The 144,179-nt window shown below is 36.1% G+C and overlaps 4 protein-coding genes across 7 annotated transcripts in view; 2 read left to right on the top strand and 2 right to left on the bottom strand.

Annotated features, from left to right (window-relative positions):
• Positions 1 to 38,048: 38,048 nt before the first annotated feature.
• LOC125656701 (uncharacterized) lies at positions 38,049 to 58,563 on the bottom strand. 2 transcript variants are annotated; one of them, XM_056141399.1, is made up of 7 exons: positions 58,162 to 58,563; positions 56,946 to 57,067; positions 46,975 to 47,504; positions 40,659 to 40,796; positions 39,322 to 39,456; positions 39,019 to 39,136; positions 38,049 to 38,557 (listed from the first exon to the last, which is right to left on the bottom strand). In XM_056141399.1, the coding sequence occupies exons 3-7, from the start codon at positions 47,267 to 47,269 to the stop codon at positions 38,323 to 38,325; spliced, it is 921 nt and encodes a 306-aa protein (XP_055997374.1). In that variant the 5' UTR covers positions 47,270 to 47,504; positions 56,946 to 57,067; positions 58,162 to 58,563; the 3' UTR covers positions 38,049 to 38,322. The 2 variants fall into 2 exon arrangements, with proteins under 2 accessions (XP_055997374.1, XP_055997375.1); XM_056141400.1 differs by lacking the exons at positions 56,946 to 57,067; positions 58,162 to 58,563 and adding an exon at positions 47,825 to 48,083.
• A 476-nt stretch (positions 58,564 to 59,039) lies between these two features.
• LOC125683428 (uncharacterized) lies at positions 59,040 to 67,222 on the top strand. Its single transcript, XM_048924565.2, has 12 exons — positions 59,040 to 59,574; positions 60,089 to 60,233; positions 60,661 to 60,693; positions 60,923 to 61,062; positions 62,327 to 62,441; positions 62,588 to 62,686; positions 62,787 to 62,880; positions 62,980 to 63,057; positions 63,134 to 63,222; positions 63,656 to 63,875; positions 65,510 to 65,649; positions 66,539 to 67,222. The coding sequence occupies exons 1-12, from the start codon at positions 59,364 to 59,366 to the stop codon at positions 66,879 to 66,881; spliced, it is 1,707 nt and encodes a 568-aa protein (XP_048780522.2). The 5' UTR covers positions 59,040 to 59,363; the 3' UTR covers positions 66,882 to 67,222.
• LOC125683425 (leucine-rich repeat and IQ domain-containing protein 1-like) lies at positions 67,174 to 105,321 on the bottom strand. Of its 2 annotated transcripts, none has more exons than XM_048924562.2 (32): positions 105,228 to 105,321; positions 101,932 to 102,184; positions 101,666 to 101,774; positions 100,930 to 101,021; positions 98,988 to 99,072; positions 98,521 to 98,639; positions 98,286 to 98,402; positions 97,547 to 97,621; positions 97,324 to 97,463; positions 92,941 to 93,060; positions 90,253 to 90,794; positions 89,988 to 90,123; positions 88,369 to 88,455; positions 86,063 to 86,198; positions 84,024 to 84,176; positions 83,706 to 83,856; positions 83,335 to 83,528; positions 81,414 to 81,541; positions 80,493 to 80,566; positions 80,307 to 80,400; positions 78,619 to 78,765; positions 77,876 to 78,292; positions 77,011 to 77,173; positions 75,262 to 75,384; positions 73,497 to 73,546; positions 73,046 to 73,291; positions 72,070 to 72,164; positions 71,860 to 71,970; positions 70,979 to 71,111; positions 70,063 to 70,138; positions 69,358 to 69,451; positions 67,174 to 68,749 (listed from the first exon to the last, which is right to left on the bottom strand). In XM_048924562.2, exons 2-32 carry the CDS (start codon positions 102,106 to 102,108, stop codon positions 68,607 to 68,609), a joined length of 4,527 nt encoding a protein of 1,508 aa, XP_048780519.2. In that variant the 5' UTR covers positions 102,109 to 102,184; positions 105,228 to 105,321; the 3' UTR covers positions 67,174 to 68,606. The 2 variants fall into 2 exon arrangements, with proteins under 2 accessions (XP_048780519.2, XP_048780518.2); XM_048924561.2 differs by having other exon boundaries at positions 105,157 to 105,283.
• A 24,937-nt stretch (positions 105,322 to 130,258) lies between these two features.
• LOC125683426 (uncharacterized) overlaps positions 130,259 to 144,179 on the top strand; it is a 19,238-nt gene continuing 5,317 nt past the window's right edge. The window contains exons 1-5 of one of the 2 annotated variants that reach the window (XM_048924563.2): positions 130,259 to 130,388; positions 137,478 to 137,645; positions 138,460 to 138,590; positions 140,487 to 140,616; positions 143,831 to 144,118. In XM_048924563.2, the coding sequence (XP_048780520.2) occupies positions 130,310 to 130,388; positions 137,478 to 137,645; positions 138,460 to 138,590; positions 140,487 to 140,616; positions 143,831 to 144,118 (796 nt within the window). In that variant the 5' untranslated portion in view covers positions 130,259 to 130,309. Of the gene's footprint in view, positions 130,389 to 132,826; positions 133,073 to 137,477; positions 137,646 to 138,459; positions 138,591 to 140,486; positions 140,617 to 143,830; positions 144,119 to 144,179 lie in introns of those variants that run through there. The other variant, XM_048924564.2, reaches the window with a different exon arrangement.

Raw genomic sequence — 144,179 nt, 5'->3', positions numbered from 1 at the left:
TTGATCAATGTACAAATGGGACTTCATGAAATTGCCTTTCGTTTAGACTTAAAGAATAAATATTCACATATCACATTTCATTTTTATTACATCAAGGGTAAAGTAACGGGTCATTCGTGTGTATTTATGTGTGTGAGTAACACCGAGCTTTTAGACACGCCAAAGACCACATTTTTTACTCGATTGATTGGATACGTCACAGACAGCTTTGTTATTAACCCTATTGGTGGGGGGTGGGGGTGGGGTGGGGTGGGGTGGGGGGTGGGGGTGGGGTGGGGAGCTAAAAAAAAAATCACGGACACTACAGGACTTTATAGAGACTGACTGCTTTATGTGGGGATGCTCCGCTTTGAGAACTCTGATTGGATTAGAAATTCTCAGCACATTGCTCTTCCTTCCAGCGCCCCGACAATGTGTTCTTTCGTACTTGTCAGATTTTTCTTAAAGTATTTCATTTTCTGATGCTCAATGCACACGTACGTTTAGTTCGTATCGCTTGTTTACATTTATGATTAAACATAAAGTCATAGAGTATTTTCAAATCAATTTTGTTGCGGTAAAACAAAAATATGGAGTGCTTGGTATAATCAAGATGAGCGAATTTCTTGGGCGGAGAACAGAGTTGAATCGTGGCATCTCTATTTAGTGTTGTGCTACAAATAACCTTGAATATATTGATTGACTGTTTTCCGCCACACTCAACAATTTTTCAGTTATCTGGTGGCGCCCAGTTTTTATTGGTGGAATAGAGAACCCAGATACAATGTACTGACCTTTCGAAAGTAAACTGGGAAACTTTCTCATTTACCGGCGCGAGCGGGATTCGAACCCGCGCCGACCAGAGGTGAGAGGCCGTGTGATTTTGAGCGCGATGCTCTAACCACTCGCTCTAACCCCCTTGAATATATCTTAATACATGTATTTAGTATCAGAGACTGAGTAAGATCCTGCATCACCCCTAGGACAGGTGTACAGGTTCTCAACTGATATCATACCGCAAACAACCCGTAAGGAATCCCGGGGTCTGTCAATACATTGGCTTGTGCTGAAACTGACACCTTTGTGTGAGGTGCCGTTTAGATATTTATTACCTTTAAGTGATACCATTTAATCATTTTGAGAATAGGATTTGCCCTTAATCGACTAAGTAGTGTCACTTAGACAAATAGTATCTGGCATAATAAATAATTCCTGAATGAAGGCCAAAAGTCGTATGTTGTCCATGGACAGAACTATCTTGGAGTTGAAATGTCCGGCAGCTGAATTGATGGGTCTGGGGAATCTGGGGAATCAAAACTCATTCTGCACCTGCGATTCATTGTAAGATAAGAGATCTGCACGAATTTCCTCAAATCGAATCAAAACTTACTTGCTTTTAATCCATTTTCAACATGCCCCTGTCCCGGGTTTAAATCACAACTCTGATTACGTCAACCTGCTTTTCTGTTAACTGGTCCCCTATTGTGACAGCTCCCATTACTAGTTCACGTAAACCCGGGACAGGGGACATAACCAAAATGGTGACTCTATTAATTAAAATTTTTGGTGATGGTCAACATGTCGGACTATCGGACCGTCGGAATACCGACCCGTCGGACTAACGGACCGTCGGAATACTGGCCCGTCGGACTATCGGACCGTCGGACTATCGGACCGTCGGAATACTGGGCTTGAACCACCGTCACCGACTCCGGCATTTACACGTTTTCCAGAATCAAAATATGAATGCTTGCGAAGAGAAATCGATGAAGGATATGCCTCTTAACTTCTCTAAAGAGAATAAGGACAGACGTAGACCGAAACAGACTCAAACTTCATTGATAGATTGGTTGGTTAGTTGTATATTGTTTAACGCCCCGCTCGAGAATTTTTCACTCATATGGAGACGTCACCATTGCCGGTGTAGGGCTGCAAAATCTAGGCATTTGCTCGGCACTTACAGCCTTTGAGCAAGGAGGGATCTTTATCGTGCCGAACCTGCTGTGAAACGGGGCCTCAATTTTTGCGGTTTCATTCAAAGGACCACCCCATTTAGTCGCATCAAACGACAAGCAAGGGGTACTGAAGACCTATCCTAACCTGGGACCCCACTGGATGGTATAAATTGTTTCCCCTTGGTGACTAAAAAGAAAATGTTTTGGTGGTACATGTGTTATGTCATATCTTGAACTAATACAGACAGAATAGATGAATGACAATTCGTCCGAAGATTGAATTTAGGAATCGCTTTCTCGCACACCACATCTCGGTCTACTTTTACCCTCCGCCAACCAGTTCAAGTAACATTTCGTGGCCGAGATTCTGGTGTACGAGAATGACCATTATGAATACTTTACAAATTTTAACTATGCCGTGTAAAACGTTGCAATATTATACACATTTTATGGTAAGCCATTTTATTATTTACATGTATTCGATATTTAAAAACATTAAAAACAGATATCTCTTTAACTTTAAGATATATCTTCTTAATTTAAAGAGATGTAGCTTGCTTTAAAGAGATATCTCTTAACTTGAAGAGATATCTCTTAATTCTAAGATATAACTCTCAACTTTAAGATATATCTCTTTAAAGTAAGAGATATCTATTTAAATTAAAGAGATATCTCTCTTAGTTTGAGAGATATCTCTTTCACTTTGAGATATATCTCTTTAAGATACAGAAACCGCCGCGGAATGCTGGGATTCGAATCCCGGCCGCGACAGACCTAAGTCGTTAAAACAGGTAGTGACAATTCCATCGCCAAATGCTCGGTATCTGGTGTGAATGTCACGAGTCCTCGGAGATGACCTTAAAAACCGGTAGGTGTGGCACGCTCACCGCTCAATGGCCGTAAAGCGCCGAGCAAAGCATGTCGTCCAGTGAGAGAAAGTGTAGTGGATAGAACCAGAATTTTGAAAGATTCTGTGAGAAAAGAGGTAAAAATAAAATGAGACAAAACTCATACGTGAAATAAAATTTACCTTGGGATCATTGTGACCGTTGGAAAACAAAGAGCTAGGAGAAACGATTGTAACTCAGTGGCGGATCTAGGATTTCTGAAGGGGTGTGTGAAAGTCAAATATTAGCCAAAGTATTATTACCGGCCATTCTGAGTGCAAAATTTGGAGTTTCACTCACAATTTGTGGTTAAAAAGGGGAGGGGGATCCTGGCCCCCCTAAATATGCTATTGGGACTAGCCGCGAAGAACTGCTTTAAAAGTGTTATTTTTATCTGAACACGACAAGTGTTAACCAGTTGTAAAAACATCGGTCAATAGGGAGATACATGTAGGTGGGCGTCTGTTGAAATAAATATATATTATTACTACAGTAACTTGATCCGAAGAGTCGGATCACGTCGAGTTGACAGGCGCGGATCATCAGATCACACGAGACGCGAAGCGTCGAGTTTGATCTGATGATCCGCGCCTGTCAACGAGACGTGATCCAACTCTTCGGATCAAGTTACTGTAGTAATGATAAATTTATTATATACCCCCTTGTGCATTTTAAATTCACATTTATAAGATAATAAATGTAATCCAAATGATCAAAAACACAGACATACCATGAAATTATGTTTTGTATACGCAGGTTCGTTTGTGACGCGGTCAACATTTTCCACAAATAACGTTGCGTTGATGCATTGTGACGTCATTGTGACGGCATCAGTTTCAGAGGATACTGATACGGAATCAGAAAACCACAGTGTGGTGATCCGGAAAACCGGATCACACGCTGTGAAATCCACAGTATCAAAGAACGATACATTGATGGGTATATAATAATGATTTATATAATTACTTATCATTATGAGCAGGAAATAATCTAGCTTATACTTGAAAGGTGAGTGTGGTTCCCTTGAAGGGGATTCCTACACAACACCTTTGCTCAAACTCCCCGTCGAGGCCTCATTACGTCACAGTGCCTACGAATAGACCTCTCCTATGTGACGCACCACAATATACAGATTTGTATATTGTGAGTCCGCGATTATCACGCAGACAAATTACACTAAAGAAGTAGTTCGCAGTTAAAAGTCTGAAGATATTAATACCGAGCGAAGCTCGGACGGGCCGAAGGCCCGTCCGCGAAGCAAGGCTCTAAAGGTATCACGTATGTAAAAGAAAAAAGTCAAAATCAGCAAAAGAAAAAGAGATAATCTCTATATACGTTCACTGAAATTTTCGTGATCCATATGGGCGCCGCCATTTATTTTTTCATCACCTGCTTCAACAGTTATTCGTGTTTTATTTTGAATGCCAATAACAGAGAACTCTAACGTGCAATTCGTAATTTAAACACTCAGTTTGTTCAAAGTGAATAGTATAATTATAATTGTAACAGGGTTTAGCAAATAAATACATATAAAATCGTAATACGACTAAATAGATGAACGAGTTTATGAGTTTCTTTGAATAAGAATATACGATAAAATTACGGTTACTTTTTTACCATTTTCAATTTATTGGTTAATTTTGTTTAGTTTTAACGGCCTTTTTCATTGCATACGGAATGTATTATTGTTGTTTATAATTGTTTGCTTTGAAAAAGAGAAAAAAGTCGAGGCTAAATGTGACGTCACAATGCACAGTTTACGTCGCCTTGCGTTTTATTTCCCGCGTTCACTGAATAGGCGGATCATGTAAAACTGTTGTCCCCATATAAACTCCTTTAATACCGAGCGAAGCTCGGACGGGCCGAAGGCCCGACCGCGAAGCAAGGCTCTAAAGGTAACACGTATGTAAAAGAAAAAAGTCAAAATCAGCAAAAGAAAAAGAGATAATCTCTATATACGTTCACTGAAATTTTCGTGATCCATATGGGCGCCGCCATTTATTTTTTCTTACCTGCTTCAACAGTTATTCGTGTTTTATTTTGAATGCCAATAATAGAAGACTCTAACGTGCAATTCGTAATTTAAACACTCAGTTTGTTCAAAGTGAATAGTATAATTATCATTGTAACAGGTTTTAGCAAATAAATACATATAAAACCGTAATACGACTAAATAGATGAACGAGTTCATGAGTTTCTTTGAATAAGAATATACGATAAAATTACGGTTACTTTTTTACCATTTTTAATTTATTGGTTAATTTTGTTTAGTTTTAACGGCCTTTTTCATTGCATACGGAATGTATTATTGTTGTTTATAATTGTTTGCTTTGAAAAAGAGAAAAAAACCGAGGCTAAATGTGACGTCACAGTTTACGTCGCCTTGCGTTTTAGTTCCCGCGTTCAATGAATAGGCGGATCATGTAAAACTGTTGTCCCCATATAAACCCCTTTAATATTGAGATGTTACTGGGTGTTTAGCGCAAGGAAATTTCATTCAAAATTTATATTTTTAAATGAATCATAATCTACCGTACTTAACGGAATTTATTATAATGACTACCACTCGGGACACGGAGTTACGTACATGCTTCGCTCGGTCCAACGGTCACACCGTATACATATTATTAAAAGCATTAATATAAAAGTATGGATTTTATTTTAAACATAAAATGATCAAAAGATCATTAAAAAGTAATGAATTTGATGTTTACGTTCTTGTTTTGAAAGTTGGTTACGTTTGACGTTATGTTTTTTCGTCATTCTACAGTGACGTCACAGTATACGAGGCCTAAGAAATCGCTATCCCATAATGCCTAAGTGGAAGAGTTTGGTTTGTGAGCAAACGAACTCAAACTCCTCGTCGAGGCCTCATTACGTCACAGTGCCTACGAATAATTGTGAGCAAACGAACTCTGGTGGAAGTTTGCAAACGAACTCTGGTGGAAGTTTGCACCTTTGCTGTCATTCAAAACCACGTGATGTAAATAAGCATTCAAAAGTCCGAGTCAGCATGAAGAAACCTTTGAATTCCGGACGATCTTCAAAGCGCATTTGAGAGTAAATTAATGCATCCAATTGTTCAAAATTGTCAGTATCGATATGATTTTTATCATTTTATCAATACGTGTTTTTAAAAACACTTTATTAAAATGTGGAAAATGAGCTGTAGTGTCTCTTTAAGCCCTTCACCGGTCTTGGTGACGTCTCCATATGAGTGAAAAATTCTCTCGAGAGACTTTAAACAAGATACAATCAATCAATTAAGATACAGAAATATCCCTTTAAGTTAAAGAGATATTTCTTTCACTTGAATAGATATCTTTATTATATTTTGAATGATAGATATCTCCTAAGACAGAAAAGATATCTCTTTCCGAGTTCAAGAGAGATTTCTCTCTATAAGTGAAAGAGATATCTCTCTTGATTTTTAAAAATCATTCTCAAATGCACACGGAGTGCTCCCCAAAGCGGAAGCGCGCCTAAATTGTGTTATATGGCAGAAGTTGGAAGTGACGAGATTCAGGCATTTTCGGCTTTCGATGTGCATACAAGTATGAATGAAAAATAAAAACATCTGATATACATATATACTACTTTTTATTTGCTTTGTGGGGATCCGGGTTAGAATAGGTCCTCAGTAAGTGACAGTAACCCTTGCTTGTCGTAAGAGGCGACTAAATGAGACGGTCCTTCGGATGAGACCGCAAAAACCGAAGTCCCGTGCCACAGCATGCAGGTGTGGCACGATAAAGATCTCTCCCTGCATAGGCCTAAATTTTGCAGCCCTTCACCGGCAATGGTGACGTCTCCATATGAGTGAAAAATTCTCGAGTGTGACGTTAAACAATATTCAATTAATCAATCGATTTACTTTGTCAAACAAATCTACTAGATCTGCTGTTCAACACGGTAGAGATAAACGTACATGTCCAGTCATTTTGATCATGTGCACTTATTACGTCATATAAAAGGCGAAGGTCATAGGCAGGGGTAGCCATTGTTCATTCAAAGTCAATTTATTAGGGTCATGTCTTTAACTTTTAAGAGATATCTCTAAATGTTAAAGAGATATCTCTGTTACATTTTCTTAAAGAGATATCTCTTTAAATAACTTCAGATAGTTATCTCTTTTGCATCGGTAAAGAAATATCTCTTTAACTTTAAGAGATATTTCACAAAGTTAAAGAGATATCGCTTTTTCAAATAAGTAGTAAAACGGCTTGCCATAACATTTTGATTTATATGCGAAAATCTTGATTTATATTCAATAATCTTGTTATTCATATGAAAAAATCTTGATTTGTATTTGATTATGCGAAAAGTTTGGTGTATATTCGATAATTTTGATATTCATATACGAACATTTTGATTTATATACGATAAATCTTGATTTATATTCGATAATCTTGTTATTCATATTCTATATTCGATAATCTTGTCCAATTTATCGAGTATAGATAATATTGAAAGGGGAAGGGGTGCGACAAAAGTTTTTTTTACATCCCCACTTTTGTGAAGACACCCCCAACACCCCGGCCCCTTTCCATATCCGTCAATGCATTTCACAGTAGGTTTTGGCGCGATAAAGAACTCTCAACTGCCACTGCTTGAAGTGTCATGCAGAAGTCAATAAAGAAGAAGAACCGGAATACCCAAATATGACCCTGTAATTTTGAGTAAAATAAAGTGTCTTCATTCCAAAATTTCATCATGGTATGGAATAGCTTAATTAAACGTTCTTCTTTACAAATCCAGTGTGGTTTTTTTCTTGGCGTCTGTTCCTGAAAATAATATCAAGTTCTGACTAAGGGCCATTTTTGGCTATTCGTGGCTCTGGTCCTTTGTGGTTTTTTGCAGCTGGTGACGTTCCGAGGGAAAAAGTGTGGAATGGGAGGCGAAGCATCAAGTAAAACCTTACAATTATCCTCAGTGTCAGTCAGTCGTTCACACCAAACGATGCCGCCCATGTTTGACTTTGACCTGAAAAAAAAAACACAACGAAATACAAGTACCTTGATGAATATGGAATTATCATTTTTAATAACAATGCATCTTGTTTAATTCTTATTTACAAAAAATACAAAATAATGTCCCATTTACAAATTAATGGATGTAGCGGTGTGTTTTGAAATGTCAACCAGTTGTTACATTAGGGTTCACCTGTCACGCTATCCCGCACTGCTTTCAATTATCACCCTGTCCTTTATAATGACTTGTTTGGTGGTTGCCTACATGCTTCTCGGGAAAACTTTCGTTACAACTTCATCTCTCTCTCTCTCTCTCTCTCTCTCTCTCTCTCTCTCTCTCATTTATCTATACGGTACGTAATTCATAACTAATAGACTTGCGTAAACATATAAGAAATATCTATACCATCTTGTCATCCATTCAAAATTGAAATACTAAAATAGAAATATGTCTAACTTACATAATATGCACAGAGGTTGGTTTAAATACTTGATCAATATAAACATTTTGAATCGAATATTAATTCAGGGATCGGGAAAACAGATCGTATCATAGATTTTTGTTAAAATTGTATATCAAGATACGTAATTATTGACGGACATTAAACGAAATGATCACACGATAAGGAAACAAATCATTTCATGTTATAATCTGGAGAATACAGTTACTTCCCTTATTGTGTATGAAGGTCTTTAAGATCTTTTGAAAACACGTAATCATTCTATTCATTGTCGTCGACTCCACCGACAGAAAATGGTAACAGCTTCCACGGCGTACCAGTTGGGGGAGAGGAGCTAGGTTACAATGAGAGAAAATGGTAACAGCTTCCACGGCGTGCCAGTTGGGGGAGAGGAGGTTACAATGAGAGAAAATGGTAACAGCTTCCACGGCGTGCCAGTTGGGGGAGAGGAGGTTACAATGAGAGAAAATGATAACAGCTTCCACGGCGTACCAGTTGGGGGAGAGGAGGTTACAATGAGAGAAAATGGTAACAGCTTCCACGGCGTACCAGTTGGGGGAGAGGAGGTTACAATGAGGACCCATGTCCCCAATTTTTTAAAAAATGTGGGCACAATTCATCAAAATTTGTCCTGTGTAAACTCTCTGTAAATGTCATTTGTGCATTATATTTCAGGAAAGTTGCTGGAATGCACGATCTTCGCCAATCTGTTAAGAGCCTATATGGGGCTCTAGGGGCGGTCCCCAGACCCCACGCGATATGTGTGATATTATAATTAAACAAAAAATGTCCGATTGGCTCTCTGTATGAGAGGAAAGTGTAGGAGTTTTCTGAAACACAATTCCCTGTACTCGTGTTAGTGCAGTGTTCACTCCTATACTCAAAGTAAAGTTAGTGTTGGTTGATTGTGTATTGTTTAACGCCCCTCTCGAGAATTTTTCACTCATATGGAGACCATAGCCGGTGAAGGGCTGCAAAATTTAGGCCTATGCTCGGCGATTAGGGCCTTTGAGCAGGGAGGAGTCTTTAGCGTGCCACACCTGCTGTGACACGGGACCTCGGTTTTTACGGTCTCATGCGAAGGACCGCCCCATTTAGTCGCCTCTTACGACAAGCAAGGATTGTATGTTTGTTTTTGTTTAAAACAAGTGATAAGTGAGTTTTCTTTCATACACTTCAAGATGTTGCATTATTCGTACTTATGACGGTTAAACACATTTTATATACATGTTTTCACGCGGGAGAGAGTTGGTCAAACAGAATAGTAGGTTATTTCCCGTAATATTTTATGAATTGCTAATTAGCTACATGAAATATTGCAAAGATGCATACGTTTACGATCGCTAGTTTGTTTTTTTAATCTGAAAAGAACATTCTTTCTTGAGTAACACAGGTCAAAATTGTGATTATTTCGATGATTAAGTCGAAGGAGGGGAGGCTACTATGACCATGGAGACATTTCCAGGACGGCCATCGTCTTACCAACTGTCAACATCATTGCATTAATGGCGAACTTCCTGTTATCTGAGCTAACTTATATCATCATTCCTGACACACTAACAGATTGGGACTTAGAGACGATCACCGAACGGCATATAAAAATTGACTACATGAATTTATGAATGTCTTAAAAAATCCTTTTGAAGTCGAAAATAGATATCATTTCATGTCCGTCAGGTTTGAAGATTTCGTGGGAGAGTGTTCAAATGTTTTATCAACTCTAAATCAAAAAGACACATTTTCTAAAATTAACGTTTGGAATAGAACATCAAGCCGCGCATGTTCTTTTGTGTTGCTCAACAATTAAAATTCGTCACACCATAAATAAGTTTTTGGGGTCTTTTTTCTGAATAGGAAATTTAGTTTACGTGAAACATCATCAATTGTAAAGCAAGTTGAATGAGGAAATGAATTTGTATGATAAAGCACATAGCGACGAGAAAAGAAGCTGGCGTGTTTTTTTGTTTGTTTTTTTTTCCATATGTTGCATGTTGTGAATATGAACTTTTGTAAATTCTGACTGTATAAGTTGTTGAGTCAAACTGAAATAATAATTTTTTTTTTTTTTTTTATTTTTTTTTTTACAAATTTTCACCATGATTTTAATCAAGAGTATATATATCATATCCTCACAACAGGATCACAAGCAAAATCTATGTCGAGCATGAACCCAGTCTATATCAATAATCTCATATATAAAGGATTCCAATAAAGGCAATGTTATTATTATACACCTTTTCCATCACCTCATCACACCAACCTAAATGACCTTGCATCATGAAAATTTTAAAATACGTTCTGGACACATCCGCCAGCCGACTGAATCAGAAACTCGTTGTTACCTTATTAAGAGCAGCGTATATATGATGAGGCCTAAATTGTGAAAATTCATTTGAAATCGTCAAGATTTGAAATGTAGATATTTCTAGTGATGCAATATATCAGAAAACTGTGTAAAAAATAATCTTTGTTGAAAAAAAAATCCAAAACCAATATGCCAGTATGTGACAGACAGTCACCAGGGCGGGTCCAGGAATTGCGGTTAGGGGGAGTGGGCAACTTTATGAGGCAGGGGATCTGGGGCCGCCTTGAGGCCCCCAATGGGTCAAGGGTGAAGCTCTGGTGCCCAGACCCCGAAAGCTCCTGAATTTTATAGAGCTTGAGATATGTCTCCTAAGTAGTCATTTTTATTATTTTCTGTCATTTTGAATAAGGTGAAAATAAAGTGACGCAATTCTAAGAGTTTTTGGAAAAAAAGTAAGTTCTCCCAATAAGAGTAATAAAAAAATCAAAAGATTTTGTCATTTATTTTGTTATTCATTTATTGGAAGAACTTATTGCTTCTTTTATCTTTTACATTTTTCTAAATAAGAGACCACAATTTACCTTATATTTGAACATATTATGGGGTGGGGGGTGGGGTGGGGGGGGTTGCCCCTTAAGTCCGCCACTGGCCACGGTACCTTAAACATACCGCATACATGTATCTTCTTGTGTTGGGTGTATAACATCAGCAGTAGGATTACCCCCCCCCCCCCTTCTCTTTTCCTTACCTTCGTCAGACGTGTAATGAGAAGGGGGTGGTTCTAAACTTCTAATCTGACTTATGTGTGTGTGTGTGAACTTTTACGTGTGTGCGTGCTTGTATGTGTGTGTGTGTGTGTGCTCACTTGTGTGTGTGTGTGCGCGCGCTTGTGTGTGTGTGTGTGTGTGTGTGTGTGTGTGCTTGTATGTGTGTGTGCTTGCATGTGTGTGCGCTTGTACATGTACTTGTGTGTAGCGTATTTCTGATAGCCAAGTTCAGCGTGATATTTAGTGATATATTTTCATGCATGCGCCAGAACCCCATTCCTTTGTGGCTTCGTCCTGTCTCGAGGAAAGCTGTTTTGAACAAACTTGACTCCTCATTATGTTGTTCCGCATGTTTCGGCTTTCCTGATATTGTATGTTGAGAATAGTCTTAAACACTCCACCCTGTTCCCCCCTAGTGCCGATTAGAAGGGAACACGACTCCTTTTTTGTCCTTTACACAAGGATACATTGTGCCAAGTTTGGTGGAATTTTGCCAAGTGGTTCTTGAGAGAAAGATAAAAAAAAGAAAAAGAAAAGAAATGTATACGCTAGAGAGCATATAGAAACACACATATAGAAACACACATAGAAACACACATATAGAAACACACACACATATAGAAACACACATATAGAAACACACACACATATAGAAACACACACACATATAGAAACACACATATAGAAACACACACATAGAAACACACATATAGAAACACACACATAGAAACACACATATAGAAACACACATATAAGGAACAAACGTGTTAGAAAGTATGCATCATACTTAAAAATAAGATGGTGTGTATTTCATAAATGTACAAAGGGGGTTTTAACCACACATTTTACCACACTATCAGTAATTCTCTGACGTAATTAGTCATTTTGCATATTCTGTCCTTATCACATACAAAAGAAGTGGATAATTATTCAATTTGCACGGTGTTCGGTATCCTTCTTCATCAGGCTTTTACATAAAAATCTACCTTGACATCTCAAGATTGCATCCCTTTAAAATTTCAACCTGTTTTTAGTTCATTTGGAAATTGGAGGCCGGCAAAAATCATCAAGACCAGACCACACATGAGTATGATTCACGATACTTCCGATTTGTGAATTCGGAGATTTTCGTCCGGTTTTTAGCTAAGTAGGCTATTGAAAGAGTTCTTAGTGTCAATTTAGAATTGTCACACCCACTCCCACGTGTTGTTTTTTTTTTTTAAACTTCACTGGGGTTTTTTTTTTAAAAACCTTTGAAGGCGTGAACACAAAGAGACAGAAATAGGAATGCTCTAAGAGAGATAACTGCATTTGACCTTCATGCCTTGTACGGTATGAAAGCAGCCTAATTTGTTTGAAAATCAAGTTAATGTAGGCTCAGAGAGTTTTCACTGCACCCCATGAAGCTATGATTTACGATTTTATCTTCCACAGTATTATTATTAATTTATAAATTGCAAAATTATATATAGTTTCTATGCGATGTACAATGTTTGTACTAATAATCAATGACGGTATACCAATAAAAGACCTGCAAAAGCTATCAAGTAAATGATATATAAAACATGGTAGTAAGATGACAAGGTGGTTAACTTTGACTGGACAAGATATAACTGGCACACAGCTTGCAAGAGATTGCACATGGAGTCCTTGATATTGCACTGAATTTTACATTCAAAGGGCATATTCACGCTTGAACAAGAGTGTTTTAGGTTCTTGCGGAATGCTCCATGTGCTTCAAACTCTCGAAGTTCCAATGACAGTTTATTCCAGAATTGTGCACCTAGTGTTTTTATGGCTCTTGCACCGTATTTGTTTGATGATTTCTTCACTACCAGTACATATTAATAGCTGTTAACAGTTTTAGCTCTCAGAAAAATTGCGACAGACCAGAGAGCTACTGGTTCAACCGTGTTAAGACTTCCACATGGTCAAAGTCCTACACTGCAGTAGGTTTGCATCACCGTCTAAAAACTTTGAAATGAAAAAATATTTCTATCGATTTCCCCACTCTAGTTGTGTCCAAGCATACCGTCAAACATCGTATCCTCATGTTTCTATCGTTAACTTTTAACATTTTCGTAAACTTAGCACAAAGTATTCTGGGGTAAGGGATCAAATCAAAATCCTTGCCCACAAAGAATTTCGTTGATTTAAATTATTGGTTTTAGTTTTTCAAAGTCATAGCAGATAAATGATATGTTTCTGTTATTTTGTAAATGTGCACTTTAAAATACTCATGAACTGCCACCAATCTGATTGATTTTAGTGAATATCTATTGATCAGTTTATTGAATAAATCATTTCCTTTCCCCTTCATATCTGTATGTACTAGTACACACCAAAACGTATACACAACTAATGAAACGATTGGCATGATATTGATTTTTTTTTTGCAGAATTATGATTGATTTCATTGATTTATTGGTTTTAGTTTTTCAAAGTTGTAGAATTAAAATGATATATGCACATTAGAATAGATATGAACAACATACTACCAATCTGATTGATTTTATTGATTAGTTTGTTGAAAATATAATATCCTTTTCCCTTTCTAACGTATGTACTAGTACACAAAAAGTATACTGATGAAATGATTGAGTTTTGAATTTTTGTTTATTTTTTTAATTTAATTTTTGTTTTTACTGATCCTGAGGTTCTCTTCGCATTTCCACGTGGCTGAGGTTTAATTCTGTGCTCCTCATTTTCGAAGTACATGAAATACGACTGGACTCAAAATGTCATCCTCTGTTTTACCTTTGGATTTAAATGCAAATAATATTATTACAATTCTGTGAAAATCTGGTGATGTTGAATGTCGGTAAGATCGCCTTGTGAATTTGTATGTTAAACCTTCGTCTCGAGACATTTGAAAGTTTGCATTTACGTCTTCAATTTCGCCATTGAACACTTTGAAGTAGTGAACTTTTGTTTTTGTCTGTTTCCAAACTCCACATCTATCAGATAGAATATATTTATGATGACCCAGTTTTTTAATGTCAATAAAAAACAAAGCATTCATATTGACATCTGAAGGCACACGAGTAGCTAATTCGCCCTGAAATGATAGCATTTCGTGCAGCGTTTCCTTCGTGGATACTCCCAGAGGCACGCCCTTCTCAAACATAGGGAATGTCCTATCTCCCATGAAGTAATCCCAGTCTTGTGCACGTGATTCCTCCAAATGAAAATCTTTGCTAAGGTTTCTTGTTTTGCGTCTTATTGGAGGAACAAAGTCCTCGATTTCTCTACTCGGGGACAGCGATTTAAGTGGTGACGATCTTACAGCTGAGGATCTTTGCCTGCGCGATGGGGAACCCTCGGCTGAACTGGGGATACTGTCAGGGGAATAGGGAATTTTGTTAAATCCACATCAGGCCCAAGCTCTCCTTCATTTGTTTTCTTCATGGTTTTGATTTTCATAAGAGTTGAGTTTAAGAAGTGAAGAGAAGTAACAGACTATATAATGATAAGAGACGGACAGACCTGATCGGGTCTTCTTTTCAGGTGTATCAATCCAATCATCAGAGTCTGAATCTTGTAAAGAAAAATTCACTATTGTTATGTGGCCATTCAAGCTTTTCTAAGAAAATGGTATGAACTAATATAATTTTTCAATATTCCATTCGATCCAATGAAAAGGTGAAGATAACGAACAGTGATCAATCTAATGGAATATGTTTCAATAAACTAATGATGGATATACATTTAAAAAGGAATGATATATCTCCCAGTCCGTAAGTCTGGAATTTAAGTGTTCCTCTATGGGCTACACAACTGCACGCCTAAAAATGTCAAATTTGGAAATGTATGTCCACATTTATTATACCGTAATGTATATCTTCAATTATCTTGAATAAAAATGTGTAATATACCTTTTCCCAGATTCAAGAGCCCTGTTCATAGTACCTTTCTTATCTTTCTCCGCTTCAGGTAATTTCAAGAACCAAAAGGAAGGCGATTAGTAGTGCATGAGGACACAGGGACCAAAAGGAAGGAGATTAGTAGTGAAGACAGAGGGACCAAAAGGAAGGATATTAGTAGTGAAGACACAGGGACCAAATGGAAAGAGATTAATAGTGAAGACACAGGGACCAAAAGGAAGGAGATTAATAGTGAAGACAAAGGGACCAAAAGGAAAGAGATTAATAGTGAAAACACAGGGATCAAAAGGAAGGAGAATGGTAGTGAAGACACATGAACCAAAAGGAAGAGATTAATAGTCAAGACACAGAGACCTAAAGGAAGAGATTAATAGTCAAGACACAGAGACCTAAAGGAAGAGATTAATAGTGAATACAGAGGGACCAAAAGGAAGGAGATTTATAGTGAAGGCACAGGGACCAAAAGGAAGAGATTAATAGTGAAGACACAGAGACCTAAAGGAAGATATTAATAGTGAATACAGAGGGACCAAAAGGAAGGAGATTTATAGTGAAGACACAGAGACCAAAAGGAAGGAGATTAATAGTGAAGACACAGGGACCAAATGGAAGGAGATTAATAGTGAAGACACAGGGATCAAAAGGAAGGAGATTAATAGTGAAGACACAGGGACCAAATAGAAGGTGATTAATAGCGAAGACACAGGGACCAAAAGGAAGGAGATTAGTAGTGAAGACACAGAGACCAAAAAGAAGAGATTAATAGTCAAGACACAGGGACCAAAAGGAAGATATTAATAGTCAAGACACAGGGACCAAAAGGAAGAGATTAATAGTGAAGACACAGAGACCTAAAGGAAGAGATTAATAGTGAATACAGAGGGACCAAAAGGAAGGAGATTAATAATGAAGACACAGGGACCAAAAGGAAGGAGATTAATAGTGAAGACACAGGGACCAAAAGGAAGGAGATTAGTAGTGAAGACACAGGGACCAAAAGGAAGAGATTAATAGTGAAGACAGAGGGACCAAAAGGAAGGAGATTAGTAGTGAAGACACAGGGACCAAAAGGAAGCGATTAATAGTGAAGACACAGAGACCTAATGGAAGGAGATTAGTGGTGAGGACGCAGGGACCGAAGGGAAGGAGATTAGTAGTGAAGACACAGAGACCAAAAGGAAGGAGATTAATATTCAAGACACAGGGACCAAAAGGAAGGCGATTGATAGTGAAGACACAGGGACCAAAAGGAAGGCGATTGATAGTGAAGACACAGGGACGAAAAGGAAGAGATTAATAGTGAAGACACAGGGACCTAAAGGAAGGTGATTAGTAGTGAAGACAGAGGGACCAAAAGGAAGGAAATTAATAGTGAAGACACAGGGACGAAAAGGAAGAGACTAATAGTGAAGACACAGGGACCTAAAGGAAGGTGATTAATAGTGAAGACACAGGGACCAAAAGGAAGGAAATTAATAGTGAAGACACAGGGACCTAGTGGAAGAGATTAATTATGAAGACACAGGGACCGAAGGGAAGGAGATTAGAAATAAAGACACAGGGACCAAAAGGAAGGAGATTAATTGTAAAGACACAGGGACAAAAAGGAAGGCAATTAATAGTGAAGACAGAGGGACCAAAAGGAAGGATATTAGTAGTGAAGACAGAGGGACCAAAAGGAAGGATATTAGTAGTGAAGACACAGGGACCAAATGGAAAGATATTAATAGTGAAGACACAGAGACCAAAAGGAAGGAGATTAATAGTGAAGACACAGGGACCAAAAGGAAGGAGATTAATAGTGAAGACACAGGGACCAAAAGAAAAAGATTAATAGTGAAGACACAGGGACCAAAAGGAAGAGATTAGTAGTGAAGACACAGAGACCAAAAGGAAGGCGATTAATAGTGAAGACACAGGGACCAAAAGGAAGAGATTAGTAGTGAAGACACAGGGACCAACAGAAGGGGATTAATAGTGAAGACACAGGGACCAAGAAAAGGAGATTAATAGTGAAGACAGAGGGACCAAAAGAAAGGCGAATGAAGTCCTTGTCTTCATGATCACACACTTATAATATGCTTGAACAAAATAGTTTGTGTTAAACTTTGATTACACCCCTCTCCATCCAAAACAATTACACTCTATATACACGCAAGGGGTGTTTTCTGAAGTGTCACTCCTGGCTTGGGACAGGGTCAAAGTAAAACGTTCTAAAAATCCACGCATATCTAGATTTATTCCTAAAACATTCAGCAAATTATGGTTATAATGTTGGAGCCAAAAACGTTCGGAAGAAAGCTTACTACAGGGGAAGTCTATTTACCCTTTGGGGTATATATTGCACTGGATGCATTATAATAAATACTACTAATGCATGACTTGATTTGAAATAAACTCATAAATTAAATTGATTTAAAAATTCAGCTGACCAGAAACCCACGACTGACATTGTTACCAATTACAAGTACTTCACCTATTTAGCAAGACGGTGAATGAGCACGAAATGGATGAACGAGTTTATAGGGTGTTTCTATAAACCTAATTTCAACACACTGTACCAAAATCGAAACTTTTACTTTAAAAGTACATGTCAAAAAATAGAAACTTGGACGTTTTCCAGATAGCACTTGGAATATTTTTATAACACAAACTAATGTGCAATATTGAACTTCCCAGTTTGCCCACAGCAGCTGTACAAATGCATCTTGTTTTTCATATGGATACTTTAATTTTTCGTCCAATAAAACATTTAAAAAAGGAAACATTCATGTTTTGTTATATAGTTTTTTTGTTGATGAAATTGACAGCAGCGTTAAATCCACAAAGAATAATTCATTGGACTTATATTGGCACTAATGAGTGCAAATTTATACCGATATAAAATTCTATGATAAAACGAAAAGTTATCTTAAAGGCGTAATTTATTCATATTCTAACACGCACGCATGCAAGCACGCACGCACAAAACAGCACTAAAATTCAGCAATACCCGACACCTTGAGGTATCAGATACAAGGTCATTGAAAAATTATAAAAAATCACCGATATGACCGACACAAATTCGATAAGTTGTCCCTTCCTCAGGGCAAACGAAACGGTTTTACTAATAAAAGCACACTTGATGTACAGTACATTTTAATCAGTATTGTTATGAGCCAATTCCAGATCAATGTCAATATAGAAATCCTTAACATGTGTGTATATTGTATTGTAACGGCACTCTATTGCCGTCAATCTAGTATGAGTTCGAAAAGAACTTCTTTGCTTAACTAACGTATAATTTCCCTCCATCGCTGATTGGATATATATTTATTTATTTGAATGTCCCTACCTTGGGTTGAAATCAAGAAGTAAATCAATAATAAATGGAAGACTTGAAGAAAGTAAATAGTATGTTTCCTTTACTAAATAGATTAGTACCAGAAACAAGTCGGCTCTATTCGGGCCACTATCCCCAGCATTAGCTATTTTCTCTGACTTACTGTCAGTGCTGTGGTCGGTCACAATGGACAACCACTCTGGAAAACAATAAGGCGAGCAAACAACCAAAACAGCTTCAGCTCTATTCGGGCCACTGAATTGATTGTCTCTTTACCTTTCCAAACGCTAAAACCTTTATTTATCCTTACTTCTATAAGCTCCCTCTCTGTTCGATCAGCTTGGAAGAATGATACAGAATCACAGCACCCCGTGTTTATATACACACAGGCTGTTCTAATTATAAGGGGTGTCAGGTCATTCCATGTTATCATGACAAATAGTCATTAAAATGCTTGATTAACTAGAACAAAACACTACATTACCCACGCCTCTGGGTACATTCGTTCCGAATGAAAACACATTTTTCTTGGTTTATTTTTATACGCCTGTCTTAAGACGGGATGTATTATGGTATGGCGTTCATGTCCGTCCGTCTGTCTGTCTGTCCGTCCGTCTGTTAGCTTTTTCGTGTCCGACCCGTAACTTAAATACTACAAGGCCTAGAATCATCAAACTTTGTCTGTAGATACATCTTGGGTAGAAGATGTGTCGCACATTAAAACCAGGTCACTGTGACTTTTCATTAAGAAGATATCCGTCTGTCCGTCCGTCTGTTAGCTTTTTCGTGTCCGACCCGTAACTTAAATACTACAAGGCCTAGAATCATCAAACTTTGTCTGTAGATACATCTTGGGTAGAAGGTGTGTCGCACATTAAAACCAGGTCACTGTGACTTTTCATTAAGAAGATATCCGTCTGTCCGTGCGTCTGTTAGCTTTTTCGTGTCCGACCCGTAACTTAAATACTACAAAGCCTAGAATCATCAAACTTTGTCTGTAGCTACATCTTGGGTAGAAGGTGTGTCGCACATTAAAACCAGGTCACTGTGACTTTTCATTAAGAAGATATCCGTCTGTCCGTGCGTCTGTTAGCTTTTTCGTGTCCGACCCGTAACTTAAATACTACAAGGCCTAGAATCATCAAACTTTGTCTGTAGATACATCTTGGGTAGAAGGTGTGTCGCACATTAAAACCAGGTCACTGTGACTTTTCATTAAGAAGATATGGCCATATATGGCAAAAACTTGTCCGGCTCATAACTTGAAAACTATTAGACCTAGAATCACCAAAATTGGTCAACTAATGCATCTTAGGTAGAAGGTGTGTCGCATCCTACTTTAAGGTCACTATGACATTTAATTAAGTTGATATAAAAAAAAATGTTTTAATGGGTACAATCTATACTGTTAACAATATGTGACGGGCGTATCATGTGCCGTGGCGGTGCACTTTTTTATTATTAATTTTCCATTAACAACAATAAACTATGAAACAAAATGATCACTACCTGTGTCAAGGCTTTCAAATGTTCCAAAACCTAAGAAAGATATTTACAAAATCATGAACTTTTTTGTCGTGACCTTTTTAATGTAAATTTCACCCTCTCGAAATTTCTTGATTGTTTTCTTTACAACCTCTGTTGCAAATTCTGTTTGCAAAAAAGCATTGCATTTCAAAGGTGAATTATCAATGTCATTTTCAGTTTGTGTAGTTGTCCAGGCACTAGAATTTACTGTATCAAGACTCAGGAAACGCTTTCCTGGTAGAATTGGAGACGTCTTCTCCCTGAAAACGCGTCCTTCCAAAAGATTAACGGTAGTGTCTCGCACAGCATCGTCATCTCCATCATCTTTCACGAAAGTCACAAGAATATTTCTGCATAGCACACTGTACTACATGGTTCGAGAACTCCACATCTCCGTGACATAACTCTGAACACATCTTCTTCCATTTTCTTGCGCCCGTTCTACTTGTCACCTTTGTCTTTACCATATTTGCAATCTGAAACAATAAAAAGATGTTAACACAAGCTAATAATTTGTTTCGTAATCGTTTAAGCAAACAGGGGGTTTCCTACTTCGAAATTGTCTCGTATGCAAATCTGCCTCTGTATTTGTCAATTGACACTCATCATTTACAGTGCAATAATCATTAGATTTTGGCACCACATTTGTTTCACTTGTAGGTATTTGACTTGCTACAACTTCATCATCGATTTCCTCAACATTATTTTCTGCATCAACCTCGCTCTTTTCCCCAACCAATCTTTGAGAGCGCTTTAGCCTTATCCTGCCAACGTGTATGACCTGATTTGATCCTCGGAAACTGCAATTAACCATATATGTAACATCAGAGAATTTCTTGATGACTTTGAACGGGCCACGCCAATAACTTGTAAATTTTGGCGACTGCCCGGACTTTGTTCTTGGAAAATACACATACACTTCATCATTGACACAAAACTGGCCCCAGTTTAACTTTTTATCGTGATAGTGTTTCTGGCAGACCATGGATTAATTTGTGTTTGCTCTTACAATCTTGTGTGCATTCTCAAGTCTCTCTTGCAGCTGCCAGACCCATTCATTCTGTGTCACAGGCTTAATGGGGGAGGCACTTCATACATAATATCTGAAGATGTGCATACCTCTCTTCCTAACATAAGAGAATTCGGCGAAAAACCAGTAGTTTCATGAGTTGTGGACCTGTATGCCATCATGACGTAAGGTAAGTACTTACTTACTTAATCCTCTTCGTGATAGGAAGCACAAAAGGCCTTCACTGAGGATCGCCATCTCTGTCTGTCTGCTGCCATGTTCTGAATCCGGCCCCAAGTCCATCCACACTCCTTCATCTCTTTCTCTACTGATCGCCGCCATGTTTCCTTTGGTCTCCCTCTATTTCTCTTTCCTGCTGGTGTCCATCTCATGGCGATCTTTGGGATTGATGTTGCTCCCATCCTGTGGACATGTCCGATCCATTTCCATCGTCTCATCTTGATCATCTCAGATATTGGTGATGTCGACGTTCCTGATATAGATCTTTGTTGCTGATGGTGTTGGGCCAGAAGACCTTCAGAATCCGTCGTAGGCATTTGGTCTGGAAGACATCCAGTCTGTGAACAATACCTTTGGTCACCTTCCACGACTCGGCACCATATAGGAGGACTCCAATGATGTTACTGTTGAATATCCTGATCTTGATGCTGATGGCTGCTGACTTCCAGATGTTCCTCAGGCTTGCGAAGGCTACTCTTGCTTTGGCTATTCTGCTCTCTACATCAGATGTTGAATCCCCATCGGCTGTGATCTTACTGCCGAGGTAAACAAACTCTGAGACTTCCTCTACTACGTTGTTCCCAATAGTCACTTCTCTTTCTGTTTTGTTGTTAACTTTCATGATCTTCGTCTTTCCGGCGTTGATATTGAGACTTATCTGGCTGCCGTAGTTTGCCAAGTCGGTTGTCTTCCCTTGGATGTGTTGGAAACGATGAGCCAGGAGTGCGATGTCATCTGCGAAGTCTAGATCTTCTAGAGACTTTTCAAATATCCAAAGCAATCCCCTGTTGGTAAGGTAAGTACTCGTCCCAATCTGAATGGTTGTCATTTACAAAATTGCTCAACATTGTGGCGAGTGTACATTAAATCGTTCCACCATACCATCAGATTGTGGATGGTATGGTGTCGTATGTGTCTTTTTAATGCCTAACAAAGAACACATTTCCGTAAACAGTTTACTCTTTCGACACACAAGATTATCTTTGATACAAAGTCTGTCAAACTGAGAGACTAGAGACTTAAGAAAGTGGTTTTCAGACGATATTGTTTTAGAGGGAGGGCAGGAGCCAGCCTCTATCCATGAACGTAGCTTTTGTAAGTCACCATCTGCTTGCTGTGCAGACAGCAATGATTCACCCTTAGAAATCTGACCACAGACAGGCAAGTATGTTTGTTTTTGCAAATTCAAATGATACCCACACTGTCTGCAAGGAAGTCTACTCAAATCACCTGCATTTGCATGCAATCGACCTGGTCGATGTTTGATCCTAAAATTGTATGTAGAGAGTACATCAATACATCGTGCAAACTGCCCTTCTGGATTTTTAAAACTCATGAGCCAACGAAGAGAACTATGGTCAGTACGTACAAGAAACGGTTCACCATACAAATAATGCTTGAAATACTTGACAAAATGTGTCACTGCCAATAGCTCCTTTCTTGTTACACAATATCGTCGTTCAGACTTTGATAAGCATCGGCTTGCATAAGCACACACTCTCTCTTTTCCATCAATCACTTGAGATAGGACTGCGCCTATTGCCTTATCACTTGCATCTGTATCGAGAATACATTCTTTGCTGAAATCAGGATGAGCAAGAATTGGTTCGGAAGTTAGAGCTTGTTTGAGCTTGTCAAAAGGAATTTGACATTATTCTGACCATTTGAATAATTTGTCCTTTGCTGTCAAATCGTGTAATGGTTTTGCTATGGATGCAAAATCTTTGACAAATTTTCTGTAATAACTACAGAGGCCAAGAAATGATCTTACTTCCGTTATGTTACTAGGTGCACCCCAACACTCTTCTGCCTTTGTCTTATCCGGGCTTGTTGAAATACCTTCGGGTGACACAATATTACCCAAAAATTCAACTTGTCGAGCAAAAAGGATACTTTTTTTTTAGATTTCAATTTCAATCCAGCTGTCTCAAGACGATCAAAAACTTTGGAAAGATTGTCAACCATTTCCTCAAAAGTTTTTCCAAAGCCTCTGAGTACCGTTTCCATTAAACGCCCAAAGGTAGCTGGAGCGTTGCAAAGCCCGAAAGGCACATCTGAGAATTCGTGTAGTCCACGCCTCGTCGTAAAAGCTGTTTTCTGTCTGTCTTTTGGATCGACGGCTACTTGCCAATATCCAGAACAGAAGTTCAATGTCGAAAAGTATTTGGCACCTCTTAACTGATCTAGGGTATAATCTATTCTCGGCAGAGGATAGGCATCATGAAGAGTAATGTTGTTCAGTTTTCGATAATCTATGCAAAATCTCGTCGAACCATCTTTCTTTTTGACTAATACAATATTTGATGCCCACGGGCTACACGAAGGTTCTATGACATTTCGCTTTAGCATGTCATCAATATGCGAGTCAACTTCTTTCTGCATGTACACAGAAATGCGTCTGGGTGTCTGCTTTATTGATCTACTGTTCCCCATCTCAATTTTGTGTTGTATAATATCTGTCCTTCCTAATCTCTTAAATTGTCTGGTTTTGAAAAGGATGATTGAAAACGCAGAAGTAGCTTCCCAACAACATCCTTTTGTTCAGGGGAAATATGTGCAATGCACCTCTCAAACAAATCTTGCAAATGGTCTGGCAATTCTGCAATGCCAACTCTCTGGTTACCATTATGTGTGTTATCTTCGTTGAAGTTGTAAACATCATCTATGGGGCTTATATTGACAATAAACGTACCTTTACCCAAACTTGTAGCCTTATTGTGCAAATTCATCAATCGTATAGGAACTTTGTTTTGGGGGTTTCTGGCAACAAGAGTACGTGCAACTAGTGCCCTATCAGAGTCCTGAAACTGCTCACATGACTCTATTATACCAGCCTTAGGAATATGTATATTTTCCTTGTCATTTATGACTTGAACATTGCCGTATGCTATTATTTCACTCATTGGTGGTATGGATACGTTCTCACACAGAGTGATTCTGAAGCAACCTATCTTTCCCTTGTAATTGCAAGTAATTGGTTTTCCCACTTTTGCCATTGTCAAAATGCCCTCTGACAAGTCTAGTCTACAAACGTTCGTCCTCAAGAAATCTAATCCAAAAATTCCCTCAACACTTAAATCAGCAATAAAAACTTTCTGTGTGAATCGTATTCCTTCTAGAGAAAATTCCAAAAGTTGTGTCCCATGTACCTTCAATGGTGTACCATCAGCAGTAAAAATTTCTTACCTTAACTGCTCCAAAGGCTTATAGGGCATTTTTCTATTGCAAATTTTGACACCAAGGTAACCGTTGCTCCCGTGTCAACCAAGAATTCTAATACCTTGCCTCCTACTGTTATTTCGACGAACATTCCTGACTCGCCTGTCTTGTGAAGAATTTCAGACGTCCCACAACTCAAATGTGCAACATTACCATCCTTCGAATTCTTAGATTTTTTGTCCTCTGTTGCTGCAGATTTTCTCCCAAACTGTGACTCTTTCGGATTATCTTTGGTTGCCAAAAAATGTCTGCACTTATTTTTAAAATGATCCAGCTTTCCACAAAAATAACATTTAGACCGTTTGCTATGAAACTGGCCCCCTTACTTAGAACTGCAGTTTGATGGCAAACTGTGGTTCTGGCTGTCCTTAATTGCTTTCACTTCTTTTTGAAACGATGCTAAAGTGTCTGTTATTTCCATCAAAACTTTGTCAGTTTTGAATCCTTTTACATTTACTGCATCATTTTCCATAGCTCTTACGAATCCTTGACTTTCCTGCATTTTCTTGTTAGCCTTCTGAAATGCCTGTAACTCAACGGCATGACGTCCAGCAGCATTCAAATCCGCCGGACGTGCCTGTTTAATTCCCAGTCTCATGTAGGAATCTCTGATCGCATCTATGAATTGTTACTTCGTCAGAATTTCCTTTAGATCAACAGTGGCTGTTGGATATGCCAAATTCGTGAGTCTTCTAATATCCTGGCCTAGATCAGACAGAGTCTCTACTGCTCTTTGCTTCTTTCCCCGGAGTTGAGCTCTGTTTAACTCAGTCTGGTTTGTCGGCGCAAAGCGCTGTTCCAGAGCAGTACACAGTACTTTATAGTCACGTTGGTCAGCTCCTAGCAGATTCCCCAACACACCTTGTACATTTCCTCTGAGCGCTACTGCCAAATACATGCCTTTTTCTTGAGGTGACCAACAATTAAGCTCTGCACAAACTTCAAAATGCGATTTAAAATCATTCCAAGACGTACTTCCATCAAATGTCGCAGGTTTAATGAAATGATGCTTTTGGTCCACCATGCGAGATTGCGAAGTTTGATGTACAGTACTGGCTTGTGATGAATACTTATTGTTGTCCGCAGAAACTTGATCTGTTGATTGTACCTGTATACCTATTTGCGGCTGAAACAGATTGCTAGTACCCTGATTGCTAGGTCTACCCTGGCATGCCATACTGTTTCTTGAATCAGAATGGTCCGTTGCATCACCCTGGCCTGCCAAATGATTTGACGAGCTTCTTTGGCGAACCAAGAAACTACACTGTGCACTTGGGCTTATCATTTGGTTGATCATTGTATTATGGCGGGGTGTATGTTGTGCCAAACCTGACTGACCTGCGTGTCGTACTATAATGGGAGTTGAGTGTCTTGCAGAATTTAATTCTAGTTCTAACCTTTGCATTTCTTCCTCAAGGAATGATATTTCACGCCTAATTATATCATCAACATTTGACCCCATGGTTAACAATTTGACAAACAAACAAAATTCAAACCAAAAAGCGTACACCGATGCCACCAAATAATGTAACGGCCCTCTATTGCCGTCAATCTAGTATGAGTTCGAAAAGAACTTCTTTGCTTAACTAAGTATAATTTTCCTTAATCACTGATTGGATATATATTTATTTGAATGTCCCTACCTTGGGTTGAAATCAAGAAGTAAATCAATAATAAATGGAAGACTTGAAGAAAGTAAATAGCATGTTTCCTTAACTAAACAGACTAATACAAGGAACAGGTCGGCTCTATTCGGGCCACTATCCCCAACACTAGCTATTTTCCCTGACTTACTGTCAGTGCTATGGTCGGTCACAATGGACAACCACTCCGGAAAACAATAAGGCGAGCAAACAACCAAAACAGCTTCAGCTCTATTCGGGCCACTGAATTGATTGTCTCTTTACCTTTCCTAAAGCTAAAACCGTTATTTATCCTTACTTCTTTAAGCTCCCTCTCTGTTCGATCAGCTTGGAAGAATGATACAAAATCACAGCACCCGGGTTTATATACACACGGGCTGTTCTAATTATAAGGGGTGTCAGGTCATTCCATGTTATCATGACAAATATAGTCATTAAAACGTTTGATTGACTAGAACAAAAACACTACAGTTTACATGTGTATATAGTTATAATGTTTAATTGTTTAAATTGTATATGCCCCCTGAGGGCCCTTGATTGGTGAATATATAAAAACATTAGACATTAAAAGTATAAATGAAAGGCTGGGTGAACATGGACCCCTGGACACACCAGAGTGTGCATTCCCTGCCGACCGTTCACATCTGCCGTGAACCTGATAACGTAAGCCGTACATTTAATTAAAGTTACCACTGAATTAGGTTAGACATTACCATTATTGAATTTTTACACCTATCTCTGTCTTTTAAAAACAGCATAACACAGTATGGTTAAGGTGTCCCGAGTAAAGTTAAAACAAAAATCATGTGCTTATTAAATAGAACATGACCGGTTGCAATAGCTCAGTGGTAGAGCGTTCGCTTCGTAACCGAGAGGTCATGGGTTCGATGACCGCGTCAAATCTAAGACGTTAACATAGGTAGTGATTGCCCCTTCGCCAAACGCATGACATATAGAAGTGATAATCACGGGTCTTTCCGATATCACCTTAAAAACGGAGGCCCCGTGTCGCAGCAGGCGTTGGCATGCTAAAGAACTCTCACTGTTACGGCCTCGAGCGCTAAGCATAGGTCTAAATTTGTAGTACGTCGCCTACAACTGGTGACGTCTCAATATTCCCCTTCCCCATCCTTGCTACAATTATGTATGTAACATTCTGTAATATATGAGGTTACATTTTTTATTACAATGTTTACCTGGTAATGTACCCAAATTTCTTTAACAGAGAAAGGTCAAGTGAAAGGCGAAGATAACAAAGATTGATCAATCTCACAACTCCCATAAGCAATACGAAATAGAAAGTTGGGCAAACACGGATCCATCAATACACCAGAGGTGGGATAAGGTGCCTAGGAGGAGTTAGCATCCCCTGTCGACCGGTCACACCTTCCGTGAGCCCTATATCTTGGTCAGGTAAACGGAGTTATCCGTCGTCAAAATCAGTGTGCCAAGAACGGCCTAACAATCGGGATGAAACACGTCATACAGTATTTGACCCAATGATAGGTTGTATTGGCAAACCAGATCGTTATAACGACCATAGAATTTGCGAAATGCTGAATTTAAACGAGACTGTTGGAACCCCTGCACCATCAACTTGTTTGTCAGTAGCCTGCTTCGATTTAAAAACTGACCATACGCAGAACATTCTCTTGCATATCGAATCAGTTGAGAGATGCAAACACCATATGCAGGCAACAATGGAATATTACTACATAAATATGGGAAGTTAACGATGGAGAAGCTGAAATCATCCCGTTTGTCATAAAGTTGAGTTTTTAGTTTGCCGTTAATATTTACTTTCAATAAAATATCTAAGTATGAAGCAGAAGTGGACGACTCTGTGGTGTCTTTTATATCGACTTCACTGGGATATATTGAATCGACATATGCATGAAAATCATTAGATAGATAATACATCGTCGATATATCTAAATGTCAAATTGAAGGCCACAGCAAGAAATTTTTTCTTATCACGTAGAACTTTTTGAATAAATTTTGCTTCATAGGAATATAAAAACAGGTTAGCTAACAAAGGAGCACAATTCGTGCCCATGGGGATTTAAACAGACTGTTGGAAGACCTGATCACCAAGGACCACGAAGATATTGTCAATGAGGAACTCCAGGATATTTTTTATTTCAACTTCAGAGTATTTGTGCGTGGAATCAGAGGGGTGTTTAACAAAGTAATTTTTTGTATGACTGATCACTAGATATGAATATTTGCGTTTTCCATTTTTGTTGAGGAAGCAACTGTCTTTGATGTCAAAAAGTATAGTCTTTAATGCAAGGTGAAGATAACGAACAGTGATCAATCTCATAACTCCTATAAGCAGTACAAAATAGATAGTTGGGCAAACACGGTCCCCTGGACACACCAGAGGTGGGATCAGGTGCCTTGGAGGAGTAAACATCCCCTGTTGACCGGTCACACCCGCCATGAGCCCCATATCCTGATCAGGTAAACGGAGTTATCCGCAGTCAAAATCAGTGTGCCAAGAACGGCTTAACAATCGGTATGAAACATGTCAGACAGCATTTGACCCAATGCGAGGTTGTATTGACGAACTAGATCGTTATAACGACCATAGAATTTGCGAAATGCTGACTTCAATCGAGACTGTTGAAATCCCTGTACTATCGTGAGAAATGGTCATGTAAAGAGTTAAAAAGTCATAGGTTTTGATGCTATTGATTTGAGAAAAGGTTTGTAATTTCAAGTTTACTAAAAGTTCTTTAGAATTTTTTAGAATCCACATTTGATTTACACCAATTCTGGCATATGTAGTCGCACAGTACGTTTGCAGTTTCTCCTTCACAGCTGTTAATATTTCCGTGAGGAGCAAAGATAGGGGCTTGGTAGAACATTTACTGGATCCAGCTATGTATCTTTCTTTGTAAGGGTTTTTATGAAGTTTAGGAATCCAGTATAGGTACGGTAACTCATATTCATCCGACCCATTGACTGGGATATTAAATGTGTCTAAAACTGAAGCATGGTTTTGAAGAATTTCGTCTTTGGAAAGGGTAGTTGGAGTATAGGTACGATTACCACAAGTGAAAGTAATGACTTTTATGGACTTTCCCACTGAATGTACAAAATGTATGATACAATGTTTGCAATATATTGTATAGGTAAAGCTTCGTCACTAGTTGAGTTTATTAACTTTGGGTGTTCATACATACTATTTCAAATTGTAAGAAGACAGGTTGTGTGGGCTCAGTGGTTACAGCGTTCACTTTGTAACAGGCAGGTTGTGAGTTCGAGACTCGCTTGTGTCTTGGCCACATCCCATCTAAGATGTAAAAATGGATAGTGACTAGTACTGCGCCTTTGTCAAATACTCGGATTTTAGAAGTGAGAATGGCAGATATTTTGTATGAGACCTTACAAACCCCAAATTTCTGTATTGCATCAAGTGTTACATGTAAACTTAGTATTAATGCCCTGAGCGCCACATCTAGGTTTACATGTGTAGTACATCACCTACAGCTGGTGTCGTCTCAATGTGCGACAGAAAAGCTATGTGAAACATTTCAACAAAATGGCTTTAAAATAAGTTGATAATTAGAGGCAGCAAAAACAAATCGCTCCTTTTTAACACGAGTTCAAACAAATGTTAGATTATTCGGTTTGCGTTTGGCACTTTATATGTGTAATGGAGCATACTTAATTCGCAATCATACTTTTTTCATATTTTAATCCGCTCATCGTTTGGAGCAATGTATTGTATCTTATGTTAATGTATTTGAAATTCATTCATAATTAAAAATGCATTAGTTGTCTTCTCTATGGCCAAAGCAATGTATTTGATAGTATCAATTTTATCTTTTTTAATCCTTTCACGATTATCAATCTTACTACTTTATGAAAATTTATTACTTTATGAAAATAATCATTATATTTCTGAAATAGTCATATGAGGCATTTTATCATAATATTTGTTTATTGAAATCCTTCATATATACATTAAAATATAAATTGTCAAAGTTATATAATATTCCATTTCAGTGACAGCAAAGCACACACAAATATCAATAGGTGAAGATAACAAACAGTAATCAATCTCATAACTCCTATAAAGAATAAAAATAATGAGTACGGCAAACATGGACCCCTGGACACATCAGAGGTGGGATCAGGTGCCTAGGAGGAGTAAGCATCCCCTGTTGACCGGTCACACCCACCCTGAGCCCTTTATCTTGATCAAGTATACGGGATAATCTGTAGTGAAAACCAGAGTGTAAAGAACGGACTACCAATTTTATTTCGTCAACGATGCCTCTCGGATAATTATGCAATAATACATTCCTCGCGTATATTGAGAAAATCTACTGAATTGCTTCGTAAATATAGGAAGTTGACGATGGAAAAGTTGAAGTCATCACGTTTGTCACAAATTTGAGTTGCTAGTTTGCCATTGACCTAGCAGATTTAAAAGAACAGTATAATTGCAATGAAACACGTCAGACAGCTTTCGACATAATGGTATGCCGTATTTGCAATTTAGATCATCATAACGACCATACAATTTGCGCTATATGTTCAATAAAATACGCAAGTGTGAAGCAGATGTGGAATACTGTTTTTGGTGGGGGTTTTTAAATTTCGAGTTCACTAAGACATATCTTATTGACACATGAAAATGAGTATTGTTAATTGATAAAACGTCGTCAATATACAGTATCAAAATATTGAGCTGAAAACCACTGCAATATCTATTTTTCTTCTCATATAGGTTATGAATATATATATATGTCCTGGAACAAACATAGGCAGTCTTTGGGCGATAATGTCATTTAATGCTTATGGTTCTTGAGAATTTATTGCCCTATTACCTGGAACGTCACAGCCCTAATTGAACATCACTAAATTACTTATTTACAAAAGCAATATGTATTATTATTACAAATCAATTTTCACGCGCAATCTCTGTTCTTTTTGCTCTTGCTGAGGAGGCGGTGCAGGAATTTGTTCCAGGAGCAGGTTCTTGTATTTTATTCAGCGATATACATTCTGTTCTTGTTCTGAGAGCACGGAAAACATACTTATCGACTTTTCCCAAACACAGTCTTCCATATTCTGCTGCTGATTCCTAGATTATAGAGTTTAATAGGTAATAACGGATTTTCCACCATGACTACTGTTCCACTAGGTGTAACCTAAAGAGGAGTAGGCGTGATTGCATCACCGTATGAAGTTTCTTGTGTTTGATAAAGTATCAGATCGGGTCATCTTAAGGTTCATATTTCATAATTAGCTTTTACACCATCAACGATCGCTTTACTGGGCTTGATCAGAAGCTATGATAGTGATTAATGAATCGGGCGAATTACAATTCCTGAGATCTGCGAGTTTTAAAAAGTCTTAACTAAGGTTCTTGAGGAGTGTACTTTCACGCCTACTGTTCGACATTTTCTGCACGTATTTTCAAAATACAGCCCAGTAGCTAAGTACTTCGTTACTAGCTTAAAAGAACTCATACAAACACTTCAACACTTAGTAAGTGATGCAAAATGTAGACTACATAAATTGCTATAAAATTAGTTAGAGGGCAGACATAGATGGCCTAAAACATGAAACTCGCCAAAAAAACTTCACTCATAATCTCTCAAATGATTTTTTTGGTGAGTAAATATTGTTTATCGGATTAGGATTTTTAGAAACCCCTACATTCCAACCTAACCAGTGGATATGGAGTAATTAATAGGTAGACAATATGTATACAACAAATACTCACAAATAAAGAAAGAAGAAAAGAGGTCAGAACAGTATGGAAAAAATGGTATAATACTCTGGTTACATATTCCTTATACAAAAAGTAGGCCAAGGTTCAAAGGTATAGAACAGTCGTCTAATGACAGTCTTTGCATGTAATTTACTAAATAGTGTACTTAACAATATCCATAAATATAGCAATATAAATTCATAAAATCTTATTATTGTATTCTAAGTTGCTCGAATAACTTCCATTTTTTCAAAAACATTTCAACATAGTTGTTTCTTATAGCTAATTTCAATTCTATATTGTATACATTTGACAAAGTCAGCTTAAAGCTATTTAACACAAATGTTTTGTTCCAATATCTACAACAATATATATAATATTTAAGGTGGTAATTAATAATGTTACTAATTTCATTCTCAGTTTATCCAAGATGATATTCTTTTTTACAAGTTGCAGTACAACATCAAAAGAAAACATGTCACTGATCCATTCATATGTGTCATTGCATATATTGTTATTATTTTCTTCCTGTGTGCATTTCTGACTGTTTTGCATTAGGGTACACGGTGGTACTTACATATATTACATCAAGTAATGTCTCATGTTATGTACATTGTCTAAGCTAGTATTACTGTATATTATGTGTGAACCATATGAAACCATATTTGCACATATGCACTCATTATAAACATGACATGTTGACCTAGTACCAATGCACCGTCCCGTGGTATCTTTTGCATTACAGTGGAGTATTAATCATATGTACTTATACTACCTTTACTAATATTACATGTAGTGTTGTTATGTATATGTATATATTTTTTTAATTTTATTTTTTCTGTGTGTATTTCTGACTGTTTTGCATTAAGATACACGGTGGTACTTACATGTGATACAAATAAGTATTATCATGTTCAAAATGTCTCATGTATGAACTTTGCTCATACTAATAGTGCATATTTTGCTCTTGTTTTGTTCTTTTCTTTTTATCATAATTTAAAAAAAAAAATAAACATTGCATATTGAAATGTGAACAATCATGTATGCTATTTGCCCGAGAGGGCCCTAATTTGGAAATAAATCATATTCTATACGTTTCTTATAAACATTTGAACTAGTTCACATTCATACAATAGATGTTCAATACTTTCTCTGTGTTGGCTACAGAATTTACATAAATCTGTATCCGACTTGTGAATAATTTTTAAGAATGTGTTAGTAGTCAATATCCTATGGTTAACACGATATTAAAACCATTGTATTTTTATTTCTTTAAGTAATATAAATACATTAGTATTAATGTTTTTCCATTCAACTTGTAAAATTTGAAACCTTTCATTCCATTTTAATTGGCCTGTAGGTTTTACTTCATTATCATTAAGATTATTATGTAAAAAAAAAAATTCCATTTTTGTCTAAAATCAAAGGAATTAAATGTGTTGGAATATTAATTTACTGAGTTGATCAATCTTATGATGTTTCATTATTTTCTTTACTACTTTGGTTACACTTAAATATTCTTTAAAAAATATACTGGTTTTATTTTACTTTGTTAGATATAAATGTAAATTTGTTGTATTCCATTATTTTTCCATCATTGTCTAATAATGAATTAAGAAAGTTGGTATTATTTTTACTCCATGCCTTCAAAAATATTACTTTATTACTTACCTTTAAGTTCTCATTATACCATAGAATACTAGAAGACAATTGTTCTTGAGTAATGTTATCATCATGCGCATAACAATTAACAAGTTTATTCCAGGACTGAAATACATCAAACCAAAACTGATTATTAGATTTCTTAACTTTCTGTAAACCATATCGTGGTCCTAAAGTAATAACTTGACTGATATCAATATGCAAGGTGAAGATAACGAACAGTGATCAATCTCATAACTCCTACAAGCAATACAAAATAGATAGTTGGGCAAACACGGACCCCTGGACACACCAGAGGTGGGATCAGGTGCCTAGGAGGAGTAAGCATCCCCTGTTGACCGGTCACACCCGCCGTGAGCCCCATATCCTGATCAGGTAAACGGAGTTATCCGCAGTCAAATCAGTGTGCCAAGAACGGCTTAACAATCGGTATGAAACACGTCAGACAGCATTTGACCCAATGCGAGGTTGTATTGACGAACTAGATCGTTATAACGACCATAGAATTTGCGAAATGCTGACTTCAATCGAGACTGTTGAAATCCCTGTACCATCAACGTGTTTGTCAGTAGCTTACCTCGATTTAAAAACTGACTATACCCAGAACAAGCTCTTGCATATCGAATCAGTTGAGATATATAAACACCATATGCAGGTGATAATGTAACATTGCTACATAAATGTGGGAAGTTGACGATGGAGAAGCTGAAATCATCCCGTTTGTCAATATCTGTACCTATAACTGACTGCCATTTGGCAGAACACTTGAGTATTTTTAACCCAGAATATTTTCATGGTGTCTATGAAATTCTAAATATCAATCATTTCAAGTTCCCCTTTTTCATAATTCTGAGTGACTACTTTTTTTCTTAGAAATAGGACTCTTCCATAGGAATTCAAACAGAATCTGATTTAGTTGTTGAATAATATCTTTCGATGGATTGGGTAAAGCAATAATAATATTTATTCTGCCCGATCTTCAACATGTTTTGCATTAACACGACAAGTTTGTCGCATTCACTGTACTTCGGTTACGTGTAAAAAGGTCTCAGTTACATACAGACAAATTTGAGTACTAATTAGTTATTTTCTTACTTCATTGTTCACTCAATTTCACTTGCTTATTTTTGCTAGGATATTTACCGGTTCAGGTCCTTGATGGGAAATTTTAATTGACAAGTCCGAAATCTTCCACACTAGTCTGAATTTCGCTGTTGTCATAGGCGAGAAAGCACTCCGTGACCTGGACCGGTAAATGTCCACAATGGTAATGGTACTCATACTCCAACCGCCCTTTCAAAAGATGAAATTCTTAAAAATCTTCATGCAGTTTAAAACATATTTAATATTCCAGTAAATGGGTCGGATGAATATGAGTTACCGTACCTATACTGGATTCCTAAATTTCACCAAAACACTTAAAAAGAAAGATACATAGCTGGATCCAGTAAATGTTCTACCAAGCCCCTATCTTTGTTCCTCACGAAAATATTAACAGCTGTGAGGGGAAACTTCAAACGTACTGTACCACTACATATGCCAGAAGTGGTGTAAATCAAATGTGGATTCTAAAAATTATAAATAATTTTTAGAAAATTTGAAATACGTTTCTCAAATCAACATCAAAACGTATGACTTTTCAATACTTTACACGATCATTCCTCACGATGAATTAAAGACTAGACTTTTTGACATCAAAGACAGTTGCTTCGTCAAGAAATATAGAAAAAGGAAATTCTTATATCTAGTGATTAGTCATCCAAAAGAATTACTTTGTTAAACACTACTCTGATTCCACGCACAAGTACTCTGAAATTAAAATAAAAAATATGCTGGATTTCCTCATTGACAATATCTTTGTAGTCTTTGGTGACCAACATTCTGTTGGAATTCCCATGGATGACCTATTTATATTTTTATGAAGCAGAGTTTATCTTTTGTTTGTTTATTGAAAATGGATATTAACGGCAAATTAACATTCCAACTTTTGACAAACAGGGTGATTTCAGCTTCTCCATCGTCAACTTCCCATATTTATGTTGCAATATTCTTTTACCACCGTCATATGGTGTTTATATCTCTCAACTGATTCGATACGCGAGCATGCTCTGCGTATTATCAGTTTTTAAAATGAAGGCAGGCTGCTGACAAACAAGTTGATATGCCATGAGTTTCAACAGTCTCGTTTAAAATCAGTATTTCACAAATTCTATGTGGTCTTTATAATGATATAGTTTACCCATACAACCTATCATTTGGTCAAATGCTGTCCGATGTGTTCCATACCGATTGTTACGCTATTCCTGGCACACTGATTTTGACTACGAATTGTTCCATTTACCTGATCAAGATATATGGCTCGCGGTTGGTGACTGGTCGGCAAAGGATGTTTTCTCCTCCTAGCCACCTGATCCCACCTCTGGTATATCAAGGGTTCTGTGTTTGCCCAACTTTCTCTATCTGTATTCCCTATAGGAGTTTTGAGATTGATTATTGTTCGTTTCCTTCCCTTTTCGTTGAAAAGGCTCTATTATTATAAAGTACCCAATGCTGAAGGATTTTTAAACAGACATATCCTGTTAAGCATAGAGAATCCTTCTTATCCCATGGGCACGAATTGTGTTCCTTTGTTAGCTGACCTGTTTTTATATTCTGATGAAACAAAGTATATTCAAAAGCGTCTACATGAGAAGGAAATATTCTTCCTTTGGGTCTAAACTCGGCATTTAGATATACCAACGGCGTTTTATCTATTGACAATAATCATTTTTATTCAAATGTTTATTCGATATGTCCCTGTGAACTGGAAATAAAAGACACAGAATAAAAGAATAGCTAAGTACTTCGTTACTGGCTTGAAAATACGGACGTATATTTAATTGCTGTGATGAAATTTAGAAATTCATTTCAAAATTAAGGATTATCTCCCTCATGCATAGCTCTTATCCTTCGATGAATTTGACTCCACTTTTTGGCACTCTAATTTCCCCTAAAATAGCTCTTACAAGTATATTGTTATTTCGGATTTCAAACGTTTCGGTTGAGCATCATTGAAGAGACATTATTTGTCGAAATGCACATCTGGTGCATCAAAATTGGTATCGTATAAGTTTTACACACTGGAGTCATCCACATTTGCTTCGTACTTGGATATTTTATTGAAAATGAATATCAGCGACAAACTAACAGTTCAGCGTTATTACAAACGGGATGATTTCAGCTACTCCATCGTCAACTTCCCATATTTATATAGCAATATTTCAATATCACCTTCATATGGTCTTCATCTTTCTCAACCGAATCGATAAACAAGAGCATCTTCTGTGTATGATCAGTTTTTAAATCGAGGCAGGCTACTGACAAACAAGTTGATGTTACAGGGGTTTAAATGATCTAGTTTGCCAATACAGGTGTTGTCTGGCCTGTTTTATATCTATTGCTAAGCCGTTCTTAGCACTCTGATTTTGACGGCGGATTGCTCCGTTCACCTGATCGATCAAAATATAGGGCTCACGGTTGGTGTGACCGGTCGACAGGGGATGCATACTCCTCCTAGGCACCTGATCCCACCTCTAGTATATCCAAGGGTTCTTGTTTGCCCAACCTTCTATTTTGTCTTCCATAAAAACCAGCTTAGCTAATAAAGGAACACTATTCGTGACCATGGGAACTCCAACATACTGTTGGAAGACCTGATCACCAAAGTTGTCAATTAAGAATATCAGCATCTTTTTGATATCAACTCCAGGGCGTTTGTGCGTAAAATCAGAGTTGTGTTTAAAATGTAAGTAATTTTTTGAGAGACTGATCACCAAATATGCATCTTTCCTATGCCCCTTGTTATTGAAGAAGCAAATTTCTATGATGTAAAAAGTGTCTTTAAGTTATCATGAGGAATGATCGTGTAAAGTATTGAAATGTCATACGTTTAAATGTTGATTTGAGAAAAACGTTTTGCGATTTCAAATTTACGAATTTTGTTGGGTTTTTTTTAGATGAAAAAAAAAATCTACATTCAATTTACCCTATTTCTGCCATATGTTGTTGCACAATACATTTGAAGTTTCTCCTTCTCAGCATTCAACATATCCGCGAGGAGCAAAGATAGGAGCTTGGTAGAACATTTGCTGGATCCAGCAGTGTATATTTGTAAGAGTTTCTGTGAAGTATAGAAATACAGTATAGGCACGGTATCCCATATCCATTCGCCCCATTGACCGAGATATCAAATATTTTTAAAACTGAAAAATAATTTTGAAGAATTTTATCTTTTGAAAGGGAAGTTGAGTAGAAGGAAGATTACAAACTGTGGAATTAATTATTAATTAGTCCGTTAAAAAAAAAACAAATGTACGATTGTAATAATGAGCATTACAAACAAAAGACAATGCTGTTACAAGCTTTGTCAGCTGGAACCAATACAATTTCCTCATGTATCCTATATATTTCTTTTATCACTTCTGGTTTACTAAACAAAGAAGAATAGATGGTAGGCAATTTTGTTTTAATATGTCTAATACGGGATTTTGATATTCCTCTTTTATCTAAAACAACAGGGTTTAACGGACAACTTTTAAATTATACTAAAACTGAAGATTCTTATTAGAGATACTGTCACTAAATATATATGTACTTGTCCTATGTAATGTACTTTTCAAATATTCTGAGAAACTGCATCATTACTGAGGGTATTTGGAGAGTACATGTGTATTTTCGGATCAATCTGCTATAGAACTATTACCGTCAGGAGATGGTACTATATTACATTGACCAATAATAACAATAAAAGAGCTTGTGGTTCGATTCTCCGTTCACCGGTCCGTATGGATGATTTCCAGACACACTATTGCTGTTGTCGTCGTCCTCATTATCTGTTTTCACGGTTTCTTCTCTGACGTACATTCCCTCAACCCGTTGGCAGTGATTGGTATATCTCAACAGATAAAACGGCTTCGTTTTTGGAAGTCGAATTTCCGTTAAGTAGGAACTGTCATTTCTGAAATTCAGCGAAAGTTGTTTTGATCAAAATGTCTACTAATTAGGCTTTGAACGTACTCCTCGACACCCGATACTAGCTCCAGTGTGTCCAGGGGTCTGCGCTTGTTCTTTCCGAATTCAGTATTCTTTATAGGATTATGGTCACTCTTCGTTATATTCAATTTTCATACCTTACAGGAAGGCACACAGCCATCGATGTTTTGGCGCGTGGTGCAGTAATAACTTTATGTGTGTTTCATGGGGGTTAAACATAGGGACTCGCAAAGAACATTCCGGAGATTATTAACTTTAGCAATTTATCAATAAACCTATGGATATGAGATAAATATTTTGGATAGTTTTGACAGTGAAAAAAATCAACATTTATTTCAACCCCTGTTGTATCCGTGTTTACAAGTTCAATTCATAAATAAAATCATGATTATGATAATATTCTATTTTCTTTTTCCATAGATTTACCTGCAACAGTAGTCAATTCTTGTATTCCAAGTAAAATTTCCACTTGGTAATTCTCCTCCTACTGTGTTTTTATTTCCAGAGTTTTCGTCATCCCAATGAACGCTTCCATTTTGGAAAGCTGGAATTACAAACCAGATATCGCGTAGATATGCAAAATAAATCCATATCATTAATACAGGATATATTTAGAGTTATTAGTCAAAAACAGTTCCTGGTACCCATAAGAGGGAGTAAGAATTTGCTATTGACCGCAGAAGTGCGATAAAAGATTTCACTAATAAGAAATAGACCATGTTTAATTACCTCCAGAAGGACATTCACTTCCATGCTTCAGAATACAGTAATTTCCACCGGGCCAATAACCCTCGTCATTAAAATCATCAAGATCCTTGGTGCAGTAAGAGAAATTCAGATTCCTTGGATTGGTCCCACTGATGCCTGAATAAGCATATTAATTTTCAAACGTAATGATTCTGCTTTATATCTATCTGAAATAATTTACAAACAAAATAACATCGTAAAGCTACTTCGGGAAATGGTTGACACTTGCATTGCACTGAGCTGTATAATTAGCTAGATGGAATAGAATGTCCCACAATTAGTACAGTTGTTGAACATAGATTGTGATATTTCATTTTTTTTCATGACTTATAGAATTCACATTCTTAAAGATTTACAAGACACAGTAAGTTTACAATATAAGTCAATGTCACATGATGAGTGCTTACAAAATGCTGCCTTAGACTATTTCCTCTCTTTGTTGTGTTCCTAGAGTATTACAGTGTAGTACTAAAGTGAATACATCTTTTTGTGTTCGCGTAAATCAAGGTGGGTCTATTCAAAAATTGATATTTTCTCTCTGACTCAGTTAATCAAATTCATACATTTGTAACATGTTCGAATTCCGTTCACTTTATTTGGAGTCCCTTCGAAAATTGCTCACTCATATTGAGATGTAATTAGCTGTAGGTGATGCACCAGAATTTAATCCTATGCAATCCGTACAGGAGTGTTGCAGTGATGGTTCTTTACTGTACCAACTTCAACAGGCACCTAAGGTGTAGGTCCACACTACTTTTTTTCTAAAAGTGTTATTTGTTTATTGTTTCTGTGTCTTCTTATGTATTTCTTATCATTTTAGAATCATAACGCTTTTTTGTTATAAAATATTTAAGAAAAAATCTTTGCATGCGCATTCACGAGTACATTGTATTTGTTTACTAAGGGGCGAGATCAAAACATCGATGTCGGATAAAAATCTGAATCCAAATTGTTAAGGGAGGGGTGGGGGTAAAAAACCCTTTAAGTTTCTGTACTCCGACATCGATTTCACTTTGGTGGGAAAAGAAAAAAGACAAGTGACTGTTAAAAACCACATAATAATTTGACATATTAATGAACATTTGATAGTTTTATTTGTGAATAAACAGTACAAAGGGTATACAGAGTGTTATTCATATTCGTATGGTTTTACTTCTTAATCAATTAGTTTCAACATTGATCTTTAGTTTAGTTTTAAGGGGTGGGGGATCTTGGTGAAAACTTTGAGAATTTAGTTTTTTGTCAGACATTGAATGTTTGATCTCGCCCCTAAGAAGCCTATATGGAGGTTATTGTTCAGAATTTCTATGACTGTCTACCAAAGAAATGATGTCCGTGTTCTACTTGGTTTTTATTATCGTAGTCTTCATTGTCCTGGTTTCTCCATCCTTCCATCCACCCTGATGGACATCCGGTCTGTGGCTTAACCAATGTATAGGTTCCCTTTGGCCATTTCACTGAAAAGAAATATATGATATGAGGTTTTCATTTAGATATTTTCCAATTACTAGTATATCAAAACAATTCTTATGATAAATTTCAATTTGTACATTGTTCATGAAGCCAAAATTTCAAGGTCTGTTATTGACAAAAACCAGAAAAATATTACACAGAAAATAAAAAACGAAAGAGATCTGGCCTGGATTTCTCGAAAAAAGATTAAGTCGAAACTTGGACTTAAGTATGGGGTTTTACTCAAATTTTTACTTTAGTTAGATTTTGTGTGTGGACATATTTGATCATCACAGTTGATTGTGCCGAGAGCATGTGCAGATGATGCTGTATTAATAATAAGAATTTTCATTCACATCTTCATACTTAGATATTTTATTGAAAGTAGATATTAGCGGCAAACTAACTCAACTTCAGGAAAAACGGGAGAGTTTTAGCTTCTCAATCGTCAACTTCCTATATTCATAACGAAGATGGCATTTTATTATTTTTAGATTTAAAAAAAGCCTTTGATACCGTAGAATAAAGTTTTATGATTGAAACCTTAAAAGCTTTAAATTTTGGAACAAATTTTATCAACTGGATTACAACCTTATACAATAAACCTTTATTTAGAGTAAAAAATAACGGTTACTTATCTAAAACTTGTAAAATGGTATTTGTCAAGGATGTCAAATATCAGCATTACTGTTCATCATCACAGCAGGGATGTTAGCTACAAGAATTAGATCTTCTGACATAATACATGGTTTTGAAATTGGAATTAACAAAGAGATAAAAATTATACAACATCCAGATGATTCCACAAGTCCCCTAAAGGACGTGCAATCAGTAAAACAAGTAATTAACACAGTAAAACCATCCTCTGGAGTCGCAGGTCCAAAGCTTAATCTAAAGAAATCGGAATGTATATTGCTAGGTTCTTTAAAAAATACATGTGAAAAGATTGTAGATGTAATGGCAACAAATAATCCAGTTAAAACACTTGGTATATTTATAGGACATAACAAAACATTGTGTCAAGAAAAAAATTGGATAGGAAAAATTAATCAAATTATTAGCATACTAGATCACTGGGGGAAAAGACATTTAACAATTTTTGGTAAAAAAGAAATAATCAATAATCCCATTATTTCTAAATGCGTCGATAATTCCCAATGAAATATTTAAGCAACTCAACAGAAAGATATTTAATTTCGTATGTAATAGCAGGGAAAGAATCAAAAGAAATACACTTGTTGGACAGGAATTGAAAGGTGGAATAAATATTATTGATGTTGAATCCAAGTTTTTCTCATTAAAAGCGTCTTGGATTGCACGTCTGCTAAGTACTAAATCCAGTCTCTTAACATTTCTTGAACATAAATTTCAAAAAGAAAATATATCCCTGAGATATATAATTAAAACAAACTTAAGAGATGTAAAAGAATATAAAGATATGACATTTCTGCCGTTGTTCTATAAAGAAGTAATTTGCGCTTTTAACAAAACCAAAATGATTAAAGATATCTCTATGACTACTTCGGACGAATTCTTATCTTTACCAATTTGGAAAAATAACCTATTTCAGTTAAAAAACCATCCAATTTATTTTCCCAATTGGGTCAAGTCAGAAGTTCTATACACCACAGACTTATATAATAACAATAGTGTATTTAGAGATTTAAAACAGTTTCAAGATTTAATCTCTCATAGAAAAAATATTATCTGTGAATACTATAATTTAAAAACAATGTTCAACCGCTTTACTTGTATATTTGACTGCAAAAAAGCTCCCTATATTAATATTAAAGACAACATGCATGTATTATTTAAAAGAAATAACTTTGTTAATATATTGAATATAAAATCATCTTTCTTCTATAACATATTAGTTGATAACAAGTTCATTAAGCCAATCAAAGAAAACTTTTGGACGGAAAAGTTTGGCTTTCCAAAATCTTTATGGAAGATAATTTAGCTCTTAAAAGTCGCAAACATTTCAGATAAACAAATATCAGAGTTTAACTATAAATTGTTACATTAACTTTTGTATAATAATCTGAATGTTAGCAAATGGAATCCAAATATACAAAAATATTGTGAAAACTGGTGAAATTGAAAACATAGAACACCTTATATATGCCTGCAGAAAGTCTAAAAGAATATGGAAAAGGATAAATAATGTACTAAATCTTGATATTTCTTGGAAACATGTCGTCATAGGCTTTTATAATGAAACAAATCTATCAGAGACTCTTAATGAAAAGTGAAGATAACGAACAGTGATCAATCTCATAACTCTTACAAGCAATACAAAATAGATAGTTGAGCAAACACGGACCCCTGAACACACCAGAGGTGGGATCAGGTGCCTAGGAGGAGTAAGCATCCCCTGTTGACCGGTCACACCCGCCATGAGCCCTATATCCTGATCAGGTAAACGGAGTTATCCGCACTCAAAATCAGTGTACCAAGAACGGCTTAACAATCGGTATGAAACACGTCATACAGCATTTGACGCAATGATAGGTTGTATTGACGATCTAGATCGTTATAACGACGATAGAATTTGCGAAATGCTGACTTCAATCGAGACTGTTGAAATTTTTAATTCTTTCATTGCACTGAAGATTTATAAATATAAAATGAAATATTTTTATTTCTTTCATTGCACTGAAGATTTATAAATATAAAATGAAATATTTTTATTTCTTTCATTGCACTGAAGATTTATAAATATAAAATGAAATATTTTTATTTCTTTCATTGCACTGAAGATTTATAAATATAAAATGAAATGTAGACTAACTGAAACCTCTTGTAACGGTGAAAATTTATATATCTAAGTGAAACGGGCTTTAAATACATATCAATTCATTGCAGAAAAATCGTATTCAAATATATGTACTAAAAATATATTTAAGAAAGTTTGTACAACTTTTCATACTTCTTGATTTAAATTTTGTATATGAGAGGCCCGGTGTGGAAGGAGACGACTCCTTCACAGTTTGTTTACCTGGAGGCAATTGGACTCTTGATGCATGTGGTAGTGTGCCTTACGGGTAAATGAAGGCAGCCTTTCATGTGGTAAACAATAGTTTTGTTTTTGTGTATTTATGAATAGGTATGACATGACAATTCAATCTAACAGTAAACTATTGTAAACTTTATTGCATAAAATTGTATTATATATTGAACTACAAATTCATTATTTGAATATGTAGAACATTGTTGCTGTAAGGAAATAATGTTGATAAATGATTTATATATTAAATTTTTAAAAATGAAGATGTGAAATGGCATTTTTTTTTAAACTTCCTATATTCATGTTGCAATATTCCAAACTCCGTTTACCTGATCGGGATATGGGATTCACGGCGGGTGTGACCGGTCGACAGGGGCTGCTTGCTCCTCCTAGGCACCTGATTCCACCCCTGGTGTGCCCAGGGGTCCGTGTTTGCCGAACTCTCTATTTTGTATAGCTTATAGGAGTTATGAGATTGATCACTGTTCGTTATCTTCGCCTTCCATTATAGGAGTTATGAGATTGATCACTGTTCGTTATCTTCGCCTTCCATTATAGGAGTTATGAGATTGATCACTGTTCGTTATCTTCGCCTTCCATTATCACCTGCATATTGTGTTTCACTGATGTGTGCGGCAGAGGACATTTCAAACTTTTCCATTTTATAAAGTTATAGAAGAAACTGAACAATTACGGAGGGAAAAAGAACAACATTTCATTCATTTTAACTCGAAACTCAATGGATAATTCACTATCAATATCACATGTATTATTGAATGCATGATGTTTTGAAAACTGAAATGGTTATAAGAATGTGGATGTGTGTTACACATTATCATATGTATAACTACTTTGATGAAGCAAACAAAAGTAAATTTTGAAAAACTCTCGAAGAAATCAAAGTAGTATGAAAGATGAAGATAACAAACAGTGATCAATCTCATAACTCATATAACCAATACAAAATAGATAGTTGGACAAACACGGACCCCTGGATATACCAGAGGTGGGATCGGGTGCCTAGAAGGAGTAAGCATCCTCTGTCGACCGGTCACACCTGTCATGAGTCCTTTGTCTTGATCAGGTAAACGGAGTAATCCATAGTCAAAATCAGTGTACCAACAATCGGTATGAAACACGTCAGACAGCATTTGACCCAATGAAAGGTTGTATTGGCAAACTAGATCGTTATACCGACCATAGAATTTGCGAAATACTGACTTTAAACGAGACTGTTGAAGCCCATGGCACATTAACTTGTTTGTCAGTACTCTGCCTCAATTCAAGAAATGACAATACAAAAAGAAGCTCTTGTGTATCGAATCAGTTGAGAGATATAAACACCATACACTGTATGCAGATGATAATGGAATATTACTAAATAAATATAGGAAATTGACGATGGAGAAGCTGCAATCATCACGTTTGTCATAAAATTGAGTTGTTAGTTTCTCGTTAATATCTACTTTCAATAAAATATCTAAGTATGAAGTAGACGTGCACGAATCTGTGGTGTCCTTTATTTCGAGTTCACAGGGATACATCAAATCGACATATCAATGAAAATTATTATTGTTAATAGATACATGTAAAACGTCATCAATATATCTTAATGTCGAATTGAAAGCCACAGCAAGGGATTCTTTCTTGTCACGTAGAAGTTTTTGAATAAATTCCGATTCACAGGAATAGAAAAACAGGTCAGTTTACAACGGATCATAATTCGTGTCCATGGAAATTCCAACAAACTGTTGGAAGACTTGATCACCAAAGACTACGAAGATATTGTCAATGAGGAACTCCAGTATATTTTTTTTATTTCAACTGATTGATGTTTTCCGCCACACTCAACAATTTTTCAGTTATCTGGTGGCGCCCAGTTTCTATTGGTGGAAGAGAGAACCCAGATACAATGTACCTGGGAAGAGACCACCGACCTTCCGAAAGTAAACTGGGAAACTTCTCACTTACCGGCGTGAGCGGGATTCAAACCCGCGCCGACAGAGGTGAGAGGCCGCGTGATTTTGAGCGCGATGCTCTAACCACTCGGCCACGGAGGCCCCTCTATATTTCAACTCCAGAGTACTTGTGTTTGGAATCAGAGTGGTATTTTGGATGACTGATTACTAGATATGAATATTTCTGTTTTCCATTTTTGTTACAGAAGCAACTGTCTATGATGTCAAAAAGTCTAGTCTTTAATTTATAGTGAGAAATGGACGTGTAATGTGTTGAAAAGTCATACGTTTTGATATTGTTGATTGAGAAACGTTTTCCGATTTCAAATTTACTAATTTATTTTAGAATGTTTTAGAATCATCATTTGATTTACACCACTTCGGGCATATGTAGTCGCACAGTACGTTTGAAGTTTCTCCTTCACAGTTTTTAATATTTTCGTGAGGAGCAAAGATAGGGGCATGGTACATGTAGAACACTTACTGGATCCAGCAATGTATCTTTGTTTGTAAGGGTTTTATGAAGTTTAGAAATCATATATATATGACCGGTCGACAAGAGATACTAACTCCTACTAGGTACTTGATCCCACCTGGTATATTCAGGGATCCGTATTTGCAAACTCTCTATTTTGTATTGCTGATAGGAGTTATGAGATTGATCACTGTTCGTTATCTTAACATTTTATATACTGCAGAGTACAACTTCTTTACAGAAAAAATACCCATCTATTTATATGTGTATAGACGCTTTTGAATAATCGGAGGTTTTTTATAAGGTAATCGCGGGTGACATGTTGTTATGAAATGTAAGAGCATTTTTTAATTTGTTTACATTTAACGAAAATGAAAATTGATGGGATCCAAACCCCAGGGCTGCCATTGAAAAAGAAAATGTAATTGATGTATCAAATTGATTACTTGTATACTTATTGTTCGAATTGTAAATTCTATATCTCTTCAGTCATACTGCACAGGAAGGAAATAGTCACATTTTAAACTTTACCTCATGCATATTTTCATTAAATTGTTACATTGATAAATTTGAAACGTTCATTTCAATACTGATGGCGAAAAACACGCATTCTCCCTTGCTCTGGTCACATAATAGAATTAGAATTATTCGTTTATCGCTACAAGATCTGTTTTATTTGAATCTAATTCGTGATACACGTACTATCAATATTCGTAGACTTTCAGAATGCCTGTTCACTTTACCTTCTACGCTGCGGTATTCCCATCCGCTTCCATTGTAGTCATCTGCTATTTCACTTTCGCCCAGAAATTTTCTAAGGAGTCTGCAATGCATTAGACTTGAACTATACAAGTATCCTACACAGATTGGGTCGTTTGTGGAGCATTCAATGGCACAGGCTAGGTGGGATAAGTTCTCGAAGAAATTAAAGTAAAACGAGATATTCTTAGGAAGAACCCCATCAAATAACGGCTCTTTTTGATAACGCACTTGTTTCAGACCTCTTGTGGGCCCGGTCTGTAAAAGAATAAACACCATGCTGTTATAAAGAATTTTCTTTCTGTAGCAGAATAAACACCATGCTGTTATAAAGAATTTTCTTTCTGTAGCAGAATAAACACCATGCTGTTATAAAGAATTTTCTTTCTGTAGCAGAATAAACACCATGCTGTTATAAAGAATTTTCTTTCTGTAGCCCATCATATCTATCTTTCCGAGAAAGGGCGCGAAATGTGGTGATGTTTCCTCTGTTTGTGCTTTAAATATCTTCTACCTAAAGAGAATAACACTATGCTATATTACTGTTATTTATATATTTCCCAAGAGATGGACGCTTGTATTATTGATGATATGAAAAAGATTTAATCAGAGTTAATTTACATGATAACCAAAGCATTCTTTTTAATTTAAATTCTGTAGTAGACGTAAACGTAGGATTTACGATTATTTTTACGCGTACGGAAGCTGCAATGCGTTTAAGAAAGGGAGTAAGTGCTCTCGTAAATGTAGTAGAAATCGTAGATTTTGACGCAGAATGTAATTCAAAAGCCCACAGATTACAAATTTTGCTTCAAAATTGTTAAGTAAACCTACTTTTTTGGCCTCTGCTTATTTAGATGAGGTAAGCTTTGACGTAAATGTAAGTCAGAAGGAGTCCAATTATTCCTTCATGCACTGGTATGGTTTTCTCCCTACTTCTTTTATCCATAGAACATTTTTCCAAATTTCATGCAAATGTCGCTATTTCTCCCAACGTGAAAGGACCAGGCCCTTGAAATCAAGACCTTAAAAACTGTGAAAGTGTAAATTGATACACACTACCATAACACATGTATTGATTTACATACAGATAGGTTTTTAGCTCTTCTGGGCCGAAGGCTCAAAGAGCTAATCATATGGCCATATGTCTGGCGTTCGGTGTGCGTCAACTTTTTAGAAAAAGGGCTATATCTCAAGAACCCCTTAGCCAATTTATGTCAAATTTGTCACAGGGTATCCTTGGCCCAAGGGCTTTCATTTGTACTAAAACTAGGGTTGTGACCCTTTAACAAGGGGAGATAATTAGGAAAATGCAAACAAAAGTAGTGGTTGCTAAAAAATCTTCTTCTCAAGAACCAATGGGCAAATTATCATCAAACTTATGCATAAGGATGAGGATAGGTTGTAGATGAAAAATTATTCAAGACATCATCCTGGGGCAAAGGGTGATGTCTCAAGGTCACTTCAAAGTTGACCTTAAATTTTGTTTTGTTAAAACTTTGATATTTTGCTTAGTATAAGGACTAGGATCATCAAATTTTGTCAGTTGATGCATCTTAGGACCTAATATCATATTGTCTCAAAAGTAGGTCATGGTGACCTACTTTTTGAATTTCGCAGGTAATTATTATTAAATGGATTTTGATGCATATCTTGGACACTTTTGAGTTTATGACCATCAAAAGTTGTCAGTTGATGGATCATGGGACCTTGAAGTGCGTCATGAGAAAAGTATGTCACCATGACCTACTTTTTGAATTTTATGGCTAATCATTTATGAATACATTTTAGGCTGTTATTTCAGATACCGAGAGGTTTAGAATAATCAAACCTTGTAAGTTGATGCGTATAGAGGCCTCGAAACATATTTATATAAAAAAAGTAGATCACAGTGACCTACTTTTTGAATTTTGCAGACATTCAAATTTCACATTTTCAATTTTAGATGCATATTTTGGACACTAAGAAAGCTAGGATCATCAAACTTTGTCGGTTGATGCATCTTGAGTCTTCATAGTTTGTTGACCAAAAAATAAGTCACCGTGACCTACTTTTGGAATTTGACGGCTATATTTTAATATTTCAGATACTATTTGACTTACAATTATCAAACTTTGTCAGTTGATGCATCTTGAGTCTTTGGAGTGTGTCGACCAAAATGTAGGTCACTGTGGCCTTCTTTTGGAATTTGACGGCTATATTTTAATACTATTTGACTTGTCAGTTGATGCATCTTGAGTCTTCAGTGTGTCGACCAAAAGTAGGTCACCGTGACCTACTTTTGGACAGTTACATTTGAATTTTCAGGTACTATTTGACTTAACATCATCAAATTTTGTTAATTGATGAATCTTGGTTAATGAGAATTTTTGCCCGTTCTACAATGTATCAGAAGAGCGATTCTAAGCCCATGGGCCTCTTGTTTGTTTTTGTATTTGTCATTTTATGTTATAATGTATACTTTATTTGTAGGAGTGAACATAAAAAGCAACAAAAGGTGGTTGCTGCTGCAGATGATGTCGAAACTCTCAACATTATTCAAACTGAACCAACGATGACATCTTTTTCCACGCAGACGAGCATAACAGAAATCATATCTGCAGGCACACAGTGGATAGATCCCACACTACATGAGCATGAATATGCTAGGCCGTGCATTCCAGGAGCCAGGGATACAGGAACACAGACGAGACCCAGTGAGACCGAGGACAAAGGAGTAAACTGTAGCACTCTGCATATACGCCTCACCACTGCTGACATATCATCTGACTCCTTAGCCTTGTTATACACAGGACTGCCTTTAAAGATTTTCAGAACAATTGTGAGTGTAATGCAAAATATGGACGACCCATTGAAGTCTACCATGCCTGTTTCAGAACAAGTTTTGTTGGTGCTAATGAAATTGAGGCTAAATCTACTGTTTGCAAATCTTACCAATAGATTTGGAATATCCGATGCACCATTTTCAATCAAAGACTCTCTTTTATGGCTTCAAAACTAAATTTTTTTTAATTGTTTGGCTTCCACGTGAAACAATTAGAGACACCATGCCAAACTCTTTTCGTGATAACAAAAACTACAGTCATAATTGATTTCGCTGAAACTTTCATTCAACGAGCAAAAAACTTGAAGACAAGGGGAGAAACATATAGCCACTACAAGTTAAACAACACAGGAAAGTATTTGGTTGGTATTGCACCACATGGACATATTATGTTTATATCGAAAAATGCTGGAGGAATATCTAGTGATAAAGCAATTGTGGAAGAATCTGGCATTTTAAACTACCTTCTTCCTGGGGATGAAATTATGGCGGATCGAGGTTTTACCATTGAAGACTTATACTCTTTCCCCTGAAAGTGAAACTTCATACTCCAGCTTTTACAAAATATAAAGACCAACTTTCAGAAGAGGAGACGAATTGCGACTGTATGGGCTATTAGACGTTTAACAGTGTCTTAGTCAGGTAGTTCCGTGACCTCTGTAAAGAAACTCAGTGACTACTTGTTGATTGTTTGTGCTGCATTGGTTAATCTGAGATCTGACCTTATTAAAGATGAAGATGACTAACTGACGGTTATAGTGAACTTTGAAACTCTAGTCAGCTTCACTAATGTTAATGATACATGCATTAACATATTGTAATATTATATTATATACAAGTTCATAATGTTATATTTTTTCACAGCCTTGAAATATCTTAAATGCCAAAGTACTTTGGACATATATTTGTTTAATCTTTGTAAATTACAACCATATTTGAAAATTCAATTTCATTGATATGATATATTGTATATTAAAGTAATACTAGCTCTTATTTTTGGTGTAGAATTGTTTTTACTATTTTAATGACAGAAATAATGTACGAACTATATGCGGAAATCTGGGAACTCACCCCCAAGACAAGTCGCTCCCGTGATCTGGGAACTCACCCCCAAGACAAGTCGCTCCCGTGATCTGGGAACTCACCCCCAAGACAAGTCGCTCCCGTGATCTGGGAACTCACCCCCAAGACAAGTCGCTCCCGTGATCTGGGAACTCACCCTCAAGACAAGTCGCTCCCGTGATCTGGGAACTCACCCCCAAGACAAGTCGCTCCCGTGATCTGGGAACTCACCCCCAAGACAAGTCGCTCCCGTGATCTGGGAACTCACCCCCAAGACAAGTCGCTCCCGTGATCTGGGAACTCACCCCCAAGACAAGTCGCTCCCGTGATCTGGGAACTCACCCCCAAGACAAGTCGCTCCCGTGATCTGGGAACTCACCCCCAAGACAAGTCGCTCCCGTGAGAAATAGTTCCCGTAAACATCAAAAATGTTTTAACACCTTTCAAAATAAATGAGTACGTGCTATCGGCTAAAGCAAATGACAGTTTGAATTCATCAACATCAAATTAATTAAGGTCTTCCGTAACAACGGAAGACCTTCTACTGATTGTGCTGGTTAAGATTATTCTTATTATTCTTTTCTTTTTTCTTTTTCCTAGACGCTAACTTTGAAGCTTCATATCTCGTTCATTTCTGCATGGAGTTTGCTCAAATTTTCAGGGTTTATAAACTTTACAGAACGATTTTAAAATCATGTACTACATTTCAGAAATTCCTTTCTGTTCACGAGTTATTCCCATTTTAATGAAATTTTAGGGGCTTTGGTTTCCAGACAAAGGCTCCGAGACTGTATAAGCTTGAGCAGAAAATGCATTGGAAATGAAATGTAGGAGCATTGTAGTTGTGCACATCGTTTTTTGTTTTTTGATTACAGCGTTCGAAATGGTGGTTGACAGGGTCAAAAAATTAGGACGCCAAAAGGAGTAAAAAATTATACATATTTTCCTTTATATCTTTTAAACTAAAAATATTTTGTTAAGACGTGTAAAACAAAAGTTGTGCAAAATGTTAAGAGCTTTCTTTTGATATCCCTTAAATTAGGGATCTGGGGATCTTCAAAGTTTTCGCTTTATAACTCAAAAACGGTAAATATTTCGATATGACTTTCGCGGGAAAAGTTGTTCTTTAACATCTTATTGATCTCATAAACATAATATTTTGCTCGAGTATTGTGTTATATATGAGTAAAAAGCTTGACCCGCAAAAAGGTAACCGTATCATTAGGTAGGTGAAGGGGGGGAAATATGCGTATAACTTAAATAAACTTGCTTTAATTGATAAATCTGACTTCATGAAATGCTAATATTCTTTTAAAATAAAGTTTTAACGTGATCTATGGTTCCTTTAAAAATCATCTATCGACAACTTTCTGTTTTTATTATTTAGTAGCTTTAATATAAGCAATCGTTCCAAAGAAAGAAAGAGGAAAAGGTTATCTCTTCTACGTTTGTTATTAAAACAACGATATATTTAATTGAAGAAACAAACCGTCAAGCATAGAATAACTCAGTCATTAACTACACGCATCTTACATACACCGCGGGGTTTGTTTTTGTTTACAATTACGTAACCGCCTCGAGGAACCATCGCGTGTGAACCAGGGCATGTACAGAGAGTAAACATTGTCGTCCTAAATATAACACAGAATGTTATGTTTTTGATCATATTGGATTTTTCGAATAATTCAGTCTTTCCGGGGATGTATATACTTGTTTATACGTCCCTGGTCTTACGTTTGATTTGTTTTAAATTCAAAACTCTAGAGCATTGAGTCAGGCATCAATTTTAAGATCTGCAATTTAATATACACTACAGTTCGTTTCTCAATCATGTCTAATTGAATGTGTGTTTAATATCGGAGATTCATCGCTGCTGGACTAGCAATCTGTGATTTCACGTTACTTTAACTGAACACACAAGCTTTACTCAAATTCTTCATTGTGAAAAAGAAAATGAATACATTTTACAAACATAACGAATTATTTCTGAACATGTTTTGAAATCAATAGTTTATAATCATGATTAAACCAAATCTAAACATGCGTATAGAATATTCAGAAACCCATGGCCGACCAGTCTCATTTCAAATGATTTGTTGTTTTATTGTATAAAAAGAATGACTTTGATTAAGCATTGATTCAGAACTCCTGGTCCAAATTATGTAACTTCGGCACGTGCCCCTGGCGTGAAATTCATACGCGACTTCTGTGCGCACTGTGTACATAATATACCTACATGTATTTACGCAGATAGATATTAAAGTTAAATAAAATATTCAAGATTTGAGAGCAATTTATTTGATTTGTATGTATAAATAATTCAAACTCGATGAATTATTCTCTTCAGTCTGAATATTATGCTATCATAATTTTGTTGTATGATAAAATATTGGTAACAGCTATAAACCTTTATTGTATGTCCTGAGCCATAAATTTCATAAATTTAAATAGTAAATTTTTCTTCATTATTGGGACTGAAAAGTTGCTGAAAGAATTTAATCCCACATACAAGCGCGCCTCAAAAGACTGATTCGTGGAATGAGATCATACACGCATGTACTCGAGTAGTATAAATTTATTAAACACCTAACGATAAAAATTTATAGTACACCTTTATAGCTTCATTTCAATGATATATATTAAATTCTCAAACTATTTCATAATTACATATGAGAAGTCAGAATCGCCAGCGTAGCCAAACTACTTATATCGTTACAGTACTTATCTTCCTGTCACAGTACAGTTGATTATTTTCTTTCTAAAAACTTAACTTGTATTCGTCTTTTGTAAAATCACTGGATAAGTATTTCAAATAATTTTTCCCGGGGTGATGTTACGTATAACATATCAAGAGGGAAAGAAGGCGAAAGTTAGATCCCACACACACATACTCATGTACGGTTCCTGTATCAAATGTCATTTAATTTTCTACGTTTTATTTACAATATCAATCACAATTTCTCTTGTCTTAATTATCACAAACTGTGAAACACGAAATCCATGCATGCATGGTGCTACATGCATATGAGCACCTGTCAATTAACAAGAATCATTTCCCACGTTATAGAAAAAATATATATTTAAACACTGTTGGGAGACTGGAGCTGCTGTGAATTTACCGCACCGATGTATCTGCAGACTGTATGATATATCAGGTAACAGAGTATGTCTGAAAATTCTGTATTTGAAATTATCATCCATTACAGAGAATAAAAAGAGTTTTGGTTATTGATCTTGACAAATGACAGATCATACCTTCCTAGTTACAGGAATCAAGTTCGAAGTTTTTATGTCACACAGCTCCGACGGAAGACCTCTCGTTGTTTTGCAACGAGCTTTGCTCTAGTTAGGTATTCTAATTGCAATGCTAAGCTTTCTATCAATGTTGATAATCTGACAATTAAACATGATTATATGGTAAAATCAATAAAACATGAGATCCTCAAGATCATTCACTAGATCGTAATGTTATTGCACTGAAACATTTATATGACAAGATTGAATTTGAATTATTAATTCTAAAAAATTTGTAGGGTGTATAGGAACAAATCTTCAAGAATTAAATTTAGACAAACGAGAGATATTTCACTGTGAAACATAATTAATTACTCGTTTTGTACCTCTTTGAATATGCCAATAAAATTTATGAAATATGGAATTAGCAGAATGTATTGCTGTGGCAAAAATGTGTACAATATCAGCGACAGTAGTCAGATATTGAATCGAACACTGTCTTTGATGGAGTTTTGGACAAAGGATGGATTATATTGATTTTCTAAAGTTATTGAAGGGTCAAGCTGCATGGTGCTTTTCTTAAGTTTTGTCACAATCACATCATGGGTATTCTATAATGTTGCAGGAAAATACGCTTATGCTTTCAACACAGTTATGTTGAAACCTTGTACATGTATGCAAAAATATATTTTCATTATACCTCCAAACGAAAAGCAAGGTTTTGATTTATTAATGCTAATAATTTACTTCAACTACATTTAATTTAAAAAAAAATCGGATTGCAACATTCTAACATAAAGTGGCACGTGAGTTGAGCATCGAGATGCTGAAGTTTTGTGGATTTTACATGTACAATAGTTTGATAAATTTGAGTGAAGATCAGGCAAAATATTTTTCCCGGTTCCCTGTTTCTACATGTGTATTGACCTTATTCATAGTTTTTGTCTTTTTCTTTGTACAATTAAAGATTACCTTCCTGCTTCAAAAGGAAGAGATCATTGTGATACTAATGCGTTTTAAAATAGCTCTAATTTTTCTTCAGTTTTTCTATTTTTAGAATCCTCTTCATCGCATCCTCCCCCATTGTCGGTTACCCACGGGTGCTTCTAATAGATTCTCTCCATATGAGGGAGCGTGAGTGGACTCAAAACCGTGGTTTGCGACGGTGATCCTCCAAGTACTTCAGAACAGAGGCACACTAGAAGACTGCAGTATTGATTGGAAATAATGAATTGTGATTCAAAAATGTCCACTTCTGTTGCATGAAAAGGAAAAACATCCAGGGAAACTACATCAACCAGGTCTTGATACCAGCAAAGCCAAGTACCTGAATGAAACGATCGCTGAGATTGAATATCATGTATTTATCCCAAAACGGCGTTTTCAATTTTTGATCCGGTTCTTGGTGTCTGACACTGTTCTTCATATCCGAATACCCAGAGTGGTATTTAAAACATTACCAGTGTATAAGCGTTTTCAATGATTTCATCATGTAAAACAAATAAAGATATTTTAGGCAACTTGTAACATGGTCTGGTTCCCGCCCCCCGCCACTCATTGACCACTCGTTTTGGGGACCACCAAAACGAGTGATCAATAAGTGACGGGGCCGACCTATATGTGACAATATCAATATGTGGAACCTGTGTACTATAATTAGCCGGCAAAATAAAATCAATTGTTACCTGTGAATTGTTTTAACAAATTTTTATTACCTGTGTAAAAAGTTTTCATCATCAGGGATTTAACTGTAAAATAAAATTCGAGACTACTGTTCTATATAACCCACAGAATACCACATTATGGCCCAATCGGAACTCCTCGAATGTCTCGCGCAATCTATGTCGAGTGCGCGAGACATTCGAGGAGTTCCGATTGCATTATGGCCCCCAAGCATGCGCATTAGCTGCTAGAACACTAACATAAATGCTATCGCCTGAGGGCGCTAGCAATAAATAGGGTATATTGATGTTTTCCAAAAATAAGGTTTAGATTACGTTCTTAAACGCCGTTCATATTCCACGAACGAGTACTCTAAAGTTGATTTTTTTTAAATGCTTGAGTTCCTAATTAGAATTATCTATGTAGTCTTTTGAGGTCAGTCTTCAAATAAATAGTCTGTTCGAATTTCCAATGGGAAGCAATCAAACTGTGTTCCTTTATTAGCTGAGTTGTCTTATATTTTTATGAAAAAGAATTTATCTAAAAGATATTACACCAACAGAAGATTATCTTGTTGTCGCTTTCAACTCGACATTTAGTTTAATCGACGGTGTTTTACATATACGAGTAAACATCTTCTTGGCACACTGATTTTGACTACGATAACTCCTTTTACGTGATCAAGATCTAGGGCTCATGGCGGGTGTGACCGATCGACAGGGGATGCTTACTCCTCCTAGACACCTGATCCCACCTCTGGTATATCCAGGGGTCCGTGTGTGCGCAACTTTCTATTTTCTATTGCTTATAGGAGTTATGAGATTGATCACTGTTCGTTATCTTCGCCTTTCATGAATGATATCCATTTTAATTCATATCGACTCGATGTACATGTATTCCACTGAATTCGGAATAAAAGTAATATTGAACATCTGCTTCATGCATGCGCGGATCTAAAGGGGGTCGGGGGTCGGGTCCGGACCCCCCCCCCCTTGGAATTTGCAAAGATAAAAAAAAATACAATATAACGATTTATAAGAAAAATGAGTTATATCACGGGTTCGATTTTGTGAAAAGGTTCGACCCCCCCCCCCTGGAAAAAATTTATGGATCCGCGCCTGGAGCCTTCACGTTATTCCGAACATATAAGTTACTGACAAACTTGCTACTCACTTTTATGACAAACGAATTGACTTCAGCTATTTTCAACTTCCCGTCTTTATGTAGCAATATTCCATTTTCACTTGCACCCAGTGTGTACGTCTCTCTTCTGATTCCGTAGGTGGAAGTATGTTCTGCGTATGATCAATTTTGAAACTTAGGCAGACTACTGACAAATACGATGATGTTATAGAGGTTTCAACAATTCGTTTTACAGGTTGAGAAATTATAATGCCCATTTAAGGGTATTATTGCTATTGTATAGAGCGGTATTTACTACGAACCACTCTTTAATCCGATCAATGAATACTAAAGTAGCAAAAGCAAAACATGCTGTTTACTATGTGTGTACATTTTACTACAAACACGTGCGAAAGGTCGATTTATAACGATTGATCACGTTGACTGCTGTAAATCCAATTGAAAGCAATTTCATATGGGGGGGGGGGGGGTGGTTATATACTAATAAATATATTCCACGGTCAAATTTATAAACAAAGAAGTTTTCCATTTAGAACAGCACTGTGACTTTTTCGGATAGCCTTAACTGAGCTGTGCGTTTTCTTCTACAGACTTAGCTTAATTTGATGATAGGGCATTAGTGGAGAATTTAGAGGGGTAAGGGGGTTGTACAGTTCTAACAAAAATGGGTTTTGTCATTTTGGGTTCTTCATCCCCTTTTTTGTTGGGGTTCGGGTCAGAAAAGATACAAATTTGGTCAAAACCCCACTCGGGTGACTCCCCTTTGAAAACTATTTGGATCCGTCCAGCTAACATTGACAGCGGACAAAATGTAATATCAAGATAAGTGGTGGGGAATATTTGCTTTCTTTAAATTGTTTCTTATTTTTTACAATCAATCTAAATATGCATGTTCATGTGAAATAAATTGTGGACGAATTTGAAAAAGTACATGTACCTAGACAAAATTAGTCATTGGTTTCAGTGTTTTACGTGATTTGGGATTCTTTTGAAGTTAGTGCTTATTCGTACCCTTTGCTATGATTTATTTATTCCAAATTAGGGCCCTCTTGGACATATAGCATCCATGATTGTTAATAATACATATGAAAAATTTCAATGTGCAATGTTTATGAAAATATGATAAAATAATGATAAAAAGAAGGGAGAAAAAAGCATAATATGCACTATTAGTATGAACTCAAATAATGTTCATTACATGAAACATTTTGAACATTACAATACTTAATGTATTATATGTAAGTACCACCGTGTATCCTCAGGGGCGGATCCAGGAATTGCAGTTACGGGGAGCGCCACTTTATGAGGCAGGGGGGCTGGGGCCGTCTTGAGGCGAAGTCCTGGTGTGGGTCCAGGGGACGAAGCCCCCGGAAGCTCCTAGAAATTACAGATTTTATAGGGCTTGGAATATGTTTCCTATTTAGTCATTTGTACTATTTTCTATCATTTTTTATAAGGTGAAATTAATAAAATGAAGCAAATTTTAAGGGTTTTTCGAAAAAATTATGTTCTCCCAATAAAGTAATTCAAGAAATCAAAAGATTTTGTCATTTATTTCTCCGGGAGTGGAAGAAATTATTGCTTCTTTTATCGTTTAGTACATTTTTCTAAACAAGATACCACGATTTACCTTAAATTTGAAAATTTTAGGGGGGGGGGGGGCGCCGCCCCCCTTAAATCCGCCACTGATCCTAATGCTAAAAAACAAAACATACAACAATATACAGTTAAGGAAAAGTTTGAATCAATGGTACTAACAATTTTCTCTAAAGGTGATTTTGATAGAACTTCAAGCCTTCGCCATTTGCTGACCGACATCATAACCTTAGTTTATGAGGATCAGTGATACGTATAGCGTAAACACATTTAATGTCCCTGTATTAACATATTACATTTTATTTCGTGCGCTAATTTCACAATAGTAAAAGGGGGAGGGGCAATTTTTCCGTAATTTTATTTAGAATTTGCAATTTAGAAGCGTTGAAAGGTCACCAACATTAATTTGGTTGTGTTGCGTATATGACTATGCAGAAATTTGTTTTGAACAATAAATAAAAGAGAAATTCTCATGATTTAGACCTATATTCCCGTCTAAATCAATAATTTCATAGCAAAGTGCACTAGCACTTGAATTTACAAGTAATTTTGATGATTTTTTTTCTAGGTGCGTTGGTACTTAAAAAACGTGCTTTTTCAATAATTAATGTACTATACAGTTCTGCATACACGGATGTCAGCTTTTAGAACGTAAGTTTGAAGAGATGTGCATGGATGCGTACAGATCGACCTGTTATAAATCGCGATCAATGTCTACCTACCTTTAATGTTTACACCGGCGGCTTGAGGGAAGGAACGTAAAGAAAGAACACAATACCAGTAAATTTAACTGACCTGTGTCTAAATTAAGACAACCCGCGATAACTTCCTCGTTCGGAGAGAGAGAGAGCAATGTTGTGGTCGGTTGTTGTCGTGGTTATTTGCGCTATTGCCCAGCCGGTGGAGCCGATGGAATGGTCCTCGGTGACCGCCGGGGCCACTACCCCGTCAGCGCGGAGGGACATGGCGTTAGGGTACTTCCAGACCCAGAATAAGCTGGTAGTTTTTGGAGGGAGAGGTGGACCCATTACAGACGATACCTGGGAATTCGATATCGGTACAGGTAAGCATCGATCACACCGCGACAATTCGATTTTGAGAATTATTATCAAACAAATCCAACCGATTATATGACGCACATTCTTTTAATAGATTTTTAAAATAACTTTCAGCAGAAATTTGTGTTATATGTATACGACACACGTGAAATGCATTGGGGTTTCTGGAAATGGGCATTATTGAAGACCCAGAACCATTATAATATGTTAATTTTGCGGAATGTTACGATGACGAGACTGATCGTGAGTTTCCGAGGATGACCACATACACTTGAATCAAAAACAATAAACTATTTCCATAATAAATCAACCATTCATTCAATACTTGTATAATAACCCGAGTTATGTTAAGGAAATAGTTTATTATTTTTTATTCAAGTGCCCATGATGATAAACAAGAAGAGATTATTGAGATGACCCGCTTCCTTTCTCTCTCGAAGAGGAGTTCAACTTCTATTTGGAGTGGATGGCCACCCTCCAGAGATGATTTATACTCTATTAGTTTGTTTTAATGTACAGGGACTTGGTCAGACGTCAGTGCGGCGACCAGGCCAGGTGCCCGCTTCAGTATGGTGTACGGGGTGGTGGGGAACTTCCTGTACATTACAACGGGTGAGGGACCAAACAAGGTCTTCTACAACGATGTGTGGAGATTCGACATCACGTAAGTACAGGACTCGTTATCCCGTGTAATGATATCACCACTTCCTCCGACAGATGAATGTATCCGGGAATGTGTAAGGGGAGGAAATGGTAGCTCCTTAAAACTCTGGAGTTCTTTAAGATTGTAAATTAATGACGAATCAATCCTTCAGTCATTAAGGGTGTTGTTATCACAGAAAGTAACTGTAGTAATATTCAAACAGACTAGTGTATTTTATTAGGAGGCAAAAAAGAAATCATCCCAAACCAATACACCTCTTGTATGTTTAACTGTTTTCTCCAAAGAAAGAATGAAAATATAAACCATATTCTTAGAGATATGTTTATTTTATGGTTGATGTCTGGATATTGTTTATATTAGATGCACATGTGATTGCGTATTTATGACATTCTAGATGGTTTTGGTATATTGAGTAAATATATTTCAGCTCATCAGCCTGGAGTCAAGTTTCAACAACAGGGTAAGGCAAAGATAATGATAATAATGTCCTTTATTTATATACAGGATAGCGCAATTAGTTTAAAAACTAGTTTACATTGTGGTCCTGAAAACAAAAATACAGACAGCAGTATTATACTGATACAATATGAATTAGACAGAAATTTCTACAACTATCGGTAGAATATAGATAACAAATATGAATCCTAAATTCGATGCCCACACAAGTCTGACTTTTTTGCTTCTTACAGAACCCCACCAAGCACTCGATACGGAGTGGCAGGGGGCGTGTTCTCAGGTTCAAATCTACTTTACGTCAGTTTGGGGTTTGCTGGAGAACGCTTCTTTGATACCTTCATATTGGATACTTCAACCAACACATGGTCCACGAGTGAGTTATTCATAGACACGGTTTCAGTATCTATAGGTCTGTGAGTGAGTATATAGAGATGATCTCAGTGTACAGGTCTGTGAGTGAGTATATTTATAGAGATGACCTCAGTATTTAGGTCTGTTAGTGAGTATATAGAGATGATCTCAGTATTTAGGTCTGTGAGTGAGTATATAGAGATGATCTCAGTATATAGGTCTGTGAGTGAGTATATAGAGATGATCTCAGTATATAGGTCTGTGAGTGAGTATATAGAGATGATCTCAGTGTACAGGTCTGTGAGTGAGTATACATGTATTTATAGAGATGATCTCAATATATAGGTCTGTGAGTGAGTATATAGAGATGATCTCAGTATATAGGCCTGTGAGTGAGTATATAAAGATGATCTCAGTGTACAGGTCTGTGAGTGAGTATACATGTATTTATAGAGATGATCTCAATATATAGGTCTGTGAGTGAATATATAGAGATGATCTCAGTATATAGGCCTGTGAGTGAGTATATAGAGATGATCTCAGTGTACAGGTATGTGAGTATATTTATAGAGATGATCTCAGTATATAGGTCTGTGAGTGAGTATATAGAGATGATCTCAGTATATAGGTCTGTTAGTGAGTATATAGAGATGATCTCAGTATATAGGTCTGTGAGTGAGTATATAGAGATGATCTCAGTATATAGGTCTGTGAGTGAGTATATAGAGATGATCTCAGTATATAGGTCTGTGAGTGAGTGTATAGAGATGATCTCAGTGTACAGGTCTGTGAGTGAGTATATTTATAGAGATGATCTCAGTATATAGGCCTGTGAGTGAGTATATAGAGATCATCTCAGTGTACAGGTCTGTGAGTGAGTATATAGAGATCATCTCAGTGTACAGGTCTGTGAGTGAGTATACATGTATTTATAGAGATGATCTCAATATATAGGTCTGTGAGTATATTTATAGAGATGATCTCAGTATATAGGTCTGTGAGTGAGTATATAGAGATGATCTCAGAATATACATGTTGGTCTGTGAGTGAGTATATTCATACAGTATATTTACAGTCAAACATAGTTATCTCGACTTCATGGGACCAAGAAAACTTTAAGATATCCGAGGATTTGAGATATCAAGGGTAAAATACTTGAAGAATTAAGTGGTTGGGACTTATAAATCACTTTGACATATCCAAGGTATTCGAGATATCGGTGTTCAAGATACTGAAGTTGAACTGTAGTTAGAGATATGTACAGGGACAATCATCTCCTCTTCTAGGGTTCTGTGATGGGTTTTGTCATTCCTACTCCCCAAACTATCCTCATGGACGATGCCTTCATAGCGGTGCAGTCATCGATTCCAACAGGCTGGTCATCTATGGTGGATGTTTAAGGTATGTACATATATATATACATGTATCAGTATATACATGTAGGTCTGTGAGTGTCTTATATAGTATATATAAGAGAACTACCATCAAGCGTACCCATGCTTTATATCAACACGAGTATGAGAGTCTTACTCAAAATGAATTTTCAGTGGTGGTCAAACTGGTGGAGCTTGTCCATCTGGAGATTCCTGGATATTCAAAAACTCTGACCAAGAGTGGACAGAACTGCCGAGCTGTGCAAGCCCAAGGTATGAATATTGAAAATACATTCATTTTGTTACAGCATCAGCAACAGTATTTTAATGAATTTCCATCACACAAATTGTTTCATTTATCGTTACGTTGAAGGACGTACAGCAGTATGGCCTTGCTACCAGAAGTGAACGGACAGAAGCGAGTTGTTTTGTATGGAGGGATTGAGAAAACCAGACAAGTTATTCAGGTACATAATGTTGATGAAATAATGTTGATGAAAATTACAAAACACACTAGTATGTTCCTTCAGTTGGAAGATATGTTGTCTTATAATTCTACCCTGCAGACAACAGAAGCCCCTGCAGACACGGTGGTGGTACTGGACCCCGATTCCATGACGTGGACCCCCAGGAAAACCTCAGCAGTAAGATTATTTTTGTGCATTGTCAATTCAAATCTTGAAACTGGAAAATATGTATCAAATATTTTTCCTCACACAGAGCAGTTCATTTCCTGCCAAGAGAGCATCAGCTGCCATGGCTTCCTCCACCACAGGGGTGTACTTATTTGGAGGACTAAACACCGAAACGTAATGGTTCATCTCACTTAGTTACAACAAGCTGTCTGATAATCATAGGAATTGTGATATTAAAAAAAAACTCTGTAGTAAGATAATGATTCAAATTAAATTCTTCAAACATAAACTTCTGAATATAATCCAAGATATATTTTCTATTCACAATTCTGAGAAATTTTTGTATGAATAATGAGGAGTTTGATTACATTTGTTTTTGTATGAATAATGAGGATTTTGACATTTGATCCATGTTTTGGTGAATCTACTCATTTTCCCGTTGACAGAAAGGACAAGTTTGAGTTCCATGTATGGGGGGGGGGGGGGGGGAGGGAGGAGAGAAGGGAGAGAGTGAAGGGAGAAATAAAAGGGGAGGAAGGAGAGAAAGAGAGAGAGAGAGGGGGCAGGAGAAGAGATTATATGTACATGTGCCATCTTTTTCTTAAAGGAGTGCTTTGCTGAATGACATTTGGTTTTTGGCGGGGAACTCCACATCAGCAGATCAAGCAGAGAAGAGTGAATGTGTGTCCATATTCACCAACTTCCTGATGGTGCACGGAATCCTGATGTTCCTGGGGTGGGGCGTATGTCTGGTGTGGGGGACATTCATCGCAAGATACTTCAGCTCCTCGGGAACCACATGGTTTCTACTTCACAGAATATTACAGGTCACATAAAGACCTTTTGTCAAATGTTTTTATACGCCCGTCTTAAGACGGGACGTATTATGGTATGGCGTTCATGTCCGTCCGTCTGTTAGCTTTTTCGTGTCCGACCCGTAACTTAAATACTACAAGGCCTAGAATCATCAAACTTTGTCTGTAGATACATCTTGGGTAGAAGGTGTGTCGCACATTAAAACCAGGTCACTGTGACTTTTCATTAAGAAGATATGGCCATATATGGCAAAAATTTGTCCGGCTCATAACTTGAAAACTATTAGACCTAGAATCACCAAAATTGGTCAACTAATGCATCTTAGGTAGAAGGTGTGTCGCATCCTACTTTAAGGTCACTGTGACATTTAATTAAGGTGATATAAAAAAAAATGTTTTAATGGGTACAATCTATACTGTTAACAATATGTGACGGGCGTATCATGTGCCGTGGCGGTGCACTTTATTTTAAAAAAATTTACTTTTGAATATGCTATTCTGTAATTCTGTTTCAATAGTGAAAGTTTTTACATTTTATCTGCCACTATTTCTAATTTAATTATATAAATACAGTAAAATATATCTATCTCGAAGTCCGAGGGACCTCGAAAAAACTTCGAGATATCCGGGGGTTCGAGATATCCAAAATCGATCTGGGATATTTTTTTTGAAGGAGGATATTTGATGCATAGTATGGGATTTGCATTATAAACAAAAACCCCATTGCCGTTTCTTATAGTTTAATACAGTTGATAAATTAATATTGTGGAATTTCAAAGACAAACATTTTGGGTTTTTTTAATATATATAAACATCCAATTGAATTCACAATGTGTTTCAAAATTAAGATGATCGTGCCTGTATGCTTACTTTAAGTTTACTGATGTCCAGGCTCGACTGGGATGTATAGTTATTGCACTGTAATGAAAGAACCTATCACGTAAGAAACAAAAAATACGGATTTTTAAAAAAATCAAACTTTTAAATGTTTATTAAATAAATTTTCGTGTTTTCTCTGTACTAGTTTTAATGATGAAGCGTATACTATTAAATGCATTATCTATATTAAGAGCATTACCTTCAAGCGTACTTCGACGATTTCGTGCGTTTATCTAACCCACATGTTAATGATAGAGCGTGTGTCATTCAAAACACCATCCCTGGAATCGGGTGTGTTAGTTCATAATTGGCAGTGAACTTTAACTGTAATGTTGGAAGGCTTCACTAATCACCCAAGCTGTTGAACCATTTATTGCGACCTGGGTTTACTCGGAAAAGGCGAGCGTGGATTAGCGGTCATTAATTATAATTGATGTAGCCGCGGGTGTGAATGTGTGACTTAACGACGCCAGGTATGGTAAGCAGATCATAAAATTGACTGCACTTCGAGATAAACCAGGTGAATTTAGGGTATGGGACCTTGAAAATACTTCCGACATAAGCGGAGTATTTGAGATTACCGTTTTCGAAATATCAGAAGTTTTTTTTAATCATTTATATAGGGAAAACGGCCGGGACCGGCGGTCGACTTCGACTCAAGCGGGGTATTCGAGATAAACCATATTCGAGATACAGATATTTTACTGTATAAGAAAGATGATCAACAGATGTTAGCCTAAATGAAGGTTTTTAAAATTCCACTGTAGGTCTCTGGTTTGGTTCTCAGTATCATTGGTCTCGTCATGGGGATAGTTTCTGTCCAGTTTGACCACTTCAAATTTGCGCATGGTGCTATTGGAATCGTTGTCATGTTGCTAGGCATCAGCCAGCCTTTCAATGCTCTAATGTAAGTATACAATACAGTCAAACCTTGTTATCTCAGTGCAGCTGTGAAGAGATAAAAGACATTAAGAAAATGTAGTTGGGACTTCTACTTGTAACTCGCTTCGACATAGCCAAGGTATTTGACACATTAATGTTTGAAATACCAAAGTTCAACTATACCAACTTACCAAGTATATAATACAAAGTCAAGAACTGGAGACCAACACCTTGAGGTTTAAATTACGTAAGATTCTCATTAGTGGATGAGCAGGTTCTGTGTTGAAAAGTACATGTATTAACTTGAAGAAAGAATGATGAGTGGTGATCTGATTTATTTCTTCAAGTTCATGATTATATGAAAGGTGAAGATAACGAACAGTGATCAATCTTGGAACTCCTATAAGCAATATGAAATAGATAGTTGGGCAAATATGGACCCCTGGACACACCAGAGGTAGGATCAGGTGCCTATAGGAGGAGTAAGCATCCCCTGTCGACCGGTCACACCTGCTGTGAGGCCCATATATTGATCAGGCAAACAGAGTTATCGGTATAGTCAAAATCAGTGTGCCAAGAACGGTCTAACAATCGGTATGAAACACGTCAGACAGCATTTGACCCAATGACAGGCTGTATTGGCAAACTGGATTGCCATAACGACCATAGAATTTGCGAAATGCTGAATTTAAACGAGACTGTTGAAACCCCTGCACCATCAACTTGTTCGTCAGTAATGATATATAAGTATAATCTAAATTGAGAGAGGGGCCGCATAGGCTAAGCTTGTTGCCTAATCCTTTTGAGTTTCTCAATAACATATATCTGAATTAAAATGCAGTACAAGGACATTATAGATTTCATTCAGCCAAAAGGTTTTTTTTAATGTCAAAAATTTCTAATTTCATCTACAGTCGTCCACACAGACCAGCGGAAGGGGAGAAAACTCAGCTAAAGCGGCGGATCTGGGAGTTGTTCCACCACAACATTGGGCGTATAGCTGTGGTCTTGGGATTAATCAACATTTCCCTGGGAGTCTTTCTCGCCCTCTCCCACACGGCAATCTGGATACTGTGGTTCATCTATTTCATCGTTATCATTCTTGTTTTTGCGTTTTTTGAAATTCTTAAAATTAAAGTTGTTCGTGAAAAACTTTCATCTATCTTACCGCTGGAGAAACAGGCCGAGCCGGCATCAAATGAGCAGAAGATGGAGAAGCTTGACAATACAGATGACGGAAAGAATGGCGGAATTTAATTGTATGTGGTAGTGTAAAATATTTACTCAACTGTTTTTGTATATAAAAGTTGTATGTACCCACTGTAGACAACATGATGCAGGCATCATTTTTTGTATATGAAAATTTCAATGTACATTTATTTATTATTTTATATACTGTATATGATACGGTACATAGCTTTGTATGTTGACCGATGCTGGACATCAGTGAAAGCCAACCGTCCATTTCCTGCTGTAACTTAGTGCTGAATGAGGTGGACATTGACCTTGTAAAATGCACTTGAGATTTCATTTCAAAACAACAACTGTACACAATGTGGCATTTTATTTCAAACAATAAATATTGATAACAAGCTTAATCTGTCTCTTAATTGGAATGTTGATCACAAAAAACAAGCATTGAAATAAATTACTATCCACCGCTAGGGAAATTGACACATGCAAAAAATTGTACTGTTAAAGTACATATTGTGTGGATGGATGCATATTACAAATAAACAAAAGTATGTGAAACAGTACATACACATGTAATGCAGCCATTGCAAGCTTATGTAGGGTGTTTTATTTAAAACATGACATACTTTCTTTTGCACGATATGAATAAAATGTCCTGGCTTAAAACTTCAAACTGTGACAAGAGGTGTGTGAAAAAAAAATGCCCCCCCCCCCCCCCCCCCCCCCCGAATGAGTTCAACAGTGATTTTTTTTCAGATATCAAACAGAATTAGAAAATTGTTGGGAATCAAATTCCTTGCAATATGTACATGATGAATTGTGTAAGTTGTTTTACAAAGGCCATAGCTTGAAAACTTGGAGGAGCTGAAAGGACAAACCATTTTGTAATATTTTCCTGAAACTGACTATTAAGTTCAACAACCTTAATTTTCTCAAATATTTAAAAAATCAATTAAAGAATCCTTGCCACATGCACATCTTCAATACTCATTCAAATGTAAAAGAAGAAGGTCCTCACATGAAAACTGTGGGAGGAGTTAGACAAATCATGTACCCTCCATAAACATTAAATTTTTCAAATAAAGGGACAAAACTCCTGCAAGAGGGAGAAATGGATCAAAACTGCAACATGATCTAGAGTGACCCACAAAGAAGCTACAAAGCAAGTTTCAGCTTGATATGTGACAGAGAAATGAAATTAGAAACTTATAACCTCCACCAGAGGCATGAACTTCCAGCTATCACTGTACCGTAATACTTTTGTGTAAAGATGGGTGATAATAATTACAAAATATTGAACATTTTGTTCATAGCATAAAAGGATCCTTGTGAACATTAAATCTCATTTTAATGAATACAAGAACGATAAAAAGAACAATTTAGCTCTATTAATTTAAAATGACTCCAAGATTTTAACGTGAATTCATTCAATCGGTTCTGATGAGTAACACCTATTGAGTGTTACATTTTATTTTTTGTCTTAAAGAGGGCTGAAAGCTTAACATTTCCTGTACATGCATGCATTATTCAATATACTTGTGAGCATTCAAATTTACATCTACAAAAATACTGACACATAATCTTTTATACAGACTGATTGTAAATTTTAAAGTAAAATGAAGTACATGTATATTTCACATTCAAAGCAATTCAATGGTACCAAAATTTCCATAAAAATACACAGTACAAAAGTTAAACATCTAGCCTTAATATTCTTGCTCTGCAGATATTAAAACTGACATCAAACACTGAATTTCTTCGTACAGAATCCACACTAATTACCATGAGTTAAACCAGTTTGCCCCTTTTCTTGCCCCCTCCCCATCCAATACCCAGTTTGACCTCATTGTCTCTGAACGAAATTCTTTCTCTCTTCTTTCCTGACCCTGCAGAGTTGGATTTAATGGGAGGGAACCGGGCTCCACCGGAGGCTGTAATAGAGAATGTCACAAACTTAACATGTAGTTACTGAAATTAATCTATTATGAAATTAAGCGAAATGTGAAACCCAAATGTCTGTTTTCAGTGTACATGTACATATACATAATACCATATAGCGGGTTTTTTCTGGGGGGAGGGGCAACTTCATTGCTTGCAAGAGAGATAACTCTTCCTTGTCTGCCAGGATTTATTCTGGTAAAATTATTAGCATACCTTTGAGCCAGGAAGTGGCAAAATTTAAGACCCGTAGAAAACCCCCGCTAAACGGTATATACTGTATACCGCCTAGAATTCTTGTCAGAATTCATTTTCACAGGTTTTCTGTCCATTCTATGTAAACATTATGGCTAAGTTATACACTGTATTTACTTATCATAACATGCATATCTTATCATGAAAAAAAGAAAGGAGAATAAACTGAAGGAGACACTATCATTAGATTCAATTGACTGAATACTATTGAATGTTGGTTTTTTTTACCTTCTAAAAAACAAAAATTCAATTCAAGAGTCTTGTAGTTCTAAATAAAATGCACAATTCCTTGTTATCAGAAATGTATCTGTATTACTATGTATATAAATGTAGCAGCTGCGAATACCTTCTGATCCGACAGAGAATCGGCGTGGGGGTTGTACCATTTCTCCCTGGATACTGACACTGTCCACAGACTGCAAGTCTAAGGCAGGACTTCCCTGTTAACAGACATCAAACAATTTTCTTGTGTGAGTCTTTAGACTTGCATAAATTCAATGAGGTAAAGAGTGAGATCATGCTCATCTAAGGGTGAGATTTGGGGGTCTTGGAATGAGATTTTTATTGGCGTTGCGACTGGTTGATGTCTGTCAAGGAAATGGTTCTCAAGATATTGAATGGACAGTATCTTTCTATGTCAAAAGCGAACTGACCTGGAAATCAGTAGGGGTCCTCTTCTACTCATAACAAACCCATATATGAAATGTGAATGGTTCTAAAGATATTGAGCAGACAACGTGGTTTACTGACCAACATACTGAGAGGCGCAAAGCATTGCCCCTCTTCTTTGAAGGGGAAGGGAGGGGGGGGGGGCATAAAAAGATTTTATGGGAACACCTGTACAATAATATGTATATGAAAAATATGTGCACAATTGACTTGTCAACAAATACTAATGACCAGTTCTTGTCGTTTCATCACACAACAAAAAGTGCTGATAAATTCACGACAGCTAGCATTACCAGTTGTACTATACATGTATGTATTTTGAAAATAGACCTAGAAAAAGACTGAACCCATAAAATAACTCTATCACAACAAGTCAACTTACCACGAGTCGGACAGGCATCTGGGGGCCTATCCTGGGTAGGTTATTGTCCGTGGCATACATCTGTCTGGCAGGTATCCTGTAGGGTACATATTAATGACTCTATCAATTCTCTCATGTTTTGAAGAAATATTGTGGCCACATGGCTTTTGTTACTAAATTTAGGATCATTATTAGTTATTGCATATAGTGTATATCTAACATATAAAATATTGCTTTCCTCTATTTCTTAGTTATATGACATTGTAGAGCTGTTCAAACATAGCACTTTTTTCCCAATATTTCGTGACCTTTTTGCACCGAAAATTATCTCAAAGTTGTTTTTCCATGTCCAACCCAAACTAAACATGATAGAAACTTTTTATTTGACAAATTTCATATTGGGGTCAGTAGGAACCTGTGCACAAAGTTTCATGAAAATCTGAGAGATATAGCATGTGCCGACCTCTGCCTGATATCATAATGGACACCCTCTTAATCATTATATACAGGCTTGTTTTCTTGTGTTCAATTTCCAATATTTACATTACCATTGTTTTTGCCTTTGACATTTTTTACAAATTGTAATGATAGCCATTTCCTCATGAATGCGATGCAGTTGTAAACATTGCATGTATGAAATTTTGATAAATGTAGTAGGCGTATTTTAAGGGATGGGAATTCAAACAGAAAAGAAAGTACAATGTAAGTATAAGAAATATTTTTTTGATAATATGACATGGCTGCCAACATGATTCATTACATATCTTTTCAAAAATGAAAATTCATTTCTTAATTAAAGGAAACTTACACTATATAGAACATCTATGTCTATATTACACAACATATCCAATAACAATTTGTGCTCTTTCTGACCTCAGACTTGGAAATGAAGGAAAATTTAAAAAAAATCTACCAAAAGCAGTTAACAATAACTTACACAGGATTTGAAGTTTGCTCGGATTCCTCGAAGCTGCCCACATGGTTGTGAAGCCATTCAAATGTCCGACTGTTCCGGAGATTGGCCATCACCCTTTTCTCCAATTCCTGCTTATTGATTTCCTCCTGTCGAGCTGCAAAAACACATCATTGGTAATTTGCAAGTTATATGTGAGATTTTATTTTTGGGTTCTTGATCACTTGATAATTTGCTTGTTAGTGTAATAGCACTGTAAATACAAAGATAGTATCTAAATTGGGTCATTGAGATGATTTAAATAAAATCGATATATATATATGTATGAAATTTTGATATACATATATATATTCACATTTTCAACTGTTTTCTCCTATATAACACTATTACGAGCAATACGTATTTATCACTGTATAAATCCTCTGCGGGGTCAACAGAGGTCAAAGCTGTGCATATGAACATTTGTTAAAAGTAGGTAACACATCTACTTTTACTAAGGCAATAGACATCTAGCAATCGCTCTCGCTTACTACAGAAGTCTATCAATAGATGAAATCAACATCACAAAATGTACATGTATTTATGATTCTATTTGTATTCCAAGCAGTGGATTTTCATCAATAATTGATAAAAGCATTAATGTCTTACTAATGTATGTCTAAAATTTCGTCTGCTACAACTACACCCTGGCTGGTCATTGGTGATGCGGAACTGTACCTGCTGCTAGACGATGACATTAGGCTTTATGGAGTTTGATCACGTGACCAACCCGTATTTAAATTCCGATAAACATTTTAAAATGATACCCTATTTCTTAAATACATATTATATATATAATTTCTGATGTATGGAACACTCGATTTGATGAATTTACTTTCTAAATAATTGATGGAATAATTGATGACCTTGAAAGTACTCTTTTCGTGGAAGCGTCTGTCTTGAAGGCTGAGCTAGCGGTTTTCTAGACACGTTGGTTTCTTCCAGTCGCCTGAACAAGGCCAGCCTCTGTTTGGGATCTGTTTATAGGTCAGAAATTAATACACTCATAAACACTGGAATAAACAATCTGAAACACAAGAGAGGTGATGAAAACCAGCGTCTTGTGCAGTACTTACCTAGTTTGCCTAATTTCTTTCTGCGCTCCGCATTGTATTTTAATTTCTTAGCTCTTTGCATCATCAGGTGTGCAGTGTTAGAATCTTTGAAACCCCTACAACGAGAATTGCTAAAATCATTCAAATATAAAATGTACAGCATAAATCAAGAGTATTAACAAGATCACAAATCCTTCAACTCTAATGAGTGCTTTCACTAAATTTGGAAAATCTAACCAATGTGTTGTCAATCACAAGACTAGTCTAAGTTTTGCTAAATGCCCAATTTGGGGCATTTTTTTTAACTTGACAATTACGATTTTTTCTGTTATGTATTGTCAAAGCATGTTTGTCATATTTATTGTATCAGTGTTTTATATTTCAGATTTTTTAACATAACTCTTGAAATTTGTATATATGTGATCTTTGGCATAAGACTTAGTGCAATCTTGTTGTAAAATGATTTGCTTTATTTTTGATATGCTTGTCATTTATTTCCTTAATAAATGACCATTCTAATTTCTGACAAAGGTGTTGCGTTTCATTTTTATAATGGAGCTATATTTGTGCTAAACAGTGCACATCACCCCATCAGCTACATGTATATGAAATATTGTTGAAGTGAAAAATACATCTAAGATTAATTCAAAACAAAATCCTTCTAATAGACAACAAAATAAAATACAGGGGTATACATTTCAATCATTCAGTTCATCAAATCAGTAGAAAAAGTACTTCGCTTAATTCAAGAAAATAAGATTGAGTAATTCTACATGATATCAAATCATGACACATTAAATTTTAAGACTTGTCATTTTATTGTGTGTGAGAAATATTCATGAGATTTAGAGACACCATAAATTTGCAAATATTTGTTGTCATGAGCCAATCATTTGGCTTTCTAGTAAATGTTATTTCTCGTGAACATGTTTCTGATCAATGATTTGACAACAGAAGAAGTTAGAAATAAAAGACAGCTTATAAAAATATCACTCACCACTCCTCGGAGAGCTGTTCCTCTTTCTTGGACATGGCCGTTCGGTGTGTATCTGTCTCGCTGACGATAGAGGGAGGGTGGGGAACATGACCGTTCTGTTGAATATCGGACAGGGGCGAGTCCAGACCCCTCCAGGCACGGCGGGGGTTCGATAATGGCTGGGGCTTGTCTGCGAGGTTCAGAATTGAAATCTTCCCAGGGGGGCTGGGCTGTTTACCACTGGGGGGTTTACCAAGAACAGGGTGGCTACAGATTGAAAACAAACAATAAATTACAAAAGTTTAATTCAATTTTACAAATTATAAAAATAAATTCTTACTGTGGGCATCAAGTACAAAAAATATCAGCCATTCAAAGATCCAATTTTACATCACTAAATATGCATTATTTTATCCATCTCTTGTCACGAAGGAGATGTAATACACCCTAGTGGTAGCACAGAGGTACTTACTTTGCGGGAAGCTGTGGCGTTGGTGGGGGTTTCCAATCATCTATCATCTCCTAAAACAATTTGGTCAAATAAACAAGATGCTCATGCATGGGTCAATGAAATATCACGCAATGAAAATTACGAGTGTTGCATGTTGATAGTGCAGTGAGAGAAACTTTCATTCATACTCCAAAATTGAAAGTGAAATTCAGACTTAAATTTTTTTTCATAACAAAATTATGCCAAGGAAATTAACTTTCTTATTATCAATAACCTTGATCTGTGTCAAATAACTGTGGGCCAAGGTCACAAGTGTCTGGTCATGAGCAACCATTATACCAAATATGAGGTTCTACTATCAATTGCAAATTAATCATGTACAACAGATTGTATATAAAACAAATCTACCTTTGATCTTAAACTTAAAGATTTCACCTATTGATCACTATTGACACATTGTGCTATCTATGAGCTCCAGTACAAAGTTACAGCTCAGAGAATTGTTTTTAAAAATTACTTATTTTTACCAGTGACTTTAACCTTCTCCCAATAAACCATGACCAAATGACATCGACTTATAATATTTCATAATAAACAACATTTGGGTTAAATTGACTTTCTAATGACTTTTCTAAGATCTTTAAGATTTAACACATTTTAACTCTATGATTGATATATAGCCACACACTAGCTTTAATAGGGCCTGAAACCCTGATCCAGGGGCCATAAACTTGAGAATGTCATTAGAGACCTCCATGCTTCTATTACTATGCATCCATTTTATGTATCAGATGTTCAGTAGTAAAGAAGAAATACCACAGATTTTTAAGGTGGAATAAAACAGATTCTTAAGGTGGAATAACACAGATTTTAAGGGGAATAACACATTATCGTATGAATATAGATAATGACAAAATAATGTACTTAAATTTAATTGCTTAGCAAGGTAGCTCAGTAGATTAACATGCCCACTGCTAATCTGTAGATTGTGGATTCAAATCTAGCAGGTGTTTTGATTTTTTTTTTCCAGATTACTTTCTACTCAAACTGTATTTTTTTTTTAAATCAGTAAATTTTAAAAAAGCCTAAATTTTAAAATATTATTGTACACATCCTTTACTTTATATCCATTTCAGATTTCTCTGGTGTGTTATATCCCTCCTTAAAGATCTATTAATTTTCGCACATGATCCATATATTCAACTGTGGGGCCTGAACATGGTTATTGAGGCAGACATGCTCAATATAATCATACACCCAATTTATGTACTAAATGCACAGAAGACTTACAAATGTTTCATACACTTTTACTATGTAAGCCATAGAGCTGCTCCCTAGCACCCCAGACCCAGCAGCCATGCATTTCAAATCATTATCACTGTACACAATTAGTTTGGTTATTTATGGTGACCTTGAAAACTACACAGTGATGGATAAAACAGAATGCGATACTGTAAACCAACTTTTATTCAAGAAAATTTTATTTCGCGATTTACCAGTCGTGGTTTGTGGCAACTAATTTTCACGACCAAGATGACCTTAATCAAATGCAAGAGAAATTAAGGACAGATTCATGAAAAGAGATATTTAAGATGGTGAGATTTTCACAAACTTTGTGAAAATTTCTCACACGCAAATAAAAGTTGGTTTACAGCTTGTCATCTAAGAGATGCTCTGAACACTCTGAAAATTCAACCCCCTACCATTAAAAAAAAATCAGATGAAATAGAAAATAGTGCTAGTCGTTCTCTAAATGCAACTTCTTTATAAAACAAACAGGGAGCACCTCATCAAAGTTGAAGTCCTTAAGATCCACCTCTTGGAAATCAAATTCATCCTCATCTTCAAACTTGGCAAATTCCAGAGCCTGTTCCAGTCGTACTCTCAGGATGTAGCCTCGCCATACAGCCTGCATAGGACAATTACAATATCATACAGCCTGCATAGGACAATTACAATATCATACAGCCTGCATAGGACAATTAATACAATATCATACAGCTTGTATAGAACAATTACAATATCATACAGCCTGCAGAGAACAATTACAATATCATACAGCCTGTATAGGACAATTACAATATCATACAGCCTGTATAGGACAATTACAATATCATACAGCCTGTATAGGACAATTACAATATCATACAGCCTGCATAGGACAATTACAATATCATACAGCCTGCATAGGACAATTACAATATCATACAGCCTGCATAGGACAATTACAATATCATACAGCCTGCATAGGACAATTACAATATCATACAGCCTGCATAGGACATTTACAATATCATACAGCCTGCATAGGACAATTACAATATCATCCAGCCTGCATAGGACAATTACAATATCATACAGCCTGTATAGAACAATTACAATATCATATAGCCTGTATAGGACAATTACAATATCATACAGCCTGCATAGGACAATTACAATATCATACAGCCTGTATAGGACAATTACAATATCATACAGCCTGTATAGGACAAAATAGTAGTGTTAACTAAAGCTTGTTTTCATTATTATTACAAAATTTAGATAGATGCTTTATGCAGAGAAAACAAATTCATGGACTTTAAAGGGGCTGATTCACGATTTCCCCCAAAAATTTTGTTTTTCACTTTTTATGATCAAAATCTACTGTCTAATGTGTTTAAAAGATTTTACATAAAAATTAGGTTATATATTATCACAGATGCTCATTTTAGAGAGTTCATTATTTGTTTTGTAAACAAAGATTGCGGTATGTTATTGTTTACGAAATTTTCAAAAGAAATGGATATCGATTAAAATTTATTATATCTTTCACATTTCAAGCATTCTTCGGGTAAAATGAGTCATCTAAATCTTAAAATTTGTGACTATGCAAAATCAAGATGCTTTATATTACAAAATCAATATTTCACTTGTTTGTTTGTATTCCTAAAAAGACTTGAGTCTTTGTTTACATAACACAGATTTAAGGCTAAATTATTGCTTTTATTTTTGCATTCAGAAGGTCAAAATTTTGGCTGTCAACATTAAATAAGTTATATTTTTAATACTTAACATCAAAAATGAAAAATATTTTGTTCAAAAATCGTGAACCAGTCCCTTTAAAGAACCGTGTGAATATGTCATATATATGCTATAGTCATTATGCCATGATTATTTTTTTTCTTTTCTTTTTGTTATGTCATTTGTTTTGTTATTTTGACTGTATGCCAACATGGTGATGTCAATCAATAAATTGAAAATGAATTGAATTTACCTAATACTGCAGTATTTTGAGGTTTTGTTATGTTCACTAATTTTGGGGTAGTAAAATACATTTAGTGTCTGTGACATTACATAATGCTTAAATGATGTCTACAATTAAATTGATTACAAAAATTAAGTTAGCATGAAATATAAAGATTTCACAGCTCTTTGTAATTGATCTAAATTTGACAAATTTTTTCCTCCTCTGAAGTAATAGCAGCTCAACAAGACCACCTACATTGCTGCATAAGTTAGCTGTTAAATTAAATAGAAAAATCAAGGTCATTACCTGTATTTTAGTAGCTGCTCGGTGAAGCTCCAGTAGGATTTCATGGTCTGCCTCATTCAGTCCATGGCCCCTGCCCTGACCCCCCATGCCCCAGATCTGTCTCCTGACTCGGTGACCCCTCCACAAGGCCTGGATCTTGGTGGCTGCCACTTTCTGTAGAGAACTGTGAGCCAAACATACAAAGTCAGAAAAAATGATAAAGAATGGAAAATGTAAACTTCAACATTATGTGTTTTATAGTGTGAGGAAATTAATAAAGAGTGGAGAATGTAAACTTCAACATTATTTGTTTTATAGTGTGAGGAAAATGTAAACTTCAACATTATTTGTTTTATAGTGTGAGGAAAATATAAACTTCAACATTATTTGTTTTATAGTGTGAGGAAAATGTAAACTTCAACATTATTTGTTTTATAGTGTGAGGAAAATGTAAACTTCAACATTATTTGTGTAGTGTGAGGAAAATGTAAACTTCAACATTATTTGTTTAGTGTGAGGAAAATGTAAACTTCAACATTATTTGTTTAGTGTGAGGAAAATGTAAACTTCAACATTATTTGTTTAGTGTGAGGAAATTTATAAAGAATGGAAAATGTAAACTTCAACATCATTTGTTTAGTGTGAGGAAATTGATAAAGAACGGAAAATATAAACCTCAACATTATTTGTTTAGTGCGATGAAATTTGTACTTTCATTTGAAGTAAGTCATTAATAGATATTTATAGTACAAAATATAAAATATGAAATATATATAAATTAGTCATATTGTAGGGGAAAAAATTAAATTTCAGAATCTATAAATCATGAATATTTCAAGTTTTTCATTTGTAAAAGTAGATATTTATTTGATTTGTACATGTATACCTAAGTTTGCTGTTTTGGTCAATATCAAAGCCCATGTTAATATCTTCATCCACTAGAGCTTTGATTGTCTTCACAGAAATACCAGATGACTTCTTCTCATCATGAACTGTATGTATCCTTCCATCCACTGCTCGTTTCCCGTCCTTCTCTCTCTCCTCCGAGGACTTAATGGCACGCTCAAACATTTCCTTTGGGTTCAGGAGCTGACTTTCCCTCTGCGCTTGGCGCACAGACTTTGATGATGCAGGACGTTGACTAGATTTAGGCGTAGATGGCGCTGTTGGAATGGGAATTGTGACTTCTCCATATTCATGTGTGTACCTGTGTTCTTCTGCTAGCTTCTGCGTTGTATCACAATATTTGAAATACAAATCACTCAAGCTTCCTAAATCCCATGGGGTCTTATTCTTTTGTATACTGAAAAAAGTTTTACATCCATGATGCATATTGTATATATGTAATTCCGGTTTTAAATCTTATCAGTAATATTTTAATATTTTTAGCAATCTTGCAAGATTAAATGCATGAAAATTCAGGTTTTTTAAAAAGTTTTCTGTTGCTTTATGTCTTTGTTTTTCTCATTCAAAACCAATCACTCCTAAAAAGTTCCTCTTGTGCATAGATCGACAATGCCAATGTCATGAAAATAGATTCTCGTGAAAATTTCTGAATTCACTCTAATATGAACTTGATAGATGATCACAAAGACTAAATTTCACAAATTCAGGGAGTGCTGCAGATACCTGACATCCTGAAGTAAATTATTGGCCAGTTCTGTGTACAATCGACCTTGACTTAAACACATGGCCTCAAAACTGGTCCTAGATTTGACCTCTGACCCAGCGTCTAGCACTTTGTCATCTATTTTCTTCAAACTTGGCAAAACCAAACTGAAATCAAATGAGAGGGTAACTGAAAATATGGCAACTTAAGAAATACTCTAGTATACAATTCTTAACAATATGATGTTCAATATAAAGCTGGAATGAAATATACTACCTGAATTGCTTAATTGTCTTTTGGGGGACTTTGAAGTCGTAGATGTATATGAGTACATGTATTTGGGAATCAGAAAAATGATAATGTTCATAGTGTGGGGCAGAGCTCCAGATAAGATGCGTATCAGCGTAAATACTCATTAAATTTTACCAAATATGCATTAAAGTTTAAAATCAGGCGTACAATTACGCATTCGTGAATGTAAATACGCTTTACACTTCTAAAGTCACGCGTAGAGGTAACTCAAAACAACTGTATAAGACTAATTCTTATACGTCTTTCTTAAATAAACAGGTAGGGTGCGATCGAAAGCACATAAAAACTTATATTATTAATCGTAAACGATTGATTAATGGCACAGAAAATGGTACCGGACAAATGATATATATTTTTTCTGTTAAACTTACTAAGTTTTTACTGAAATGTCGCTTCTGCAGCATTGTCTTGCTAACTATTTGAAAGTATTTGCAAGAATGGGAGTCACACATGCATTCGTTTTACACAGATGGAATAAAACCAATTCTTGGTTAACGGTACAAGGTGAGGGGAATCCGACAGTAATTTGCAGTGAAAACAAAGTGCTAAAATATATATGAGCAGTATTAGGTTCGTCTAAATTTTAAAAAATGCTATAGAAAGTCACAAAAAAAGTCACAAAAACTTTAGACTTTGAAACTGATATTGTTTGGTTTAAAATGCTTTTAGTTTGTTGGTTATAACACTTTAGTTTACAATATGACAAATAGTTTTGTTGTTTGTTTGTTTGGTGTTTATGAAATTGTTTCAATACTGTACAATCACAGGGGATTCTTATCCATTTTGTTCTCAATCTATATGTTATATATAAATTATATATAGATTGAGAACAAAATGGATAAGAAGACCCTGTGGTACAATAAATGATTGTATATTTATGGGTGAAAATCCTTTGTAGTTCTTTTTATTATAAACTCTTCATTGTCATTGGGATTTTGAAATTTATTGTTGAGGTATTAAATTTTAATATGCCAGACACTCAGTCATATAATATCTGATTATATTTAGACTAAGTGATCAAATTCTGTATTGGTGGCAAACAGCAAAGATAATCAGTAAATTAACAAAATACTCTTTTGACTTTTTCTGAAAGGCAAAATACTCATTGATTTGAAAATCAGGGGGTAAATACTCTTTGTGGTAAAACATTATCTGGAGCTCTGGTGTGGGGACTGGTTTTTGAAAACATACTCAATATTATTCAGTTCTTTGACTAGATTCAAACATACCGATATTCAATATTATTAAATTCTGTGGCTGGATTCAAAACATACTCAATTTTATCAAATTCTGTGGCCAGATTCAAAACAAACTCACTATCATTCAAGTCTGTAACTAGATTCAAACTTAACGGTACTCAATATCATAAAATTCTGTGGCTGGATTCAACACATACTCAATATTATTCAATTCGGTGGCCGGATTCCCTGCTACACACAGACTCGCTAGATGAACACATTTTTCAACACTAGATGACAAGGAGTCAATTTCTGAAAAAAGAATAATCCAAAAAAATTCAATTATCGTTTAATTTTTATTTATCCATTAAATCTAAAATGTTGAATACAAACATTCAACTTACCTAGAACTTGGTTGTGACTTATGTCAAAATGTCTGAGAATCAGCAGATTATTTAATGGCACCAACTCTTCAATACTGAAAGAAAGAGAAAAATAATAAGTCTCCAAAATGAGGGGTCAAATCACATGCATAATACATGTCATCTATCTGATGATAGAAAAACCACTATGAACTTCCTCCTCCTAGTATGAACTGATTGATTGATTTTATATTGTTTCACATCCCTCCTGAGAATCTTTCACTCATTGCCAGTGAAGGGCTACAAAATTTAGGCCTATGCTCGGTGCTTATGGCCTTTGAGTAAGGAGGGATCTTTATCGTGACACACCAACTGAGACCCAGGTCCTCATCTGAAGGACCACCCCATTTAGTTGCCTCTTTCGACAAGCAAAGGGTACTGAGGACCTATTCTAACCGGATCCCTAGGGGACTATTTACAGGGGATAGCATGAACTGTGCTGTGTTATCTGTTTTATGATGCATGAAATCAGACAATCATTGTAGTTATTGTTACAGCAGAAGTACATATCGAGTGAGGACTCAGGAGAAGAACCTCCAAGAGAGGTACACAATCACACTGTATGGTATGCTGCATGTGATATTTCCTGTAAAAGCTTTGTATTATACTGGTACAGTTGAACTTCAGTATCTGGAACACTGATATCTCGAATACCCTGGATATGTCAAAAAGATTCTGAAGCCCCAACCAAATATTTTTAAAGTATTTTACCCTCGATATCTCGAATCCTCGGATATATTGAAGTTTTTTCCTGTCCCATTGAGTTCAAGATAACGAGGTTTGATTGTAATTATTTTTGGCTACAATCGACGACTTTGAGTGGACAATCACACTGTGCCTCCTTGACTTGCTAAAGTGATAGAAGAGGACCTCTACCAATGGTGGGTAGTCTATATAACATACCTATTTTGTGACAGATTGAGAACCTCTAACAGAGGTAGCCAATCACATTCTAGCTCCTCGAGGTCTGTAATACTGTTATCTTCCAAACACAGCACTCTCATCAACACATGGTTTCTCAGACATGGGAACTGGAAAACAAACACTGGGAGATATAGCTTGGTGTAATTTCCTATTTAGAATTAATACAGCATACTTTGTCTAAACAGGGTACAGTAAAACACAGTTACAGAGAACTGGCTTATAATGAATTCCCACCTACAGTAAAACACAGTTATAGTGAATAGGCTTATAATGAATTCTCACCTATAGTAAAACACAGTTATAATGAATAGGCATATAATGAATTCCCACCTACAGTAAAACACAGTTATAATGATCATGCTTATAATGAATTCCCACCTACAGTAAAACACAGTTATAATGAATAGGCTTATAATGAATTCCCACCTATAGTAAAACAGTTATAATGAATAGGCTTAGAATGAATTCCCACCTACAGTAAAACACAGTTATAATGAATAGGCTTATAATGAATTCACTTTTACAGTAAAACACAGTTACAGAGAATTGGATTATAATGAATTCTCACTTATAGTAAAACACAGTTATAATGAATAGGTTTATAATGAATTCCCACCTACAGTAAAACACAGTTACAGAGAACATGCTTATAATGAATTCCCACCTACTGTGAAAAACACAGTAATAATGAACAGGCTTATAATGAAGTCGTTACAATGAACAGGCTTACAATGAATTTGAGCTTACAGTAAAATACAGCTTGATTCATTATATCTGTGTTTTACTGTAGGTGAGAATTAATTATAAGCCTGTTCTCTGTAACTGTGTTTTACTCTACTCTGTAGTTTTAAAACATATTATAAAATAATTAGATATAACAAATTACATTTATAACGAATCAAATTTATTTGTCCCTTTGCACTTTGCTATAAGTGCATTCGACTGTAATCATTTGTTCCCAGCACTTTGCTATAAGCATGTTTTACAGTAATTGTTCGTCCCCAGAACTTCACTATAAGTGTGTTTCACAGTAATTGTTTGTCCCCAGCACTTCACTATAAGTGTGTTTCACAGTAATTGTTTGTCCCCAGCACTTCACTATAAGTGTGTTTCACAGTAATTGTTTGTCCCCAGCACTTCACTATAAGTGTGTTTCACAGTAATTGTTTGTCCCCAGCACTTCACTATAAGTGTGTTTTACAGTAATTGTTCGTCCCCAGCACTTCATTATTAGCATGTTTTACAGTAATTGTTTGTCCCCAGCACTTCACTATAATTGTGTTTTACAGTAATTGTTCGTCCCCAGAACTTCACTATAAGTGTGTTTTACAGTAATTTGTCGTCCCCAGCACTTCATTATTAGCATGTTTTACTGTAATTGTTTGTCCCCAGAACTTCACTATAAGTGTGTTTCACAGTAATTGTTTATCCCCAGCACTTCACTATAAGTGTGTTTTACAGTAATTGTTTGTCCCCAGCACTTCACTATAAGCAGGTTTTACTGTAATTGTTCATCATCAGCACTTCACTATAAGTGTGTTTTACAGTAATTGTTCGTCCCCAGCACTTCATTATTAGCATGTTTTACTGTAATTGTTTGTCCCCAGCACTTCACTATAAGCGTGTTTTACTGTAAATGTTTGTCCCCAGCACTTCACTATAAGTGTGTTTTACTGTAATTGTTTGTCCCCAGCACTACTCTATAATTGTGTTTTACTGTACTGTGAATTTTAAATCTCACTAGTATGAAATCAGAGTGCTACACTGGAAATTTTATAATTCATGCATTGTTATCTCATTTTAACTGGCCAATAATGGACCACTCCAATGAAGGCAAGGCAGAATGTAGACTACACACAGAATAATAATAAAAACAACAAAGAAAAACCAAAACACTGACTTGTTGTAGGTTGTTGGAGGAAGCCATCAGAGTCTGCAGTAGACACAACTTGCTGATGTCCTCGACAGTCTGGAGGTGGTTGTTGGAAATGTCAATCATCTGTAAAGTGGGTGTGTCATTCAATGCAGCTGTACTGATCAGCTGATTATGGGAAATCCTCAAAGTGTGTAGTCTTCTTAATGATTCCATACCACCTGAAGACAGAAAAGTTGCCTAAACAAGATTTTCTCATTACATAATGAAAAATATATACACTGTATATATAAAATGGATGAATTTTCAAAAAAGTTATGATTTCTCATTACATAATTAAAATTATATACACTGTATGTACATATCTAATAGATGAAGTTGAAAAATCTTTAACATACCTATTCTAGTGATCTTATTGTTACACAGATCTAGCCATCGTAAATTGGAACATCCTGATAATCCATGAATGGAACTCAAGGAATTGTGGGATAGGTCAAGAAAGGTCAAGTTACTCAGATCCTTAAGGTCAACATACTGAATGAAGTTTTCCTGTAATAATTAGAAAAAAGTACACAAATTTTCTCATTTACATGAACATATAGCAATCAATGTCTAGCAAAATTGCTGAGTTTTCCCCTGTTTGTGTATATGTGGAGACTTCTCATTAAATGAAATGTAATTACAACACCTGAGAAGTAAATTAATTTGTGAGTTACCTGTAAGTCTAAAAACTGTAGCTGCTTGCATTGTTGTAAGCCCTCTACCACAGTCAAATTACAGTTGGACATCTTAAGTGATTTCAATCCCCAACACTGTCCTAGTGTAGATATGTTACAGCCAGGCAAGTCCTGTAGCTCAACTGTACTCACCTACGAAAACAGGTCACTATACAAGTCATTTACTCTCAGAGAATTGTATAATGGTTCTATTAAAGTATGAATATTTTAATTAGCTTGATATTGTAAATAACTCAAAATTTGTATAAATACACATGTAAATACATTTTTCTTAAGTTAATTATAAACATTAGTCTTCTGTTTCATCTTGTTATCTAACACCTACATAACAGCTGGTTTAGTGTTAATTACAATGGCTGAACACCTATTGTTTAGTGTTAATTACAATGCTTGAACATCTATTGTTTAGTGTTAATTACAATGGCTGAACACCTATTGTTTAGTATTAACTACAATGGCTTATTGTTTAGTATTAACTACAATGGTTGAACATCTATTGTTTAGTGTTAATTACAATGGCTGAACATCTATTGTTTAGTGTTAATTACAATGGCTGAACATCTCTTGTTTAGTGTTAACTACAATGGCTGAACATCTATTGTTTAGTGTTAACTACAATGGCTGAACATCTATTGTTTAGTGTTAACTACAATGGCTGAACATCTAGTGTTTAGTGTTAACTACAATAGCTGAACATCCATTGTTTAGTGTTAACTACAATAGCTGAACATCTATTGTTTAGTGTTAACTACAATGGCTGAACATCTATTGTTTAGTGTTAACTACAATGGCTGAACATCTATTGTTTAGTGTTAACTACAATGGCTGAACACCTATTGTTTAGTGTTAACTACAATGGCTGAACATCTATTGTTTAGTGTTAACTACAATGGCTGAACATCTATTGTTTAGTGTTAACTACAATGGCTGAACATCTATTGTTTAGTGTTAACTACAATGGCTGAACATCTATTGTTTAGTATTAACTACAATGGCTGAACACCGATTGTTTAGTATTAACTACAATGGCTTATTGTTTAGTGTTAACTACAATGGCTGAACATCTATTGTTTAATGTTAACTACAATGGCTGAACACCTATTGTTTAGTGTTAACTACAATGGTTGAACATCTATTGTTTAGTGTTAACTACAATGGTTGAACATCTATTGTTTAGTGTCAACTACAATGGCTGAACATCTCTTGTCTAGTGTTAACTACAATGGCTGAACACCTATTGTTTAGTGTTATCTACAATGGCTGAACATCTATTGTTTACTGTTAACTACAATGGCTGAACATCTCTTGTTTAGTGTGAACTACAATGGCTGAACATCTATTGTTTAGTGTTAACTACAATGGCTGAACATCTATTGTTTAGTGTTAACTACAATGGCTGAACATCTATTGTTTAGTGTTAACTACAATGGCTGAACACCTATTGTTTAGTGTTAACTACAATGGTTGAACATCTATTGTTTAGTGTTAACTACAATGGTTGAACATCTATTGTTTAGTGTTAACTACAATGGCTGAACATCTATTGTCTAGTGTTAACTACAATGGCTGAACACCTATTGTTTAGTGTTAACTACAATGGCTGAACATCTATTGTTTAGTGTTAACTACAATGGCTGAACATCTCTTGTTTAGTGTTAACTACAATGGCTGAACATCTATTGTTTAGTGTTAACTACAATGGCTGAACATCTATTGTTTAGTGTTAACTACAATGGCTGAACATCTATTGTTTAGTGTTAACTACAATAGCTGAACATCCATTGTTTAGTGTTAACTACAATGGCTGAACATCTATTGTTTAGTGTTAACTACAATGGCTGAACACCTATTGTTAAGAACTAGAAAAAATAAACAGGTCATCAACACTTTCTGAGAATATATCAACCTAGTGTTAAGTTCGAATATGAAGGTTGCATTCATTGAAAATAATCACAAGAAACGCTTACAAGGACTGGCACTTATTATAACAGATACGGTGAATGAACATAAAATAATACTTGTCTGAGAGTGGACACCCTGGCAGCCATGACAATCGTGTCCTCACTCAGGAGTTGTAACTTTTTGGCTGATGTTGGTCGACGGATGCTCTTGGACGTCACAGACTTCAATTTCCAGGGTTCATTACTCACTTTACTGAAAAGAAGATTAAACTTGAAGTTTTGGATGTCATGATAGGGGATATGATGGTTGCCAGCGCTTAAGGGAAATTAACTAAATGATGCAAATAAGTGTGTCATGTAAACACCTAATATGACAACAAACGCACACTCCATTTATATTCACATGAGACCTAACAGAATTTGAACCATAAAACACATTTTTAGTTCTATCATAAATTAATCTACAACAAGAGGTACTGTGAGCATGCAATGCTCACTAAGAATACCCCCCGCTTACCCCAATCTCGCAAAGGGTGTTGGTAATAGGTAAAACTTCAGTATTATGATCCAAAAGGTATCTAGGAACACAGCATCTCCATGCGATGAAAAAAGCCATTAAAGAATTTAAATGGAAACCATATTGCTACTTCGATGTCCAGTGCACGTGACCTTTGACCTTTTGACCCCAAAATCGATAGGGAACATCTTCATCCCATGGGTAGTCCATATGTATGATATGGTGACTGTAGGTGGAAAGGATAACGCTTTAAAGCCCGGAAACCATATTGCTACTTCAATGTCCAGTGCGCTTGACCTTTGACCTTTTGACCCCAAAATCAATAGGGTACATCTTCATCCCATGGGTAGTCCATATGTATGATATGGTGACTGTAGGTGGAAAGGATAACGCTTTAGAGCCCGGAAACCATATTGCTACTTCGATGTCCAGTGCGCTTGACCTTTGACCTTTTGACCCAAAAATCAATAGGGTACATCTTCATCCCATGGGTAGTCCATATATATGATATGGTAACGGTAGGTGGAAAGGATAATGCTTTAGAGCCCGGAAACCATTGCGTCTACAGACGGACGGACGGACGGACAGACGGACGGACAGACGGACAACCCGATTCCAGTATACCCCCCCCGCAACTTGTTGCGGGGGGTATAATAATTATATTACGTAAAGTAAGAAAACTAAAACACATTTTAGTTCTATCATAAATTAATCTACAATTATATTACACAAAGTAAGAAAACTAAATTAAGCAGTGACACTAACAATCACATGACAGTCACATGACTTTGTGAGTTGACAGAAAAGTCTGACTTCAGTTTTGCTTCAGCTTGCCTTAAGATGAACTAAAAACATTAACTAAGGATCACAGTTAAAGTGTAGTTTTCAATTATCTAATACACTGTAGTAACAATACATAGAAAATCCGACAATGGTTGGATTATATTGTGTCACTATGTGGCCGCTGCAGAAATTTCAGTCACGTCAACTGTGCACAAATACGTAGTGAGCAAATAAATGCAGTGTATTTTTTTAATATGATTTACAGAAAAAATGTAAATATATGGAAAATGGTTCAAGGTGCTATAAACCAACTGAACGTCTTACAACAGGAATACCTTCCTAAATCTTTATGACTGTTTAAAAACAAAGACATGCGTCTCTCCTCGACACTCAGTCCTAACGATTTCATCGTTTCAATGCAGCATGGTTTAAAGAAGGAAACCTCCAAGTTTGAATTAATTCTAAGCAAGGGTTATACACTAAATGCATAGTACAACCCAATACTTAATGAACTCATCTGTATCTGATGTATAAAACACTGATTGATGTAAGTACCGCTGACTTTAACTTAGTTACTGTATACTGTAAAACTGGTTATTTACGCCGGGGGTTAAGCACATGATTTTCCACGTCCAACATTATGCATGGGGGAAAATACACGGTAACTGAATATGTTATATATTATGTCAAATATTTATATCTATACACAGGGGGGAATTTACACACCTATTACATGACCGCGTAATTAGTATAAATTCCCCCCTCGCGTAAATAACCACTTTTACAGCATCACTTTTTATTTATAAGACCTTGAAGTTCATTTTCACATAAGTTTATGAGGTAGGTCTATACACTTGATGCATTGATAAGGCTCTTGTGAAATAAATTTGAGTAAGTATGAAGTGCTGAACAAATTGAATATTTGTAAAAAAAAATTCGCCTCACTGATAAATCCATCAATGCAGAAATAGCATTATGAAATATTATAATTCACAATCATTTAAAAGAACAAAAATAGAAGAGCTATAAAGCTGACATGAGTCTAAATAGAAGAGCTACAAAGCTGACATGAGTCTAAATAGAAGAGCTACAAAGCTGATATAAGTCTGCATGTTTTTCGAACCTCCACGGAATGCACTCCTTAATCCACCGCAATCTTAGTTTTTCTGAACTTTCTGGCAGGCCTTGAAGCAAAAGTGATGACGTTTGTCTACAGAAAACAAATGAAATCAATCATTTAATGTGTGTAAATTTATCCTTTACATTTGTTGATGTCAAGTCTACAATTAAATCTGCATAAATGTAGTGTGATGTTGCAATAAAGAGTGTTTACATGTAACATTTCTGAAATTAGAATTAGATTGTATATTGTTTATTGTCCCTCTCAAGAATCTTTCACTCATATAGAGATGTCACCATTGCCAGTGAAGGGCTGCAATACTTAGGCCTATGCTCGGCGCTTATGGCCTTTATTTAAGCAGGGAGGGATCTTTATCATGCCACACCTGCTGTGACACAAGGCCTTGGTTTTTGCGGTCTTATCCAAAGAACTAGATTAATCATGCATATGTAATGGTTAAAACGTAAATATAAGTAAGAAAACTGTTTAATTTTGAGGATGATATATACTTTGGACTACAATTTGATAATTCTTGCATAATAATTATTAAAAGGTTTTATGCTTCTATATCTATATCTATATCCAAAAGACTAGTCAGTTCTTTTCTTTTTTTTAAATCATCTTCTTAAAAGATACCACATGTTGGGCAAATATGGCACACTTTATATCTAAGGGTTTTTTTACAAAGGAAGAAAAGTTGGCAAAAATGAAAGGAAAATGATTATCACTGATATGAACCCTTCAGGAAAAAAATCTGCAAAATATTTCTGACACTAATATTACCTGATATTTGATAAGGGCTGTTACAGAAATGATCAAATGGGGGGGTCGGGCGGCAAACAATATTTTTTTGTGTGGGTGGTCGTATTTTTTCATATTTTAATTGGTCCGTGGTTGGACTGTTAAAAAAATATTTATTATGGGTAGTGGGTAGTATCTATTGTTTTATTTTGTGCCACGTGGGTGTTGAGTTTTCAGAATATTTTTATTGTCGCTCTTGTCGTGATGGTTACAAAACGTCGGAGGGAAAATTGAAAATGTGCTTTCGAAATGCTGCTTTCGAAATCGGAAATCGGAAGTAACATAGAACTATTCGAGTTGTCGCTCTTTGCAGCGCATAACTTTCCATTACAGCACTCTTCAAATTAGAGGCGCGTTTAGTAGGGTCCCTTTGGACGTGATGGCGGCGAACTCTGTTCTGTAGATTATTACAGTTTACAGTGCATCGATTTTGAACTCCCAATCTTTCCAACATTCCCGCCATAGATGCCTTTGATTGTTGATGTGACATCGTTTCTTCAGAACTACTGTGATACAATGTCGCACAGGCATTACCGCGTCATTGACTAGAATGTTTGTCCCGAAAACCTCGCGAGATTTGTACCGTTTTCATTTTTAAAAATATTTTTGTGGTGGGTCTGGTTAGTTTTTTTTTTTTATTAGATGGGTCATTGTAAAATGAGTTTATTAATTTGATGGGTCATGGGGTAATTCTTTATTTTTTTTTATGGGTGCTTGGTATATACAAAAGGTGCCTCCCCCCCCCCCCCCCCCCCCCCCCCCCCATGCATCAGAAAGTATCAAGATACCGCACACATACAACTAAAAGAAAATGAACTCACAGCTTCTTGGAGTCATCCATTTCAAATATATCTAAATCCTCAATGTGTTCCCCTGCTGATTTGGGTTTTGATCTAGCAGATCTCGGAGTCCCTGTTGGGATTTCTTTAGAAGTGTTTACTCTTGCTTTCTCAAATTCTATGGAGAAAAAGAATATAATTAAAGCTAAGGTTAGACTGTTCAAATGTTAGAATCATACACACATGTACATACATACACACATACATACATACAATTACATGTAATACCTGAGGTGTTCAGCCTCACCTTGTTTTTTCTTGACTTCTTTAGTGACAAGCTCTTTAGCTTCCTCCTCTCTTTTTCTAGCTTCCTCCTCTCTCTTTCTAACTTCCTCTTCTGCTGCTCTTTTTCTAGCTTCCTCCTCCTCTCTCTTTCTAGCTTCCTCCTCTGCTCTTTTTCTCGCAGCCTCTTCTTCTTTTCTCTGTAACTCCTCTTCAGCTTTCCTCCTTGCTTCTTCCTCTGCTTTATGTTTAGCCTCCTCCTCCTCCCTCTTCCTTGCTTCCTCTTCAGCTTTCCTCCTCATTACCTCTTCAGCTTTCCTCCTTGCTTCCTCTTCAGCTTTCTTCCTTGCTTCCTCTTCAGCTTTCATCTTCACTTCCTCTTCAGCCTTTTTCCTTGCTTCCTCTTCAACCTTCCTCTTAGCCTCTTCCTCAGCTCTTCTTTTTGCCTCTTCCTCAGTTTTTTTCGTAGCCTCTTCTTCAGCCCTTTTCCTCTCTTCCTCTTCCACCTTCTTCCTTTTTTCCTCTTCTTCTGCCTTCCTTTCTGCTTCTACTTTTTCCCTTTTCAGTCTATTTTGAAAATGAAGACAAAATATATCATATAGAACCTTATTATTCTTTTTAAATTGCTTTTTCATTTCTTACAGAAATCATTGTCTACTGAAGAAAAAAACACAGCTGTGTAATGAGCAAGGTATGATTGACCTATATTTGGCCTCAAGAAAGGGGTTTAATTCAAATGAGCTCGATAAAGTATTTGATCATAATGTGAAAGTACTGTATATGTACTGCAAAGTGTATGATCAATTAATATCCCAATTCTGTAACATATTTTGTGCATGACATCACATTTCCCTCATCTTTTAAAGATGGCAAGAAAATGAGCACTTTTAACACAAGCTTTGCTTTAGAAAAAGGTGACTGGAATTATTTAACATGAAATTGGTAAACTGTACATATATGTGCATATAAGGTGGATCACAGATACATGTAGGTCAGTTGTATTAGGGTATTTCTATAAGAGGATTCTGCCAGTGACTCTCATATAAATCAAATGTTCACTATAATAATTCACTGTCAATTTTAGATCAAGATTCTATCATATTAATACAGTAAGTTTAAATCTGTCCCTGTAAGTCTCATTTAACAACAATACAAAGATATCAACTACATATTTTATCATGATAAACTGTGTTACCTTGTATTTAGTCCTCTCATATAATGAATAATTTAAAAGTTGCATTTTCTTGTAAATTTTTTAAACAATTGATCTTGATCCTATTAACTTAACTACATTTGTTGAGAAAAATTCAGTTGGTACAGTGGCAGTGCAGTATACCTGTTTTTATATTTTGTCCATAGTTCAATTCCCAGAAATCTTATAAGTGTAATATACATGTACATGTATTACATTAACATGCTAAAATTCTGTAAATATCATTTTGTCTGGTGCCTGCATTCTGTATTTTCAATGGAAAAACTACCATGCACAGACTCGTTTTTCATCATTTTTGATCAAATAGTAATAAATAATGTATTAGTGTTGTCATACTCAAATAGTATATGGATATTGTTTTGTGTCTTTATCTTTCAATGACGTGTACCACTAGGGTACACAATCCACCCGTCTGAAACTGTACACGATGCATATCTATGTTTGCATACTCGATGTCACCAGCTGTGACACTGTCATTTGCAACTACATTGGAATAAAATTACTGTCACATGCCTAAATCATTCTCAATCAGCTGATCAGATTTCACAGTCTTCAGATACGATCCGGACACGAATTGAGTATATATAGCCAAATAAATCCAAAATGATGTCACATTGACCTACTTTTAGGTCAGAATACACCTACTTAACTAAAAGTTTGATATCCTAGGCTTCGTAGCGCTCAAGATGTAGACACAATTTGAATACATTTAACCATAAAATTTAAAAATGAGGATAGAGTGACCTACTTTGGGTGCTGACACACCTTACCCCCCCCCCCCCCCCCCCCCCCCCCCCTATGCATCAACTGACCTAGTTTGATAGTCCTTGGCCTCACAGTGTGCACAATACGATCCAGACACAAAGCAGTGCTGTTACATTTAAAACAAAATATGCAAAAACTTGTACCCAATTCTTAAGAACTTTTCATCAATTTTTATCAAACTTGTAAACAGGAATTATGTTTATTCTTCCACGACTGAAAAAAAATATGCTGGAAAACTTTTTTGTTGTGAACTTATTTGTAATGTCAGTATCATTTTGATTCCACCATGATTTATCAATATGACACTAAACTTCAATATAATATAATTTGTATAGGAGTGCAATTTACTGCAATAACCATAATTGATAAAAGTTATTGTAGTAATGATATATATTATATACCTCCTTTTGTATTTTTGAATACATGTTTAAGATAGTGAATGTATAATTCCTAATTATCAAAAAGACAAACGTGCAGTGAAATTATTCTTTTTGTACACAATTTTGTCTCTAACACGGTTGATCATTTCCCGCAAAAACATGCCCTAAAGTATTGTGACATCATCAGTTTCAGTGGGAAATGTTCTTGATCCAGATCCCCACAGTGTGGTGATCCAGAAAGTCGGATTACACTCTGTGAACTTTACAGTATCAAAGCATGGACGGTTGAAGGGTAGAAAATAAAAATCAATAGATACTGAAATAGCTGAACATATTAGTGAGACCCGCCCCCTACCTATCTTCCTCCTTCTGCCTCTGTAGTTCATCCTCCATCTGTCTGACCCTGTCCTCCTCCCATCTCTTCATCCTCTCCTCCTTCAGTCTGTGTAACATCTCTTTATACTGCTTTCTTACACTGTGAAAAATAAACAGAATATGTTATACAACTCAAAATCTTACTGAGAGTGGATCATTTGTCAAGCAGACTGCTTCTTCACAACTCAAAATGACACAAAGACAAATGTTACAGGACAACACCCCCCAACCCACCCCCACCCCATCAAGATAATTTACCCCTTGGTCAGGACATCTTACCCCCCTTCTCAGAACATTGCCCCCTATTCAGGACATTTTGCCCCCTAATCAGGGTCTCACTCCCTGTTCAGGACAACTCATCCCTGCTCAGAACAAATTGTCCATCGATCAGAACAACTTGCCCTGTTAATGTAGATATTTCATTACTATTATTCTTTCTATGCATAATTCTATTTTTAAATTTTGTTTATGCAAAAAAAATATATCAATAATAAAGTTTCTCGGGCCAAAAATATCTAATTTTGATAAGACAGGCAAGTATCTTTTTTTACTTTTTTTTTTACTTGGCTGTAGCATGAGTTACCTTTCATTTTTATGTTAACTGTAGAATGAGTTACCTTTTCTTTCTCAAATATAGAATAGAAAATGGAATTTTTATTTCTATAAAAAATAGCTTCATATTACTTACTATTAGATGCAGTATACATGTACACATAATGAATATGTATTTAATAATTATTCTGATCAAAAAGATACATGGACTTCCAATTTTATTACAATAATTTGAAAGTTTTACATAAATATCTATAAGATAAGAGTCTACCTCATTTACCTCATTTAGATAAATAAACAAATATAAACTTGAGAAAAAAAATTCCATGCAGTACCTTTTCAACGGATGAAATGGGGCCTGAGAAACTAATGATTAATTTTTTTGACCTTACAAGCATGTATTCTATTATCTATATTAAGCATGGTCGTAAATTATGAAAGCAATCATGCTCCCCTCCACTTAAGATAATTTGTTCTTGTTAGGTCAATGTGTTTAGATTATTATTCTCATTTCTTTTGGATTCAGCAAAAAATGTACAAGTATGGCTGATTCCATATTCTATGCATTTAAAGGGAAACATTCATCACGAGATCAAAGGAGGATATAATTAAACCTCATAAATAACAAACTCTCCCTTATCTTTGATTCTCTACAAAGAATTAAATTCTTTCTAAAATAATGGGCTCCATGGGAGAGAGAACCCTGACATACTAACAGTAACTTGTATTAAAATCAATTACTGAAAAAGCATACTAATAGTTCACACAGAACATTTCTTTTGAAATTGACAATTCTTTTGAAATTGACATTGCTTTCATCCTCCACAATGAATACATGTTTGTTGCAAACTAATTTGATCCAGTTTTATAGTACCACCTGTCTGTGTAATCATTACCAAATATGAAGCGTCGTCAAGGTCAAAGGGTGCTTTGACTGTTTAAAGTAACGAATGGGTCAACCATATGATATTTTAGCACTTAAATCTAGTTTATATTTTTTTAAAATACATAAAAATATAAATATAAACAATAAAACGATTTTTTTCTATAATGCTTCTTACCTTCATTACCTGATAAAACAAAGAAAGTATTCAAATATTTACATATCACTGTTTCTCTCTAAACGAGGCAGTTGCATGCAGAGGGCTATAATCACAACTGTTCTAACTACCAGCAATTGTTAATCATTACCCTACATCATGAAAAGGTAAAGACAAACAGTGAACAATATCATAATTTCCTACAAAGAACAGAAAATTAAGATAGCACAAACATGGACCCATGGACATGCCAGAGGTGGGATCTGGTGCTTAGGAGGAGTAAGCATCCCCTGTCGACCGGTCACAACCACTATGAGCCCTATATATAGATCACATACATGCAGTAATCTGTAGTCAAAATCAGTGTGAAAAGAACAGCCTAAAAATTGGTATGAAACACATCAGACAGCATTTATCCTAAATAACCAACACAGTCCCTATGAACACTATAGCTAGTCTGGACTAACACAGTACCTATATTCTGTAACTAGCCTGGACTAACACAGTACCTATATCCCCTATAGCTAGCCTGGACTAACACAGTACCTATATCCCCTATAGCTAGCCTGGACTAACACAGTACCTATATCCTGTAACTAGCCTGGACTAACACAGTACCTATATCCCCTGTAACTAGCCTGGACTAACACAGTACCTATACACTCTGTAGCTAGCCTGGACTAACACAGTACCTATATCCCGTAACTAGCCTGGACTAACACAGTACCTATATCCTCTGTAGCTAGCCTGGACTAACACAGTACCTATATCCCCTGAAACTAGCCTGGACTAACACAGTACCTATATCCTCTGTAGCTAGCCTGGACTAACACAGTACCTATATCCCCTGTAACTAGCCTGGACTAACACAGTACCTATATCCTGTAACTAGCCTGGACTAACACAGTACCTATACACTCTGTAACTAGCCTGGACTAACACAGTACCTATATCCTGTAACTAGCCTGGACTAACACAGTACCTATATCCCCTGTAACTAGCCTGGACTAACACAGTACCTATATCCTGTAACTAGCCTGGACTAACACAATACCTATATCCTCTGTAACTATCCTGGACTAACACAGTACCTATATCCTCTGTAACTAGCCTGGACTAACACAGTACCTATATCCTGTAACTAGTCTGGACTAACACAGTACCTATACCCCCTGTAACTAGCCTGGACTAACACAGTACCTATATCCTCTGTAACTAGCCTGGACTAACACAGTACCTATATCCTCTGTAACTAGCCTGGACTAACACAGTACCTATACACTCTGTAACTAGCCTGGACTAACACAGTACCTATATCCTGTAACTAGCCTGGACTAACACAGTACCTATATCCCCTGTAACTAGCTTGGACTAACACAGTACCTATACACTCTGTAACTATCCTGGACTAACACAGTACCTATATCCCCTGTAACTAGCCTGGACTAACACAGTACCTATATCCTCTGTAACTAGCCTGGACTAACACAGTACCTATATCCCCTGTAACTAGCCTGGACTAACACAGTACCTATATCCCCTGTAACTAGCATGGACTAACACAGTACCTATATCCTGTAACTAGTCTGGACTAACACAGTACCTATATCCTCTGTAACTAGCCTGGACTAACACAGTACCTATATCCTGTAACTAGCCTGGACTAACACAGTACCTATACACTCTGTAACTATCCTGGACTAACACAGTACCTATATCCTGTAACTAGCCTGGACTAACACAGTACCTATATCCTCTGTAACTAGCCTGGACTAACACAGTACCTATATCCTGTAATTAGCCTGGACTAACACAGTACCTATATCCCCATTAACTAGCCTGGACTAACACAGTACCTATATCCTCTGTAGCTAGCCTGGACTAACACAGTACCTATACCCCCTGTAACTAGCCTGGACTAACACAGTACCTATACACTCTGTAACTAGCCTGGACTAACACAGTACCTATATCCCCTGTAACTAGCCTGGACTAACACAGTACCTATATCCTCTGTAAATAGCCTGGACTAACACAGTACCTATATCCTCTGTAACTAGCCTGGACTAACACAGTACCTATATCCTGTAACTAGCCTGGACTAACACAGTACCTATATCCTGTAACTAGCCTGGACTAACACAGTACCTATATCCTCTGTAACTAGCCTGGACTAACACAGTACCTATACACTCTGTAACTAGCCTGGACTAACACAGTACCTATATCCTGTAACTAGCCTGGACTAACACAGTACCTATACACTCTGTAGTTAGCCTGGACTAACACAGTACCTATACACTCTGTAACTATCCTGGACTAACACAGTACCTATATCCTGTAACTAGCCTGGACTAACACAGTACCTATATCCCCTGTAACTAGCCTGGACTAACACAGTACCTATAGCCTCTGTAGCTAGCCTGGACTAACACAGTACCTATACCCCCTGTAACTAGCCTGGACTAACACAGTACCTATACACTCTGTAACTAGCCTGGACTAACACAGTACCTATATCCCCTGTAACTAGCCTGGACTAACACAGTACCTATATCCTCTGTAACTAGCCTGGACTAACACAGTACCTATATCCTCTGTAACTAGCCTGGACTAACACAGTACCTATACACTCTGTAGCTAGCCTTGACTAACACAGTACCTATATCCCCTGTAACTAGCCTGGACTAACATAGTACCTATATCCTGTAACTAGTCTGGACTAACACAGTACCTATACCCCCTGTAACTAGCCTGGACTAACACAGTACCTATATCCTCTGTAGCTAGCCTGGATTTTTAAGGCGGATTCCTGTCTTTTAGTCTCCTGTCGTGTTATTTCCTGACTTTTATTCTGCTCTAGCTGTTCTTGTTCCAGCTTTGTCTCTGTTTCCAGTTTCTTTATTTCCTCCTACAATATCAAGTGAAATATGATGAGTAAAGGCTTCCATATTCTGCTACAGCAAACACCCTAAACAAATGTAAGTTACCTACCTCAAAACATTTCAACTCTTTCTCAATCTCAATGTCTTTGTCCTTCAGTTCCACTTCAAGCTTTTCTTGTTGAATCTGTTTGAAAGTGATAGAATGGTTTATTCATAGACAGATAAATGTAATAGGTAAAATTCTGCCTACCGTATATACTCGCCTATAAGTCGGATTTTTGGGAGTAAATTTTTGGTCCAAAACTCTATGTCCGACTTATAGGCGCGTCCTAAGAAGATTGGTATTTTTCAGGATGGTGTAATGTATAGCCTAGTATTTTTTAAACAACAAAAACATGGATGAAATAAACAAAATAGTAACTGTTTGATTTGTTGAGAATAAAAAGTGAAATATCGATAACATATCCCAAAACATTATTGGAACATGGATAAATGCATAAGAGTATTGGTATGAAATTCATTTGTTGGGAAAAAATATCAAATATCGGCGCATTTCTCAAAATGTTATTTGAAGCACAGGTAAAAACATTAGAGCATTGATTTGAAATTGTTAACCGATTCTTGAAAGAAGTTAGACCGACTTATAAATGGGTCAATGGCAATTCCCTCCAAAATAACCTAAAAACTAAACAACCGACTTATAGGCAAATTGACTTCTAGGTAAGTATATACGGTAATCAGGATGAAGAAAATCTCCATAGTTAAAGTTCAGCAGCAAATTCCCTATGAGGATTCCCTAATCCTGTGCAATATCACTTGACCAATCAAATAAACAATGAACATGTCACCTTCCTCTCTGCTACTAGCTGAGTTTCCTCCCTTTGAAGAGCAGCAAATTTTTCCATCCACTTTTTCTCCTTTTCTTCCAGGTCCTCCTTTTCTCGCTTCCTGTCCTCCAGAATTTCCTATAGACAAACAATGTAGGTGGCATTTGACCTTCAATATGCACAGGTATGTCACTGTATAGAACATTCTCTGATGAAACAAGATGCCCATGGGCAACACTGCTCAAACAAACATTACCTGTTTGAGTTTTTCCTTTGAATTTTTCTGAGACTCCTCCATTTCTTTCATTGTCTCCTGAAACATTCTCTGGAATTCCAACTGTTTTTCATCCAAGTGGACAAGTGCCTTCCTGTTGTCTGGAATACAGTCGGACAATTCAAAGAAAAGTGTTTTTCTGTAGGCTAATTTTGGTATCACACAGTGAAATCATTTGAATTCAAAAGGGAAAGGTTTTGTGGAGTGGTAATTTTCAAAATTTATATTGGGATGCGGGACAGTTCATGTACAGGAAATAACAAATGTCACACATTGATTCAGATGTGATATCAACTAGAGAATATGAAATATCCTGGATTCAATGACATTGAAGCCATAACAAATGTGATGATTTCAGATTAGACTACCCAATATAACTGTAGTTCTATTAACAAACTGAAACTCAATCATCCTAAATAATACATCGATCTTTTCTACAAGATAATTACCATTGTTTTCTGTTTGTTCATGCTCATCATCCACTAGTAGAGATGAGAAGTCGGACACCTCAAAATCTTCCTCCACCTCTAATACCTATAGCATTCAAATAAAATACAACCACTGTCTACTTAATTCTTATTTTCATACTTTCATAGATCATAAAAAAATCTTACATGTTCTTTTGAAAATTGAAGCTATCAGTTTCTATCAAGAAGAAAATTCTTGTACGGTTATCATAGTTCACACATGTATTGATGGTCATTTATATTAGTGTTAGTTACACTATTTCTGTATGTTCAGTGTTACACTTTTTCTGTGTGTTCAGTGTTACACTTTTTCTGCATGTTCAATGTTAAACTTTTTCTGTATATTCAATGTTACACGTTTTCTGTATGTTCAATGTTACACGTTTTCTGTATGTTCAATGTTACACTTTTTCTGTATGTTCAGTGTTACACTTTTTCTGTATATTCACTGTTACACTTTAACTGTATGTTCAATGTTACACTTTTTCTGTATGTTCAATGTTACACTTTTTCTGAATGTTTAATGTTATACTTTTTCTGTGTGTTCAATGTTACACGTTTTCTGTGTGTTCAGTGTTACACTTTTTCTGTATATTCACTGTTTGTTACATTTTTTCTTTATGTTCAATGTTACACTTTTTCTGTGTGTTCAGTGTTACACTTTTTCTGTATGTTCAGTGTTACACTTTTTCTGTATATTCACTGTTTGTTACACTTTTTCTGTATGTTCAATGTTACGCTTTTTCTGTATGTTCAATGTTACACTTTTTCTGAATGTTTAATGTTACATTTTTTCTGTATGTTCAATGTTACACATTTTCTGTGTGTTCAGTGTTACACTTTTTCTGTATATTCACTGTTTGTTACACTTTTACTGTATGTTCAATGTTACACTTTTTCTGTATGTTCAGTGTTCCACTTTTTCTGTATGTTCAGTGTTACACTTTTTCTGTATGTTCAGTGTTCCACTTTTACTGTATGTTCAATGTTACACGTTTTCTGTATGTTCAATGTTACACTTTTTCTGTATGTCCAATGTTACACGTTTTCTGTATGTCCAATGTTACACGTTTTCTGTATGTTCAATGTTACACTTTTTCTGTATGTTGAGTGTTCCACTTTTTCTGTATGTTCAATGTTACACTTTTTCTGTATGTTCAATGTTACACTTTTTCTGTATGTTCAATGTTACACTTTTTCTGTATGTTCAATGTTACACTTTTTCTGTATGTTCAATGTTACACTTTTTCTGTATGTTCAGTGTTACACTTTTTCTGTATGTTCAATGTTACACTTTTTCTGTATGTTCAGTGTTACACGTTTTCTGTATGTTCAATGTTACACGTTTTCTGTATGTTCAATGTTACACGTTTTCTGTATGTTCAATGTTACACTTTTTCTGTGTGTTCAGTGTTACACTTTTACTGTATGTTCAGTGTTACACTTTTTCTGTATATTCACTGTTTGTTACATTTTTTCTGTATGTTCAATGTTACACTTTTTCTGTATGTTCAGTGTTACACTTTTTCTGTGTGTTCAGTGTTACACTTTATCTGTATATTCACTGTTTGTTACATTTTTTCTGTATGTTCAATGTTACACTTTTTCTGTGTGTTCAGTGTTACACTTTTACTGTATGTTCAGTGTTACACTTTTTCTGTATATTCACTGTTTGTTACACTTTTTCTGTATGTTCAATGTTACACTATATCTGTATGTTCAATGTTACACTTTTTCTGTATGTTCAATGTTACACTTTTACTGTATGTTCACTGTTTGTTACACTTTTTCTGTATGCTCAATGTTACACTTTTTCTGTATGTTCAATATTACACTTTTTCTGTATGTTCAATGTTACACTTTTTCTGTATGTTCAGTGTTACACTTTTTCTCTATGTTCAGTGTTTGTTATATTTAGTCTTACCCTTTTTCTGTATGCTTCTGGGCTCTCTCCACTTTCTTTGGCCAGCTGCTCTAAAATACCAACATCTTCCTCATTCAGAAAAGTTTTTGGTCCTGGAATGAAATATGAGAAGATTGATAGATATAAACATACTACATGTACTTTCTAAATTTATCTTTCAACCAAAACCTGCACTGATAAATATAAGTGACTCAAAAACTAAACTTAGCATGCCTCTCCCAATATCATATTTTCAACTCTCACCTAAAAATTGCTAGATTTCTAGAGGTCAATCTGGTCCGACATACTAAGGGACAAATGGCAATTTCAAGGGACAAAAGAAACCAATGTTGTTTAAGCAAATGATGCTATGCTATAGATTGATGTATTTGTTACACAATTTTTTAACACTGTTAAAAAGTCAAATTCTTAGATGCACATTAGTCCAAAATATCATAAGAAATCTTTGAAATTGCACATGTTGTAACTTAATTCTCCATGAATGATAATTGACATTGGATAAATTATCCTCAAGTCAGTCTGAATTTGCCTCAGAATCCCTATGCTTCTCCTGCATCAGCCTTTATAGAATGTGTAATGTATAATGAGAAGATGACAAAGGCAGCAAAATTGTTAATAAATCTGTTCTTAAAATACTATATCCACAAAACTGGCCTCAAAATCTACAGTTAGTATGTACACATTAAGTACTTACTACAAATTACTTATGCTTCGTTCAACATTAAATATAACATACCTGATGCATCATGCTTTAACAATTCATCACATTCTGCCAGTTCCTTTTCAAAGTTTGAAGCTTGCCTCTGAATCTGATTAATGTAGTCTGACATACCATCAGGTATGGCCTAAATAGATACGTATGAATATTATAACGAAGATAAAAAAAGTAGAAGTGGTTTCTTAATTTCATGAATAAACCTCAATACATAATATACAAATGGGGGAAGAAACAATGAAATTAATTTTAAAATGTTTTCTTTTGAATTAACACTGATCTCGTACCACTTCCTCCAGGGGCATGTCCAGATCAATCTCTATAAATTCTTCGTCATTTTCTTCGTACTGGAAATCATCCACATCTAGATTGATCTGATCCAGCTGCTGGGCAATTTCTGCCTCGATCAAAGCTTCATCGTCCATCGTGACTCCAAACACTCCCGAGGGGGGCATGCTCTTCATCAGTCAGTATACGTTTAATTTTGCTGACATCAGTTAGGTGCTAATTATGATAATCCATCTTGTTGCATTAACCTTTCTTCAAAATGTAAAATAAATATCATTTTGAATATTCATAATTATGAAGAAATTATAGGAATGAATTCCACCATATTTGAATTTTTAAAAATGTGAATCTGATAAGCTACACTGAAATATTTGTTCCTATTTAATTTTTGCCCCTTATGTCCTTGTTGTCAGTGGATGATTCAGAATTTAAGACTGGGCAAAAGCCATTTTCTCTCATTCTTTCTTATAACAAACATGCGTCAGAGTGAATTCAAAATGGGGTGAAATTGTTTTCAAGGGTAAAGGGATAAAAAAAAAAAAACCAACAACAGGTGAAAATAGCCCTGTATACCATATCTATATAATAGCACTGGGGAAATTCTGTGATTCATAATGGGGTTTTCTAACATATTATGTGACAAGCCTTGTTCATGATACTGTATTGTCAACTATGGTATTTGAAAACATACTCAACAAAAAAGTTGCTGGTTTTTAATACATACTTTTTCTAAAAACCAATTTCTGATGAAAAAAGTAAAAAACATCCTCTACAGAGATTAATTATCCCAAACTTAGAATTTGCTTAAATTTTTTTAACCCTTAAACATCTATGATAACTCCAAGATTCAATCATTTTAATTAAGAAATAAATTTAAGTTTTGATTAGTACATGGGGTTATGAAGTGCAACACTTCACAACCGCATACTTCATGAAGCACGTTATCACTTCATGAAAAGTATGCCAGCGTGAAACATTGTAGTCCATACCAACAGGTGCTTGGGTCTTTATACAATAACATAAATACACAAATAGCCGTTACATATATAAAATAGTTTGTTTACATATGTATAGGCTATATGTGTATTTATATATTAAGACCCAAGTACATATGTGTTCATACGGTGTCAGGTCGATCCGTCCCACGGTCGGTCCATCCCAAGTCGGTCCGTCCCTAGATGGTCCGTCCCCTGGTCAATTCGGCCCATTTTGCTTAGTTTTTTTTAGACTTTGCTATGGCCCCTCCAATTTTTTTTTTTATCAAAGATATAATAAATGATTAATTACTTTAATAAGGAAAAAAGGAAGTTTTTACATATACATTGCAGTTAGTTATCAAAATTAATAACTGTTGGAGTTAGCTATTTAAACACAATTGTTTGTACAACCCTTAGGCTTTATAATTTTGTTTGAAGTGCAATGATCAGTATAATTGGTTATGAAAATATGTGCTCATTAATTATTGTAAAAACATCGTTATTTAACTTTGTACAGCAATCAATGTAAAAGTGTGTCCATTAATCATTGTGAAAACACCTTAGTGAAAACACTACTTAGAGTTTTTATAACTGCATTGTTGTGCAATCTTTGATCATTATTTGGGAGCTTACAGTAACCTAACTATTAGAAGTTTTTTTAACTCCAGAAGTTCAAAGAATTGCTCAGACCTTAGGAATATTTTTCGATCTTTCAAAACCAAGGATATATAAGCCAATCTTCAAAATGGTCGGTCATTCTGACAATGGAGTTTCCATGCCAGTACTGTCACTGGGAGGTCCGACCTCAGCAGCAAACATTAGAGTGTGAAAGGTGCAAAAAATGGCAGCATCATAAATGCGACAAAGGTTTACCATTTTATTCATATTTCGGTGCTTAATGGTTGTTTCATCACGAAGTATGTTATGTTAGTCTGCAATCAAGCCATAAATACCAGAGAGCATAATAAAGGATTACTACCCGATGTCAGAGACACACAATGAAGAGGAAATACGCAGATGAATTAAACCAATTCAGTACTGTAAATAACACTTGGAAAAATAGTTCAAAAACATAATTATTTTTTCTGGGCCGGATCGACTATGGGATGTATTAACTAAGGGACAGATAGTCTAGGGACGAATCGGTAATGGGACGAATTGACTAGACTAAGGGACAGATTGATAATCAATCTCTACTCAGAGTTGTCGTTCCTTGCTCTCACTTACACCTCTGTCAACGTCTCAAGGGTTTTACAAGATTTTTGTAAAATGGCACGTATGCTCAAATAAAGTATGGTTTTGACTTCAGTTACAAAAATATACGTAAATGAATAAATATTGAGCAGATGTCAAGTCTTTCTGTGATACAAGAAGCATTGATTTGGGTTGAAACGTAGATATTGGGTAGTTCTATTGCACCTGGCCTATACATAGGTACATGAAGAATATATAGTAATGGAAAAAAATCTACAAATAGTTGCTTGTCCTACATTTTCCCGATATTTCATAAAATAGTTCTTAGTTTTATTAGCCGTAAAAAACATGGATTTATATGTGGAATAACATTGCTTATTTTGAGACGTTAACAGAGGTGTAAGTGAGAGCAAGGAACGACAACTCTGGGTAGAGATTGATTGATAATGGGACAGAACGTCTAGAAATCGTTCATACCCTCACCTATTTCAAAACTGAAAGTTATTTCTAATATTTACATTCTATGTCTCATTCTGTTGGAATTCGGAATTTCTCAGCCCTTAAAATAAATGAATAAAATTCATCAAGAGCTCTAAAAATGTAAATATTGCAAATTGAGATTTCATTTAATTTACTGAGCACTGTACCCAGCAGAATTTGATGGTTCTTAACTTATCCAGGTGAATATATTTCCTGATTCTTTATCCTTTTCTTGCATTATCTGATTGTATTATACATATCTGATAGTAAACCTTGGTTTCTTTTCTTTTTTCTTTAAATCTGAACTATGTGATATTCAGTTGTTTTAATAAGAAGGGATTTCTTCTTATTTCCCATTAGATCCAGTTTTACTTGCATATTACGAGATCAAAGACATATAAAAACCATTTTAATGAGTAATTTTGTATATGAATACACGTTACTACGAACAATTAATTCAATTAACATCAGTAACTTCGACAATTGGTGTACAGTTCGAATTTTCTCTAGACAAAGCGTCTCGGGGCAACGAAATAATATTGATAAACTTCGCTTCTGCTAATGTTGATAAACCTTATTAACTAGGACACTAATTGAGACTTGCTGTTCCTTCCTGTTATGTCACTGGAAATTCCACCACATACCTGGAATGATGAGTTTCATTCGACATTAATTTTATTCTTCTCCAGGCCAGAATTCGTTGGTATGCCAAATCTTCGTCAATAAAGAGTTTTTTTTTAAAACATTGCGAAGAAAACCTTCAGTGGGAATTTTTTAAACCCGGATTGAGTAAGCCCAGTCGTATACATATATATCAGTACTGGATGTATAAAAATCTTGACTGGGTGAAAAAGCCCAAGTAAATGCTCTCTCTCTCTCTCTCTCTCTCTCTCTCTCTCTCTCTCTCTCTCTCTCTCTCTCTCTCTCAGTAGAGCTAGTAAATAAATTTAAAAACAAAAACAAATTCCATATATTATCTTTTGTTTTCAGAATTTTATTTTAATATTTTTGTATTTGTTTATAATATTTATTCTAGTAGATTTTTGTTTTTAACAATTTGGTTTCTGTTTTCATTTTATAATTTGTTTTAACAATCTGATTTTACGCTTTTATTTCTGGTTATGATTTTAATTCTATATGATTTTGTTTTCGCAATTTCATTTTAACATTTCTGCTTTTAAATATTTATATTGTCAGATTAACAATTTCATTATGTATTTTCAATACAGGTCTTTTAGCATTATTTTCTGTATATTTCAATGTATTATTCATGACTGGTTGCATTTTATTTATTGTTTTACACATTTGAATAAAACTACATAATGCTCACATGAGGAAAATAAAGTATAAATGAATGAATGACTGAAAAAATGTTTATATTGTCAGATTAACAATTCTATTCCATTATGTATTTCTAATAGGTGTAACATCTGATCACAGAGGCTTCTTATCCATTTTGTTCTCAATCTATATATAAATATCTAATCTATTTCTAACTACATGTAAAAAAAAAAAAAAAAAAAAAAAAAATCCAGCGTACAGGACGAGTCAGTTCAGATCCGTCTTGACGCTCGATGGGAACAATCTTTTCTATTGCCACATATTACACTCAATAATTTTAATATGTAGACGTTTTGTTTGTTATCAGCTTTTGTAGTTTAGTTGTAGTTTTAGTTTCCTTTTCTATTTAGTTTTCTTTTCTATGTAAATATTCTATCAACCTGAGGAAGGGAGAGGTTGTCCTGAAAATTTTACAATTCATTGTTGTTCGTGTCGTTGGTCATTTTCAGTGCTTTTTATATCCTTTTTCATTTGACCTCGTATCTACTACATTGTATTAGATCCGACACTTTGGATGTTGAGTGTTGTTGGATTATAGTGCTCTATAAATATCTAATTTATATGTAGATTGAGAACAAAATGGATAAGAAGCCCCTGTGGTCTAACCATTTTGTTTTTGCATTCATAATTTGATATTTTGTAATTTTAGTTTTAAATGAATCAAATTTTTAAAAAAAATTCTGAATGTAAAAGTAATTTATTTCTAAAATGTTACCTGCAAAAAAGTTATATTGTAGGAAACCCGGATGAAAAATAATAGTGTGATCGTTCACGGTCCCTCTCTCCGTGTCTACTGCCTTTAGATGACACGGGACAGGTTTTTTGTGTCTGTTTTTTTTTTTAACATGTTGGTAGGGCTAGTATTTATGCTTACACCTACATGTTGCATATCATTTTTTCTTCCCATTAAGTACTCAGCTACACTAGACATGTATCGTAAAATGACCTTTATGAGAATAACGATTTTTAAAAAATCTTGAAAATACTAGAAGTGAACAACAGCATGGGAAAGGCGACTCAGTTGAACGATGCGGTTCACGAGCCTCTTGTTGGGGGGGGGGGGGGGGGGCTGAACTTCATTGCATGGAAAATTCTATTATAAATGTACCTATTGAATTCCACCATCTTACTTACTTACTTAGGCCTGTCGTTCCGTGAGGAACATAGGCCATCTACGACAGTCCTCCAACGAACACGATTCTGGGCTGCTTTTGTGGCGTCATGCCAGGTCATGTCCTGCGCTTTTAGTTCTACTTCTGAGTCACGCCTCCAGGTGTTTCTTGGACGTCCCCTCTTTCTCTTACCCTGTGGGTTCCAGGTCAGGGCCTGGCGTGTGGTGCTGGAAGGTGGCTTCCTTAGGGTGTGTCCAATCCAGCCCCACTTCCTACGTCTGATTTGTATATCTATGGGTTCCTGCCCTGCTCTCTTCCATAGTTCTTCATTTGTGATCTTTTCAGGCCATCGGATGTTGAAGATGCGCCTGAGACAGGTGTTGTAAAATGTCTGGATCTTCTGCAGGGTTGTTTGGTCGTTCTCCATGTCTCTGCTCCATACAGCAAGACGGACTTAACATTGGAGTTGAGGATCCGCAGTTTGGTAGTAATGCGTATGTTCTTTGAGGCCCATATGTTCTTTAGCATGGTAAACGCTGCTCGTGCCTTGCCGATTCTTGACTTGATGTCACGGTCTGTGCCACCCTGTCTGTCCATCACACTCCCCAGGTAGATGAAAGACTCAACTTCTTTGATGGGCTCACCACCAACTGTGACTGGTAATTGGACAGTGGTGTTGATCTTCATCAATTCTGTTTTCTTCAAATTGATCTTGAGTCCCGTTCCTGCTGATGTTGTTACAAGGTGAGTTGTTTTGTCCTGCATCTGACTGTGTTTGTGTGAAAGGAGAGCCAGGTCATCGGCAAAGTCGAGATCGTCGAGTTGCGTCAGGAGTGTCCACTGTATACCATTATTCCTGCCTGATGTGGTAGTCCTCATGATCCAGTCAATAACCAAGAGGAAGAGGAATGGTGACAGCAAACATCCTTGTCGAACTCCTGTCTTGACCTCAAAACTCTCTGACATCTGGCCAGCATGGGTAACCCTGCATGTCATGCCTTGGTAGGTGTTACGGATCAGGGAGACGAGCTTCTCGGGTACTCCATAGTGTCTCAGTATCTTCCACAGTGTCTCACGGTCCACGCTGTCGAACGCTTTCTCGTAGTCGATGAAGTTGATATAGAGGGGTGACTTCCACTCCAGTGATTGTTCGATGATGATGCGCAGACTGGCTATCTGGTCAGCACATGATCTGTTGCGTCTAAAACCAGCCTGCTGGTCACGGAGCTTTGGGTCCACTGCCTCTTTCATCCTCTCGAGAAGGATCCTGTTGAGGACCTTGCCAGGCACTGACAGGAGCATAATTCCCCGGTAGTTATTGCAGTCCCTCAAATCACCCTTCTTTGGTAGCTTAATGAGGATGCCTTCTTTCCATTCCTCTGGGACGTTCTCTTCCTCCCAGATCTTCTTGAAGAGGTTGTGCAAGATGTTAACAGCTGTCTCTGTATCAGCTTTGATGGCTTCCGCTGGTATCTCGTCAGGCCCTGCTGCTTTTCCATTCTTAAGTGTGGTAATTGCTCTCCTGATCTCTGTCTTTGTTGGCTTGTCGCAGTCGATAGGGAGGTCTGCATTGGCTGGTTCTATGTCTGGAGGCATATCTGGTGTTGGTCTATTTAATAGCTCTCCAAAGTGTTCTACCCATCTCTTCAATTGTTCTTCTGTTGTTGTGAGAGGGTTCCCGTTCTTGTCCTTCACTGGCTTGTCTGTCTGCTGGAACTTGTTGGAGAGCTTCTTTGTGACCATATACAGTTCTCTCAAGTTTCCCTGTCCCGCTGCTTCTTCAGCTTGTTTGGCCAGATTGTCTATATGATCCCGTTTATCTTTCCTGATGCTTTTCTTGACTTCTTTATCTGTGGCTGTGTAGTCCTCTTGAGCTTTTGCCTTTGCTGCTCTTGTCCGGCTTGTGTTCAGTGCCGCTTTCTTTTCCTTCCTCGCCTCCAGTTTTCTCTTGGTATCAACAGATATCCACTCTTTGTGTTGTGCCTTTCTTCTGCCGAGAACTTCTTCACATGTGTCTCGCCACACTTTCTTGATGTGCTGCCACTGGGTCTCGATGTTGGTATCATTGTTTTCTAGCTGATCTTGTAGCGGCTGGAATCTGTTGGACAGGCTGAGGTGGAATGCTGTCCTCACTTCCTTTGTTTTGAGGACACTCACGTTGTACTTTGTCCTCATGTTTGTCATGTTGTTAAACTTTTTGAGGCGTAGTCTTACTGCCGTCATCAGCAGATGGTGGTCTGATGAAACGTCTGCTCCTCTCATCACCCTGACATCAGTCTGATGGTTTTCCTGGGTGTCAGAAAGGGAGTCAGCCCTGCAGCTTCCTTTCGGCTTTCATTGCACAGCATCATAGTTCCTCTTGAAGTAGGCCCAATCTGGCCCAGGTTATGTTGATTTTGGTTTGTCGTTGATGCTTCTGTAACTTGACTTTTTTATAGGTAGGGTTGTTGGCCCTGCGCAAACCTCTAATAACCTCGAGGAAAGGTGGTTTAATTTTGGAATTTCCTTCCTAGACTGCTTTCCATCCCTGGATATTGAGCACAGTCCGCCCATTGGTTTTTATATCAGTGATTTCCTTCACCTAGCCTTTCCCATAAGTGGGTATGGCCGCAAGGCAGCAGAGGTTTGGAATCAGAGTTTTCCTTCTCTTAGATGAGCTGTCCTCCCAGACTGATGAGCCCCATCTACCCAAAGCACTGGTTTTCAGGCGCCAGGTAACCCGCCTTCACCCCTTCTCCTATCAGTAGTAGCAGTTCCGCCGGGCTTGATGCAAACCACACGAGCAGGCTAGGAGCTGGACTTGGTTGCAAAAGTTGTCATAGCCGAGGGGTGGTGATGGGGATAAGCTCCCATTGTCTATAAAATGCTCCTCATGGCGTGCGCCTCTAATTCCACCATCTGCTTTTGTCTTAAATAGACAAAGTAATTAAGAATATGCACTAAATAAGTAAGCAAGAGATGCATGATCTCCTCGGGCATATACGTAATAGAACAAACGTGAACCTCCACAGAGGGAGTGAGAACAGGTGCGCGGGGAGAGTATAAATAGTTTATTCTTATTCTATATCAATGACATGTCTGATGGTCTAACATCAACAGTCACATTATTCACCGACCATAGTATTGTCTATCTCGCCGTAACATCAGATATCGACACAAATACAGTTCATGAAAATCTAAACAAGCTAGCAGTGTGGGAATGTAAATGGCCGATGAAAAGTGCAGCATTCTCACTGTCACCAACAACCGTACTATCGTCCCGAAGAATTACATTTTACATGGTCATCAGCTAGAGAGGGTAACATCAGCTAAGTATCTGGACATTACAACATCACCACATCTTAAGTCAACAACCCCATCGGCTTTCTTAAGCGTTATATCATCATCAACAATAAAGGTATGGAGGAGAAATCATATAAATCACTATGGAATAAGATAACGCATATACTACCAAACTGACATAAAGAAACTGGACATGGTTCAACGCAGGGCAGCAAGATATGTTCTGAACAGATATCGCAACACCTCATCTGTTTCAGACATGTTACAACAACTAGAGTGGACGTCACTAGAAGAACGGCGAGGAACAGCGAGACTCAGCACAATGTATAAGTTTCATAACAACAAAGTGAAAGTGGACGTAATCAACAAACTGATACCACTCCAGCAAACAAGAAGAATGACTACAGTCAAGCCATGCAGATTGCATCATGAAGAACCAGGAAAGAATCTATTTATCCAAGTACCATCAAAGAATAGAATATCTTGTCCACCTCAGCGATGCTAGTGACAAATCTTGATTCCTTCAAAGTTCGGCTGCAAAACCATTTGGCAAATACCAGATTGCTCTTTTTAATTGTAGATACTATGTTTTAAAGTTTTACAAAATTTTAGGGTGTACCCCTAACGCGGTAGAATAGTCAACTTGATGACGGAGGCGACTAACTGGTAGAAGTGGTAGAAGTCAATTTAAAGAAAATGCCTTTCACTAGACTTCATCGATTCATTTGGCGTGTATACTTTTTGGAGAATGAATAATTTAAAAAAAATAATAAATTTCAGTAGCTCGAACAAAGCTGAAACTAATGAAAATTAATGAAATTTATACATTGTCTTTTCACTTTATCAACTATCGCTGCATGGTCGAGTTTTCTATGGTACGATGTGGTATATTTTGATTCTTACGTTGTAGAGGTATTAAAAGTATCCGGAGTCAATAAAAGCCAATCTATTTATTTCCTATCAAGTCAAGGACAGAATATTTATTCCGTCTCATTTCAACTCGAGTTTGTAGTTGGTCATGCTTCAGTTCAGATCTCCTGAGATAGCGACAACTTCAAGGGCTCCTAAAATACAAGGCATGTGGAGAATGTCTTTAGTTTACCGGCACCCCTCCCGCTCCCGAACGTTTTAAAACAAATTACCGACAAAGTACATTACATCAAATGATCTTATTGTGGTTAAAAATTGATAATGTTCACAAAATCAAACATTGTCTCGAAGTACTTTCTTTTGATCAGCCTTGTGTGTTTTGTTAGGAAAACCAAAGATGACAAAATGAGATGTAAAAGGGTTGATCAATAGATCTTGATGTATGTTCAATATCTTGTGATATTTACATTTGCAACTGTTTTCTCCTACATAACACTATTACGAGCAATACGTATTTATTTCTGGATAAATCTACTACGGGGTCAACAGAGGTCACGGCTGTGCGTATGAACATTTGTTAAAAGTAGGTAACAGGTACTACTTTTACTAAGGCAATACACATCTAGCAATCGCTCTCACTTACTACAGAAATCTTTCAATAGATGAAATCAACATCACAATATGTATTTACGGTTTTATTTGTATTCCAAGCAGTGAACTTTCATCAATAATTGATAAAAACATTTCTGTAAACAATGTCTTTAGTTACTAGCCTACTAGGCCTAATGTATGTCTAAAATTTCGTCTGCTACAACTTCACCCTGGTCCTCGGTGATGCGGAATTGTACTTACTGCTAGACGATGACATTAGGCTTTAGCAAAAAGGTCATTCACAGGATGTATGGCCGATAAGTCGTCAAAGTGCATTAAGACCTACACACCACACTGCTTCCGTGCCACAGCAGCCATAGTGCTTGATGTCGGTTTCCAAGTTTATGTCGGGACATCGAAGCGAGGCGTCGTTAAAAACCTATTACAAAAAATTATCGAGTCAAAAGAAGCGTTCAGTGAGCTCATGTTGATCAACAATTACATATCCAAATCCAAACCGTCCCTTACCTTCGTGCAGTTCCACATTCTCTGCGATGTTCAGTTCTTTCCGGAGATTCATCTGAGCTGCGTCCTCTGTCCTGTCTATAAAAGATTTGCCTACACCTGACGACTGCCGCCCTGTTCTTCATGTTCCTCCATCTCAGTCTTCTGTTAACTCCGCAATATCCACAGAATATCTTTCAAAGTCGGTCTTCAACGTCTTCACTTTTCAAAAGTCAAAGCGCATCACAACTCTAAGTGTAACACTGCGCATCCCCGTTTAAATCATAATTCCCCCACCCCCTAAAATTAGACATATGGAAGAGTTTTCCATTATATACTCCCGAGTTAATGTATAAGTATATGTTGATATACTTCCTTTCTAGCGTCTTAATAATTAAAACAGTTCTTCATTTTATAGAACTTTGTTTTGTGTTGTCGTCATTTTGAACATCTATGACGCTTCGTTGTGGACGTCAACAATTTGAAATGTATGGAAACGTGTTGTTAACACAATTCAGCAATGTTACCAACCAAAAATGTAAATATAAGTAATAAGGTATCATTTAAAAATATTTATCGGGATATAAATACGGGTTGGTACATGATCAAATTTGATCACGTGACCAACCCGTATTTATATCCCGATAAATATTTTTAAATGATACCTTATTTCTTAAATGTATTCTTAATATCTTGTGATGTTTATTCAATATCATGTGATGTATTTTTAGGTCACCTGAATCATTTAGGTGACCTATTGCTATCTGTTTTTGTCCGTCGTCGTCCGTCGTGCGTTAACATTTGAACATTTTCAGCTTCTTCTCTGAAACCCCTGAACCAATTTCAACCAATTTTGGCATATAGCATCTGTGTGTGGAGGGGAACAAAAATTGTGAAATTCGTGGTCCCTGCCCCCCTGGGGCCTGAGGGGTGGGGCAAAAACCATCAAAATGAGTGTAATTTTAAAAAATCTTCTTCTTTACTCCTGGACATCAAGAAACCAAACTGTGGGCATAATTATAATGAGCGTTGAGCCCTCTACCAAAATTGTGAAATTCATGGCCCCTGGGGCAGGGGTTCTTGTGTTAGGGTGGGGCTCTATTGGTCATATAGTGAAAATGTAGAAATTCTTTGAAAATCTTCTTATATTGGTTTTATCTAAGGAGTAAATAACCCTTTTCTTTATGATGTCTCAGACCTAGGTTTTTTAAAAAGGATTATTGATTGAACATAAAAATGACACATGTACTTCATGACCACATAGCTATTCAATGTTTCTTCCATCTAAAAGTAAAATTCTTATATTTAAACACAAACCTAATTCAAACATTGGAAGGTTGTTACATGATACTCAGGTGACCTATAAGGCCCCTGGGCCTCTTGTTAATATCTTGTGATGTATGTTCAATATCTTGTGATGTATGTTCAATATCTTGTGATGTATATTCAATATCTTGTGATGTATTTTTAATATCTTGTGATGTATGTTCAATATCTTGCGATGTATGTTCAATATCTTGTGATGTATATTCAATATCTTGTGATGTATTCAATATCTTGTGATGTATATTCGATAATCTTGTGATGTATATTCAATATCTTGTGATGTATATTCGATAATCTTGTGATGTATTTTCAATATCTTGTGATGTATATTCAATATCTTGTGATGTATATTCGATAATCTTGTGATGTATATTCAATATCTTGTGATGTACATTCGATATCTTGTGATGTATGTTCAATATCTTGTGATGTATATTCGATAATCTTGTGATGTATATTCAATACCTTCTGATGTATACTCGATATCTTGTGATGTATATTCAATATCTTGTGATGTATATTCGATATCTTGTGATGTATATTCAATATCTTGTGATGTATATTCGATAATCTTGTGATGTATTTTCAATATCTTGTGATGTATATTCAATATCTTGTGATGTATATTCAATATCTTGTGATGTATATTCGATATCTTGTGATGTATATTCAATATCTTGTGATGTATATTCGATATCTTGTGATGTATATTCAATATCTTGTGATGTATATTCGATATCTTGTGATGTATATTCAATATCTTGTGATGTATATTCGATATCTTGTGATGTATATTCAATATCTTGTGATGTATATTCGATAATCTTGTGATGTATATTCAATATCTTGTGATGTATATTCGATATCTTGTGATGTATATTCAATATCTTGTGATGTATATTCGATATCTTGTGATGTATATTCAATATCTTGTGATGTATATTCGATATCTTGTGATCTTGCACCAAATCATTAAGCAATATCCTAGGATACATGTAATCACAACGTCTACACGTACCACGAGCTATAGACAGCAATTGACAAGCGCAGCAAACATGCCACACTTTTCTTACATTATCACCAGTGTGAGATCGACTTTACCCATATGAGACAGCCATGTGAGATTTTTCTGTGCGAGTAGAGCTTTCTGGTGGACAACCTTGGGTTTTTAGTTTACACTTAGAGTGCATTTCGGGTATGCTATTTCTGCCTATCTAATTAGTTTTTGCATCAAAGTTTGAATGAGAATTTTGATAATTCAGAATTTCTCAAAGCTCCTAAATTTGTGTAATAAACTATAGGTAAAATATGAGAAAAATAATTCTTCATTATTTACTTGTGTGGGATAGGGAAATTCCACCTCTGGAGCAAGATTCGCTGTCTAGGACTCGGCAACCCAATACAAAAATCAATGACAAAACCCCAACTTTCCAACAATAACCTCCAGATAATCAGGGCAATAAAGCTGACCATTGTGAGAAGGTCCCCATCAGTCCTACGGAGCATGTATTTACTGTAGGTGCATAAAGCCTCGCCGCCTTTCCTCATTACCCACCACAAATATTTGCTTCCCACCAAGTTTTTATACCTGAGAAAGACATTCAAAAGATCGCGGCTGCTGTCTAGCAATATTTACGTGAAGACACCACACAACTAGTAGCCATTGAAGTTACTAATTCAGGAAAGGATCCGACATATTGAATCAGAAAATTTTAAATTGTTCCATCAAATAGACGAATTGGAGCAGTATGGTTGACGCCCACATGTACGTTTTACGAGCATACCGGAAAACCCAGAGAGAATACGACCTAGTTTAATTTAGACGTCGCTGATAAAGGCGGTTACTCCGGCATCGTTCTACAGGATGACGAATTAGTAAACTCGCATATAATCCGAAATACGAAGAATCGCAGACCCGGAGCGCGTCATTTTCCAACAAAGAAACCTGGAAACAAGGGATGTCGTAATCGCCTTTAACAAGGACCTAACTGTTGATGTTTTAGTGCTAGCCGTTACATCTTAAAACAGGCCTGGTACGCGTAGGCAGCAAATGGGATAATTTCATGTTCTGACGATTCAATGTTTCTCCATTTTATATTGTGTTTCTGTTATATTTTTTCATCCATATTCTAAATATACAATCTATTTGTCATGCGAGCAAATTACTCGTGTATTCAGAGGTTAAAATCAAATCTTTACTATGATTATAACCTTTATTTTTAAATTATATGGCATACTTACTTTACTTACTTAACCCTCTGGGTTCTCTGGGGAACATAGGGCCGTAACCACACTCCTCTAACGTACACGGTTCTGGGCGATCCTCTTTAACTCAGCCCATGTATATTGCATAGTTACGTGTAATACTATCGAACAATATGTACAGTGCTGTAATCGGTTTGTTTTATTGGTGTGAGAGTTATATCTTAAATCGTATTAATTTTTGTAAAAATTATACAAATACTAGAAATATTCTTTTCAATCGGCTCTTTTTGCTTAATTTGGTGAAAAAAGATACAAGCCTGCGACTATGGGATAATGTAAAATTGTCATTACAAACCAATACCAGTATTTTTACTGCTGTTCATAAATTCATAGATGGATCATGTAAATAAAGTAATCACTATGTACTATGCTATTTAACCTTGCTCCACTTGTATAATTTGCATTTATCGGGGATTTTCTAATCCAATCTGTATGACATGTTTAAGGAGAGGAGCTAGTAAGATGAAAGAGCTTGTCTCTAATCCGTTTAATTATTCCATAGAATATCTTCAAAACACTGAATAAGTGAAACAAGGGTGTATAATACTGGATTTCTTACCGTATGGCGATTTTTTCCGCGTGGTGATAAATTTGGCTTATTTCAGCAGTTAGATAGCTTTCCGCCAAAATTTCACTCGCCAAATATGCACCCAATTGCAACTTCAGTGTTTTCAAGAGAGATAACTCTTCCTTGTCCGCAAAAGATTATTCCGCTAAAATTATAAGCATACCATTGAGACAGCAAATTGCTAAATTTAAGACCCGCGTAAAAACCGCTATATGGTATTCGTTTTTTGCTACAAAAGAGCAAAAACAAGGAATTCGATGGAACGCCGCCTCCTCTTTAGAGGAACTGGACTTTTTCAATTATGTATTGTTACTGTAGTTGCTTTAAAGTATGAGTACATGCAGAGTTAGACTGATAGACTGGTGAAGAACATTATGTTGTTTGTTTGGAGTTCACCGTCCATTCTAGAATCTTTAACCCCTATCTGAAACGTTATAAGCTTAAACGAAGTGCCATAATTTAAATTCAGATCAGTATTAGGCGCTCAGGTGTATTTAGCAGCGAAGGTGACAAGGGACTTCTCATCCTGATGACCCGCGACATTCACGTGTAACGCGAACACCGGGCGATGGAACAATCACTACCTGTTTTAATTACTCAAATATTGGATCGAACCCGAGGTCTTTCACAACTGAAACGAGCGGTCTGTAGACTGGGAAATGGAACTATTCAACAGTGAGAAAAATATGATGACAAACACATAACGATGAGAAAGTCAAACTCGGGTAGGGAAAAGAAGATGTGGAAATGTTTGTCTCCCTTGAAGCGACAATCAAGGAGGACAAAATATATTCATCCAAGATATACGAAACATGGCGCGAGGAGCATTCTTCATTCTGACAAACAAACGAAGAACTAGAGGCACCCGACGCAACACTTAAGATCAAGCTGTGAAAGACATTAGTACTACCTGGATGTGAAACCTGGAAAATGATGAGAGCCGAAGAGAAGTTGGATAGCTTCCAATTCAAGTTCCTGAGATGAATATTGGGTATGTGATGGCCACAAGGTGGAGATGTATTCGGCATATCTTGAGAAAATATCAACAAGACCACACTAAGACAGTCCTTCTCTGGACACCAGAAGGAAAGCGACAAAGAGGAAGACCTAAGATAAAGTGGCGACGTACCATTTAATCGGAAATGAGTCGGCTTGACCACTCATGAGGAAGTCTACAAAAGTTGACCAAGGACAGGCAGAAGTGGTAAACGTTTTTGCTGCCCCACATGCCAGTAAGTAAGTAGTAATGGCCACAACTATGAGAACTGACAGAACAGACGACAGATCTGAACAATAACGACGACGTGGTGAGGAGACACTGGAACTGGATAGGCCAAATCCCAATGTGGGTGCTAACTATGTTTGTTTGATTATGTCCCATTCAAAATTTTCACTCATATAGAAACGTCACCCGTTTTAGGTGAAGTGCCAAAAATTTTGACCAAAGTATGGAGGTTATGGTCACAGAATTGGTTTTCTTCTTTCTGTGTCGATGCTTACCGTGGTACGGGATCTCCGTTTTTAAGGTCATATTCAAAAGACTCATGCCAATCGGACGATTTCCGAAGCAACATCTGACAAGTATAGATTTAACACCACCGCTGGGGTTGAGGTTTGAACCCATCCGGTTTTTAAGCGATCGCACTTAGCACTACGCTACCTGAGGAAGGAGAGTAAACTTTATAGTGGCTGTAAGTCAGAAAAATGTACATTAGTGCGTCCAAAGACCACGTGGAGAAAAGAACGAACCGAAGAAAAGGAGAAATGGAGCAGCTGAGTGACTAAAATCAGTGACAAGTGGAATACCAATTGTCATGATGTGATGCGCCTCATTGATTACACTCAGTGCTAAATACGTGTATGTGTAAATGATTTTAATTAATTAAGATTCAGTGTATAACGCAACAGAGTAGCTAGTATGTACGATATATTACGTTCAAGTGCTTTACATTGGTAGCTGAAACGGAAGGATGTGACGTCATCGTTATGAACCTCGAATATGGCGTCATCGTTAAATGGTGTCGCTCTTATGACGCTATAAAAATAATCGCACCACGTAACATGTTTGTTTAGTTCTTGGAATCATAACATGTAATCGTACATCTACTGATAGGAGACGAAAAGCAAAGAATTGTTATTTTTAGATCTTTATTCGGACTTTTTATAACTTTTAATTATCTCCTCATGAAAAGTAGTATATTCCTTCAGTCGTTCAAGTTACTCAAATACAAGTTTTTATCAAGTCTAGCTGAAAAAAACCGAATAAAGGATAAAAAATTACGATTACTCATTTGATGAAGAGGACTATAGACGCTTGGTTTCTCTCTAAGAGGAGTTAACAATTTCGGTTTATTAGTAATTCAAGTTGTTAAACGTTTGTGTGTTGCACGTCCTGTCGAGAATTTTTCCCTCGTATTGAAGTTGTTAAACGTTTGCATGTTTGTTGCACGTCCTGTCGAGAATTGTTCCCTCGTATTGAAGTTGTTAAACGTGACCAGTTGTTAAACGTAATCAGAATGTTGTCTTAACTTTGTCACAATGTCTGAAACTTAAGGTAACTCCATACTCGCAGTTTATATTAATCTGATACAAGTTTGAAAAATGTATTTATTTCCATTCATTAGAGTTAAAACTAACAAGTTATCAAATAAAATACATATGTCATCACACTTTTTAAGATACGAGACGTACATAAACAGAATCATCTATCACCGTCAGAAAATTGCAATTTTCCTTAAACAGCGTTATCAAAATTTCATACAAACTGGTTATGACGATATAGTAGCATTCATAACAATTTCATGAAAGTGTATCTTCACAAAAATATACAAAATGTCTGTAAAAATAAAGGAAATCTATCGCATAATAGACTTGATAAAGAAATCAATAGAAACAGAGTTATTGCCCTTGGATTCAATATTTTAAAACGTATCATTGATTATTCATCTATAATTTAGACTTTTGAAATAGTTTATTTTTAACAAGATTTTTACAATAACTATCGGGAAAGACTCCAACAAAATGTATGTTCCTATCACGCATAAATGTAAAGAAATCATTGATTTTGCAAAATCTGATGACATCACAGGAGGGTGGAATTACTTTAAGCAACATATTTGGGAATCATTTCTTATAAATATTGTATTGAAGTTGCAGATATAACGCTTAACATGAAAAAAGGTTTAGTTTGAAAAATATCATATTTGGCATTCTGTTTTTCTATTTAGTTTTTACAAATTTATTGTTTTATCGGATTTCCAAATTTTCGGCTTGAGCATCATTGAAGAGACATTATTTGTCTAAATGTGCATCTGGTGCATCAAAATTGGTACCGTATAAGTTTTACATTACGACCCTTGGGTCGAAACCTCTGCTGGTGGACTGTTAGTGCCCGAGGGTCTCTACAGCCCAGTAGCTAAGTACTTCTTTATTGGCTTGAAAATAAGGATGTATAATTAATTGCAGCTATAAAATTTAGAAATTCATTTCAAAATTAAGGATTATCCCCCTCATGCATAGCTCTGATTCTTAGACGAATTTGAGTCTTTGGCACTCTGTTTTTCTTTTTAGTTCTTACAAATTTACTGTTATATCGGATTTCCAAAATTTCGGCTTGAGCATCATTGAAGAGACATTATTTGTCTAAATGCGCATCTGGTGCATCAAAATTGGTACCGTAAAAGTTTTACATAATAAACTTGTATTTATGGGAAACTGATGTTGAACGGTATTTTGACATCATAACATAAAATAGTAATAAAATTGAATGTCAAACACTCGGTAGAAAATAAATTTTGCTTTCCTATTGTATAATTATTTAGTATGTTTAATGTTTCATGGCTGCTCATGCCAACTCTATGACAGTTTGAATTACCAATACTTGAACAATAGCAACGAAGGTCCAATTCACACTTTTTCTAATTTGATATTTCAAAAAACAATATTAATTGATTGAAATATACGGCATTCATTTCCATTTGCATCACGAAACCATTAAGGTTTCGGGGGATCACAGCAGCAATACATTTACATTGAGTTGCAGATTTATTTTCCCATATTTTATGGAACATGACATGAAAACCACATGTGAAAACAGAGACAATGCCTTAATGCTGATGTATCAATTATGGTTAAATTCATGAAAAATCGGAACTCCGTGCACCTCGTTCATCAGTAGTCGTTATATTAGCATTCAATAGCAATGTTCAAAGAAACACTGAATGAAAATGAAATCCCAAAGGTTTGTTATTAAAAACCAAGGTCGATATTGAAATAACATAGTTCAAAGAATTTTTCTATGCAGAAAACGTTATGTCTCCTCAGATCTTTATTTCTTAAAGAAGATTAAATATTTAATTTTTATGCCACTGAAGCAGAATTCTTGCAATCAATCATATTCTTTTATGACTTTGTTATATTATATTTTTGGTTGTTTGTTTATATGATTACCTCTAACTTGAGAGCATTTTTCGCTCCAGTAGAGATTTTACGAGCAGTCCAGGTAGATGAAGTGCCAAAAATATTGACTCATGGATAACACTAGGTTTCACCACCGTATGATATTGATGATCTATAGGATATTTAACAACAATTCTTGCCAGTTGCGCTGGTCGTGACCAGGAAGTCGTGAAATCCAGTTCCGCTCGTGCACCCGTTAAACCAAATAGCAAGTGACTGCTCCATACCCTAGGCATTCAGAAGTGAGAGACGCGAGTCTTTTGGTTGAGGTCTTAAAAACCGAAGTCCCGTGTAGTTGCAGGCGTTGACAAGTTGATGAATATTCTCTGCTACGGGCCTGAGTGCCATACACAGGGTAAATGCTGTGGCCCTTTGAACACCTACAGCTGGTGACGTCTCATACTGAAAAGGACTTGTAACAACAACGCCGCACCCCAAACCCACCCACCAATTCTTCAGCAATGGAATATTTAGACTAATAAAGGTACATCTGCAATTTCATGGAATTTAAAAGGAGATTACAACATCTCAAATATAAGTACACGTATTCTCTTAAAGTCTGTCTCCCTGGAACATTTTAGACACCGTTTAGACCAGTACTAATGCTATATCGGTCTTGTTCATATGAAGAACAATGTCTTGTTAGTTCACTGAAACGATGTCGTGGATAAAGCATGGAACCATAAATTAAATTAATGTTTCATTTATTCTGCTTACCCGGGTAATAACCGAGAAGAAATAATAATTTCAAAAACAGATGAAAGCATTTCATGCCGTGTTCATAAATAGCAGTATTGACAACTCCATTGTATTCTTTTCCAGCCCAGTAGTTTGTCGTCGAACTCATCTCTTATGTTCTGTGACCATCCCTTGCAACCTATGTACAGAACATCAAAATATCTGAATCATTGTTATGGTGTATTGACTTGCTTATTAGTTACAGGGAGAGATCAACAGCAGAACTACAAAGATAGACCAACGCCAAATCTGTTTGTGATTTCAAATACTGATCGATAGAGATGTCTGGTGAGGGATCTGTCATGATTACAATGATAAACCTCGTGTATAATCCGATATTCAAATATAACAGTAAACTAAACTAGGAAAACAAATCTTTTGGAGACCGCATAGCTCCACGAGGACAAAGCAATGCAACCATTTCCCGCCATATTCCCCATCACTGTAGACGTGTATAAAACAATAAGTAGATTTTTTTTAAAAAATGATGCATTTGTATAGTGTAAGACTTGCCAGATATACAAAGGATCGTGTACAATTAGATACAGTAGAAGTGTATGGACGTGTAAATTTATAAACTGAAATTTAGTATTTCTGAAATCTTTATTTGGGTGAACAGAAAAAAAAAATGTAAATGTCTGCTATATGGAAATGGTAAGGAAAGCGAATAGTGATCGATCAATCTCACAAATTCTAAGAATACAAAATTGAAAATGGAGAATAGGGCAAATACGCACCCCTGAGAAACATCAGATGTGGGTTCAGATGACTAGGAGGAATAACCCCTTTGTCTTGATTATGTAAATGTAATGGTACCAAGACAAAATTAGTATTCAAAGACCGGCCTAACAATACCGCATATAATAACTTGTCTAGTATATGCGCATTTATTCAAGGTATCGTGCTTAGTGTTTGTTATTTCGGAATGTTTCCGGTCTTGTAAACCTACTCTGAAATTAGCGTATGCTCCGTGCTTCCTCTCATGAACTTTGTTGATCTGGCAAGCTGAACTTGTCTTTCGAAAACACCCTTGCAAATGAATTCCAATATCGTTACAGTGTTCCTATTCTTTTTATCAAATTTTATCAATGTTTTAGCATCGATTGATTGATCAATGTCACAAAATTTGAGTCAGATGTTCATTTCAGTGTACCATTTGTCATATGGCTACAATCTTGATCTGTACCTTTATGCCACTTAAAGTTTTAGCAATGTCATTATATTGGAATATTTGTTTCTTACTTTGTCCTATCGGGGTACAATGCTTACTTTTTCATTAGAAAACTGTTACATGGTATCTAAGAAACCCTAATTATAAAGATACACGGCTGCCCATAAACAGGTCATATTATATATGAAACCAATTTACATCTGCCTTTACACTAGCGTTTATGGCAACCCTTTTCCCATCAAATCGTAAAATAAGATATCTCTTTTAATAAGAGAGATATCTCTTTACACTAGAAAAGTATATCTACTGTAAGTTAGAGAGATATCTCTTTACGCTAGGGATATATCTCTTTAACTAAGATATATCTCTTTAAACAAAAGGGATATATCTTTAACTATAAAATATATCTCTTTAAACAAAAGATAATCTCTTAAAGTTAGAAAGATATCTCTAAAAGAGAAAGGGATATCTCTCTAGCGTAAAGAGATATTTCTCTGTCAATGTAAAAAGAGATATCTCTTTAAGTTAAAGAGATATTTCTTTGAGTTTCAAAAAGAGATATCTCTTTAACTTCAAGAGATATCTCCTAAAATCAAACAGATTTCCCCCTGGTGATGATAATGACTTCTCCCTGTTGCATCGCCATTGATATGATGTAACCCTATTTTTTAACCAATCGAAATACTTCTAGTGTAAAAATGGCGGAAAAGGTTGAAGAGGTTGGGATAACATAAATGTAAATCCAGTCTAGCTCATATATTTTATCAATTAATTGTCTTTGGATTTTTTTTTACCTTTATACACTTCACATGCGGTAAACGCAAAATCTTGGCCCGAGATTACAGACACAATGGTAAGATTTGCTTTGGCGGGCTTCCGGTTTAAGGAGAATTCCTTAAGTATTCAAACTAATAAAAAAAAATTGGAAAGAGATATATCATCTCTCTCTCTCTTTGTGAGATATCTCTTTTTCAGCAATTAAAGAGATATATCTTATACTTTGAGAGATATCTCTTTATCAATTCTTAGATAGATATATCTTTAAGTGAAGGAGATATCTTTGAAAGTAAAACAGATATCTCTTAAAGGGAAAGAAATATCGCTTTAAGTGAAAGAGATGTCTCTTTAAGTGAAAGAGATATCTCTTTAAGTGAAAAAGATATCTCTTTAAGTGAAAGAGATATCTCTCAAAGTGAAGGATATATCTTTAATTAAAAGAGATATATCTTACAGTATAAGCGATATTTCTTTAAGTGTCAGAGATATCTCTCTAAGTGAAAGATATATCTATTTTTTAGAGAGATATCTCTTAAAATGAAGAGATATCTCTTTGACTTAAAGAGATATCTTATTTTTCGAATAAATAGTAAAAGGGTTTGATATAAGCGTTTCATGCTTTCTTACGTATTGGTGAATTTACACAGTCCAGTGGCTACACTGCCCAAAATTCCATGACATTTTGTTACAACAAGCCAAAATCCAACTGGCAATCAAACGTTCTAAGACAGACCAATGGGTGTTGGAACAACACTCGCACTCTTGCATCTAGCGACGCAGCATGTGCCTTTGCAGTTATGCAGAATTGGAAATACACCCTTCTAAAACATCCACTTCGTTTACTTATATGTACTTTGGTGGACAACCCAAGTCGCTATCAATTTATTGCAATAATAATGTGGTGTCTTTGTATCTGGGGATTGAAAGCACCAAATATAATACATCGGAATAGGGGCAGCAACCACCCTTGCTACGCAAAGTGTTCATAGGGATGTCATTCAAGTATCAGGGCGATGGAATTCAAACGTTTGATACATCGATATCACGTAAAATTGTACTATATCTATATAGCTAATTGTAATCGTTTGATCTTCCATCGTCTAAAGAACAGCTTGGTGTGCTGTTTCAAGACTCGGGGGGGGGGGGGGGGGGGCTTGTCCCAACTTTCCGTATTCTAACAATTCAAGGGTCGTTCTCAAATTCTCCTTATTTTATACTGCGTGACAAACATCTTGGCCAGAAAAGTACCGAACGTTTGCTGTTGATTCTTATTACGTCACTAGCGGAAGTTGGTGCCTTGTTCCCTGACGTCTAGTTAGTTTGGTCCTCGTTCTTGAGCTTTTTCGTCGGTAATGTTAAGGCTGCGAAAAAGATACGAAGTTGAACGGATATGTAAGCAATCTAATTCTTGTCAGTGAGGGGTGGTCATTAAATAAAACATCCACAACATAGCCCAAAATCACCACACCTGTTTGATCATTTGTACCAACTAGGTAACGATTTAGTTTTGAACAACTTTCAGGTGCAACCCAATCGATTATAATGACAATGGCTTCCTAGCTTAATCCCGTACCAACACCACCACTGGTCTGCGGTGACCATTGAAGTTGAGATCACCAACGTTGGGCTCTCCATTGGTGGTGGTTGCAGTGTCATGTTTATGGCCCTTGCAAGTGGCGCTTTCGTCGCACCCCAACTCCAATGGAAGAGTGCAACTATTCTTGAATAATTTGGCATTGACTTTTGAACTGTCTATTTCTCTATATTACACAGCCATGTTAACCATGAACTGGTGCCATACATTGTACATAACTAATGTGCACCCTGTGCATTGATATCATTATAATGAGTTTAATATGTTGTTTTGTGACGTCACGGTCAGTATTCCCGCATACTCGCTGCACGAAATTGTTATATGTTTGACATGTTGAGTTGGATTGGATGTCCAACCATTTGCGCTTATCTATACTTTGTACAAATTTGATGATTTGATTTTTTGTGACGCTTGTGCATTTGCGCTTATCCATTGCACAATGTGCCTCTCAACGTGTCGCCACAGCTTGTTTTGTGAAGTTGTTTTGTAATGAGGTGGTCCTTAGGTAGCCTCCAATCACTGCCGCCAGTAACGCCATACAAAGAATAAACATCTTGAGAATTATGTACATCGCACTTTATGTATCAGGCATCTTGGATGATTAGTGAAACATGAAAGACAACGTTCAATCTAACGACAGGTAGATTATAGAGACCATAGAACTGGCGGAATGCTGACTTAATTGATTATTTGTTTCTATTCCAAAGATTGTTGTATACAGAAGGTGTATGGTAATTTTTGTTTAAAAGGACTGATACTCCATGGGACACATCGAAACTAGGGTTTTACACTGTGTACATGTAAAGTGTAGTTCGCCTGCCAAGATTAATACCTGTCCTAAGGTGTAGTTGCGGAGAAGACTGTGGTTTAACGTGTCTTCTGGCAATGAAGGCAAGACTTTGCTGCATTATATGGTGGTTTGTAAAACATGTACCACATGCATAGGGCAATATTTATATTCATTTACTAAAACGCCATTTGTTTACATTGCTTCTATTTTGTTGCATAAAATGAACCCCTAGCCTCTGTCACAGTAGTTATTGTGACGTGCGTCAACACAGAGACATGACGTCACATTTCGTCTCACCCTGCCTTTTATCTACATTGCAAGGTGCACTGTATTTTGGAGGTAGAAGATCGCAAGATTGGGATGATAATCCACGTAAGATTACAATCTTAATCCAAAGGTGTGACTTGCGAGATCTTTGTAACAGATGTTCTATTTTTTTCAAATCATTACCTCTCTCAGTCGCGTGCTTTAAGCTAGTTCATAGTCAATGTGAACGGATTGTGTCGCGCGCAGAAATTGGTTGGTTCATAGAGGAAAATGCGATTTGTAATATAAATATAAGTTCATGTACTTTTCAATTCAATAGCTGCAGGGATAGACAAAAGAAAAGTCCGTAGAACTATGGAATCTTTGTTTGGTAAGTTCAAGGTTGACATTTCTTTCAAAAATAGGTCAACAAACTTGATCAGTAACATGTGGTTATGAATTTTAATTTAGTGACTATAGAAATAACCAAACCAAGTCCGGAAAACTACCAATGCACGGATACACGGCGAGGACCTAATACGAAAACTATCACTGCACGGATACACGGCGAGGACCAAATACGAAAACTATCAATGCACGGATACACGGCGAGGACCTAATACGAAAAGTTAAATTGTGACGTCATGTACTTGTTGAGAAAATTTGGGACGAAAATAGCATATCCTAGGAGCAGAGTATGTGTGTTTAGGACGGACTGGATAGGATATAATGAATGACCTTGACCTTTAGCAGTCACATAGGAATTTCCCTGACCTTTCATATTGTATAAAGATGCAGTCAAAGAAAATGCTCGGAGAATACGAAGCTTAATTCATCAACAACAGAAATCATATACGACTTCCTGGATAAATGAAAACCTTCATATTTCGGAACTTCCCTATTATGCAACAAATGTAAATGTCCTCTGAAAGTAATTCTAAATGCATCAGTTTATTTTTGATTCCGTATTTCTCTGTGTTTTATTATTTGTTTCCTGCAACGTTGGCCTTAAACGCTCTTGTTCGTCAGGATGCACTAATGGGAGGTTATACGCATGCACAATATTATACGCTTTTTGTATTAAAAAAATATGTTCTACACATGCAGAATAGATGCGCTTTAATTGTCCAAGGAACTGTCAGTAGTGTTGCAATACCATTGTAGCTGGTATTTTGAGTGATTTTAAGTTTGTCCTATTCGGCAAGGTTTCATAGAATGTTGCAACATTTGAAAGAAAAAACAACGAGGAATCCGAGCGACTGCCAATTCAATGACAGCCAGTCTACAAACTGTTTACTACCGATCTGGTGCATTGTAGCTCAGAAGTCATATTGGTCTCAGGAAATTGGTTTCAACTGTGCAGCGGTCGGTTTTGTGTAGACAATGGAATTGAATCTTTTTCCCCACAAGGTTTCATTTTTCTATAATTGATCAGCGGAAACGTGTGATCATTTGGCGCATCATCGACGACTTATTGTTGAATGTTACATACAGATTTCCAGACATGGGCGGATCTGTCGCAGCTGGATCGCCTCGTGTCGCCTTCTTTCAAAACGTAGGTCTCAGCGCAACAGAATTATTTTCACACAATTCACTTTTGAGCTTGATTCACATCAAGCCATCGTACCTACAGTGTGTAACCCGAGGCAAGAAATTCTAACACACATAAGAAACCTAACAACATCAATTTTCTTTTATTCTTTGCATGTACACAATTTGCAATAGCTCTACTAAAAATACCACATCGACTTGGAAAGATGATTCTAAAGTTGTGAAAGACATTTTCTTGAACTAAACTTTAATTTGATCGGCGATCGATCGCGTCAATTGGTTGCCGACCTTTAACTATTCAATAGCAATCGGTCCCAAAATATCTGCTGACTCAATGATTGATCTAATCCAGTTCAAGATTATCGTCATGAATTCACCTAACGATTGTCGATGAATCGTCAAATTGCAATAAATGACAAGTAGAAAACTCTTTCTACAAATTGAATTTGCAGTGACAACAAATTGAATGAAAAGCAATTTGTCAGAGAAAGAACACTGATGTGCTTTAGAACGAAGAACTGTAGACTTATTTAGTTTCAAAGAAGACAGATTTGGGAATTTTTTGGACATACCTTTAAAACAATTGAAATCAAACTGTTTGGGAAAAAACTGAAGAGTTTCTATCAACAGCAGTTCCGAGTTCGAGCTAGTCTAACGATATCTGATATATTATGCAATTTTATACCCCTTGATTACGCTTTGGATTATATTTATTTTTTCAGATATCTAATACTTGAACTTACCAAGTTAAAATTGAGTATTTCTTTAGAAAGACCGGGGATAAAGGGAATTTTCTCCAAAGCATTGTAATGTAGATAAAACTATGACAGAAACTACGAAGAGTGGTGAAGGAGTCCATTGGGGATCCGGGTTAGAATGGATCCTCAGTACCCCTTGCTTATCGTAAAAGTCGACTAGATGGGGCGATCCTTCGGATGAGACCGCAAAAACCGAAGCCACGTTTTACAGGCGTGGCAAGATAAAGATTCATCCATGCTCAAAGGCCTTAAACGCCGAGCAAAGGCCTAGATGTTGCAGCCCTTCACCAGAAATGGTGACGTATCCATAAGAGTAAAAAATTCTCTACAATATACAACCTAAATGAATACTAGTAGTTCGTGTTTTGCATGCTCTGTTCAATAACTCCAATTGTCAATCGTGTCCTTTACAAAGAGTTTCTAAGAGATTAAAACAATCTGAAAAGCTGAGATTGGAACAAGAACAAGGAGGAAATGGTGGTTAAAAATGGGAACACATCGGCCAGGAAAGAAAAGCTAAACACAGGACAAGGATAATTTACATATAGCAGTGGTTTAGGATAATTTACATATAGTAGTGGTTTAGGATAATTTACATATAGTAGTGGTTTAGGATAATTTACATGTAGTAGTGGTTTAGGATAATTTACACGTAGTAGTGGTTTACGATAATTTATATGTAGCAGTGGTTTAGGATAATTTACATGTAGTAGTGGTTTAGGATAATTTACATGTAACAGTGGTTTAGGATAATTTACATGTAACAGTGGTTTAGGATAATTCACATGTAGTAGTAATTTAGGATAATTTACATGTAGTAGTAGTTTAGGATAATTTACATGTAGTAGTGGTTTAGGATAATTTACATGTAGTAGTGGTTTAGGATAATTTACATGTAGTGATGATTTTTGTTTAAATAAACTACGGTACTTTTCTGTTAGGGATGACAAGAAAAAAACAACAACACATGCATCTTAAGCAGTACAGAAGTAATGCAGTTAGTACGGAAGTAGTGCAGTTAGTACAGAAGTAGTGCAGTTAGTACAGAAGTAGTGCAGTTAGTACAGAAGTAGTGCAGTTAGTACAGAAGTAGTGCAGTTAGTACAGAATCCCAAACATTGACTCAGTCATTCAGCACTACAAACTACGTTTTCGATATTATTATAGACAGTTTTGTTATTTAGAATAGATGTATGTTGAAGTTTTAAAAACGATGTCTCTATTACTCTGCATGTCAAAAGATGGTAGGAGTTTTAAAATGAAAACGTTTGCTTTCTTCCTACTTGAATTATGCTACATTGTGTTTCATACTCCGTTGGTTTGAAATGTTTTGTCTTGTCATTGGGGATCAGATCCTGAGGAATCATGACGTATAACTATTACAACAGCATTGTCGTTTAAACCAGAAATTTATCTCGCAATTTGATTACCGTAGACTTTGGAATAAATGTAAAATAGTGTTTTGGCATGCCAAAATATGCTAGTCGAGGTCCATATAGTTAGTTGTCGAGTTTGAACAGTTTAATATAAAAATCAATTTGTGAAGTTTACTTTACAGGACGGCAGCCCCAAATCGTATATGTCCGTCCCTGAACATTGTGTTTTCATGTATTCACACAAACTGTACTCTTGAGAGTTAAAATGGAATTACTTTTTTACATAAGAGCTTTAGAATATCGATTCCCGATGAATTTAATGTATGCTCTCTCATAATGAAAGTTCATCGAGACTTAATAAGAATGTAGAATGTGTGTTATGGTCACTAATTAAAATAACTCTGGGTGATGAAGACGGAGTACCCACCCGTGCAGACACAGGAGTGCATGTTCCTAGTGAATATCATGATTCTGCTGTGTCTAATCAGTAAGTTCATGCTTTATGATATTTAAATAAGGACCGGTACAGATGTTTGTAGATTGACATCGTTGAAATGTTAAGTAACATCACAGGGGACATTTAGTTATATTCGAGACGAAATGTTATTTTTCTTAAACGTAATATCGAACAAATATTTTTGGATTATTTTGCTTCGTAAGAAAAAATATTAGGGCTAAATAAAAATAATTTTATACATCTATAAGCAATCGTTAATTTTCCATCGATGGTATCTTTATTTCTTGCTTTTCTATTAAAAAATACATGTGGTGGATATAGAATTAAATCTTGATATGAAAATGCTTACACCTTTTTCTTCTTCTGCACGTCTATGTATGTACGTGTGCATATAATGAAAGCGCGTGCTTGTATCATAATTAGCATTAAATGAACAGAGCGATTATATATATACCTGTACTTTCTAGAAGGATAGCAATACCTAAAAATCATCTTTGTGCATTTGTTTTCTTTCTAGTTTGATCGCTGTTTACATGTCTTGCTTTCTAGGGTACTAAACAGGCGCGATAATTCTATCAAAATTACACAGGGCAACGGACGGACAATGGCTGTCAAAATAATTCTTTCAACTTCATATAGTGGGATAGTAACATTGTCAAGTATTAAATGAAATCAAAACTATTATAGAGGACAGATGAATGAATACCGGAGACCGGGCATTGAATTTGACAGTCATTGTAGGCGAACAAAAAACTTTGGTCTATTGGTGATCAGAGGCCATAAAAAAAAATTACACAGGGAAGGAAACGCAATTCATTAAATGAAATGTATTGATTCCAAGTCCGTAATGGACATTTAGAAAATGACATATTCTTTGTACATGTTAAATAATCACTTTTCATCAAAAGAGACTGGGATAAACACAGGAGAATTCTTTTTCACAGGATATACATAGCTAGTAATGAATTCCGACAAATGTTTCTGTCGTCCATTAGAATAAGACTAACTTGGATACTTTTATCATAATTTGTTTTGTTTTGTTTTTTGATACTTTCGCGATATCAATTTTTGCATTTTTATTAGAATTGATATATGAATATTTCATGAAGAGGTTGGTATCTGTTTAAACCTAACAGTCTAAAGCTAGGCTTTACATGATCGATGAATTCGCTCCCGAATTAAAGCAAAATCTGAATGCGTTTCACTAAAGTTAATTTTTTTTTTTTTAAATCTAAAAACAAATTGCGTTCATTGAAAAATGTTTTGTTATATTTACATTTTTACTTTCATTTTCGACGGAAATTTTTTTTAGCCGTTAAATAGTAGTACTATATTTACCAAGAATCCTACGCACATTGTTCACATTCACGAGGAAATGGGTACCATTTCAATTGGTAGAGATATCGACGATAAAGGCATTGGAAATTTAAAAAATAAAGAAGTAGGTACAGTTTCTATAGTCATCTGGCCCAAAATATTGATGATTTCACTTGGAGCTCAAATCCTGGCATTCAATTAAGGAATAGTTTAGCAAACCCAAAATTCACTCAGTTTAATCAGCAAAATGATTTGTGTCATATGACGAGAGCTTGAAGTTGGCATAAAATTGCAAAAATGCCATTTTCAATGAAAATATCCACAAATTCAGGTGGTTTTCCTTTTAAAAAACATACAGCGCATGCGTCGAGCAAATTCATATTGAAGCATGTTTTTCATCTCAAAATAATACACAATATATATCATTTTCATTTTGCTCGACAAATGCGCACATCTTTTCCTGAGCAATAATTTGTATGACATTTGACAGTTTTCAGGCTTATTTTGAGAAAAGGCGGGAAATGTCTTATTCATGATGTCATAATGCTATCCATTTAGGACTATCATTCTGATTTTGTTGACATAGTATACCTGGCATTTATTTTACTTTCTTAAAACGCTGATTAAGGTTAATTCCAGACACATTTTATAGAGAGAAATTTTTTGGGCCTTTTTATGTATACAACCGTACCTTGTTCTTAATATGCCTGAAGTCACAAAACAAAGGTAAAAAGAAAACAAGTTTCCTCCTCGGTATTTGCCTTTATTCGGGGGTGTGATGTATAGATATATTATCCGTGGACATTTAATCACATTGTAGGCATAACGTTTTGTTTTTACTTGGACAGCTGCTGTGTTAAACATCAACTCCCATTTCCTATAAAAATTATTCCATGACCATTTTTGTAAAAGAATATATAATTTCGGCCGGTTTTCTGACAGCCATGAGTACGCTTAACCATTCAGAAATATAAATGATGACAATAAAAAATTGTATCGAAGTAATTAATTAAACAAAGTACGAACCGACGAAAATTTTTAAGTTAACAAAAACATCAATATCATTCATTGCAGCTGACAGAAAATCAATGGCTTCACAAAGTCGGACGTAGTCCGCTTTAATTACTGACTTTGTGATCAGTACTTTACAACTAATTAGAGAAGTATACATTATGCAACATAATTATCTTAAAAGGTATCCGTGCGGCTGCGAAAGAGAATTTGAATTGCTTGGAAAATAATCTGAAAATTAAAGGAAAAAATCATCTCATTTTCTCAGTGTATATGAGAAGACCAGTGTTTTGAGCCGCGCGGCATCAGTATGAGGTACAATACTTGTACACGTCAATTAAGATCCACGCTCTCTCTCCTGTCAGGATGTCTTTCTGTGATCAACAGTGAGTATCGAATTGCAGAAGTTTATTCAACTCAATATTGACAACTTTGAGATCTTTACCTATATGTCGGAAATCCGACCTTCCGCCATTAAAAAAAAAAACACAATGCAAGAAGAAACAACGGAGAAGAGTCTGTATTACCTAGGCAGTGACGTGGCGAAATATTATTCAAAATTTTCATTGTAATCAAAAATGAAACACAAGAAGTGAACAAAACTTCATTGATACCAAAATATAATTTCACAAGTAATAATAGAACTTGACATCATTTAACACTCGCGTCTCGTACTTTGAAATATTTTAAGAATGAATCGTAGACCATTCTGTCTGTGAAATATTTTCATGAGGTGGTGCATGGAATTCGAAAGCAAGCGCTGACCCATATAAAATTATCATTATTTCGAATTTGAGGTTTGAGTACATTTTCAGGATTAGAATATTTCACGCTTATTCAGACAATATCTGCTTCCCAAATCTGATATATTGTTTGTGGAGTTTGTTTGCATAACAAATCATAATTTAAACAGGCATTCTGTATGTAATGCATACCAGTGTCATCAATCCCCTCCCGGCCCAAAGTCAGGTCGTTCGCGTAATTTTCTGCCTGAACAATTTTACAGATCCTTTATTCAAAATCGGACATGTATATAAACACAGAGAAGCTACCCGTATTTACCAACTTATCTATGTTATTTTTGTTAGAATAACTGAACACTACAGAAAGTGGATTTTTTTTTATTTGTGTGCGCATACCGGTACATCAGATATACATTAATATTATATCCAGAGAGAAAAAAAGAAACAAAGCATATGAGCTGAAGGTATGTGGGATTTGAGAGAGAAAGAAAAATAGGAAGAGAGAGAAGTTAAGAAAACAGAAGGTTCCATCGATTCCATTGGGCATCAAACTTTTCCTTTTTACAATTTTTATACGAAATAAATTTTTGAGTTTCATAAAAAAAAATTCATTTGTGAAATTGCAGCACGCACACTCAAGGACTTCTCAGTGCATCTTGCTGTGTACACATAGTATTTAAGCCATAAGACAATAGTGTTTTGTATCATACTGTCTATTATTTTCAATAAAACCAAGAATAAAAGATTTTTATTTGGAATTTATTAATGTCCAGCTACTCATTCGATGACTAATTATAAAATTTCAGATCATTTGCAGAGAAAAAATCAAAAATCTAAATTCGGTAAAAACTTTTGATAAAAGTATCTCATTTACACAATACATATCATTAAATCTTACTTTGAATAAGTTGATGTCAAATTTCTTATGGAAACGACTTCGGAATGAGAAGTAAAGTAATTCTTGTTGTGGCCTTCAAGTCAACATTCAGATATATCGAAAATGTTCTTCTACCGACAATGCTCATTTCCATTCATGAAAGGTGAAGATAACGAACAGTGATCAATCTTATAACTCCTATATGCAATACAAAATACAGAGTTGGGCAAACACGGACCCCTGGACACACCAGAGGTGGGATCAGGTGCCTTGGAGGAATAAGCATCCCCTGTCGACTGGTCACACCCGTCGTGAGCCCTATATACTGATCAGGTAAACGGAGCTATCCGTAGTCAAAATCAGTGTGTCAAGAATGGTTTAACAATCGGTATGAAACACATCAAACAGCATTTGACCCAATGCAAGGTTTTATTGACGAACTAGATCGTTATAACAACCATAGAATTTGCGAAATGCTGACTTTAATCGAGACTGTTGAAACCCCTGTACCATCAACTTGTTTGTCAGTAGCTTACCTCGATTTAAAAACTTACCATACGCAGAACAAGCTCTTATGTATCGAATAAGTTGAGAGATATAAACACCATATGCAGGTGATAATGGAATATTGTTATATGAATATGGGAAGTTGACGATGGAGTAGCTGAAATCATCCCGTTTGTCATACGGTTGAGTCGTCAGTTTGCCGTTAATGTCTGTTGACACAAGGTAAAGGTGAATCAATCGTGACATCATTTATACTTAGTCTTTTATATGAACGATGTCCATGACTGCGTTTCCGTCTTTGAGTATTGAAAAAGAGTCCCATTACATTCACGTTATTTCCTTGTGGACTAGTCAAATTCCCCACATCATATACATTATCATTGCATCACTGTTCGTTATCTTCACCTTTCATTCGTATGTAAATGCATATGTCAAATCGATATATCTCAGTGAAATCGAAATAAAAGACACCACAGAATTTTCCATATCTGCTTGGTATTTGAATAATTTATCGAACAAAGATTTTAATGGCAAATTCAACTTTATGACAAACGAGATGACACCAGTTTTTCCATCATCAAAATCCCATATCTAGATAGTTGTTGATTGGGTACGCGATAGCATATTCTGCTTGTGATAATTGTTTAAAACGAGACAGGCTACTGACAAAGAGGTTGATGTTGCAAGGGTTTCAACAGTCTCGTTTAATTAAAAACAGCATTTTACCAAGTCTATGGTGGTATTATCATCCTTTGCAAATACAACCTATCATTAGGTCGAATGCTGTCTGTGTTTCATACCGATTGTTGTTTACATGTACATGTTGATTTTTTTTACCTGAAAAAGTTATAGGGCTCACGGCAGGTGTGACCGGTCAAAAGGGGATTGTTTACTCCCCCTAGGCACTAGATACCACCTCTGGTGTGTAATGGGCCCCTGTTTGCCCCTCTCTTAATTTTGTATTCTTTATAGGATTTATTTTGATCACTGTTTGTTGTCTTTACTTTTTTCAAACATATATACAATACGCCATACTGTCTCAATATTATCAGTTACAAGTATTTTCATATTCTATGTCACAGACTGACTGACTGTTTAGCGAATGTATCTCGTCGAAGACATTGTTTATGATTCTGATTGCTATTAATAGTTCAGGTAAAGAATTTATTCCTTTGAAAACCATGTCATCACTACTTATAAATTCTTCGGATTCTGATTGTAACATATTAATTTAAAAAATACTTTAAGAAAAATTAAAAGAGTTTAAAACAACCGATAGGTATTAGAAGTGAGAGCTAAGGGTCTTTCGGATGAGACGTAAAACACGCGTTGGAACAATAAAGAACTCTCGCTGTTTACGGCCCAGAATGTCCATGGATGGATCTAAATTTGTGACACTTCGCCTACAGCTGGAGACATCTCAGTATGTGTGAAGATATCGAAGAGACGTAAAAACAACAACCAATAAAATATAAATAACAAATCAAACACCATCGAAACACCCCCCCCCCCTCCAATATGAATCTAACCAGACATCCGATATTAAATCACGTCACGTGATGCGGATTTAGCTAATTCACAGGTGTCGTCAAATATTTTTAAGGCGGAATAATGTATGATATTACAACATTATCATTCTAGAAAAAGAATGAAAAATTTGTTTCTCTTTTTTGTGGCATTCATGTACACCAAGACTCGTGGAATAAGGGCCTGAATCCGCATATCAAAACTCCATTTATGTAATATCAATTTGCGACATAAATTTTACGAGTGAACGATAAAAAATAGTCTGCGTATTTGAAGAATAGGATATAATTGATATGGATCTTGTTCAAGTATTACCATGTCCTAAGTTATCAGAAATACTAGTGTCAACGTTTTCAATCTAGTACATGTATATAAAAGTATCAACGTTTTACACAGGAAATGAAGTTTTTGTTTTATGATTTTGGTGAATTATCAAAGATTACCAACACATTTATTCAATAAACAAATAACTTATCTATTCAATGAAGTCAAAATAGAAAAGATATTTTCTATAGTACATTAGAGTATCAGCGTTTAACTCTGGTAAATATATGATCACAATTTTTACTAATCAGAGTTTTTCGAAGTATTATACCAAATGTTATACAACGAATGGTGAATTATATTTCACTTTCTGTCAAAGCATTTGTTTGTTAAAGAATACACAAACCAGAAACTCTGCTATATAACTATAGATTACTCTGGCTTATATCCTCCCCGCCTTTATCCAGATTTAAATCCTTAGTTAATATTATCTTTTGTATTTCTGATGCTGTTGAAATACTTTCTGATTTTCTTGGAATCATCATATTCAATGGTTGCTTTTAGCTGACATTAAGGACACCTCCTGACGACCATTGTTTAACCACTACCAATAAAAGATGAAAGACTCGTCCTATCCCATCATTAATGCTTCCCATTTGGAAATACTGAATTGCTGAAAATGTCATTTAAAGTATCAAAGTGGCGAAGCTCTCTCGTTCTATAAATGGAATCAAAAGCTCATTTAAGATCATGAAAGGTGTTATTTATAGTAATAGTGAATTGTCAATGTGTTGTTGACATTTACATGCATAAGCTCTAGTAATTAAAAAAACCCAACCTTGTTCCATTTTAAATATTTGTACTTCTATACAGCTGTTGTTTATGCCTGCACACCCGGACAATACTCAACGTACTCGGGGGACTGTATGACCTGCCCCAAGGGAACCTACGGAGAGACCCCTACATCCTATAAATGTGTGTCATGTCCAGGAGAACAGACAACCAGTTCTGACGGAGCAACAAGCGCGGCAGATTGTGTTTGTACGTGTTGATACTTTAGATGGTTTAAATGTAAATGACAATAATATAATTCCTAGATTACTGTGGTCTTTCTGACCCGGTCACTTGCTAAATCTTACGACTGTTAAAATACTTCACAAGAGCTAATACGTCATTTAAGCATACAGGCAGATTAGTACTACGGGGTATATAGTCATCTAGATATCGGGTATGGGATGAGCCCCGTCGTGACGAAGCTGAGCCTTTGTACTAGGTACATGTATCATAACACCCGATCACTAAATAAACAGACATATACATCTCTGGTGTGTCCAGGGGTCCGTGTTTGCCCAACCCTCTGTTTTGTATTGCTTATAGGAGTTGTGAGATTGATAACTGTTCGTTATCTTCGCCTTTCATAAATGTATATGTCTCTGCAAATACATATCGATGACCATTACAATGAAGAGGCAATACTGGAATATGCCTTTTGACACTGATAGTATGTTTTCTAAAAAGTACATGTATAATTAAATTGGATCTTTATACTTCATGGCGTACCCATCAGACAATGATCAAAATGATATACCATTCTAATATGTCGAAGTCCTATGCATCGTGCAACGTACACCGCCATATTTGTTTAATCGTAAGGTGACCGCTGACAGGGTATCAGTGATGCACAATCTTCACGTGGCCCACGTCAGCCAGTTGCAGCTGGTCATTTCGCTAAAATCAATTCTCACATTATGCTTCTAGCTGTTGACTAAATTTAATAATATATCGACTAAATTTTACTGAACTTAATTTACGATACATGAATTGTATGAGTAGGATGGTTTGTTTTATATCGCAGATGATGAACGTGGTTGTTATTACAATATGAGCTTGGGTAATGACACGTGGCTGGAACTCCCTAACACTGACAAACTCAGGACGTGTATGAGACACTGCTCTGAATTAGGACATCTATATGCTGCTATTCAGGTGAGACCGACTAAGCAGAACATGTCAGGCTTCATCGTTCAAAACCTGAGTGATATTCCGTTCTATACAACATCGCGTTGACATTGTGGTACTCCATTAAAGATAAAACGCAGCATTCGTGGATGAATTGGCATCCATTGTTTATATATATCCCTAATGGCTGATATGTTAAGAAACAGAGACGGAGTAGTATTCTATTCAGCTGTGCTGACTTCTATATCCTTTGTTGTTTACAACAGAAATCCATTATCGATAATAACCACAGTTTGGAAGATATATAAAAAAGGCTGGTGTCGCTTCTGTTCTCAAACAAAACAGAATTGTGCATTTCATAAATATCTATTTTGCTTTGATTTTAAAAACTCAGTTTTAAGGTTTTTTTTCCTACTCTGCTGAGGCTTGAAGATCAACAAATGAATTGTATCTTATCATTGAAAAGTATTTTGAAGATTAGTTAGAAATAGTACATGTAGTTCTACTTTAAAAAATAGTTTGTTAAGAGTTTTGGTAGAACGTCCGAATTTTATGTAAATACCAATTCCAAAATTGTTTTTCACACTCTTGGTCATGTTCCTACACGTGTACCACTAGTAATATATCCTATAGTATTACAACATTGATATTTCCTCCATTCCTACACGTGTATCACTAGTAATATATCCTATAGTATTACAACATTGATATTTCCTCCATTCCTACACGTGTATCACTAGTAATATATCCTATAGTATTACAATATTGATATTTCCTCCATTCCTACACGTGTACCACTAGTAATATATCCTATAGTATTACAACATCGATATTTCCTCCATTCCTACACGTGTATCACTAGTAATATATCCTATAGTATTACAACATCGATATTTCCTCCATTCCTACACGCGTACCACTAGTAATATATCCTATAGTATTACAACATTGATATTTCCTCCATTCCTACACGTGTATCACTAGTAATATATCCTATAGTATTACAATATTGATATTTCCTCCATTCCTACACGTGTACCACTAGTAATATATCCTATAGTATTACAACATTGATATTTCCTCCATTCCTACACGTGTATCACTAGTAATATATCCTATAGTATTACAACATTGATATTTCCTCCATTACAACACATACACTACTGGTGATATGCCCTGTAGTACGATAGGATAACATTATTCGCATATTTTACTCTTTACTACACGCGCACCATTGGTGAAATTTCCTATATTGCTACACTATAATAGTGAAATTCTCCATATATTGCTAGATTATATTAGTGATATTTCCTATATTGCTAGACTACAATAATGAAGTTTTCTATATCGCCACACTATTATAGTTAAGTTTACTATATTGCTAGACTGTAATAGTGAAATGTCTTATATTGCTAGACTATATAGTGAAATGTCTTATATTGCTAGACTATAATAGTGAAATGTCTTATATTGCTAGACTAGAATAGTGAAATGTCTTATATTGCTAGACTATAATAGTGAAATGTCTTATATTGCTAGACTAGAATAGTGAAATGTCTTATATTGCTAGACTAGAATAGTGAAATGTCTTATATTGCTAGACTAGAATACACTGTAGTGAAATTTCCTATATTGATAGACTAGAATACACTGTAGTGAAATTTCCTATATTGATAGACTAGAATACACTGTAGTGAAAGTTCCTCTGTGTTTACAGTATTTGTTATTTTCCCTAGATATCAGTACAACTTGATGGTAAACTCCTCATTATTGCAGTAATGGTGTTTTTTCTATTAATTATATTTTTATTACACTTTCAGTACTTTGATTATTACACCGTTGGTGATATTGTCTGTAATGGTGTTTTTTTTTCTATAATTACATTTTTATTACACTGTTGGTGATATTGTCTGTTCTTCACAGAACGCCAGCTCCTGTTTCTGTACCCAGGCAATCAGTGGAACGCTTTCCCCGTCCGGATGTAATGTCCAGTGTGATGACCCGACGAAAGCCTGTGGAGGAGTGGACGCTTGGACAGTGTACCGAACCGGAAGTATGAACCTCGCTGTGATGACTCATAATCATTTTTGATTTATACGGGTCCTTCATGTCTCATGTATTCAACTTCTCGGGGAAAACCCCCAACTATTTAAAAAGGGTTTATTTATCTGGGATAGGAGGAAAGGGTCATTTATATTAATGTGCATAGCACTGTGCCAATAATATGTAGAAAACTACATATATATAAAAGCGAGAGAAAAAATCCATATAGTTGAAGCTACATTTGTATCAAGATACATGCATTGTATTGACAATTACAAAATCGTCAAATCTAGGAGAAGAAAGTATAATTTTCAACGATGCATTTTCCTGTTTTCAAAAGACAGCATTTGCTGACAGAAATTGATAGAATAAAGGAAGGTGGATGATAAATGAATCTAAATTCTTCATTGGAAATGGACGAAAATATATTTCATAAAAGGAAAGCACATTGTTTTCCCAATGAACATTTTGATTGAGTGTTTTTCTATTTTGTGTAGGCCTTATTGTGATTTGTAAAATGGAAATTTTAACGGCACCGAAATCAAAATTAATGATATACTAAGTCATGTTTTACATCATTCAAAAATTAATTTCTATCATTCATCCTCACATCGATTGCCAGTTCTACGAAAAGACACGATAACAAAAAACGCAACTCTCGGTATCAAACGCCCAGCATCCCATTGTCCTCTCCGCTAGTACTGCACGAGTCCACACTTCTCGGATGTACCATTTTTCTCATTACCATCATCTCTATTCACCTATCGTTACATGTAACATCTTCATGTATATACATATCTCGAATGCACAATTTCATCAATGTTACCAACGTGTCTCTTTACCTATCGTTACCATAGGCGTAGCTTGGGTTCGAATATTACCGAGGCAGGGGGTCGGGGGGGGGGGTGCCCCCCCCCCCCCCGAAGCTATCGACATTTTAACAACGTAAAAGGTGTTGCCTCGGTTGCCTCAATGGAAGCTACGCCACTGGTTACATGCAACAAACACTTTCCCGGATGTACTATTTTATATCATTGGTCGCGGTACATGCATTGTCGCTAGTCACGGTTACTGAATCCGGTAATACCTACCTATACCTCAAACCATGCATGATCAGCGAAACCCTCGATTTTCATGAATATTTATGAAATAACACAATGGTTTTGTTGACCAATCACATTTCCGATATTTTAATGGCTGCGCTTTCAACTAAAACGTGTAGTATTTGTTGACAAGTAATAACAGACAAAAGGGCTACAGATTCTTGTTTTTAGAAGCATGTAAAGTTTCTAAGGATTTATTAAATGATATTCGCATTAAAAGCAGTGGTTACGCTTGTAAATACTGTGTTGATAAATTTAATCATGGTCTCAAACTTGATGAGGAAATTCGGAGTAAAGTGGATGTGTTGGAAATCAGAAAGACAAGTTGATCGGACAATTATCTAAAGAGAGTAACTTGATTACGCATATTACATATACATATTATATATATGATGAATTTATTACACCGGTGAAGTCAGCAAAGAAGCGACCATTAGTTACAACAGACAAAAAGTGTTCAGTTTGTTCTCAATCGACAATCCTCGGATTATTCCGCTTCGAGCACGCAATGACCTCCGAATGATTTTCTTTCCACCAAAACAAATCATGGAAGCTCACCGATTGGTTGACTAATGAAAATAAATATTCATGAAGTCAAGGATTTTTTACTCATACATTACGGCATTTGACGTAGTGTAAACGGAGACAATAGGCATAGCTTGCGACGATGTGGTACATGTAGCGCAGTGGTAGAGAGTTCGCTTCGTATCCGGGAGGTTGTGAGTTCGAGCCCTGCTCGTGCCATGGGCATGTTAAACCTAATAGGTATGCATAGATGCAAGTTGCGATTGCCCCTTCGCCAGACGCTTGGCATTTAAAAGTGAGAATCGCGGGTCTTTCGGAGAGGAGACCCTAGCTGTGTCACGACAGACGTTGGCACTTTAAAGAATCCTCACTGCTACAGCACTGAATTCAATTCGACATTTAGATATATCGATGACGTTTTATCTATTAACAATAATAGCTTTCATTCATATGTCGATTTGATATATCCCTGTTAGCTCGAAATAAAGGACACCACAGAGTCGTCCACTTCTGCTTCATACTTAGATATTTTATTGAAAGTAGACATTAACGGCAAACTGACAACTCAACTGTATGACAAACGGGATGATTTCAGCTTCTCCATCGTCAACTTCCCATATTTATGTAGCAATATTCTATTATCACCTGCATATGGTGCTTATATCTCTCAACTGATTCGATACACAAGAGCTTGTTCTGCGTATGGTCAATTTTTAAATCGAGGTAAGCTACTGACAAACAAGTTGATGGTACAGGGGTTTCAACAGTCTCGATTAAAGTCAGCATTTCGCAAATTTTATGGTCGTTATAACGATCTAGTTCGTCAATACAACCTCGCATTGGGTTAAATGCTGTCTGACGTGTTTCATACCGATAGTTAAGCCGTTCTTGGCACATTGATTTTGACTGCGGATAACTCCGTTTACCTGATCAAGATATAGGGCTCACGGCGGGTGTGACCGGTCAACAGGGGATGCTTACTCCTCCTAGGCACCTGATCCCACCTTTGTTGTGTCCAGGGGTCCGTGTTTGCCCAACTCTGTATTTTGTATTGCTTATAGAAGTTATAAGATTGATCACTGTTCGTTATCTTCACCTTGCATGCATATTCTAGCTGTTGACGTCTCAATGTGAGTGAAAAATTCTCTACTGGACGTTGAACAAACAAATAAACAATCAACGTCTCTCTTCACCTCTTTCACAAGGAAGAGTCTACATTCGTATGCCCTCGGATGTACAATATCATCAATATCGACGCCTTTCTGTTACGTGTATGTGACCGTGGTAGCGTAGTGGTTAAACTTTCACTTTGCAACCATGAATCCCGGCGCAGCGTCAAACCTTAGCCGTTTGATTTTTCTTCACTAAGCACTCGGATATGACGTAGTAGTATTTAAAAACGGAACTAACGTGTCACGACAGGCGAGGGCACGATAAAGAACCCTACCTGCTACAGCTCTGAACGCCAGGGATGGGTCAGGATTTGTGGCGCTTTATCTACAACTGGTGACGTCTCTACATAAATGCAACAACAACAAACAATGCAAACAAAGTGTGCAACTGTCAGATGATTAAGTGTGTTTTGTTTAATTATAGAAAGGAAAGCATCGATAACAACAATAGGGGCAAGAGAGGTCGACCTTGCGGCTCATGGACTCAAGGTCAGTGGAATGGCAGAATTTGAATTCAAGGTTCTTGCCTGTCAAGATGCACATGTGCGACTGATGAATGAGCGAGGGAATTACACAACAAACTTTCTGGAAATAGTTATAGGAGTCTCGGACAATGAGTATTTCTCAGTTCGAGACGAAAAATATGGATTGGGAACGTTCAACGTCTTCGGGTCTTTTCTGGATTGCTACAGTTGGAAGTTTTTCAGAATTTGTGAGTATGATCATCTGTTAATCTTTTTAAAGAACATTCCTAAGATATGAGATATCAATAA

The sequence above is a fragment of the Ostrea edulis genome, chromosome 6 (genome assembly GCF_947568905.1).
Source record: "Ostrea edulis chromosome 6, xbOstEdul1.1, whole genome shotgun sequence".
Classification (NCBI taxonomy): domain Eukaryota; kingdom Metazoa; phylum Mollusca; class Bivalvia; order Ostreida; family Ostreidae; genus Ostrea; species Ostrea edulis.
This window is presented reverse-complemented; position numbering and strand designations above follow the sequence as displayed.

Bases quoted from the DNA above. Each gene is read 5' to 3' on its own strand.
- LOC125683425 (XM_048924562.2), bottom strand. From the start codon at position 102,108: ATGAAGAGCATGCCCCCCTCGGGAGTGTTTGGAGTCACGATGGACGAT. The intron at 90,124-90,252 runs GTGAGGCTGAAC...TTTTCTCCATAG, and splicing joins AGAAGTCAAGAAAAAACAAG to AATTTGAGAAAGCAAGAGTA. The intron at 80,401-80,492 runs GTAAGTTGAATG...TTCTTTTTTCAG, and splicing joins AAGTCACAACCAAGTTCTAG to AAATTGACTCCTTGTCATCT.
- LOC125683428 (XM_048924565.2), top strand. From the start codon at position 59,364: ATGTTGTGGTCGGTTGTTGTCGTGGTTATTTGCGCTATTGCCCAGCCG. The intron at 61,063-62,326 runs GTGAGTTATTCA...CTCCTCTTCTAG, and splicing joins AACCAACACATGGTCCACGA to GGTTCTGTGATGGGTTTTGT. The intron at 62,687-62,786 runs GTATGAATATTG...GTTACGTTGAAG, and splicing joins CCGAGCTGTGCAAGCCCAAG to GACGTACAGCAGTATGGCCT.
- LOC125656701 (XM_056141399.1), bottom strand. From the start codon at position 47,269: ATGGTGTTTATTCTTTTACAGACCGGGCCCACAAGAGGTCTGAAACAA. The intron at 39,457-40,658 runs GTAGACAGTCAT...ATGCTTATTCAG, and splicing joins ACACGGACATCATTTCTTTG to GCATCAGTGGGACCAATCCA. The intron at 39,137-39,321 runs GTAATTAAACAT...TTGTAATTCCAG, and splicing joins AAGTGAATGTCCTTCTGGAG to CTTTCCAAAATGGAAGCGTT.